The 144,179-nt window shown below is 37.3% G+C and overlaps 1 protein-coding gene across 29 annotated transcripts; it reads right to left on the minus strand.

Moving 5' to 3' along the window:
* Positions 1-6,663: 6,663 nt before the first annotated feature.
* On the minus strand, positions 6,664-108,856 carry Zbbx (zinc finger B-box domain containing). 29 transcript variants are annotated; one of them, XM_006972658.4, is made up of 21 exons: positions 108,750-108,812; positions 106,573-106,662; positions 100,085-100,204; positions 97,132-97,245; positions 93,783-93,873; positions 87,450-87,498; positions 86,956-87,065; positions 83,401-83,496; positions 60,890-61,042; positions 57,994-58,168; positions 52,317-52,437; positions 46,609-46,718; positions 46,162-46,262; positions 44,947-45,026; positions 42,519-42,658; positions 38,742-39,046; positions 27,339-27,492; positions 22,628-22,744; positions 14,821-15,078; positions 8,550-8,685; positions 6,664-6,846 (listed from the first exon to the last, which is right to left on the minus strand). In XM_006972658.4, exons 3-21 carry the CDS (start codon positions 100,150-100,152, stop codon positions 6,720-6,722), a joined length of 2,505 nt encoding a protein of 834 aa, XP_006972720.1. In that variant the 5' UTR covers positions 100,153-100,204; positions 106,573-106,662; positions 108,750-108,812; the 3' UTR covers positions 6,664-6,719. The 29 variants fall into 29 exon arrangements, with proteins under 29 accessions (XP_006972720.1, XP_042135096.1, XP_076430363.1 ...); XM_042279162.2 differs by having other exon boundaries at positions 52,317-52,452; XM_076574248.1 differs by lacking the exon at positions 106,573-106,662 and having other exon boundaries at positions 108,750-108,856.
* Positions 108,857-144,179: the final 35,323 nt, after the last annotated feature.

A 144,179-nucleotide genomic window follows, 5' to 3' on the forward strand; every position in this document is an offset into this window, starting at 1 on the left:
TATTATGTGGCTAGGGGACTTTTCTTGGATCCAGTCTACTTGATGTTCTGTAAGCTTCTTGTATCTTCATAGGTATTTCCTTCTTTAAGTTGGGAAAGTTTTCTTTGATTTTGTTGAATATATTTTCTGTGCCTTTGAGTTGGCATTCTTCTCCTTCTTCTATCCCTATTATTCTTAGGTTTGGTCTTTTCATAATGTCTCAAATTTTCTGGACATTTTGTATTATGACTTTGTTGGTTAGTGTATTCTTTCACTGATAACCTATTTCCTCGATCATATTGTCAACTCCAGAGATTCCCTCTTCTATCTCTTGCATTTTGTCGGTTATGCTTGCATCTGTGTTTCCTGTTTGCTTACTCAGATTTTCCATTTTCAGGTCTTGCTGATGTAGAACCACTAGGTTCTGATGGTGCCATACTGGTCTTTATATTGTTGACTGTATTTTTGCCCTGGCATCTACCAATCTCTTTCTCCACTTGGTGCAAGTGGTGTCTGTGTCTGAGGGAGCCTCTGTTTGTACGATGGATGGATACTGTTGGTCTAATGGGACCTCTTGGTCTAATTAGAGCTCTTGGTCCATTCGGTGCTGATGGACTCTGTGTCTCAGGGAGCAACTCTTAGTCCAATGGACACTGGCAGGCTCTGTCTCAGGGAGCAGCTGCAGTCTTGGAAGGTGGGTGGGTTTTGGGGGAGGTGGGGCTTGTTGGTTACAGGGTCTGGTGAGGGATGGTGGTATTCCAACCTGTCTGCTGGAGACCTGTCTGCTGGCCTGAAACTGGAACTGCAAGGAGTAGTGGTGTTGGGGTGCAGGATTGTACCCCTGGGCCCAAAGCCTAGAGGTGTTCAGCTATGAGAACAACAACAACAACAAAACAACAACAACAAAAAAGCTGCTATGAAGCTGAAGTGTTCAGCTATGAGAACAACAACAACAACAACAACAACAACAAAGCTGCTAAGGATCTTGAGAGATGTTACAGTTTAGTAGCTAAAGTAACTCAATTTTGACCAAACCTCCTGAGAGGTTGAGAACAACTCTGTTAGCAACGTGAGTCTGATAAAATACCAGGGAGTAAAGCCTATTAAAACTGTTTGAGGAAATGCTGACCACTACAACCCCTTTACTCTTTCCCAGGAATGTGTAACTCTCATAAAATAGTTAGCTAACTGCTTATTCTGGCTTCTGTATAGTTCCTTAATGACTGCTTACAAAAGACCTGTGATGCTATTTCATGTCTGCAGAAGTGCATGTCTTCAAGAATTAAGTATTTGTGTAATTGCAGTTTTCGCCTATAAAAAAACTCCTTCCTGACTTCTGTAAGGGCCGTGGTCCCTGCAGTCCTGGATCTGACCAAGGGTTTGTGGTCAGATGGAGCTTAAATAAAATTTGTGTGTTAAAAGATGGTGGTCAGAGTGGTCTTTCCAGTGATGTTGAACTCTGCAACAACAGGACACGGGAAATAAGACTAAAGTGAAGAGCTCAATGACGGAACTTCCATAAGGCCTTATACCATGAAGGTATGGGGCTTGGCTGTAATGAGGAAGCTTTCAGATCACTAACAACTGTAAAAGTAAATCCTCATCCCTAATCTTCAGGTAATCCTGTTAAGCTTATTCTTTCACCAAGTAGTACTTAGATGGAACTGTTATTCTTATTTGACATTTGGACTCCATGTGAGGAATATAGACATCTGTTCATGTAACTCCAGGAAAAGCTAATACAACATCCTCAAAGTCAGTACATAAAAGATTAACACCATGGCTGACCACATGAAAGGCATAGGAGTGATACAACTCTTCAAGATAAATAAGAAACCACTTTTACTTTTCCTGAGAAATTCACTGAGTTTTAGAAATCATATATGGAGGAACAATTTTGTTCTTCATTAAAAATTGTAATTTTGGGGAAAGGCTGGAAAGGACAGTCAAAAATCCTTATGCATGAGCTAACGTGCTAAAGGGAAGTATTTTTCTACCTTAAAAGACAAAGGTGCAAGACGTATTTTGACTTACAGATACTAAAACTCAGAAGGCCAGTGGCAGTGGGAGAGATGCCAGAAGGGCTTTTGACATAAACTATGATGATTTGAGGGAAGACTCACTGCTGTGTCTGTGGAATTGTGAAAGCAGACATGATAAGAGAAGAATAAAAATCACTGCCCAAAGAGGTAGGCTTCCAGCAGATGTTCACTCAGCTTTTCCAAATCCAATCCTCCCCCAAACCCCTGTGTTGCCCCCAGCTCAATAGCAGACCACCTGGGGAGGCCTCTTTTCCCTCCCTGCTCTCATGCCCAGCAGACATTCGCCTCCATCTTTCCCTCATACTCATCCATTTGTCCTAGCCTCCCATTACAACAGGTGATTCCCTGCAAAGCCCCAGCCAACCCTGCCAGAGAAGTACGCAGGCTAGCTAAGCTGGAAGGCAAGCTTCAGATTCTCCCTTTCCCTCCTCTCCTCCAAATGAAATCCCAGCAGTCTCATCCCCAGATCTGTAACAGATCAACTCCTGTGGCCTCTCCTCACTCTCTACCCCAATTTCCAAGAGAATAAGCAGATCCCATTGAAACAACCCTCATTTCTCCCTCTTCCTGGAGATCGTGGACCACCTCGATTCCACCCCAGCATTCAGCTGATCCCCATTTTTAAAAATTAGTTATCAATACACATTCTAATCAGAAACTCCAGTAGCCACACCTGGCATGAATCCAGAAGAATGCCCTACAAGGCGATACACAGCAAATACACTCTCTTAAGAATGAGAGAAGGCACCCGGGTGGTGGTGGCAAACGCCTTTAATCCCAGCACTCTGGAGGCAGAGGCAGGAGGATCTCTGAGTTTGAGGCCAGCCTAGGCTACAGAGTGAGTTCCAGGACAGGCTCCAAAGCTACACAGAGAAACCCTGTCTCAACCCCCCCCCCCGCCAAAAAAAATGAGAGAAGGCAACAGAAACCACTGAATAAAACATCAACCCAACAAAGACAGGACCAAATATTAGCACATACCCTGACAATGATCCCAAACCCAGATTCCAAGACTCCAGCATTAAAAATCCAATCAATAACAGCCATGAAAATATGTCTTCTCTAGAGCCTAGAAATCCTCCTACATTAGACCCCGAGAAATGAAACATAGCCGAAGTACAAGACAAGGGCCTTAATGATGATCCCTTTATGAATATGATAGAGATCCTCAAGGAAGAATGAATAAATCCCCTGGAGAAATCTATAAAAAGACAAACAAGCAGTGGAAGGAAATGACTAAAATAGTTTAAGACCTGAAAGATGAAATAAAATCAATAAAGAAATCCCAAGATGAAAGAAATATGGAAATGAAAATTTTTAGGATTTTAAAGGAGGCTTAGATGCAAGCATCAACAAGAGAATACAGAGATGGAAGAGAGAACCTCAGGCATTGAAGACAAGATAGAAGAATATATAACTCTCTCACAGAAAATGTTAAATATAAAATCTTCCAGGCACAAGGCATCAGGGAAATCTAGATCACTACAAAAAGATGAAATCGATGAGTAATAGGAATAAAGAAAGGAGAAGAAACCCAGATCAAAGGCACAGACAATATTTTAACAAAAAAATATAGAAGAGAATTTCCCTAACTTAACAATGAAATGTTTATCAAGGTACAAGAAGCATAATGAATACCCAATAGACTAGATCAGAAAAGAAATTCCCTCAGCATATAATAATCTGAACACTAAACTTTCAGAACAAAGAAGAATATTAAAAGCTGCAAGGGAATAAGACGAAGTAACATATAAAGGCAGACCAATTAGAATAAATTCTGACTTTTCAAGGGAGACTCTCAAAACCAGAAGGCCTAGACAAATGTTCTATAGACAATAAGGGACCATGTATGGCATCCCAGATTACTATACCTAGGAATCATAATAAATGAAGAAAGACACTCCAAGATAAAATCAAATTTAAAGAGTATATCTACAAATCCAGCACTACAGAATGTACCAAAATGAAAAACTTCAATCAGCAGAGAATAACCATATGCAAGCAAACACAAAGAATCAATCATCTTAGATCAGCATATAAGTAGGGAGAAAAAACCCACACCTCAACAACAAAATTAACAGAAACCAATACACACTGCTGATTGATGACTCTCTATATTAATGGTGTCAATTTCTCAATAAAAAACCACAAACTAACAGAAAGGATGTAAAAACAGGGTCTATCCTTCTGTTGCATCTAAAAAGTACACTTTAACATCAAGGATAGACATCATCTGAATGTAAATGATGGGAAAAGGTAACCTAAGCAAATGGATCCAAGAAGCAAGACAATGTAGTGATTTAATATCTGACAAAATAGACTTCAAACTCAAACTAGTAAGAAATAGGAAAGGATACTACATACTCAAGAAAAGAAAATTCTTCCAAGACAATATTATAGTTCTTAATATCTCTGCACCTCAAACACAAGGTCACCCAAAGTTATAGAAGAAACACTACTGCAGCTTAAATCACATACACTGTTAGTGGGAGACCTTAATTACCCACTCCCACTAATAATCAGGCCATCCATACAAAACTAAGTAAAGAAATCCTGGTGCTAACCCTATGTATCCTATGTGACCACTATGGGTTAAAGCTAGATATTAACAACATAACCAACAGAAAGGTTACAAATTCATGGAAACTGAACAACTCACTCCTAGAAGAAAAACAAATTAAGAAATTCAAGACTTTCTAGAACTGAATAAAAATGAAAAACAACATACCCAAACTTAAGGGACACAGTGAGTTCAAAGAGGCAAGTTCATAGCACTAAGTGCCTACATTCTATAATTTGGAGAGATCTTGTACTAGTAACTTAACATCACAGCTCACATTTCTAGAAAACAAAGAAAAAATCATACCCAAAGGAGCTGATGGCAAGAAATTAAACTCAGGGCTGAAATGAATAAAATTAACACAAACAATACAATACAATTCAATAAAAAGAATCAATGAAATAAACAGCTGGTTATTTGATGAAATCAATAAAATAGGTACATAACTACAGACACCGAGGAAATCCATTGAATCATAAGGGCAGCCTATAAAAACCTGCACACCAAATTGAAAAATCTAAAAGAAATGGAAATTTTTCTTGATACATGCCACCTACCAAAGTTAAATCAACATCAGATTAGTAATTTAAACAGACCTCTAGCAATAATTAAAAGTCTATCAACCAAATAAGTCCCAGGGCTAGATGATTTTAGGGCAGAATTCTACCAGACTTTCAGAGATAAATTAGTGCCAATATTCCTCAAATTATTTCAAAAATAATAACAAGAAATATTGCCCAATTTATTTTTGAGGCTACAGTTACCCTGATCACTAAACTTCATAAAGTCCCCAAAGTAGAGAATTATAGACTAACTTTCCTGATATACACAGACATAAAAATTCACAGCAACATATTAAAAAAAAACCTGAAATCAATAACACATGAAAAAGAGGATCAAACATGAATGAGTAGATATATTTGATAGAAACACAACCAAACAGCAATGATACTTTTTTTAAATCAACAAACTCAAAAAATCAGGAGAAACTGCTGTAAAAGGATAAAAGGACAGAAAATATCAACTACTATGCTACCCATGTCTTTCCTTGCCATTTCTTAAATATGTCAACTGTAATATTATGTAAAAATCTCCAACAGTCACAAACCTCAACATCTAGAACTAGGGAAGAGCAGCAGGAAATAGACAATAGGTTATGTCCTCTTACAGCAATGACCAACTTTCAAACAGCCTACATTAGGGTTGTCTAGAGGCATAAGGAACCGCATAGGTGGTGGTGGAACTTCATGTGTGTGTGTAGGGAAGGGAACAATTCACAAAGATGCACTGCTAACTCCAAATTGCCAGGGGGCAGGTTGGAGACCCAAAGAAGAACTGCTGGTAAAGTTGTTGCCAAAAGGGAGCCTAAAGGCAAAATTTTATCTCCTTTAGAGGAAATTATTTATTCTTAAGGTGTATGAGTCCCATCCACATTGTCCAGAATAATCTGCTTTACCCATATCGTAGTGATGGAACTGTTATTCTCATCAAAAACTGCCTACCAGAAACATCTGTAATAATGTCTGAGCACTGCAGACTTGTCAAACTGGCACATAAAATCTACTGATTCATTGATTGTCCCAAATGACGGTGCTTAGAGGTCTCTTTGTAAAATGTACTTGAATTAAAACAAATATTATAGCCATTTTATTTTACATCTTATTTTCCCCTTTGCATCAACTTTAGAAGTCTCAATTTAGAGACACTTTAGAAGCCACCATTATTCAGTGTCCAAAGTGTGTGTGGGGGGTGGGGGCGGGGGAGCACAGATAAAAGCACTGTAATTTTAACCTCATTGATAACACTGTGATGACATGGCCATAGAGAATTTACTTTTTGATGTAATTCTCAAATATAATTAAATAAGAAACATTAATTAGCTTTAACACCATAGTGTTCTGTTCTATGGTAAATTGACATAAATTTACCCATTACCAGTGTCATCTGCAATAAAGATGAATGTTTGACATACAATATGGTGTCTGGAAGAAAAGGACCTTAAACTTTTAACATTACTAACCCTTATTTTTTTTCAAGCCTAAAAACATCAGAGATACGAATCCTCGCCAACACCTGCACAAGTTAATCACTCAGTTGCTTGGTTTATTCTGGGTACAAAATGGAGAAGTAATGAACTGTTACACATTCTTCGCCCACGGTAGTGTAGTGACACATTGCTTATCAAGAAAATCTTCCTCTTCCTCATCTGTGCTGTAGTCACCAAGTGACAGCAAAGACTGCACTTCGGTATTTCTTCCAGAAGAGCTGAAAATGCATTAGAAGATCAATACGCAGCATATGACACCAAGGTTCAGCTTTCATTTTTCTTATGGTCAATACTACATAGGTTGAAGTCATTGGAAGCAGGCTGAAGGGGTAAGTTTTCATGCACCTAAGATATACTAAGTCTCCCCATCATTTTCCTGCTTCGAAGAAACAAAGCTACAATCCTACCAAAGGGAAAGAATATTTATGGGCTCCGGTCGTGTTCTTCCCTGATGATTAAAAAGAACTTCTAAAATCTGCAGAGCCTCGGGGTCATCGTTAAGAACATTCATCATGATATTGGCTGCTTAAAAGAATCCCAATGAATAGACATTCAGATAAATCACTCCTTTGTGTACAGTAAATTAGAACTATATGGGTAGTCACTCAAGATAAACCAAAGCTAAAATTCAATGACAGTAATTACTTGCCCGTTTTTTGCTCTTGTTTGATTTGTTTTGTTTTGTTGTATCAGTAGGGGGACATGGAAAGCCCAAAGCTCTAACATGTGTGTGTCTATGGTTTAGAAATAACATAGCTTGGGAGAACAAAATTATCTGTATCATTCAAATATTTTGGTTCAAAGTTACCAGGATTTCCAGCCCACATATGCCAGTAAATATGAAAATATGCACCCTGCAGTAGACATAGCACCTTTAAAGATTATTTTATCAAATCCAAAGCAGGCTGAGTCAGCGATCCACAAACTCATCTGTGAACCAGCTGGGCAGAGAATACAAGGGCCAGCTGATTATCATGTGACCCTTTTAGTTATAAATCCTGCTTTGTATCATTCATCCCTCCATATTTTTAGTATTGAATTTCTTTTGTGAAATGACAATGAAGACACATATAGAGTTAGTTGGGTTTTAATAACATTTTAGGGGGAAATGAGTACTTTCATACTATTCATTTTTAAAAGTGTTATTTGTATTGAAATGCAAAAAATTTAAGAGCTCAGGCAAAGCTTTTCGCTTTCAGAAAGACTGAATTACAAACTCTATATTCCCTTTGAGTTCAGCATTAGACTTTAAGCCAATCCTAGGGACTTATCATTAGAGAGACGTTTATTTTGAATTTATTTTCTTATTTCAAAAAGAGAGACCCTCCTTTGAAACAGCCAGTGCCACCAATAGACAAACTTATTGCTTTTTTTCACACATGTCAATTTGACTTCTATATCTTTTAAAGTGATCTCCATTTGAAAAAAATAATAAAGTTGTACAAATTAAAACATTGGAAAATTCTAGAGTCCATTTTAAGGAAAAGAACTTCTCAATATTCTGGTCTTTAATTTTTGCACTGGGTAAAATTCTAAATGAAATGAAGTAATCCTCCATAACACTAGATTATTATGTAGTTCTTCAATTAATGCAAACTGTAGAAATTTATCATACTAGTTAATTCAAGTAAGATAACTGTCTTTCAATATAATACTGGAGGATTGCTAGTTCCTTTGCCCCCCTCTAATAACTGATACTATATAGCAGAGAAATGGCTTCAAATAAAAGTAATAATTTTATAAGACTTTCACTAAATCACAATACTAGGTCAGCACAAGAACCAAACATTTTACAAAAATAAAAATGGTCATAAATTTGACGCATGTAGGCAAAATTTCTTATATAATGAGGAAAACTGTTTGGAACCCATCTGATCTACTATGAAACATCTTTCTTTGGGAAGCTGTGGGTTTAACTTACCTGAACTCAATCTTAGAGGCATCACTCTCACATGACATCTCAAGGAGGTCTTCGGACATCTGGCTGAAGTTCAGAGGATGGTGGGTGAAGGTCTGTAAATCTTCTGAGGGTAGACTTTGAAGTTGTTCTGAAGGATCTGAAACATGTTATTCCATATATCACTAGCACATACATCAAAGAAACGTGAACATCCTATGTTGCTGGAATTTACCCAGAAATAATGGCAAGTAGCACAAAGATTGTCAACACAGACTTGTCACCACATACCAATTTTTTAATATATGGGGGATGTTGAAGTTTGGTTTGATATTCCTTGGAGCACAGGGTAAGAGATACAGTGCTTGACTGATATGTACAAAGCCTTGGGTCCAATAACTAGGGCCAAAAGGAAAAAGGAGAAGGAAGGAAGGAGGGAAAGGAGAAAAAGAAATAAACAAAGACATGGTGTCAAGTCACCATAAACATACTGGTTTTTGAAATATGTATGTTCCTTGTGAAATATGTCAAATATCCTGACAATTCACAAAATTCTAAATGAAATGAAGTAATCCTCCATAACACTAGATTATTATGTAGTTCTTCAATTTGCCTGAGAATTAGATACTTTATTATCTGTGTGTTTGTTCTGCAATGCCCTTTCTTTTCTGGCTCCTTTGCTTAGGGGAAATGATCCCTTGTATTTGACGAAGGGAGAGGGGATGGCAAGCTTTAAGTATTCTCTCTTTTCATCCTGCTGGCCTGTGGTTCAATGGCCTGGATGTAGACAAATAGTGCATGTAAAAAAATGATGTTTAGACAAATTTATCTTTATGCAAACTACTCTAAATCCAAATATGGAAATAAATATTCCTATGATAGACCTCAATGCATTCTTTCCGACATTGATGTAACTTTCTGTTTTAATACGGTGTCTAAGTAGCCTAGGTTGAATTAATATATTGCAAAGGATGACCTTGAACTTCATATTCCCTTTTCACTACCAGCTGAATGTTGTGATTACAGATGTGACTCACTGTGTCCTGTTTGCGAGGTACTAAAATTAGAATCCAGAGTTTTGTGTATGTTAGCACTCTACCAACTAAACTACATCCCCAGCCCATTAAGCCATCTAAGTTATTGTGACACATTATGATGACTATTTAGGCTGCCACCACCATCACCAGGTGCTGTTCTCTTCCCTTTTACAAACATGCCAAATAGTTAACTACCTAGTTGCAAGGAATGAACACTAAAACAATATTCTCACACTAGACTTAAAAATATTTAGTTTTTCATGGTTAATAGTAACTTTCGGTTTTTGAGCAAGCAGATTTCCCCACTGAAACTAAATTACATTGTTCCCCCTGAAAGATAGACCTCAATATATTTACAGATTGAAACTTCCTTAAAATTATTTAGCTCAGTGATTTTCAAATTATGATACACTTAGATAAATTAAGTTTGAGATGAAGTTCTTCCCCACAATCCCAAAGCAATCAGAGTCATCTAATCTCATTTATATTTGAGGACTCTTGATAAGATTTACTATGAAACAAAACTCTTAAAAGTCGGGTTATATTAAAAAGGAATATCACCACCATTGTTAGATTAGAAAAATGAGCACCCACAGAAAAATAGTAGTTCACTATACAATGAAAATTGGTACTAGACCCAAGTTTCTTTAGCTCAAGTGGCTATGCTACAACATCTAATTCTTTGATTTGAGCTCTTCTCGTCTCCCCCACTCAGCCTTTGAGCTGAAAGGACAACATCCAACTTCAGACAGCAGAATCAAACGGAAGACTGGTATCACTGCAATGCAGAAGATTTCAGATGTCCATTATTTCAGGCTGATAACAAAAGCACAAAGTCACATACAAAGACAGGGCCATACCAACTGACTGTGCCAATACAAGAGAGTCCAAGAATCAGTGCTATGATGCATTGATAAATTAAAGATTAACCAAAAGCTACGCATTGCACCATATACCTGTAATCCCAACACTAGAGAGTCTGAGGAAGATGCTTAATTCCAAGAATAACTAGACTATGTAGCAATCTTCTGACCAGGCTGGGCTCTATGACAACACCTTGTGTCAATAATATTACTAATAACTAAAAAGAATAATTTGGCAGAAACCCACTTTAAGATCATAAAAATATTCCACACAAATCCTTTGCCTACAAAAGAAATAAAACAAACTACTTTTTAACAACAAAACTAATCAAAGATCCAACATAACAAAGCAAATTAAATGGCTACTTTGGCCCCATTGGATCTTATACCAGAGAAATAGTGAGCTCTAACAAGTGTTAGGACAGAACTGTTAAACATGTCGTGTGGCATAGAGAAGCATCTCCATCATGTTAACTGACTGACTCAGCATGCCGGCATCTCTGGTTAGGAGGTGTTCTTGTTCAGGGAGATGCACACTGGGACATGATTCTTGGTAAAGTCACAATGTCTGGATCTAAAAAGTATTAAAAAATGAAATGCATTCTCTCACTCTACTCTCCTGGCCCTGCTCCATATTTCTTCCTTCTCTCTCTCATCTCCCTCTGTCTCAGAACATGCATATGTCTATGAGTTTGTTGCATTTCTAGTCTCTTCTACAAATTTTCTAAAAGCTTGAAATTACTTCAGAAGTTCTATCAATAATATCAAAGAAAAAGTTAAAGCCATGTTGTTAGTGAACTGGCTTTTAAAATTCTGACAGAATTTAAGCTTTAAGAAAAGCACAGCAAATACATGTGGAAATAAAAATCACATAAAGCAACTGTGATGGCTATTCTTGGCTCTCAACTTGACTACATCTGGATTGAGCCAAAACACAAGCAGCTGGGTATGAATTTTCCTTGAACGGATCATTTGAGATAGGAATATCCATCTTAATTAGCTCTGAGCCACACCTCCTGGTGGCTGCCCATATAAAGGACATAGAAGAAGGCTCTTGTTCTCTGCCTGCTTGCCCTCACTCTCACTGGGAAGCTCGTTCCTCACTGGCGTTAGAGCCTGCTTCATCGGGGATTCTGGCGTATTCTGAAGACCAGCTGAGAAATTCAGCCTCATGGTCTGAACACTGATCCGAACTTTTTTGACTTTCTCTTGGAAGACAGCCACTGAGAGAAGCTCAGCTAATGCGGCAACTGAAGGACATATTGGAAATGCCTTGTCAAAAGGGGATCCAACGAAAGAAAATAGGTTCCCAGCAGGAGAAAGCAGAGTGTAACAGAAACCAATTCAAGGATATAAAAGCAGATTTTTTTTTTTCTGAAATGAGGAATTTATTCTATAGTCAGAAAGAAAGACTGCCACTGGAAGAGATCTGAAAGAGAATCATCCTGCTCCTGTCACGAAGGGGGCAAGAATACGAGACAAGATAGGCCATGGGCCTAGGGGAAATATGATTAGAATACAGTATATGAAAAACGTTGAGCAAAGAAAAAAGGACTAAAACAGTTAAACAAAGGACATTCAGTATATCCTTCCAGGAACAAAGTCTGAACCAAATGCACTGATAAGACCAAGAATGAACCACAAGAAGTGACAAAGAAATAGTGAGGTTGCAAACAGACACCCTCCGACTATGTCACAGCCAGGGTGTGGGATCCAGAGCCAGGAAAGTCCCTGGGGGAGATTTCAAAGAAAAGACATCAGGCTCCTATTCTAAGCTGATCTGTTTTTCACATACAAAGTTCTCAGGGGATTCTAAACTGAAGCTACTTCCAGTAACACAGCCCCATAGCCTTCCCTGAATGGAAAACCAACAGGACTATTAGGCTCCACCAAACGAAACTTCAGTGGAAACACAGGGACAGAAGTTGGTGAGGAGATGACTACTATTGTGCACAGGACAGAAAGTTCAGATCTATTAATTAGTTGCATACATTTAAGTGATTAGTCATGACAGAAATAGTGTGTGGCCCAGCAAGCCAGCCCTCTGGGTAAAGCACTTGCTGAGCAAGCCTGGCAATCTGAGTTTGAGCTGGAGAACCCATGTAGAGGTATAATGAGATGAACGGCTTTGCAAAGTTGTCCTCAGACCTCCACACTTGCCGTGACATATGCACCAACTCCACAGGAAACGTATACCCAAGCACACACAATAGAGAAACATTAAAAAGACTTTTTAAAGACAAATATTTTCAAGAATATCATTATGAAACTTGCTCAAGATTAATGAAAATAGGCCTTTGGGAGGGCAGAGAACTTAATCCATGGAAATCTTGACCAAGAAAGAAACTAGAAGGAAATCTTGACAAGATAACAAATTATAACTCACTGAGATATATTTACTACCATCTAGAATAGCATGTGATTTAATAAAGTGAATAAATGATTCTTTGTCTTTTATTTGAGAGATGAATTAAAGTAAAAAAAAAAAAACTAAAGCAGAAACACTCAATTGCCAAATTTTCCTTTTTCTAGTTTTCTTAAACGTTAAGAAACATGCACAAAAAATAGAATGAACTGTCAATATTACAGTGTTTCTGGTCAAAAAAGGGGCAATTTTATAAAGGTAACTAGGCAGGGTTCTGGTAAAAATACTTCGTGAACATGTGCATTTCCATCCCGTTAAGTTGTTGAACCTATATGCCTGTCTAGCTACAGTTTAAAAGTATTGTGCGAGATATCGGGCATCTGTTTTTATGAAGTTACAGTATTACCTCCTTCTTTTTAACCTGTCTACACCTCTCTGTGGATGTGTTTTCCTCAGGTTTCAAACATTCCCTTTTGGAAGGAGAAGGGAATCTCAAAACTAAGGAGAAAGCTACAAGACTCAAGAAGATCAGTATCTCCCAAGACTCATGAGGTCTCTCCAAACGTTATAGCAGCAGTAAAGAATTTTGGTGGTGAGGTCTGGCTGAGAGCAGAAGACCCCTGGGTGCAGCTGCCTGCAAGCTGGGCAGTGAATTACAGTGACAGACCTTGGGTAAATATTCACTCATGCCAGGCTGGGCTTTTCCAATTGCAACTACTGAAGTCACCCGTACTCCTGAAACCCCAATGAACCTCAATGCTGAACCTCCTTGTTTCAGCAACAGGACATGGATAGTATCACTCCTAAAGGCTGTCACTTGCTTCTCTCTCTAGGGTGAATACAAATACACTCCCCAGTCAGAGTGATGCAACATCCCTATAAATACGTAATCTTACTTGTGTACTTACGATACAAACATATTTGAAATGATACTCACTGTAGTTAACTGTGGTTGTTTTAAGAATAGTAAGATTTTGTGATTGTATGGGCTTTTCTTTTCTTTTCTTTTTGGCTTACATTTTATTCTTACTGCCTGAATTGTTCAAAATTGAGTGAGATGATTCTTAGAAAAGTAACAAAGTTTTGTAAACTTAGTAAGTGAGAAAGAAGGTTACTAACAGCAAGGGGCAGGATGGCAGGGTTGTGACAAGTGTGGAATACACACACACACACAAAAAGAAAACCCAGATAATTTTCTGGCGTTTGTACCTACAGTTGGTTTCCAACTGTGAAAGCTGTAAGAGGATTGCCTCCCTGATGTTTTGTTACTGCTAGACACTTGCGATGTTAAAGAATAGGGTGGCATTTGTCACACTGTCTGCAGTTATTGAGGTTGGAAATAGAATGAACAAGTAGAATCCCTTCCCAAACTGCTGTTACCTACTCATCTGGGTACTGCCTGGGCACTTGTTAGATGCGCAGACTCACTACATCAGTATGTATCTGAAGAAGACCCCGGAGTGGGGGTGTGCATATATTTAAGGTTGGGAAGGACTGCTTTAAGAATCCTAACAGCTCAATTTTCCCACAAGAATGCTGGACAGAGGGTTTCACAAAAATTAAGATATTAACCCTTCATTGTACTTGAAGGAAAGATAAAAAAGGTTTCGTTTCTTAAACTAGTTTTTCATTATATTTTGTGTGTGTTAGTACACATATATACATACCACTGCATATACAAGGAAGTCAGAGAGAAACTTGGGGAATTCTACCATGTGTGTCCCTGGGGTCAAATTCTAGTTGTCAGTCTTACTCAGATGGCTATATACATGGAGATATAATGCTTGCCCAAATTTGAAAGTTCCTATGTCAAATGTTTTTTTGTGTATTACATGGGTTGAGGATGACCAGCTTTTCTGTGGGATCAGAAACCACATATTTTATAAGTATTTTTATGTGGTATTGGGGATATCAAAGGAAATAGACACATGGGAAGGAAATGCCTTTTCCATTTGCCTGTTGTAGAGCAACATGTAAAGACTGAAGCAGAGAACAGAGTTACTATTTTATAAGTCAAATCTATTATTCACCTGCAAGGTTTCTCAGCACATTTAATTCTTTCTCCAAACTGTCTAAGGCTTGTTGATCTTCAGTGTTATCTAGGAAAGGCTCATTCTGGTCAGTGACATCTATGTATTCAATTTCTGAAATTTCAGATGCAGCTCTGGATAGGGATTGAGTGGCCACACTCCTGGGTCGGGGAGAAGAGGACACCCAGCAGCTGGAGCCTTTTCGAGCAGAGTTGGAAACAGGGAAGTTTGCTGTAGAAGGTCTCTGTGACTTCTGGCCTACAAGAAGAAAAGAAAGGCACCAACTTGCTTTAGAATCCTGAGTGTGTATTTGTTTGTTCAGTTTAATAGGTTCATACATGTTGATGGAGACTGAACTCCTCATCATCAGGAACACCATCCAACTCATTTGAGAGAAACTCTCTCATTGACTTAGATTTACCGATTAGGGTCCAGTGTTTGGTCAGTGAACCCCAGTGTTGTTCTTATAGCCAACATCCCAGCTCCCAGTCCTGGGGAAACTAACACACAAACTATCATGCCTGACATTTTTACATGGGTTCTAGGGTCAAACTCATGTCCTGGTGCTTAGTAGGCAAGCACTTTACTGACTGAAACATCTACTGTGCCCTACCCCCCAAAGTGTGCTAACAATACAAATTACTCTCCTGGACACAAAGTATCCAATAGTATTGTAGCCTTTTGACTGTTACTTATTTGAGCAATTGCAAATTAATCCCAAATTACATTCACAGTGACATAAAGAACTCCTCCGAGTCCTTTTTCAGCACTCAAGAAAAGAGAACCTAATTTTAATAGCAACCAAGGTAAAATATCCATCTGACAAGCCAGCTGCAGAGCAGTGTAGCGCACATTCTCCACTCTAGGCCATCTAACTGCCAGATGCCCTTACGTGTTCCTTAAATTCTAGAAAAATGTCACACCGTGCCTTGTAAAGGGAAAATATAGGATAAACATGGTTTCTCCTAGAGAACTAATGACATATCAGGATTTTATAAATTTATTTTTAAATATAAAGACAAATAGGCTACTGTTAAGGGCTAGGCAACTCCAGGACTTTCCCTGAGGTCCTGATGTATGGAGAATGAACTTAGTTCCTTGTCTAAAACCAGGCACATGCTTAGTAATGCCAGAAATGGCCTGGGGTCAGGGGCCCTGGAGGAGCTGCGGTTTTGGATCCTGAGAACACAACTCTTCCCATTGTATGATAGTATTTTGCATACTTTGTCCCAATTTTGCTTTTCAGGAAAACTGTATATAAGGTGCTGTCCTTCTTCATAAACTTGCTCATCTTCATCGTCACATCCCTGTTCCTCTCACTTAGCATCCTGTCACTGAAGAACAACCTGCTGGTCCAGGACAGGCTAGTATGTAAAAACACTGATTTAAAAAGAAAGAGAGTTCCTGTGTAAGTTTTGTAAATCCGAATCCATTCTAGGGCACTACTGTCCCATCAGTGCAGTACTCCCAGAAGGACAGACCCAGTCAGACTACTACTGTCCTCCCCCCCCCCCAGGTCAATCAGAGTTTTTTTCTTAATCCATTTTAGAGGTAGCTCAGTTGGTTTCCTTAACATCCAACATTGTGCCACAGAAAGACAGGGGACGCTTTAAATTCATAGAGTATAAGTAATTCCTAATTTTCTCATTTTCACAAAAGAGTCTTTAGCAAAAGCCATGGGAGTTTTCAAGGAGTCCTCAAAGGTTCGCAGGACAGGTGTGTTGCTTTCATGTACCGTTTAATTTACAGAAGTGTTTTTAAATCAAACATAAATAATTTAAAATGTAAGTTTGTAACCTCTCAAAACAAATGAGCTTTGCATAAAAGTTTTGAGATGTGCAGCTGACACTGGCATAGAAATCCTAACTGGCTAAACAGATCCCAGGGGCATATAACTATAGAGAATCAAAGGAAAATTTAGAAGTTAAAAGAGTGACTATGGAAGTCACCCAGCACACAATAATCAGATTGTCTTCCCTGTTCTTCCCCCTTTCCTCCATATTGAGTATAGTGAATATACTCATAAGCCTCTGGATGCAACATTAAATAGTTAATCAAAACTCACTAAGGTAACACACAAAGGGTACTGATGTTAATGAACATTGCAGAAACCAATTTTAAAAATAATTTTGCTAAATGAAATTATGAATAAATTAAGTCTCTGGCCCTTTTGTGACTGTGTGCAAAAAAAAAAGTTCTAAAAAGGTAATCAACAGGCATATGCCTATATATTGATTCTTCTTTAAATGCCCTCAAAAATTATTTTGATGACCAGATTGAAAAGTGGTCTCTACTTTATAGAATGTGGAATGATTCGATCTGACATTCACAGCCGAGAAGGAGCAAGCTGCCCCCAACCCCCATCCCAGCATTGTGCCGTGCTGTGACAGAAGGACAGCTACAGCAGTAATTTTTTACAGAAACCAAATGTACTGGATCCTTGGGAAATAATGTTCTCTTTTCTGTGTCATGATGCCTCATCAAATGCAAAATGTAAAGGAATTTATATTGCTTATTGAAATATAACAAAAGGAAGGAGTTATTAGTACAGCCTGGATTTCTGACAACAGCAACAGCAACAAAAAGGGAAGCGACAAAACTATCAAATAGCATGGATGACCTTCAGAAAACTCAGGAGAGGATGGCACTTGCTGGTGCTTTCAGCAGCATCTGGTTACCACTGAATTTGAAGTTAATTGATCCCAATTGAAAGAAAATGTACCCAGGGGATAGATCAGATATGCTTAGCACAGAGCAAAAGGACAGACCACCTGCCCTGCTGGAATATGCTCCACTAGAGTTTGAAGTCACCAAAACACAGGAGTTTTGTTTATTTGTTATTTCTTCAGGTACACATATCATTCACTTTAGAATTTAATTCACGGACATATTAATATCATTGCTAAGGTTCAGATTCAACATAATGTGAACGATGCCACTGATAAAAATGCCAGTTGAAGCTATGGTCCCCTACTAAAAATAAATAACATACACATACACATACACACACACACACACACACACACACACACACACACACACACACAGAGGGAGAGAGAGAGAGAGAGAGAAGAGAGAGAGTTGGAGCAGCTGGTGCCATCACTGGCAATGTAGTATCAGAAATGATTAATATTGATTGATTCCAGTCAGATTCTAGATATAACAAGTTCTCTTTGGTGATAACATATATACCCTATGCTTATTATTGAAACTAGGCTAAATATTAAAAAGACAAAACACAATGGTATTAATGAACACAAAACAATTAGTGAGGTTAGGACACAATCAATCACCAAGTAATGTTTAATGTAATTATTACTGCTGTTCTATATATAGCATAGCATTTAACGAAACAATTATAGCATGTGTTTATGGGTAGCATTTTTATTTCTGTGCAAGTGTACATGGGCTAAGGGTTAATATAGAATTCCTCTGCAATCATTCATATTTTTAAGACAGTATTTCTCACAGTGATTCAGCTTAGACTGCCTACCCAAGCAAGCTCCAGGGATCACCTTGTTTCTACTTCTCTAGTATCTGGATTATGGACATGCTCCATTGTCCCTGACTTTCATATGTGCTCTAGGATTAAACGCATGTCTCCTTGCAAGTATAGAAAGCAATTTATCAACTGAACCATTCTCCAGACATCTTGGGTAGCATCTTAATAACAATATTTTTATCAAAGGACCCAATACTTTAATCAAGATCTAAGTTTTCAAAATTGTAATACTTGTTACACTGCATACTTCTAAGAATTACTTATTAAAAATAGGAATGTGTTTTCTAAGATTTCTAGGAACATAAAAAGAGCTTTAATTGAATGACATAGTTTCGTGGGGAAATACCTAGGTTGCTAAGAAACGTATTATCTAACCTCACTGAATTAGAAATCAGCTTGTGATCTGACACATGATAATCCACATCTCACCTTCAAAATATAGAATTAGACAGTATAATGTCTTAAATTCCATCCAACTCTGAGAACCCATGAATTAATACCTAATTCAATTCAATGATAAAAAACATTTATTAACTCTTAAATCTGCCAAATCCTCTATCAAAACCAAGACATTCTAAAACAAATCAGATATTGTCCCTGTTGTCAATTTTCACCAAAGTACCAGAACCCATTTCCATAACCGAGGATGCACCAAAGAGTAAACAGGCTACTACTTGCTTTCTGCCCAAGGTAGGGCACATGAGAAATATAAGATGTGTTATACAATGGCTTTTAGGAGAAGAGAGAAAGTGGGTGAAGGACTTGGGGACCAGCATTATGTAGGGTGGCCTCAAAGACCTCACTGAGGAGGTAGCATCTGATCTGAGATTGAAAGCAACCCCAAGAAGATCTAAGGATGGAGTGGGAGTTTGCAAAGCAACCGATATGAAAGGGAGAAGCACATCCCTAGGCTAAAAATAATCGTATGATCTGCCTCAGAACAGAGAGGAACCAGTGAGAGAACAGGTTGGGAGGAGATGCAGTGAGGACAGATGGGGAAGCTCTTCAGGTAACAGTTATTCATCAGAAAGAAGAGTTTTTGCACGTCTGTTACCTTCCCCAGGTAGCTGTCATATGCTTTTAGCAACTAAATGTCAAGATCTTTGCTATTGTTAAAATATGAGCCCCATAAGTTATAAAATATATGAATAATTTTCTGACTGAAAATATGAATAATCTACTCACTGATTATAAACAGTAGAACTTGTTAGAATATTATTTATATCAGGAGAGTTTTGCAAAGAGTAAAAGAGAAATTGGAGTACAGGCCAAAATTAGACACTGTACTGGCTGCTTTTGTGTGTCAACTTGACGTAAGCTAGAGTAATCAAAGAGGAAGGAGCCTTAGTTGAGGAAATTCCTCAGTGAGATCCAGCTGTGGGTGATTTACTCAATTGTGATGTGGAAGGACCCACATTGTGGGTGGCGCCATCTGTGGGTTGATGCTTTGGAGTTCTATAGGAAAGCAGGTAGAGCAAGTCTGGGGAAGCAAGCCAGGAAGCAGCAATCTTCCATGACCTCTGCCTCAGCTCCTGCCTCCAGGATCCTGCCCTGCTTGTGTTCTTGTCCTGACTTCCTTCAGTGATGAACAGCAATAAGGAAGTGCAAACCAAATAATCCCTTTCCTCTCCAACTTGCTTTTTGGTCATGGTGTTTGGTGGAAGCAACAGAAACTCTAACCAAGACAGACACCTTCTGAGCACTCAACAGGAGAAATGAAGTTTAAGTGGTTAAATTGGGGCTGCAATTGTGGAGGAGAAGCAGCGTTTGCAAAAGACTAGGTTGTAGCTAGTACAAGTAAATTGACTTCTAGATGTCCTGCTGATGATGTCCTACAGTGCTGCATACAGACAGAGGAAGATCTGAGGAAGGTTGAATGAGGAGGAGACTTGCCTCTAAACATATATGTGTTCTATACATTTCACAGTCACAGATTTTAAAGACCATTCAGGAATTAACATTCCTACATACACTGTCATTACTTCAGAGTATAAAATCTCTGAGCTTGCTTCACTGCCAAGAGCATTTAATTTTATTTCAGGCCACTACCTCTGTCCAGAACCAATTTCCCAATTCCCTATCTGGTCACTGTTATTACCATTTAAAGACTCAACTAAAATGTTATATAATCTCTAATATCTGACATATCTATTTTATCATTTCTACTTCCAAAAAATAGCATGTGCCTGCACACACACACACACACACACACACACACACACACACACACACACATCTCTATTAAAGCTGATATACTATAATTTAATTTGTATATTCTTATATCTAGCAGTTTTCTCAAAATAAGACTTTGAAGAATCTACAGTAACAGAGAATGATTGGCAAATGCAGATCATGAGGTATCTTAATTGATTCTGTATCATTCAGCATCTTTAATGATGTGATCAGCAAATTTACATTATAACGTGTTTTCTCTTTGACGTTGACACTGACATCTGAGAACCTCTGGATGGACTCTAAGCTCCTGGGTCACATTTCATTTTTAGCTCCAGTTGGCAATGGCTGGCCTGGGACAGGTGCTCCATCAAAGGCTTGTTATAGTAAACTGCTCACTGATGGATCTGCCCCACATAGATACTTAAAAGCATTTGGCTATTTGCTTAGGAAGATTTGTCTTTGTAACAGATTTCTCAAAGCATGTGCTTAAATTTATTTTCAACAATGCACAGTAACTTAAAACACAGTTCCTTCTCCTTGCCCAGGAGGCAGGAAGCAGAATACTTGAGGCTGCTTTTGAATTTGATGTGACAATAGGTATCTAATTATAGAGCTCCAAAAATTGTATCACAAATTGATGGCTTGATACTAAAAATTTTATATCTGACATCAAATCAACATAAATTCATATAGAAAAGATCTAAACTAGCTGAAGAGTTTAGGCCAAAAAAAATATAAATTTTATGTATATGAGCAAATCATATGTAGTTAAACTTTTGGCTTGAAGAGAATTTTTTAAAGCAGAGCAAATTGCCCTCCTTGTCAAGCATTTCTCCTAAGGTGCAGTCTTTCCTGAGGATGCTCATGCATCCTTTTATCCCCAGACCCTCATGTCATGTTAACATGCTATGCACAACTGTGTTGAACTGATTTAATTTTTTCTTTTAGCTATATAGTGCAACATCATAAGAAATGCAGAAAAAATGCAGATATATAATGAAGCATCATATTCTATGTATGATGGAATAAGAGTAATATGCTGTACATACTGGTGGTAAATGCAGTGGAAAATAGCTATAATAGACAGCCAATATATATGTATAACTGTGTACACTGTATAAGACACTAAATAAATAAATGCAATCATAACCTTTAAAAATAAAAGATCCCAGTGTAAAAATATAGAACATTAGATTTAAGTCCAAATGACATTGATTCTGGTTATAAGATGCAACCTCAATATAGTTCAATAATTTTACAAATGGGTACAGATAATCATAATAAGGTCTGTAGGTCTCCACGAGGTCCCTCCTTCAGAGACTAGAGAATTCTGTGGAAGAGGAGGCAGAAAGACTGTAGGAGTCAGAAGGGATGCAGGATACCAGGAGAACGTTCCCCACTGAATCAACCAAGCAGGGCACATAAGAGCTCACAAAGACTGAAGTGGCAAGCACATGGCCTGCAAGGGTCTTCACAAAGTCCTCTGCTTATATGTTATGGCCATTAGCTTGATGTTTTGTGGGACTCCTAACTGTGGGAGCAGATGAGTCTTTGACTCCTTTGCCTGCTCTTAGGACTCCTTTCTTCCTGTTTCGTTGCTTTGTCCAGCCAGCTTTGGTATGAGGGTTTTGCCTTGTCTTATTTGTATTTTGCTTTGTCTGTTTGATTGGAGGCCTATCCTCTTCTGAAGGGAAACAGAGGGAAGTGAAGGGTGAGCTGGGGTAGGCGGGATCTTGTAGGAGTACAGGGAAGAGACACTGTGGTCAGAATGCACTGTATGAGAGAAGAATGTATTTTCAGTTAAAAGAATGAATCAAGTAAAGCACATGAAATATAGCATAAAAACAGCAATAACGTAAAGAACTTGTATGCATATTCTTTGAGGACTGCTCAAAACATATCATATTCTGAGCTATAATTTTAATATAATTCATTAATATGTTGCTATGGAAAATAGTTCACAATGTAATTTATCTTTGAGAGAAATAATGAGTTCATTTGATGGCTTGATTTTCTGCCTTTAGGTTTTGGAGTAGTGTATATCTACAAAAAATTTCAGATGACTAATAATTTTGTAAGAATCAAACAACTAAACAAAGGAAGCCAGCAACACAATACTGCTGACTGTACCTGTCTTCTGCTCTTGCATATTTGGAAGTGGATTTTCAGCGCTCTGCTGATCATACAAGGCAACTGCACTACCAGCATGCCCACTTAAGCTGCTGTCTGGGATCCACACTTTGTCTTCTGAAACAGAAAAACGATAATATAAAGTATAAAATAAGGTAAGTTCCACAACCTTCAATGTTCAGGGAACATAGTGGAAGAGGACATGGGTAGAACGTTAAAGCCAGAAGACCGGGAAGGGGCTGTAAAATGTGCTTCTTCCTGTGATGCAGCCATTGCAGTCATGAGCTGACAGGAGCGGCATCAGGTTGCAGTTGCCAAGCTGCCCACACCAAGTTGCCTGCATTAGGGCTCCACCAGACCTCACAGGTCCACAGTGAAGCATAGATAAAGGAGGGGCTCAGGCACTCCTATAGCTTCCTGGGAATCTATTGCTAGATGCTGGGACAGTGCGAGTCATCCTTCAGTTGTGTGATCCCACAAAGCGTCAATGGGATAGGCTCAACCAACAGTCACAGAAATAGTTCTGTTAAAATCAGTGGGTCATAAAATGAAAATAGATGAACTTGAAAATGAAACTTGTGGAGACGAAGGGTGTCCTTGTTAGTTTTTTGTCAACTTGACACAATCTACAGTCATTTAGGAAAAGGTACTCTTAATTGAGAAAATACCTCCATAAGATCCATAAGATCGGTCAAACTTTTTTTTTTTTTTTGGAATGATTGATGTGGACAGGCCCAACTCACTGTTGGGTGGTGCGAAACCTCTGCTGCTGGTCCTGGGTTATATAAGAAAGCAGGCCAAGCAAGCCATGAGGAACAAGCCAATAAGCAACATTCCTTCATGGCTTCTGCTTTAGTTCTTGCCTCCAGGTTCCTGCCTTGAGATGAAGTATGATATGGAAGTGGGAAATGAAATAAATATTTTCCTTCCTAAGTTGTTTTTTGCTGTGGATGATTGATTGATAAATAAAGTGCTGACTGGCCAGTAGCCAGGCAAGAAGTATAGGTGGGATAAGGAGAGAGGATAATTCTGGGAAGTTGAAGGCTGAGGCAGAGAAAGACACTGCCAGTCACTGCCATGAGAAACATGATGTAAGATACTGGTAAGTCATGAGCCATGTGGCAAGGTATAGTTTTATAGAAATGGGTTAATTTAAGATAGAAGAACTAAATAACCAGAATCCTGCCACGGCCATACAGTTTATAAGTAATATAAGTCTCTGTGTGTTTGCTTGAGTCCAAGCGACTGTGGGACTGGCAGGTGAGAGAGATTTATCCTGACCGTGGGCCAGGCAGGACCAGGAGATTACCCCAGCTACAGCTTTTAGCCATGATGTTTCATCATTCTAAGACAAGGAGGATCAATAGGGTAGAAAAACGATAAAATAGAATATGATAGAGTAATTAGAATACATATATGATATTGTTAAAGATTAAATTTAATTTTTATCTTAATATATGTAAAAATCATGTAAATCTATTGTTCGTATTTTTACTTCTATGTTCCCAAATAATATTAATCTGAATTAAGAAATATTTATAGCAAATATTATGAAATTCAGTCTCAATTATAAAATAAAGCCTATTAAGCACCAATGTCATAAAGAAAAAGTACTATGAATGTCAAAAGTATACACAGATGTTTACAGAAATAAAAAATTACTTTTAAAGTATATTACAATATGCATTAAGTTATAATAATTTATAATAAAAGACATTGTGTGTGTGTGTGTTGTACTGGAGTAGATCCCAGGGCTTTGCATGTGCTTTGGAATGACATGCCAACCCCCAAACAAATATATTTAAACATATGAAGAGTAAATAACATAGATGATGTCAAGACATTATTATAAACAGAACAAAACTTAAGAAATAGAAAATCTAACATAATGTAAAAATACTGAGCCAGGAAAAAAAATTCTCCCTACAATGAAAAGTCCTGGCCCTGATGAGTTTTGTACATCATTTAATGAAAATTATTAGCCTATGTAGATTGGATAGTCAGCAAAGTACTTGTCATTCAAGGATGAGGAGTGAGTGTGTATCCCTAGCACTTCTGTAAAATCCCAGGTGTATCACAGGTCCCTTAAACCATCACTCAGAGATAGAGACAGGTTCCCTGAGGTCAGAAGCCACCTAGTCTAGTGAATCAGCAAACTCCAAAATCAATGATATACTTGGTCTAAAACAAAAACATGGATAATAAAGAAAACACTTAATATTGACCTAGGTTCTCACATGCAAACAGATACTTGTACACAGCTATAATACATGCATCTGTGTACACACACAAATATACACACACAAATAAATAGATAGATGGATGGATAGATATAGATAGATAGATATATGAAAATAGAAAGTTAAAAATATATAAACAATACCAATATCTCTCAAACCTTTTCCCAAAACTTGGGAAATACTAGTTAACTCATTCTATGATACCTAGTGCTGTACAGTAATTTCTTCTTTTTGTTTTTCTGAGACAGGGTTTCTCTGTGTAGTTTTCGTGCTTGTCCTGGATCTCGCTCTGTAGACCAGGCTGGCTTTGAACTCACAGAAATCTGCCTGGCTCTGCCTCCTCAGTGCTGGGATTAAAGGCGTGTGCCACCACTACCTGGCCCAGTAATTTCTTCTTAATTGAAATATTCCTTCCAGGAAGGATCAGGGAAGTGCACAACAATTAGGAAGTTAAAAACAAACAAACAAACAAACAAAACAAAACAAAAAACTTGCCATGTCTGGGAAAGCTGAAATTTACAAGACTCCTAAGGGCTCCTCCTCAAGGTTATAGAAGCAGTAGGCTATAGTTAATTGTTTTTACTCTTTACTCTTTGAGGGGGGCCTGCCACCCAGCTCCCAAATAAATGCACTGAGGTGTATTCTTTCTTATCAATGCCTGGCCTTAGCTTGGCTTATTTCTAGCCAGCTTTTCTTAAATTATCCCCTCTACCTTTTGCTTCTGGGCTTTTATCTTTCTCTATTATATATACCTTTTTTCTTACTCCATAACTTGCTGTGTAGCTGTGTAGCTGGGTGGCTGGCCCCTGATATCTTCCTCCCCTTTCCCTTTTCTCCCAAATCTTCTCTTCCCAGATTTCTCCTCCTATTTATTCTCTTGTCTGCCAGCCCTGCTTATCCTTTCTCCTGCTTATCTATTGACTATTCAGCATTTTATTAGACCAATCAGGTATTTTAAACAGGCAAAGTAACACAGCTTCACAGAGTTAAACAAATGCAACATTGTAGTGGGTAGCCATTCCAGCTTGGATCTGGAATTTGGAACCAGATCCAAGCTGGAATGGCTACCCACTACACAACATAAAAGAATGCAGCACATCTTTGCATCATTAAATTAATATTCCACAGCATAAACCAATGTAACACATCTTAAATTAATATGCCACAATGGTAGACTGCTTCCAGAGAACAATGACAGGTCAAGAAGCCAAGCAGGCCGGGCGGTGGTGACACATGCCTTTATTCCCAGCACTCGGGAGGCAGAGCCAGGTGGATCTTTATTAGTTCGAGGCCCGCCTGGTCTCCAAAGCAAGTTCCAGGAAAGCTACACAGAGAAACCCTGTCTCAAAAAGAAGAAGAAGAAGGAGAAGGAGAAGAAGAAGAAGAAGAAGAAGAAGAAGAAGAAGAAGAAGAAGAAGAAGAAGAAGAAGAAGAAGAAGAAGAAGAAGCAGCCAAGCAGGTATTTCCAGACTGTTGATCTGCCTAAATCATAGTAGAGTTCCTGGGATTCAGCTTTTGTGGGTAATCACTCATGTTTGGGTGGGCTATTCAGTGGTAGCCCACATACAATGTCCATACAAAGGCATATTTAAAGCCCTAAAAAGAAAGGACTGATTTCCTTTATAAACACAGTATTTTAACAGTGATTTTCCAACTACGTCCCCTAGAGTTTTAAAAGTTTGGCACATGCATAAAAGAGAAGATAAACATATAGTGACTCACATATTCTAGTATTTTTTACACTTTATTTTTAAAAACATACATTCTTGCACATGATAAAACTTGAGACACTGTTCTGACTGAGATATGCTGGTCCATTTATATGAATGAGTTCATCAGAATAAGAAAAATAAAACAAGGAGAAAGAAGAATGGTATTAGCTAGGGGTTAATGAGAGGATAATGAATTATGTTTAATGAGAATAGAATTTTGATCTAACAATATAACGTGCATTCTAGAGACAAATGGCACCAATGTTATATATTATTATGAAAGTAAATAGTACCACTGAGTTGTACACTACACAGTCAAAAGGTAAATTAGTTATTTGTGTTTTAGAACAATAAAAGACAATACAAAAATTTCAGAAAGAAACTGAAATTAGAGATAAGTCTTAGAAATTCAGGAGATCTTGCTATTTTTATGATTTGTTTTCCAGACAAAATTTAAAGTACCATCATACAATGCTTAACTGATGAAGTGATTCAGAGACTTACTATTTGTGCATTAAAATGAACAATGATTTAAATTCTTAACATGATCTTCCTTCAGTGTTATTATCTTTTTTTAACTTCCTGATATTTTCAAATATGGCAGCTCACACAACTTTAATACTTTCAGATAACCAAAGGGAAAGTTTTAGTCACTGAACAGAATTTCCCAGTATTTTAAAAATAGTGGCAGTTTTTACAATTGAGTTAGGATTTGACTAGAGTGGCCCAAAAGTCATCTGATTCCCGATGGTAATTTACCTGTGAATGTTATGCTGGAACATGAATGGCTGCATCCTATGCTTGGTGAAGGGTGGGAGTCGAATCTTTCATTTGTATCAGGAGCGAAGAACTTCTCAAGCCCTTGATATCGCTCATTTATAGGTTTTTTCCTGAGGGCTATTTCTTGTAGCAGCTAGAGAACAACATTTAACAGACTGTTTATTTTCTAGCTCAATATAACAAAGTCATGCATTCATTCACTGAGCAACTTACTATGACCTTGACACCAGCTCTGCTGTGATAACTTTTACACTATAATAGAGAAACAAACTAGTACAGTGTTTAGATCCAATTGGATCCATGAAATGTAAAGCGGTAATTATAAGCTGAAAGTTGTCATTAATCCAAGAAGGTTGAAAGTTTACAAAATAAAACATTTTTTCTGTCGTTATTCTTTTATTTTCTTCCCTTAGTACAATGGTTTTCTGCCTTCCTAATGTTGTGACCCTTTAATACAGTTCCTCTTGCTCTGGTGACTCCCAACCATAAAATGAAACTTTGTTGGTGCTTCATAACTGTAAATTTGCTACTACTATGAATCATAAAGTAAGTATCTGATATGCTATCCTGTGAAAAGATCATTTGACACCACAGGGGTCTCAACATACAGGTTGAGAACCACTGCCTTAGGGCACTTCCACATAAACTATGCTGGAATAAGGAAACTCTTACATAGTCCTCTGAACTAGTGTCTCTGTTTATAAAAATAGTTTTGAAGATGAAGTAAAATTCCAATGATAATAAATCTGACATAATGTTGAACAAGTTACTAATATACACATCCTAAAACATGCAAAACTGAGGCAAGAGGAAAAGAAAGTAACGTGATGATGATGTAGCTATTGTGGGAGCCCGTTCTGGGGTTCCTCGTGGCTTTACCCAGCAGGTCCAAATAGAGGATGATCAGGACCACGGGCCTGAGTGCAGGTGTCTGAGATGGCCTGCACTTGGCTGTGCTGGGGGAGGAGGTCTTTTGCTCCACCCCTTGGCGTCTCTATAAAAACCCTGGACCAGAGACAGTCCGGGCCCGTTGGAATAGGTTCCAGGCCCTCTCGAGGCTATCCTTTATTTTCTATCTGTTTATCTCCACAAGATTCTCCGCTATAAATCCTTCTATCTAATATTTCCTGCTGCTCGCACTCAAGAAAACTCTGGGAAGCTGTGGGGGTGGTGGGTAAATGCCCCACAGAATGGCGCCGTGAACAGGGACTAAAGAAAAAAAGGGACTAAAGAAAGGGGAAAAAAGGGACTAAAGAAAGGGGAAAAAAGGGACTAAAGAAAGGGGAAAAAAGGGACTAAAGAAAGGGGAAAAAAGGGACTAAAGAAAAAAGGGACAAAAAAAGGGGGGACTAAAGACAAATGAACAGGGACTTAAGACAAAGTAATAGGGACTAAAGATCAAGGAAAATAGTTTTATTACAGAGTTTTTGGTGAAAGTGCTGAGTCAGCCCTGCCAGTGGAAAGGCATGCCGGTGTTATGGAATATATATATATTTTTATATATATTTTTTGGGAAGGCAGGCGTTTTATCCTCGAGAGAAAAGGAAAGCGGACTGGAAGGATGTCCGATGCTGCAGCGAAATTCTCTTCTGTCAAAATTTTCTATCTTCTATCCCTTTCTCAATTTCTATCTGTGATAAGTATAAGATATAGGGTAGTAATATAGTTTAGGAAAAACTTAGAAGTATAAGATTGTGTAGGAAAAAATAAGTAAGGCAACTAGACAGAAAAACTCAATTTTCTAACTTTGGGGGCTTTGAAAGCAAACTGGGGAAAAAAATCTTTCTTTGGGCTTTTCGGGTAGTAAAAAAGCTCTTCTTTGAGCTTATGGGGAAGAAAAAGTTTCCTATGGAAGCTTTTGACCTGGGGACAGCTGAAATGCTAAGTCCAAGCGGCAGGAGAAAGTGATTTCTCCCTGAGGCAAAAATGGGGGTGTAAGAAATCAAAGTTTAAAGTTGGGAAGTTTTGGGAAAAGTTGTCTTTCTCCTGGGGGGAAAGAAATCTTTCTCTTAAATTCTAAAGCTTTTCTTGAAAAATTTGAGGGGAAAAAAATCTCTCTAAAAAGCCTTAATCTTTCTCTCTTAAACTTAAAAACTAAATTTGTCCTTCTGAGAGAGGACAAAAATTAGAATCACCTGAAGATGTTAGTATGGGGACCACCTGTGATTAGCTCTAAGGGAAAACAACAAACTTAAGACAGCAAAACCTAAGTTCTTTCAAGCTTTAACAATCCTCCCTGCAATGCAGGAGGCAGGGACAAGTTTCTAAAAACGTCTTCTAAGCTCTCCAAGCTAGTAAAAGACAGTGGGTCAGAGTACCCTGAGGAAAACGCTTGGGAAAGTGTGGGTAAAGAGCTACAGAGAGCCCAAAAAGGGCAGGAAACTTTACCTGAGAAAAGCAAAAAAGCCAAGCTTTTCAGTTACAGCTGAGCTGAGGCAGCAAGGTTTTGAGTTAGCCTTTCAGAATGAAAAGGTGCTCCTAATCATCCTAATGAATGCAAAGATCCCCTGAAGCAATGCAAACTGTTAGCATTGTATCCTCGCTTCTGAGCAAAAACCCAGAGGTGACTGGCCAGTGTCTCTGAGTTGGAGTGCATTTCGGGGATACTAGGGTTCCTGCGTTGTAAACTTCCTGGAGCACAGAGCTGAGGCAGGAAGGTGCAGGACCCAGGGGAAGATTGCTAATGAACAAACAAAGCTAAAGCCGGTGGGAACGGCACAGTTGTCCACTTTCCTACAAGTCCCGGGTTGATAGAGGTCCACAACTACAAAAAGTTTGAGAAAAGCTTTCCTATTAGAGAAAGGACCTTTCTGGGAAAACAGTAAAGCTGCACTGTGTCTGAAGCAGTCATGCTGCCGAGTCAGAACGCTGTCTGGGGAAAGAGCCCAGCCAGGGCAGAACAGAACTATCCAGGAGTAAAGCTTTCTTTTCTGTCAGAGAAAGCATCTCTTTGAGAAAGCTTTGTTTCAACTGACTCCCTGAGATGGAGTGTAGCCCTGAGGGGTGATTGCCTCTGGCATAAGCTCTGTCCTTGAGTGCCCAGACAAGCAAACACAACCCACTGGGGGACTGGGCCAGGTGAAGGCCTGATGAGGCAAAACACCTGTCCTAATGGGAGTTTAGAAATGGCAAAAACCTCCCTTGTTAAATTTTTCAGTCTGTATGCAAACCACACAGACCCCGAAAACAGAAACGGACTAAAGCCCCTACCTTCAGTAGCAGGAAAAGCCGCCACTGTAGTGTTGGAAACTGTTTCTGGGGTAGAGGGGATAAACTGAGACCAAACTGGATACTGTCTAGGAGAAAGACTCTGAAGAGAGAGGGGACAGATTCCTCCCCAGAAAATGCATGACCTGACAAAGCTGCTAGAGTTTGAGGCAGATTCAGGGGGAGAAAAAAAAGCCCCTACCTCCAAAGGCAGCTAGCAGAGGTACAGAGCTGCAGACAGATACCTGAAGCTCTGCATCTGGGGGGTAAGGAATAAACAAAATGAGAATAAGATCAGTAGGAGAAAATCTCTCTGAAAGAGCTATGGAAAAGCTGTTGTAAATGATCTTGTTTTTCACTGACTGGCTAAGGCAAACACAAGCCCCGAGTAAAGTTTGCTATCAGAAATGCCTGCCTCAATGCGCGCTAACGAGGCAGGTGGGGTTCTGATTCGGGGGCCAGTGTCTGATGAAGGAGAAACACCTGTTAAAGCCAGCTGAGGAGAATAGAAACCTCCCAATGTGCCATAGCTGAAAATGTCAAGTGCATGTTCAAATCTCCCATTGCAAAAGCAAAAAACTTTGTTCAAACCTCCCGGGCAAGAATTTGTAAGCAAGTCTGGTAAAAGAGAACCAGTTGACTCTCAAACACGATAAAAAATATGGGAAATGATATATGGGACTGATATTATTATGGACTGATATAAGGGAAATGCATTCTGGGAAATGTAGTTTTTCCGCTAAAGATGGCGACATTGCCCTGAAACACTTTTGTCAGCTCAAAAATACGTTCATGGTAAACTTAAAATACAGCCTTTAAAAAGAATAAGGAGGAAAATCATCTAAGAGTAAGTGTCAGTCCCAATGAAAAATTGAAAGGATACGGAACTAGGAGCTTCACGGTTTGAGGCTCCATTGGTAAAATGCCTTATTTACCCTAATAGCTGTGAAAAGTTTTTACGGCAGTTGGATGACAAAAAGCTACCTATAAGAGCAAACAAGTCACTTTAAAATCCTTAAAATACCACCTAATAGCTGTGCAGTTTTTGGCGAAGAGCTTTACAGCAGCTAAATATGGTAATTTCACCCTCAGTGTGAAGTAAAGTTTTTCAGTAGAACAAACCAAAAGTACTGCTGTGATAGAAACGTTCATCTGAATTGAAGTACTTAGGGGAGCTATTATGAATTTGGGTGAAGGGACAGCCTCTAGTTAAAAACTGTGTACCGCTGACAGTGCATCTCTGCCAGTCCGGAACGGCTGAGAGAACTGGCAACTTTGGGGTGTGGCTTCGTCCCGAGAATGTTACAATCCCCTAGCAACAAGTATCACAACTCTATAATGACAACACTCACTAAATCCCAGTGCTTTATAACAAAGCTAACTATAAATTGTAAACTTTAGAAATGATGTACGTACTTCCTGTCTAGTTAAGAGAATCTTTCTGATAGAGATGGTGATAATAATTAAGAGTAAGAAGTAGAAAGACAAATATAAGATGTGAGTTTATAAAAATTCTGTCTTGTTAGATCTGTGTTAAGAAATCTTTAGGTGTTTGCTAAGTTAGATATATGCTAATGGTAGCCTATATAAGTGTGTAAAATAGATCTATAGAGTTCCTTTAAGAATATAAGCTTGTAAGAAGTATCTAAGGTAGTCTTAAGACATGTAGTAATAAGCTTGTAAGATGCTAGTTTGAAATGTAAGTTTAAATAAGAAATAAGATGGAATGAATATAAGTATATAAGAATTAATAAGAAATATATTTGCTAAAGTAGTTCTATAAAGTATAAATAAGTAGATGTTAATATGTTGTATGTGAGTTTGTAAAAACGTGTAAATGTTGAATATGAGTCTAAATGCTTTGCAAGGCAAAAAATGTTATATGTGAGTTTGTGAAAAAGTGTAAATGTTAAGTGTGAGTCTATTAATGTATATGGTGAAAACACCTGAGACACAGGAGATAGTGTCCTAGTAGACTGCAAAGTAGGCAGTCTGAATGGTTTCAAAAGCTCCAGAAGCTGCTAAGAAGCTAAGAATGGCGGACGCCAGAACCAGCACAAGGCATCTGCAGCTGAGATCTATGGAATATCAACGCAGCACAGAAAAACCTGAGCTAACAGCAAAAACGGTGTGGTTTAAAATATTACTATAACTAAAAAGTTCTGTCTGTGAGAACAAAAGTTGCAGAGACGCTTGTTTGAACAAAAATTAACTGCAAAAAGTTTTGGTTGTAAAACGTCTCTTCATATTTGAAAGTGAAAGCCTGATACCAGAATTTTTCTTGTTTGAACTTTTTGAACTTAAAATGAGATAAAATTACAAAAACATTTTGGCTATGGATTTCTTCAAATTTGGAAGGCTAGTACCAATATTTATCATTCGAATTTTGGTACTTAAATGAAATGAACAATAGAGATTTCATTGCAATGGGACAATTTTGAGCTTGCTTATAGTAATGACCTAGGAACGGTTTTCTGGAATTGGGTTAAAAATGGAACTGTTTAAATGAAGAAATTTATTTCTACCTAGAATCAAGATGCAATTTTGTGTATGCATATATGCTTTATTAACTGGTGATTCATGAATTGTTTTGTGGAACTGTTTATGTAAAAATGGAATTACTTATAGAACTGGTTTTGTGTTACAAATGGAACCGTTTAAACAGAAAAGTTTGGGTTTTCTAACTAGGCTTGAGAGTCGGCTTAAAAAATTATAAAGAAAAGGAGGAGCTATGAGATTGAATTATGTTCGCAGAAACCTATTGATATTAATGCACCCTGGCTTTGTGGAATTGAGGAAATGTTTAAGTTTGAGAATACATCGAAGTTTTTCCTATGTTCTGTTAACAAGAAAATTCAAATGACTGAGTTAAAGTTGTAAGACAGAGAAAATTGTTAACTATATATAGCACCATATATGCTAATTCTAATGGTTCTGTTAAGAGTTTGCTTTGAGTTGTAAGATTGAGAGAATTGTGACTATGTATAGCAATATTTATGTTAACCTGTTAATGGTAAAGTTGAAGCTAAGGGATTCTTTAAGTTTGTAGTCGCCTTAAGAGTTTTGGTTTAGAAAGGGCTTGAGGCAGCTAAGACTGCTGTGGTCACCTTGGACCTAATTCAAAAGAGAAATGCCATCTATATCATCCTCTACTCCCATACTGGGAGGTGTAACAGCTATGGAGATTGCTGTAAGCCATTAATAGTTATTTTTTTATATATTAAGAAGGGGGGACCTGTGGGAGCCCGTTCTGGGGTTCCTCGTGGCTTTACCCAGCAGGTCCAAATAGAGGATGATCAGGACCACGGGCCTGAGTGCAGGTGTCTGAGATGGCCTGCACTTGGCTGTGCTGGGGGAGGAGGTCTTTTGCTCCACCCCTTGGCGTCTCTATAAAAACCCTGGACCAGAGACAGTCCGGGCCCGTTGGAATAGGTTCCAGGCCCTCTCGAGGCTATCCTTTATTTTCTATCTGTTTATCTCCACAAGATTCTCCGCTATAAATCCTTCTATCTAATATTTCCTGCTGCTCGCACTCAAGAAAACTCTGGGAAGCTGTGGGGGTGGTGGGTAAACGCCCCACAAGCTATAATCTAGCAAATCTAGACTTTGTGTCCTTTGGATTCCATGCCTAGACTTACTCTAACACCTGGGTAACTCATTGTTTATCACCTTGTTTTAAAACAGTTCATGTCTGTGAATATAATACAAAAACAAAACATGAGCTAGACATGCTGGCTTATACTTGTATTCCCAGCACCTAGAAAGGAATGGACCAAAAAGATTGCTATGAGTTCAAGAGCAGTCTGGGTTATATGGTATCTTAGTTAGATTTTCTATTGCTGCAGCAAAATACCATGACCAAAAACAACTTGGGGAGGAAACGGTTTATTCAGCTTACACTTCTAAGTCAAGGTTCACCATCAAAGAAGTCAGGGCAGGAACTCAAGCAGGGCAGAAACCCGGAGCAGGAACTGATGCAGAAGCCATGAAGGGTGCTGCTTACTGGCTTGCTCCTCATAGCTTGCTCAGCCTGCCCTCTTATAGGACCTCCAGCCTAGGCATAGCCCCACTCACAATGGTTAGGCCCTCCACCATCAATCACTAATTAAGAAACATCCTACAGCGAGGTCTTACGGAGATATTTTCTCAATTGAGGTTCTCTCCTTTCAGATAACTCTAGCTTGTGTCAAGTTGACATAAGACTAGCTAGCACACCTAGCCAGATCATTTAAAAAAATATGAACCCCAAGAGAAAACAAGTAATTCATAAGTAAGACTTCTAGATAGATTTAAGATGCATGAGAGTGATTAACAGTATTTAACAATTCCTGGTTCAATGTTAATTAATACTTAAAAATGCTTTGTTCCAAAAGGATAACTACCACACAGTGATTCTTATAGCTCCAAAAATAATTTACAGATCACATTTCAATCTCCTAAAATAAATCTGGCAACCAGTAATATATTTCATTGAAAAATCCTAGTCTACTCTCTAGGACATTGTTTGTGGCTCTCCCATATATTGGTCATCGATAATGATGTTCATACATGAATTATGCTACCATCAATCTAAAAACTTTTTAAATTCTGAGTTTAGAGTTCAGAAATTTATAATGGTGATATTTTGTTTTATGATTTTTTTCTCAAATTCACAGTTTACTTCTGATAGTTTCAGAAGTAGAACCAAGGACCTCCAACTAGTCCATTTTCATCCCAGCACAGCCCCCCAAACTTACTAAATAATTCAATAAGAAATTCTTTATGAAGACTGAAGTCCAAAATGAATAACCTTACTTTCAATTTGGCTATCAGGAAAAATCACAGCCAAACTTGCCCCCACTTCCTGAACTTAAATTATATTCTTGAACAGAGTAGACTTCTATATGATTGCTGGTAAGGGAATTGTTTCCACTTTGCCAAAGGAGAACTTAAAATCAGTTTGGGTATTTGCATTAGGGATGAAGAGAGAGTGAATTCAGCTTTCTCAATGTCTGAAAGCAAGAATTCATTCTTCAACTGTGAAGTGCCAACTCTTCTGATGTCCACCCTCAAACACTCTCATTATTGAACAAACTCCTAGAGGTAACTTCCTGTCACTCAAATCCTTTGTACCAATAATCCAACTCACCCCAGAGAATAGCCTAGTCAGACCCTGAATGAAGGTGCTCACCCAATGTCCTGGCCTCTCAGGTTGAGGCTATGACTAGCAGAAGACACTTTCTGTGAAGCAAATTACACTGTTTTATTCCATAGTGAATAAAACTGAAGTGCATTATATGTTGTTTACCTTACTGACAAACTCCTAGGGAAAAGGTTATTTCTTTTGCCTTGGAAATATGAGATCAAAAATACAAGGCTCCACAAATGAGTACTTTATTGTTTATGACATTGGCTTATACTATGCCCTAGAAGATTGTGGATAGTTTCTGCCTACTTGAAAATAGATAAGGGATGATTAGTCTATGTGACCAAATCAAAATAGTTGGGGTAGCAGATTCTTTGAAATAACCAGATGGCTAACACTAAAAAAACTCTGAGATCCTCTGTATATCTGTTGAGCAAAATTTTACAAAATATGCTGAGCACCTATGAATAAAAGCAATTTTGCTTAGTGATGATAAGTGTTACCACTTTAAGAAAAGCACACATTCTTAAGAGTAGTAATAAGAGGAATCCAAAAATATAATTAGTAACATTTAAAGGTTTTATTTAAAATTTTTGAATGGTTTAAAATTGGATATATGTAATATCTGACTGGGTCACACAAGTTAATATCAGTAATTTAGTTAAAAACATTGTAGACCAGGAAGAAGTCATCATGTTGTATTTTGAGTTATGTTTATGCTAACAAATATAGTTACATTTCATCTTAACTACTATACTATTTTCATTATGAGAGTTACCACAAACTATATATATTTTTTCAAAATGTCTTTTATTAGGGTAATTGAAAATGCACTTTATTAATCATTCAATGAAAACAATTTAGATTTCTCTTATTATATCTATTGAGTATCTGTATTCTTCAAAGCCATTTGACTGACTTTTCATAAATAGGCTATTGGAATCAGTTCACCATTATTTTCTGATTTCTGAGTTTATACTCTGAAAAATAGGGTTTTTCAAATTTCTCCATCAAAGGTACACTGGTCTAAGGAAGTAATTAAGGAATTTTATCCCTTTTTGTTTGCACAAGAAATTGAGCGATTAGATTAGAATATAAATTACTTGATGATTTATTGACATTGACCTGCAATCTTCCATGTCTTTATTATGAAGGAAAAATTTTACAGAAAAACAAATGCATTTACTATTAGTTCAAATGCTTTCATTATGTCTTCACTCATTATTTTGTTTCCATAATAGAATATCACATGCAAAGGAAATTTGTAAAGAAAGTGAATTTATTTTGATTTTTGAATATTGGAAAGTCTAAGATCTAGGCTCCATGTCTGTTAGGAGCCTTCTTGGTCTACCATCCCATGGAGGAATGTGGAAGGAAAGAATGAGAGCAGGCCAAACCTACTATTGTAAGAAGCCCTGTCAAATAGCAAAACTACTTCCATAACACCCGCCACCAGATATTTTTAAGGAAAAGCACACACGCTGTGATCAGTGCTTGTTGTACATTCTACCTCTTGACTTGAATACTTCTGGCACTGGGGATTAAGTTTCCAACATAGGAACTTGGGAAGAAACAAGTAAATCATGGCAAATGGCATCTGTCTCTTTAGATTATTAAATTCATTCACACTAAATTTTCATAAGTCATATTTATAGAAAATCTCTGCTGCTTTTCAAAGTTTTGAATCATTTGAATAATACATCAATGTAATTGCAGTTTAAAATTATATCTCTCACATTCAATTTACTACATATATTTTTGTACTTTTTCTTCCAGCCTCTACCCAGAATTGGATCTTATTAATCTTTTTACTTTAATAATAACTTCTAGTTTTGTTGTAACATCTCTTTCTGATCATCACTGTTTCTTTCTAAATATATTAAATTTAGCTTATTATTGAATTTTCATTATTTTGGGGCCATGTCCATGATTCATTTTTTTTGATTTCTTATTTTCATTCATAGATTACATATGTTCTTTTACTCACAGTGGCTTTGTGCCCTAATAAATGTCTTTTTGAGTTTAAAAGTATTTGGATTGAAAATGTTTAATACACTTGAACCTTCAAAATTATACTTTATCTGGGTGTTGACAGCAACTGCAATACACTGCGGATCTTACTACGTATTCCAAGACAACAAAAATTGAACTTTACAATTTTTGAAGAGACCATCTATATACATTTTCTAATAATTAGTTTTTCAACTTTATATATGAAATCCCTTCTGAGAAGAAAAAGGAGTCTGGGAAATAGAGGCCAAGAGAGAAAGAAATCAGGAGTCTAAGATTTCAGCCATCTGTGACCCTTTTGTGTTCTTGTGGATACTGTCAGAAGGCAGCAGACATTTTGCTCTGAAAATTGGCTTTTTTTATTTACAAATGCAGATTGCCACCATCTACGTCAGCACTCTGAGCCATTTTCCTCTGAGCTTCCTGAAGGATAGATCAGACCAGATTCTCCCCATTGAATTAGCATTCCCTAAGTGCAGAATTTCTCCCCTATATGAATAGATGTGTCAAACCATCTTTACAGTGAGCTATGGAAATTGGGAAGATAAATTCTTGCCTTTTCTCTTTGTTGAAATCCACACCATAGCAACTACTTTCTTTACTAGTGTGGTAAGAAGGCAAGTTCATTTGAAGTGAGTCCTTATGTGAAAATGGATTGATGCTTGTATGTCTGTGGTTATACATATACAACATATACATGTACTTATACATGTATATTATAGAATGCATTACACTCCATACTTCATAAGTGAAATTTATTTGAAAAATACCATTATTCTTGATATGTGTATGTGGTGGTTCTTTAGTACAATTTGTCACAGAAAAATGTTTGTTAAAATGACATTCATCTTATAAGATTTAGTCCTATATAAGCCCCTAGTCTCTATTTCCATATGAGTCATGCTTTAGCTATTATGTAATAAAACAGCACATTTTAACTTCAGTAGAAAATAACATTTTAGTGTGTACTATATTAAAACATCATTTTCTCAAGAACATCCTTATAAACTGACAATATAATAAATGTCATAGTTATTTACCGGTGGTGACTTTGTAGTTTTTGAATCTTCTAAGTTTGGCCTCTCTTTCAGATTGCTGCATTCCAAGGATGTGCTGGTGTCTTGAGATGAATTCTCCTCAATGAACGATGTATCTAAATCTACAGTTGTCAAGGAACCCTTGCTCCAAAATGACGTACAGGAATCACCAGAATTTTGGTGGTTTCCTGGGTCTATATTTTTTTCTGCTACATTTTGTTCAAAAGGACTGGTTTCTTCTATTTTTTGGAACTCATGAGAATAAATACCAGACTCCACAGTATTGCCAAAATCTGTATTTGAAGATCCTGTTGTTGAAAATACATATTTAACAAGATATTAGTACGTTACAAATAAATTGATGAAGTTGTTCACAAACCAAAAGTCCAGTGCTTAAGTTTTTAACCTATAAATCTTATTTTATCAAAATGTATTTACATTTTTCCATATTTTACCTGTTTGGTCCAAATTATGAGAGTACATAGAGAAGGAAGTCAATTAAATTTAAAACAGCAGCAGTGAAGGGTAGAGAGAAAGTGTGGCAGAGACATTTGCTGTACTAAGGCACAAAATGAGCAAGACAGTGTTAGTCATCACTTTGCTATGTCTGTCCCAGTGATCACTCAGATCACTGGTTTTCACTGGGATAAAGACCAGAATTATCACCACTCTGCTTTAAGACAGTCAGTGTATAGCTCAACATCCACCAATTAGACACCGAGGTGAAACTCTGAGAAAAATATTTGTTATCCCCTCCCATCAAACATGTATGTGACTAATGTGAAGTCCATGTGGCAAAGCACTGAGCAAATTGTTCTGAGGATTTAAATTACTGGAAGACTTTTTCTACCAAGTTCCTTTCACTATAAGGCATATCAAACATTATTTATATTGGATAGCACTGAAACTGTTCAACTATTACTTTCTTTCCAAAACACCTCTATTGCTTGATAGATTATGTAAAATACTGGAGACTTTGACTAAGACTTCTCTAGTGTATATTCTAGCTTATAGCCCCAAAGTGTTGCCTGTTCTTACCAAATATTTATATAACTTGGCAATTACACATGGTATTTGGAAATTCCCCTTCAAACTGCTATAATTAATAAAATCATTAATATTATGAGAAGCAAAGTAAATTTATTGATCAGATATTTGATTCTAAAAGAAAGTCAGCATTTTGGAGCCCTCTACCTATGATGGGACACCTCGTGCAGCCGTGAGACAGGGGAAAGGGCTTGGACTTGCCTCTACTGGATATACCTCCCCATGGGAGGCCTTGCCTTCTTGTAGGAGGGAGTGGGGGGTGGGTCTGGAGGGGGAGACTGGGGGGGTGTGTGAAGAGGAAAGAGGAGAATCTTTGATTGATGTGTAAAATGAATGAAAAAATCTTGATAAAGAAAGAAAGAAAATATTATAACCCCCCAAAAAAATTTAAAAAAGAAAAAGATGAAGAAAACAAAAAAAAATGGAAGTCAAGAAGGCTATAATAATATTGAAAGGTCAATAATAATGCTGTGCTTGTCTCTTAGAAGGATCCAAACACAAAAATATCTCATTTGTTAGAATAAAAGATAGCATTGTGCCTTGAAAAGTATACAGATAATTTGAATAATGTATTGCAAGACTGAAAAATACAACTGCTGAGAATATTTTCATCATACTCTGTAATAAATACTGTTGGGAGTACAATAGCAGAAGTCAGGCAATGAGAGAAAACATTTGGGAAAACATGCCTGACAAAGAGTATTATCCAAAATATGCAAAGAATTCTTAAAATTTTATAATAGCAAAGCAAACAACTATAATGGGCAAAATGTGAACAAATATATCATTAAAAATGACAGAGAGGATATGTTAGAGTGTACTCCTAGTCTATACAATAATCTGGTTTAAAATCCCAGCATCAAACACACACACACACACACACACACACACACACACACACACACACACACGTGCACATGCACACACACGCGCACACACGTGCACACACATACAAAGCCATATACAGATAGTTAAATAAATATATCAAAAATGTTAAATATATGATTTCACTAGGGAGCTGGAAATTGAAACAATATAACAATATCAAGGGATAATGAATACTAGTACAAAAAGAATTTTCTTTCCCTGTAGAAATGCAAAATATCTCAGTTACTTTCATAGAAATGTTTTGGTTTAAACAGGCTCATCATTTGCATACTTTTTCTCCAGATTGTTTGGAAGGTTATAAAACTTGTGGCAGGCAGAGCTTTGTGGGAGGAAGTACCTCACTAGGGGTGGGATTTCCGGTTTTATAGTCTGGCCTCACTTTTTGTTTTTCATCTCTGCTCCCTGTATATAAATGAAATGTGAGGATTCTGCTTCCCTGACCACTGGGGATCCTGCTGCTATGCCTTCCTTGACACAATGGACTGTATACTTTCTGTAACTGTAATCTAAAATAAATCCTGTATGCCCAACCATCTTTGAGTCAAGGTATTTTATTACAGTAACAGAAAGGTAATTCATAGATGGGTTCTAGTATAAGCTATATTCATAATTGCCAAACCTTGGAAACCAAGAATATTCTTCCATAGTTAACTGGAAAACTGAATAAACTGAAGTTTATTCATACTGGGGAATATTATTTAACACTAAAATAAAAGTGAACCTTTGGGTGTGGAGTGTTGATCATGGGCAATGGTGTGTATGTGCAATTGCAAAGGAAATACTGGAGAGCTGTGTAATTTCTGCTCAACTTTGATGTAAACAAAAAGCATCTCTAAGCAATAAACATGTTTAAATGTCTTTGAAGCTACTTTTGTTCACAATTTTCTCCAACACAACTGAAAAGTGGCTCTGTATTAGTAACAACAACAACAACCAGTTGGGCGTTCAAAGGGCTAAGTTGCCATGTGTCTATGTAGTTCATATGGGCCAAGCCAGTTGGAAAGTGTTGGGACAGGGTAGGACTGGTATGAAGCCACCAGTCTTCTTCCCCTTAGGCTGGCCAGTCAGGTTCTTATCAGATTTAAATCAGTTATTTTAAATAATGCCCTTGGGTATCCCTCAAGTTCTTCAGAGATATACTTTTTGCTTTCCTGAAAAATCTTAGATTTATAAAATACAGTATTTGAAAAGAAGCTTAAAAATCATTTAGTAACTAAATTGCACATTAGTAAAAGAAAGTCAGAAAAAGATGATGGCATTTCAAGGTGACACAGATTGAGGGGCAGATATGGAAACTGTATCTGATGACCAGGTCAGGACACTTCAGTGTGTATCTGTAGATAGAGATCTTCAATCATAGGCCAGGAAAGGCCAAAATTTTTTATACAGCATTCAGATCTACAAAGTTCAAAAAAACTATAAGGAATGATATCACAGAAATAAAAACTGAATGATTTGTTGGGCATAGGACTTATGCCATATAAACTTCACATCATATGTGATTATGGCAAGCTATTTAATTGTATGTAAAGGCAATGAAACACTGATCAGACTTTCATCCCAAAGACTTCCCTTATGTAAACTTTAAAATGCTAATTTAGTCCATAATAAATTTTATAGAGCACCACATTTGCTTATAAATACAACACTTTTACCTACTGGTTAAAAAGATTATTTGCAAGAGAATTATATGTTCTCAACCAATTTTCTTGCAACTATCAATTTTTCTGGTTTTATAATGAACAGAATAATAAGCACAATGTTCCTGAACAACTATATCTACTAGTCTTATTAAACTACCAACATTCATTATTAAGATATATTAAGTAAAATGTAGAACATCACCTTTGAAGTCATCCTTATGGTATGCAGAATTTGTTCTCAAACAAAAACTTAAGAGGTCTTTTGTTCCCTTGTTGAAAACAAGGTGCTGATGGATGTCATTTTCACGTGGAAAGCAATTCCGATAGTCAGGAAATGTAGAACTTTGTGTTTAGGGACAAGCACAAAGAACGAGTTAAAAGGAATAGTCTCTGAAAGTTCTGGTTTATTAATTGCATAAAATTATAATTTAAAGCCCAGCGGTGGTGGCACAAGCCTTTAGTCCCAGCACTTGGGAGGCAGAGCCAGGAGGATCTCTGTGAGTTTGAGGCCAGCCTGGTCTACAAAGCGAGATCTAGGACAGGTACTAAAACAACACAGAGAAACCCTTTCTCAAAAAAAAAAAAACCAATAAAAATATTATAATGTTTGTTTTAAATTTAAACATAGTCTACACAATATAAGCTAAATTGTATTATGTATAAAATATATGATATAATAAACTGCAACTATATTGCAAAATTTTAATAGAAATTTCCTACTTAACAAAATGTTGATATGTTTGATTTCTGACATCTTTCAAGAACATTGAAATTTGGTAGAATTATAATCTCAGTATGTCATGAACACATCTGTGCCCTCTTCAGTGGTGAAAGTTAAAAGCATGTATATGATACTACATTACAGTTGTCAACAATGGGTATTATCTACATACACAGCTGAACTGTCATGTTTACTACAGACTAAGGAATACCTGATTTTTATGTAAATTCTATATTCATAAAACTCACAGATTACAGTTAACCAAAATATCATCTTAGGTCACTCGTGATTAAAACAAAAGAGAGAGATGGTATAGTTCTGTGGGTACCTTCAAGTCCATGCTGTGAGAGTAACGTCAAACCATAATGGGTAGTTTTCTTCATCAATCCTAACACTTAACACAGGGGTCAAAGGAGACATGGGATAATGTATATTAAAGAACAAAAACAGGGGGCAGTAAGATGATTCAGTGGGTGAGAAGACTTGTCATAAAGTCTTAGGACCTGAGTTCCATCTCCAGAACATATATGGTAGAAGGAGAGAACCCAGACCTACAAGTTGTCCTCTGCGCTCCACATGCCAGTATATGCCAACAAACACATACACAGTACACAGAAACTTAGATGTGCAGAACAATTAGCAACTTAATCACTAGATCTTTTTAGGTAGCAAGCAGGAGTATCTTTCATTTCCTTAAGGAAACACAGTAGGAGATATTAGCCTCTCAAGGACTGATCAGAAAGCTTTCTCCTATCAAAACCTCCCTACCAACATGACAGGACAGCTGTGTATGTAGATGATACCCATTGTTGGCAACTGTAATGTAGTACTATATCCTGCTTTCGACTTTCACCACTGAAGAGGGCACATTTGTTGTTCAGTATTTGAAAACCTGTGTTCAGACAAAGAGCTGCCTGGAGTTCCAGGGTGTCACTTAGACTCAGAGCTGCTGTAACACACTGGGAAGGGCAGAATCTGATCTGAACAAAGTACCAGTGAAGGATGCACTTAACTGAAGAAGCTCCATCCCACTGTGGAGTCACATTGAGCATTTGCCACTCAACCCCAGGAATTCAAAAGCTCACAGAAAGGGGGTAATATTTAACTTTACTAAAATAAAAAATAGATCTTATTATTCATCTGGAAATGACAAAATAGCACAAAGCAGTTACAAAGTGAACTACTATGTTTCTTTTCCCAGTCACATATTAGGCTTTGCATAGAGAGCAGTATTAGACTGTGACGGGGAGGTCTCCCGAACCTAATCATTTATATAACTTCTTATTTTAGAGTTCAGAAGAAAGTACAATCAAATAGGATCTTTAGAGAAAAGAGGGTTGATATAAACTATATGTGACTTGGAAAACTACTTCAAATGATGACAATCACTAAATTCATAAGAATATATAAAGTAATACAAATATTAGACAAAATTGCAACTTTATTTTATAAATATGTGAAAAATAATGTGTAAAAATTCCTGCATGACTTAAGTAAATTTAACATTAAAAAGCATTTAAGCACCATGAATTTCCCAGCGAGAGAGATGGATGATATTTTCTTTTTTTTTTTTTTTTTTTTTTGATTTTTCGAGACAGGGTTTCTCTGTGTAGCTCTGCGCCTTTCCTGGAACTCACTTGGTAGCCCAGGCTGGCCTCGAACTCACAGAGATCCGCCTGGCTCTGCCTCCCGAGTGCTGGGATTAAAGGCGTGCGCCACCACCGCCCGGCTGATGGATGATATTTTCGTGGCTGTATTTTAGTTGTTGTTATCACTTTTTGTTATACTATAGATCAGATCAACTCTATGGCTTCATGCATGCTAGGCAAACACCCTACCACTCTACGATGGCCCTGTACTTTGTGATTGGTGTTTACAGAGTAACCAAAGTGAATGAGAAAAATCTTACCTTAACTGACTCTCTGCATCAGCTAATTCAACTCTGTAAGGCACAGCGTTCTCTGGTTCTTCACATTCTGCTTTGTGAGTCTTATTAAATACATGTTACATAATATTAGTATCCTCAATAAGTTCACTAATCAGTTAATTGTGGGTGATATTTATAATATCTTCCTGCAAATGACTTTGTAGTTTGTTATATCATACATGTTCCACACAAACCAAATTCAACTGTTCTTCCTTGAGGGTACTAAATGTTTTATTCAATTTTTACAATTGTCATTTTCTGGGGCCAATAATAGCAACTTATGTAACAACTGTCAATCCCAGTAGATTAGTGACTACCACTTTTCCAGCTTTCTTACTGTCATATCTCCAGCTTATTCAAAGAATCAAAATTGTAACGAATGGTATGTGAGTGTGTGTGTGTGTGTGTGTGTGTGTGTGTGTGTGTGTGTGTGTGAAAGTGTATGTATGTATGTGTAGTAGACTAATATCTCCCACTTACATAGAGAATAAACAAAGCATTAATAGAAGAAAGAAAAGCTGCAGCAGCTATCAATCCGGTAGCCATAGAAGAAAAAAAAAAGGTAGGCTCTACGTTCTTATGGATTTCTGAAACAGACATCCAAAGAGTCAGAATATTTTGGGGAAAGTGGTAATTCAACTATTAGGTAACTAGGAAGGCAAAATGCAAGGACTGGATCACATCTGAGTCATTTGGATTGAACTCTGTTTGGCTGTCTCTGGTTCCATTGTAACTTGCAGCGGTATGGTGACATTATTATAAAAAAAACTTTCTTAAATCATAAACATTATGTTTTCCTTTAAAGGGAAATAATATTAATGATATTCTAGAAACTACATTTATGCCTAAGTATATTTACAAAAGATTCCATGTAATGAAACTGACCTTTTTGTGAAAGCCTGAGAAAATTAAGAACTAAAGAGACACCAAAACTGTACTCTATTTGCTAATACAGCAGAAGATTTCCTGATATCCCATGATGCATGCTTCCAAAAAAGTGGAAAAGTTTAGTTAGCATATACATCTGCTCTCTACAATAAAATTTATAGTTTTATATTTATCAACAATCTGGAATCCAAATATAAAATCCTTAATTGCTGATGAATTTTTAATAAAATCTTACTGATAATAATTAGAAAAAAATCACTATTGCACATTTTCTATGTTAAACACTTTGAATGATCATTATATACTTACACCATCCAGTTCTACTATTGTTAGAGATGGTGGAGGCCTCTCTATATTCACTTTTTCTACCGGCATAAAAAGAGGTGGATATTGTACTTTGATCTCCTCAACTAGGAAGTAAAATTGGAAAACAATATTAGCAAAGAACATGTCTGATAATTTGCTTTCTAGAAATAATACTGTCAACAATAAAAGAACAGTGTTTCATGAATCAACACAAAGATGGAAACACTACCAATTCATTCAGTTCAGGCAAAACAAACATTTTCTTGCATGTATCTTTTAAATGAAACTATTTAAGTTAAAGCATGGTACTATAATAAATAAATAGAGATGGATTTTCATACTCGAGATCAGAATGATACATGGACAAAAGCTAAAAGCATCTGTTAATAACTGCTTATTTATATAATTTTAAAAATAAGTGTTAAAAGATCTAGTTGAAGCTCAACTGACCATCACTATCTGCATCATTTTCTTCCGGGGAGCTCTGTTCCTCCATAGTAGATTCACGAGGATGTGGGAATGTATTTGGTAGTATGTTCCTAAGTTGCTCTTGTGGAGTTCTGCAAACCAACAAAGATGCAATTAAAAGAGAAAAACATCAATGCAACTTCCCCAGACTAGATATTTACTTGTCAAGTGAGAATTCAAAATTAATGATGAGATTTTGAACATAGCATTAATTCACAGATTATTATGATTAACAAAATTCCAATTTAATGAAAGTTGTTAAATCAATTCCACATTACCCAAGGAGTTTTTCAGTTGCATACTGTGTTTTGTTTAAGATGAAGACCAAAGTCACCATACAAGTCAATATTCACTCAGTCCGAAAAACATGCCATGCTGTTGACAAAGCTAATTTGCAAGTGTATGTTTTATCTCACACGTGGCACTATGTTAATGAATTCTAAGGCATCCTGGGGGCATTTATCTAAACTTTTAGCACACTAGGAGAGTGGTAAAATGGGGTCCCATTATAAGAATGTGAGATGTAATGGCTGTGGCATCTATTACCTAATTAACATCTAGGATGGTTGCAGCCTGCTTCAAAGGGAAAACATGAAACTTAAGAATTCTCAGAGTTCAAGGGTGTGTATTTAATTCTAAAGAATGTTCAGAGATTTATGAGGAAAAATTCATTTTTGAGTCAAATGTAAATAGCTACACCACTCTCACAGATCATGCAAGCTCACACGTTGGCCATGTAGAAGACAAGACTGGCTTACGGATATTGTTAATGTCAACACAAAGTTATAATTTGCCCATTTTTGTTCTAAGTACTTTTGGTACATTCAATAATATTCAGCATTTGATTAAATAATCTTTACTATGATGCTCATTTTTAAAGATAAAATTGAGTGGGAAAAGTTGAGAACTTACTTGTTCTAAGTCACTTAGGCAGAGAACACAGCAAGAGCAGGAATCTGAGAACCTTGCCTTCTCAAGCACACATTCCTAGCCATGTTCTCATTTGGCAGTACCTAGTTTCCTACTTGTAAATATACCAGCTGTATTTTCTACTATATTGTACAAATCACATAACTACAAAATATTTGTATTACTGAGCTTTACATTTAAAAAAATTCTTTTAGAGAATCCTCCCACCCAGAGTTTAACTAAGTGATTTATATTTGCAGATGACAGTATATATAAGCAACCTCAAAAATTCTACAGGGCACTCCTGCATCTGATAAACATGTTTAGTGAAGTGGCTGGAAACAAGATTAACTAAAAAAATAGAATCAGTAGCCCTCTTATATACAAATGATAAATGGACTAAGAGAGAAATCAAGGAAACAACATCCTTCATATTAGCCACAAATAATTTAAATTGTATTGAGGTAACTTAATTTTTGACAAAGAAGCCAAAATTATACAATGGAAAAAAAGAAAGCATCTTTAACAAATGGTGTTATAATAACTAATAACTGTATGCCAGCCTATAGAAGAATGCAAATAGATCCACATTTATCACTCTGCACAGAACTCAAGTCCAACTGGATCAAAGACCTCAACATAAATCTATCTATACAGAACCTGATAGAAGACACACTGGGAAATAGCCTTGAACACATTGGCACAGGAGACAACTTCCTGAATAGAACAATAGTAGCACAGACACTATGTCCCCTTCCCAGGGAGATCTGAGTGGACTGGAAGTGGGTGTGAATGGGAACATGAGGGATCAGGTTGGGGATGGACTAAGGGGGAGAGTGTTGAAAGAGATGCCTGGAAAATGGATGGGCATTTCACGGTCGGGGAGAAACCTGCTGAAAGGGAAACTCCCAGGAATCTACAAGGATTCCCAGTTAATTTTTTCTAGCAATGACAGATACATAGCCTGAACTAGCCATCTCCTGTGACCAGGCAAGATTTCCAGTGGAGGGATTAGGACACAAACAAAGCTACATAACCTTAGATCTATAGTCTGTCCTGCCTATGGGATATACTAGGGTAAGAATGCCACAGAGATTATGGGAGTGTCTTATGGCCCTTGGCCATAAGAGTGAGCCCACCCCTGACAATGCCTAGGGTTCCAATATCCAGAGGCTGTATAGACCAGAGACCTGGGGTAGAACCAAACATGGTTAGAAAAAAGTATCAATGTAATGTCCCTAGGGTAGAACCAAACATTACTGGCAAAAAAGAAAAATGTCAATGTAATGATGCCTAACAACATTCTGCTATATTCATAGATTGGTTATTACCCCAGTTGTCATCAGAGAGGCTTCATCTAGTAACTTATGGAAACAGATACAGAGACTCACATCCAAACATTAGGCTCAGGTAATCCTGCTGAAGAAAGGATTGTACGAGCCAGAGGGGTCAAGAACATCATAAGGAAATCTACAAAATCAACTAACCTGGGCCATAGGAGCTCACAGAGACTGAACCCACAACCATGGAGCCTTCCTAGGACTTGATCTCAGAGTATCCTACTGAAGAGGGGGAGGAAGGATTATATGAGCCAGAGGAGCCAAGAAAATAAAAATAAAAAAAAAAATCCACAGACACAACTAACTGGGCTTATAGAAATTTGCAGAGTTTGAACGAACAACCAAGGAACACATATAGAACAAACCTAGGCCCTGTGCATATATGTGATAGTTTAGTAGCTTGGTCTTTTTGTGGGACTCCTAACAGTGGGAGCATGGGCTAACTAATGCTTTGGCTGGCTCTTAGGAACCTATTCCTCATACTGGGTTGACTTGCCCAGTCTTAAAACAAGGGGAGGTACTTAGTCCTACTTCACCTTGATGATGCCATGTATTGCTAATATCCATGGGAGGACTGCCCCTTTCTGAGCAGAGAAGCAGTGGATTTGAGGGGTGGAGGAGGAAAGATGAGAGGTGGGGAAGGGAATGGAAACAGAAGAGGGAAGGGAAACTGCAGTCAGGATGTAAATTAAATAAATATTTTTAATTAATAAAAAGAATATTAAATAAAAGATCAAAGGGAAACTGGCATTTCATCACCAGAAACTGTTTCATAACTGGATATTCCTCTATTGTACTAATAACTCCCTCTCCATACACATAAGTGCAAATAAACTGTTATCCAAGTACTTCATGAAACAGTGTTTTCATCTTCATGCTATAATTAAAGACTTACAGAATCCAGATAGCAAGGTTAAAGTGTACGAGCACTACAGATTAGTTATTCTAAATTCAGTATTAATATACTTGAGAAAACTTATGCCAACAAAATTTAAGTGCTTTGCCCATGAATAAGCAACTAGTTAACTGTACACTAAGTCCTGACTTCTGCTATTCCAACCCTGGCACCCCCCACAGAACCATGTCATATAAATAAAGATGAAAACACCTTTTATAACAGTAGTCACCTCTTCATCTTCTCTTCTATAAAATGTAGCAAATTTTTATTGAAATAGTTTTGTTCATGCCTGTGTGTGTGATTGTGTGTCTTTTGTATAAACAAGTATATGCTTCTGTTTGCTCATGTGTGTTGGGTGTGAGAAGGCCAGCCATTCATTGGTGTCATTTTTCAACTGCCCTCCATTTTTTTGTACATAGTCTCTCACTGGCCTTGACCTTGCCTCTTCCTGACCTTGCCCAGTAGAGGCTAGCCTGTGTAGCCAATGAATTCCAATAATCTGCTTGTCTCTGCCTCCATGGCACTAGGATTACTAACATTTTCTACTATGCACAGCTTTTTTTATGTGGTTTCTGCAGATTAAATTTAGGTTCTCATGGTTATAGCACAGACATATCAGAGACTTACTTATCTATCCCTCATACTCAATATTATTAATATAAATCCATTTAAATAAGAAATAAATCTGTCCAAGTTCGTATGGCTGAGTTCCTTGCCCTAGGAAAGTACCCACTGCTATTATTGTATTCAGCAATTTTCTAAACACAGATCTCTTTATCCATAGATTACTTCAGCCCTCACTCTTTATCAGAAAAGCTCCTTTGTACAGCGAGCAGCAGTGAAAAAAGACTCAGCAATGGCTGAAGTGTAGAGACTAAGTGCCTGTGGAGTGCTTAGCCATAAGTGGGATATCTACCATATGGTCCCTCTTCCCAAGGCTAAGAGAACGACGTGGAAGAGGAGACAGAATTTAGGGGAAACTGGGAAGAAACAATGTATTCTAAGGATGACAGGGCCATTATATACATAAATACTGGGTAGCTGTGGTTGTTTACATAAGACTTGTATAAGATTAAACCAGTCAACATGCCAGTTGGGGGAGAAGATGGCATGGGAAAGGGGCATAGTATCCCTAGCCTAGCTGATCAACTATTGAAAGTTGATAGCTGCTAGGCAGGGGCCAAGTTGGTTTTCTTTAGGGATGTGGTTCCTGGTAGTCTGACCATGCTCCTGCAGATGCCCTGCCACCCCACCCAACACACACACTCATTGGGTCAGCACTACTCAAGCAGAAAAGAAGAAAAATAACACCTTTCCTTGAAGAACTCACTTTTTAAATGCAAAAGAACTAGAAAATCATCAATGGAACAGCGAAGTGGAACTATGAATAGGCTTAGAAAGTAGTTGGAGTCAGAATACCACTCACAAGAAACATGTTTGAGAATGTGCCAAAGGTGAAATGGGCTACCTCACAAAACAGGTTTTTTTTTTTTTTTTCCTGTGATGAAGTGCAGGCCTTGTGTTCACTTCTCACCTGCACTCTAGAGAGTTTCTCCAGCATTTTGTCCTTCAACATGTGAATCAAGGCCACCATCGTAGCACCCATGTCACTCAGGAGGCATCAGAACTGTGGAATCTCTGTGCTTAGCATCAGACCTACTAAAGAATGTTTTCCCCAACCCTTAGAAAACTGGAAGAAACAGTGAAGTGTGGGCATCTCTACTGTGTAACAAACTGAGCTTCCGCCATGCCAGGCCAGAGACTCTCTGGGCATATATGTTGTTAAAATTCCAATGATGATAGCATCTACTTGTCTATAATGTTGATTTCATATGCAAGTTTGATTTTTTCAACAAATTAAAAAAACATGTATCTGACCATAGGTCTTTGAATAAAATAAACTGATTAGAATTAATAAAAGTATAAAATAAAAGATCTAATTTATTTTAAATTAATTTAAAAGATCTGTTTTAATTTAATTGATTTATAAAATAAAGCCTCAAATATCTAAGCTAAAACACAGCAAAGTCTCTTTCTTTTTTGAGGGGGGTTGGTTTTGGTTTTTTTGGATAGGATTTCTTTGTGTAGCCCTGGATGTCCTGGAACTCACTCTGTAGACCAGGCTGACCTCAAACTCACAGAGATCTGCCTGCCTCTGCCTCCCAAGTGCTGGGATTAAAGGTGTGTGCCACCACCACCACCACCCCAAGCCAGGAAGTCTTTTTAAAGTAAATTTTTATTTATGGCATGCTTTTGTTATTATTCTTAAATCCCATACTTTTATTTGTGACTTTCTCCAGATATCTATCTTTTTTATATTTCTAGAATAAAAATAACATATATGTGTTTATATATAAATATAAGTAAATAAGATTGTTGCTAATATAGTCAGAACTTCATAGGAACTAAAATTGCTTTAAAATTAGCTATACAAATAAGAAATATACATACAAAATTACTTCATAAAGCCATGTCCCCCAAACAAGAAACACAAATAACTTCTACTTCTTAACAAAGAATAATATTAAAATTTCACTACATACCTTCTGTGTTTTTTAAGCCATAATTTTTCCATGTAGGACAGACTGTCTTCTGTAAATTCAATATTTATTGGTTCTGTCCAAATTTTCAAATTAGTTTGTACTTCACATTCTTCCACTGAGTCTATAAAAATAAACACTGCACATAATTAATGTAGCCATGCCTATGAATTATCATATCTTTTCTTTAGATAGCCAATTGTTTGTGGCGATCAGTTCTCTGGTACCTGTCCTTAAAATTGTATTTGTTATTGCTATGTTATGAACAATGATAGTAATATAATATGAAGTCTAAGATGTAAATAATGCTAAAGGGTCTCTAAAACATTGGAATAAGTGATTCTTTGGACAATATCTTCAGAATTTCTTGAAACAAAGGGATCTTATAAATCTAAAGCTTTCTAAAAGCAACATTTTCTTAAATGAGGAAGGGAAATACAGTCACTGTACACTCCATACGCACAGCAGACGCATGTACAAACTAAGGTGTATATTACAGCCACTTCTCATATTTACACATTATGGGTAATAGAAAATAAATAATTCATAATGAATTATATCTTATTCAGAATGAAGAGAATATTGATTCCCACAAACTTTTGCCTTTGAAGTCATGTGCACCCAAATGCTATTATTTCTAAAGTACCACAAACTACAAAATTACTCAGAGCTATTTGAAAGCGATGAAGCTTCTGAGGGAAGAGAGCCAGTAATTCTGGGATTGTCAGCCTTTCCGACCTCCAGATACAGCCTCCCTCTCTAACTTGCAACATCCCCCAGGATAAAATGCTAGAAAAAAAAATAAGAAAAGTTGTTAAAGATTAAAAACAAAATTTTTAGGGAGTCTAACACTTATCTGGTCCTAACCTCACAGTGCAGACTCTAGCGGTTAGCGTCCAGAAACAGGCAAATGACAGCAGCGGAACAAGTGAAAAAAATAGAGTTACTCAACTTCTATCCTCCCAAGAGTATTGTAGTATTGAGGAAAGGGGAGAAGAAATCTTGACAGTAACAACTAGAATCTAATAAATGAAAGAAGCAAAAGAATAAAGAATTAAGAATCTGAATTGTGAATATGAACATATGATGGAAGGGGCGGGAGAGATGTGTGTGTGTGTGTGTGTGTGTGTGTGTGTGTGTGTGTGTGTGTGTGTGTGTGCGCGCGCGCGCATAAAGAATTGAGACAGAAAAGCTGAAGGGAGAAAGAAGGAAGGGAGCATGTAGGTTGGTTCTCAGAGAGAAGAACCTCTGTGCTTGAGAAATGACTCCCAAATCTGTAAAAAGAACAGGGGGCCTACAGGAAGTACCCTGTGGCTCACTTTTCTCCATGCACCTGTGGCCCAATCTTAAGAAATAAAGGCGAGTCCTGGCTTGGTTTATCAGTTAAGAGGTCAAGTACAAGGGCAGAAAGCTCCGCCTCCTTAGGACTCTACAGCACAAGATCATGGACGGCTAATGGCAAACACATGATTGCTGGAAGAAGAATCTTTAGCTAAGTGTGCATTCAGCAAGGTACCTCGTTTAAAATCATGCACGCTAGTCAATTCAAAGACATCCCGCAGAATTATGAGGTGTGGCTTCCTCAAGGCCTTGTGAGTTGTCTTTTGGGCTTTGTTTGCCTTGTTTCTGGCTCCGCAGCCTCCTTTTCTAGGAATTTTTTTTCTTTTTATTTATTTATTTATTTATTTTTTTTGTTTTTCAAGACAGGGTTTCTCTGTGTAGCTTTGCACCTTTCCTGGAAATCACTCTGTAGACCAGGCTGGCCTCGAACTCGCAGAGATCCTCCTGCCTCTGCCTCCCAAGTGCTGGGATTAAAGGCGTGCACCACCACCGCCCGGCTAACTTTTTCTAGGAATTTGTCTAACATCCACCTCATTGAGATCATGGGCATTTTCTTTACTCCACAGCACAAAAGTCTTAAAAGTAAATGGATGCCTGAAGCATTTGAGGATCACTCAGGAGAACAGAGGCGAGGAACCCAAACAAGCCAATGGGATCATCTCAGCAAAAGACGTCAGAGAGAAAAGAGCATGGGCTCACATAAAAGCCCAGGGCTGACAAAAGCACCTAAATGAGTCTGTGGATGACTAGAATGAATTAAGGGAGAAATCAGTGACCAAAAAAGCTGGAGAACCTGGGAATTCAAAGCAAATTGACATTGATGCACTAAATGGCTACTAAACACAAAGATATTTAATGTAATTTGTAATAAAAGGTATATATATATATATATATATATATATATATATATTAAGCATAGGATTTATCTCTTTTTTTTAAGCAAAATTGTAAGTATCTGAAAATATTAAGTGTTGGTGATAAGGGGAACAACAAAAACTCTTACACACTTCAGATGGAGTGCAAATTGTTGGAAGTACTTTCCTGACTAGTTTGGGTTTATCTAGTTTAGTGGAGGACATACATTCCTAATAAGACAGCTGTTCTACTCTCAAGTATGAGCATCCCTGGAAATATGTGAAGGTTGAACTGCAAGACCTGTACAAGAAAATGTATAGTAGTATTGTTTAGCATGGTCAGTATGAGAAATGACCCAAACTATAACATTTAAATTGAGAAATGGTGGCATATTCACATAATAGGAGATTAGAAAACACTGAAAATAGGTGAATTACAATCATACACATTTTCATACATGAAATATGGCACATGGTAAGAACACTAAATTTCATGGATGTAGCTGCACTTTTATCATAGTACAACTGCCTTGATATGAGTCAGTTTCCTGAGGATATCATGGTAATAAATAAGGCTTACTAAGAACATTCACTGTAGGCAGCATAAGCAAATATGTATCTGAAATGTGTATTTTCCCATGAAGATAAACCACTGCAGCTTTGATGATAAAAAAAAATGTTCAATATAACCATTCTTACTGTGAGATAGTTGTTTCCTGATCAATGAATTAGCCTCATAACATCCATCTAATGGCCAATCAATGTCTATGAGTAGATTCAAGGAAACAAACATGTTGCAGATTACACAATGCTACAAAGCCTGAGAGAGATAATGTAAGTCGGGAATTAGATGGTGAAGGGACATCCTAAACCTGCCACACGAACTATAGCACTATTTCTGATTATATCTAGTAACATAAATAGAAAAAAAATATTTAGTTTGTCAAGGATCAACACATTAGGGCTTGTAGTCCAAATCTGACCTATCATTTTCCTATGACCGAATTTCTGTGTTCATAAATACAAGGTTTTATGGCAACACAGTACACTCATTGATTTGTCTGTTGTCAATAACCTTTTTCATACTCTATTCAGAAGGTTGACTAGCTGAACTTGCTTACAGCAATTGTTTATGAAGCTCTGAAGTAGGTCGAGGGCTTCTCTTCAGTTACAAATAGTGTGGTACTTTTTCTAGTAAAGATACAGAATCTAAAAAGCAATTGTGGTTAGTATGATAGCTTCATGGAGGTTTAGTCATCCTCTGGATATTATCTTTTGCACTTAATAAGCATTGATTACAACATTGTTCATAATCCCCCAAAGCATAGTTGCTTCAGGCATTTCATTTTAGTATATAAAAGCTTGGGGAAGCAAGGAAATTCTAGGATATTGTACTTGTGTACTAATGTATCAACTTTTATATCTCCTCTAAAATTTAAAATGCAAGATTCTTTCAATATTTATGTATAAATAAATAAGGAAATATTTCCAATGCACCTAATATGAAAAAGAATTAAAACAAGGCTGCATCTTTCACTTCATGTGTAATAAACCATTATAAACTCACAGATGGTCCTGCCTCAACTTGATATGCCTGAATTTGTTGACTCCCAATGGGAGGTCTTACCCTCTCTTAGGAGCAGGTGAGTGGTAATGTCACGGGGAGATAGGGAGTAGTGGGAGGAGGGGAGAGAGGGGACCTGTGGTTGCTTTGAAAAATGAAAAAAAAAAACTTAAAAAAACAACAAAACACTGAAAGTTGGAATTTAAGTGTGTTTTTGAAGTTCTGGGCATTGTCTTTTCTTCATTGCATATCCTGGTTATAGTCTACTCATACAGAGGCTATTTGAGGGTTATTATTGCTGTGATGAACCAAAAACAATCTACAAAAGAAAGTGTTTATTTCACTTACACTCTACTGTTCAGCACTGAAGGAAGCAGGAGCTGATTGATGTAAGAGACCATGAATAAATGCTACTTAGACATTTGCTCCTTATGGCATGCTCAGCCTTCTGTCTTATAGAACCAGCTTAGAATGCCCCCACTCACAATAGGCTGGGCCTTCCTACTTCAATAATTGCAGTGGGATGTCTTTCTGTGTGCTGTGAATATGTGTTGCTCTGATTGGTTGATAAATAAAGCTGCAATGGCTTAGAAAAGCAGCTTAGAGGCAGGCAGGAAATCCAAGCAGACAGACAGGAAGGGAAAGGAGAGGCCGAGAGACCTCAGCCTGCATCCCAAGGAATAACATGCCAGCAGACCAGTAAAGCCACAGAACAAGTGGCAAAACATACATTAATAGAAATTGGTTAATTTAAGATATAAGAGCTAGCTAGCAAGAAGCTTGAGCCGTAGGCCATCCAGTTTTAAATTATATAAGCCTCTGTGTGTTTACTTGTCTGAGCAGCTGTGGGATGTGTAGGACACAGGAAAACTTCTGACTACAAATAACTAATTAAGAAAATGCCCTATAGACTTGCCTTACAGTCCAATTGTAATGGAGGTATTTGCTCAACTGAGGTTCGTTCCTCTCAAATGATTCTAGCTTGTGTCAAATTGACACAAAAACTAGCTGATACAGTTTGCATGAATATGTCATAAAGAAACCCATTATTTTATATGTGAACCAAAAATTCAAACTAAAAAAAATATGTGAAGAGATTTTTTTTAAGGAAAGAAAAAACATTGCAAACAAAAATCTATCCTTCCTATGAAGATCACTGTGATCATATATTCAACCTGTAAGTTATGGTTTCATGGTTTACATGGAAACATTTGCTCTCCCACCCTCTCAGTTCACAGTGCTGTTTTAGAGGCTGTGCAATTTGTGGAGGTTGAGGGCTCACTGGGAGAAGTAAATCTCCTGGATGCATACTGTGAGGTGTGTAGGCATTCTACTTCCTGTCCTATCTCTGCTATCTGTTCTACAGTGATGTAAGAAATAAGGAGCCCCACCGTCTGCGCCTCTGGCATTGAAGCCACCTGCTGCTGTACTCCCGTATCTTGATGGGCTGTATCATCTCCAACTGCGAGGCAAAATAAATTGTCCCTCCTTTAGGTGACTCTGCCAGAGATTTGGTCACACTGAAAAGAAATGTTCCTGATCTAATACATATAAAGAGTCACTTGCTTTCCTGCCACACAGACTCCCCAACTTGATATATTGCAACAATAGATCTAAAATAGAATTATTTTCTAACAACTGCTTCCTTTCAGGAAAAGAAAAGCTGAGACTTCAATGCTCCATTCAACTGATGATTTGAATTTACATAGAAAACCAAAGTAAACATCCCCCATGGTCAATCCATGCTTTATAAATATTAAATAACTCACCACTGACTGCCTAGTGTGTACACAAAGCTCCCTTGAGAAGCTGTAGCAAATTGCTCTTTATTATTTTTAAGCATCGCATTTGTGTTGCCAGGAGTGGAAAGAAATGAAGATTGCTTTATTTTGTTATATGAAGGTTTGAACAATGCCCGTACCTGGTTTTGTTGCATGTGAGTTCTGTTGTGTGTTTTCCTCCTGATGTCCAGCTCTCCACTGATTTAAGGCTTCCCGGAAGGACTGGGCAGATGCTTCTTCATCAAAAGTCGTTTCATACAAGGGATTGTATTTTGAATTTGCACCTTCTCCTCCTTCTGCTGTTCTAGTTTCTACCTAAGCAGTTAAAAATGTAGCAAAGAGTGTTTATTAAATTTCCTGTATCTTATAAGAAAGACATGAAAAGCAGAAATATTTAATTCAGAATAATATGATTTTGTGTAACACTCTTTAAAACCCCATTGGTAGTTATGAATTGTCTGCTCAGAAGTTAATAATGTAAGAGCCTATAAAGCTGATGACTTTCTCCATTTTGTCTCTCCCTGATCTTCCCTCTCTACAGCTATTCCAGCTATGTACACATTATCCATCCTTTCTCCTTCCCTGATCCTCTGCTCCTTATAACCTTCTCACATTAGAGGAGATTTTGTGTTTAGGAGGTAGGGTCTAATTCTCTACGTAGCCAAGACTGGTCTCAAATTTGAGATATCCCTACTGTGGTCTCCTAAGTTATGGGATTATACCAGTTAATATGAGTATAAATGTGTGTGTGTGTGTGTGTGTGTGTGTGTGTGTGTGTGTGTGTGTGTGATTTTATGTGTTTAAATATATACCCCTTGCTCTCAGTGTGTTCAAAACCTTTTGATTCTTTGAAATTCAAAGTTTCTCTTGGGACCTAAAAGTGGCTGAAATACTTTCTCCTTCCTTGCCCTGTACTGTCATCTCCTGTGTCATTCACCTATTCGAGTGACACTCACAATCTTGGAGAAGTGAGAAGCATCAGGTAAATTTCCTCTTCTGGGCCCTGTACAAGTTGTGATTCCTTCCCATAGCTTTACACAGCCACTTTCTTCAGGCTATTCATTTCTCAAGTACCACCTCCCTGGATAGTTCTCTCCTGGGGATGGTGAAGATTCCTTACTCCTCTGTACTCTCTTCATTTATTTTTTCTTTCCTATCACTTATTTTTTAGTCAGCTTATTGTACAAACACAATTATAATAAATTGGCTGGTTATATTGTTTTTTGTCTTTTCATTAAGTGCAAAATATAGCACATGGGTGAAACATAGTAAGTTCCCCTAACAAGCGAATAGAATGATAAATCAAATTCATCAATGTATAGGAAACAATGCAACCCAAAGTACTGAGTCTTTGAGAAAATAGATAACACTGATGAACTTTTAGCAAAATTAACCACAAGATAGAGAGAAGATTCAAATTAATAAAATTAGTGATGAAAAGGAAGACATAACAACTGATTTCTCTGAGGAAATCCAGAGATAAGGATGTACTTTAAAAACCTGTACTTCACCAAATTAGAAATTCTAAAAGAAATGATAATTTTATTGATATATATAACCTTACAATGTCAAATCAAGACCAAATAAGTGATTTAAACAGAACCAACCCACCCACAGTGAAATAGAAGAAATAACTAAAAGTTTCCCTAACCACAAGAAGCCCAGAGCCAAACAGATTCAGAATGGAGTTCTATCAGACTTTCAAAGCGCAATTAAAGCTAATACTCCTCAAATTATTTCACAACATAGAAACAAAGAGAAAACTGTCAAATACCTTTGATGAGGCCACAACTACTCTGATACCTGAACTATATAAAGACCCAACAAAGAAAGATAATCACAGATCAATTTCCCTTATGAACATAGATGCAAAAATTCTCAATAAAATACTTAAGAACTTAATGCAAGAACCCATAAAAAATCATCATTCACCATGATTAAGTAGGCTTCATTTCAGGGATGCAGGAATGGTTCAACCTATGTAAACTGATCAGTGTAATCCACTACATTAACGGACTGAAATATAAAGACCTGATCATCTCATTAGATTCAGAAAAACTGACAAAATCCTATACCCTTCATGATAATAAACTTGGAGAGACTAGGAATAAAAGCAACATACCTCAGCATAATAAAGGCAAATTACAGTAAATCAAAACCAACATCAACCTAAGCAGAGAAAACTTGAAGCATTTCCCCTAAAATCAGGATAAAGAAAGGTTGTCCACTCTCTCTATACCCACTCAGTATAGTACTTGAGCTCTTTTGGAAGTCACTCTGTAGACCAGGCTGACCTCAAACTCAGAGACTGCCTGCCTCGGCCTCTCCAGTGCTAGGATTAGAGGCCTGAACCCCTCCTGCCCAGTGTCATATGATTTTATAGATGAATGCTCCTAAAAATTGCCCCATGAAAATTCTACAACTGACAAGCACTTTTAGCAAAGTAGTTAGGTTTAAAAAAAAACATTGACACGTGAAAATCTATTGTTTCCAATATGCGAGTCACAAGCAGACTGAGAAAGAAATCATAGAAACAATACCACACAAAGAAAGAGAGAGAGGTGGGGAGGGAGAGAAGGAGGGAGGGGAGGAGGGAGAGAGGGAGGGAGGAAGAAAGAAAGGAAGGAAAATAACTGTCAGATTTTGGTATTCATCTCCCTTTATACACTGCTGAAATTGTCTAAGGCCTTTGTATTTTGAGCATGTGGAAATTCTAACGAATACAAAACTGTTATATTGTATTCTAGGTTTTATTTTAATGTTTTTATCCAACATTCATACAATTCCTGACATGGTCAAATAGTCAGAAGGTCATATTTTCAATTTTTTCATTTAAAAGAACAATTTTCAATGGACTGTAGGTAACCTTAAAATTATTTTTATAGTCTAAATATATCCAATTACTAAAAAAAATTTAAATACTAACAACATTGTAAAGTAATGTTCCCAAATGTGCATGCATCCCTGGTAAGGGGGGCATGAATCAGTCACCATATGTAGGACAGGAAACATCCTACTTTGTCCTCCTCCATTTACCTCAGAGCTGTTCTCCTGAAGAAGTAGGGCTTTGGGTTTCTTCTGACTTTTACTGGTTGCTTCTGGAGAAGTATTCCCTTCATTAGGTGGATTTACTTCCTTTATAAACTGATGAGCAACATCTAACACATTGGATAAGATTTGAGATTTTGCCTATTGAAAAAGGAAGAGTTCTGTCAAGAAGCTTAATACAGAAGCCTAAGTAGTTCACAAACAATCGATTAAGTTTTCAGTGTTGTATGACTCGTTAAATACAATTAAAAACAATAAAATTTAATTGTTATTTAAAATAAAAACTGCCAGTTTTTGTTTTTTATCATTTATTTGTGATCATAATTTAATCATATTTCCCCCTCCCCTTTCTCCCTTCAAACCTTCCCATAAACCCCTCCTTGCTCTCTTTCAAATACATGCCATTTTTTCATTTAATGTTGTCACATGAGTACAAGTATGTGCACATACATTTAATTTCCTAAATATACCCTGCTCAGTCTGCATAATGTTACTTGGATATATGTTTTCAGAGCTGACAATTTGGTATCAGAAAAACAATTGGTGTGCTCTTCCCTGGGGAAGCTGTTTTCTTCCTTAGTTGCCTGTACTTCTTTGTGCATTATTGAGGCCTAATGGGCTTGCACTTTGACATGTCTGTTGTTAATCTTTGTTCAGCTCATTTTTCGGCATTCATGTTTGTGAGACTTTATGGCTGTATCTTTTTAAATTACTAAGAAAAAAATAATCCCACAGCAAACTCTTGGTACCTCTGGCTCTTTCATTCTTTCTGCCCCCTCTTCCTCAAGTACGGAAATTGTCTTTACAGGTGTATTTATTGGGACTAAACTTCACATTTCTACATTTTGATTGGTTGTCGGTTTTTGTAATGGTCCCTGGCTGTTGCAAAGAGAAGTTTCCTTAATACGATGTGAAGTCTATGCTTACCTGTGGGTAACAGGTAGTGAACAAATATTTAAAATATAGTTAGAGAAATGCAGGCTTAGTAACATGGTGATTGTAGGCTCTCCTGCAAGATCCATAACTTCACCAGTCCTGAGAAGTTGGGTAGGATTATAGTACTAGGCACAATTTCCCTTTTGATTGGCAGGTCTTATGTCCAATTAGAGAGCTGCTGTTACTGCCAATATATGGGTGCCATTACAGCATTTTTAGTGTTATTGTGTCATGTTGGTAGTTGTTGGGGTTAGTGGACACCATAGGTTGGAAGAACTGTTGGTTGCTTCCCCTCCTTTGGAAGCTTGCATGGTTGCTTCTGCTATCAACCATCCTAACAGTGGCAGCCATCGACTGAAAGCAATATTTGGGACTCATGCTATTCTAAGAATCTTTAAAATAATATGTTATTTAGTCCTCAAGGAAACTCTAAAATGTAATCAGTTGTTTTTGTTTGTTTGTTTGTTTGTTTGTTTTCTGTTTCTGGGATAAAGCATCTCCAGATCAGAAAGATTAAATAACTAGCCTTTGGTCACATAGTCAGTGGGAAGCAGAGTGGGGAAATGTATAAATCTAAAGTTTCACAGTCTTTCCAATATGCTACCCTCAAATAGAATGCTGTGTTACTTTATATATTCCGTGGTAAAAAAAAAAAAAAAAAGAAAAAACTCTCTAAATATATCATATATATTAGGATCCTAGATGGGTTGTAATGAGTTTTCCTTTGTAACTAAACATCTTTAAGAAGCACATACTATCCAGAAGTAGACAACAGAAAGTGTTCTCTGTACTTCCCTAAATCTCCAAGTCATTCCTCATTCTATGCCTTCGCGCTTGGGGTGACCTACAGCGAATGTTTTGTTATTGTATCTTTATCTTCATCTTCTTGGCCTGCAAAAACCCTAGGTCTCCCTCTGAAACCATCCCCTCCTTTTCTACAGTGCCCTGACCCCTCCCTCTTCTATTTTATGACACCTGGAGCTCTTTACCATCACTTATTATATGGATTTCACATCATCATTTGGCTTGTGTCCATCCTGTCCATATTAAGAGGCTCATAAAAGGAAAAAGTGTGCCTTCTGAAACCTTGTACACCTATTAGAGTGTCCACTAAGTGGTGATTAGTAAAAAAAAAAAAGTATAAAGAGAGGCAAAAGAGCTACAGAAACTTTAAAAATGAATTAAAAAACAGTGTTAAAAATAACTTTGCTATGTCTTCTTAGGGCATGTCTCTGGATGGGGAAACTTGAGAAGGCTTATTTTCTGAGGGGTCTCCTACCTGCTCTGTCCCATGACTCTACAAAATTTGAACTAATTGGATCTCTATTTGAACTAATTTCCAAGAGAGAAACACAAGGTCTCCAAAGGATTTCTAAGATACTGAGCATCAGGAACACAAAAATATGGATCACACTTACCAGGAAATATCAAAACAAGAGGAAGGGTACCAGCAGGGTTCAGAAGTTACTGTTTTGTCCTCTGCTGGGGCAATATTCTACTTTAAAATATTCATCTAGTAAAAAATATTAAGTAGCTAAGATTATATTGAAACTCTTTAGTTATGACCTTTTGCAAATCTGTTAAGATACATTGCAGCCTGAACTGGTAATGAATTAGTGATTACCAAATCAAGTAGTGTTATTTCACAGTTAATTTAGTAGACTACACGTGAAAATATGACTATGTGCCTTGCACACATGTATTGCTACTTGCACTGTACACTGACCTTGGCAGCTGCCTCTCATTTCCCCAGTGAATACCCACATACATCTGTGCAGCTTTTGTTTTAAAAGATATTCAAGCCACTGGTAAAGATCAGCCTTAAAGAAACAATTTTAGTCCTTATTTTTATTCCAGAGAAAAATAGAACATAGCCTGATTTTAAATTGTCAAGAATAAAGGCCTGTGAATTTTGAAAGCACTTATATTATTTGGCTTTCATATAATATTTATAAAATATCAATGGTATAGTAAACGATTCAAATATGGAACCATTCAAAAGTATAGATAAATATTGCCAATAAATGTTACTCTTGTTCTAATATGAATCTGGCTACCAATGTTCCAATATCTTTTATAACATTCTTACATAGCATGTTAAATATCAATATATGGCAAAAAATATATTGAAGTTAGTTTACTATTAAAATGTGGTCTTCTTATATAGAAGATGTCAGATTGCATACAGAGATATCTACTAGGTCTCTGGGAAATGGACAGGGGAAAGTTGGAGAACAGTTCTTAGAAATAAACCTAGCCAATGTTTGTTGTTGTTGTTGTTGTTGTTGTTAAATGAAATACCTGTGTAATGGAAACTGTAAAATACTGAATAAAAAAACTAATGAAAAAAAATCTCCATTCTGGAACATGGAGAGACCTTCCATGCTCACAGACTGGCAGAATGAATATTGTGAAATTGCTATAAAACTATAAAAGCACTGCAGATTCAGAAAAATTCCTATAAAAACTCAAACGATAGTCTTCACATATAAAAAAAAATAACTTACTATCCATAGAGAAGCTCAAAATACCCAAGAAGCCAAGGTAATCCAAAGCAACAAAATGTTTGACTTCATGTCCCATTGTGAAGTCATTGTAGTAAAAACATCATGGTTCTGATGTGGGAAAAGATGCATAGATCATCAGGTAATTAATATAGAGGAGCCAAAAGTAAACCCATATAGCTTCAACCACCTGATCTTGGACAAAGATGGCAAAAACATACATCTGAGAAAACACAGCATGTCAACCAAATGTTTCTTTAAAAGAGAAAAAGAAAACAAAAAAAAATGATATCCACATCCAGAAGAATGAAGCTAGACATGTCCCTTTTTACAAAATGATGTGAATTAAATTTTTGAGAATTTTGTACAATTAATTTTCATCAGTTACCACCACCACCCCAATTCTCCTCATAAATTCTCCAAGATTCACAAATATTTTCTACCCACTCCTATTTCATGGGAGGAATAGGGGGGAGGAAGAAGCTAATGGAAAGGAGAATGTGAACAAGAAAGGGATGAAAATGGAAGTAGATGGAGTATGGCCAAATTTGTCTTGTGGATAAAAAGGTTACATATTCATAAAAGAATAAATCCACCAAGAGTTTATTTCAATTCTGAATATCTATACCACAAATACAAGGGCACGAACATTTGTAAAAGAAATACTACTAAAGCTTACATCACACATATCCAACCCCAGACATTAATAGTGGCAGATTTCAGTACCCAACTCTGACCAATGGACAGGTAGTCAACAGAGAAACTATACAGAGAAATAACTGAACAGATGTTATGATTTAAGTGGACATAACAGCTATCTACAGAACATTTTACCCAAACACCAAAGAATATACCTTCTTCACATCACCTCATGAAACCTTCTCCAAAATTGACCACATACTCCATTACAAAGAAAGTCTTAACACATAGGAAAAATATCAAAATAAACCCCTGTATCTTATCAGAGCATCATGGATTAAACTTGGAGTTCAACAAAAACAAAAACTACAGAAAGCCTACAAACTTGTGGAAACTAAACAACTTTCAACTAAATTACCACTGGGTCAAGGAAGAAATGAATAAGAAATTAAAGACTCCTAGAAAACAATGAAAATGAATTCACACCATACCCAAACTTATGGAACACAATGAAAGCATTGCTAAGAGGAAAGTTCATAGCACTAAGTGCCTGCATAAAGAACTTGGAGAAATCTCAGACTAGCAACTTAATAGCACACCTGAAATCTCTAGAAGAAAAGGAAGCAAACATACCTAGGAGGAGTAGACAGCAAGAAATCATCAAATTGAGGGATGAAATCAATAAAACAGAAACAAAGAGAACAATATAAAGAATCAATAAAACAAAAAGTTGATTCTTTGATAAAATCAACAAGATACAGACCCTTACTAAAAGGTGGAGAAAGAATATCTATATCAACAAAATCAGAAATAAAAAATAGGACATAGCAGCAGGCACTGAGAAAATCCAGACAATATTAGGTCAAACTTCAAAAAAATCAGGAAAAACAAACCATATAAAATATGTTGGGGTGCCTCTTATCAAACAAGTGAAAGACCTGTATGACAAAAACTTCAAGTCTTTTAAGAAAAACATGGAGAAGATATCAGAAGATGAAAAGATCTCCCATGCTCATGGATCAGTAGGATTAATATAGTACAAATGGCCATCTTGACAAAAGCAGTCTACAGATTCAATACAATCCCCATCAAAATTACAACACAATTTTTTACAGACCTTGAAAAAATACCCATCTTTATATGAAAAAACAAAAACAGGATAGCTAAAACAATCCTGTACAATAAAAGAACTTCTGGAGATATCACCATCCCTGACCTCAAACTCTACTATAGGACTATAGTAATAAAAACAGCATGGTATTGGCATAAAAAAAAAAGCATTCAGGTGGATCAATGGAATCAAATTGAAGACCCAGACATAAATCCACCCACCTATGCACACTTGATTTTTAACAAAGAAGCCAAAATACAATGGGAAAAGGAAAGCTTCTTCAAGAAAATGGTGCTGAAATAACTGGACATCAACATGTATAAGAATGCAAATAGATCTATATCTGTCACACTGCATAAATCTCAAGTCCAAGTGGATCAAAGACTTCAACATAAATCCAATTACACTGAGAAAGTGGGAAGTGGCCTTGAACGCATTGGCACAAGAGACAATTTCCTGAATATAACACCAGTAGCACAGGTACTGAGATCGACAATAGCAGGGACTTCATGAAACTGAAAAGCTTTGGTAAGACAAAGGACAGTGTCAATAGGACAAAACAGCAGTCAAAAGAATGGCAAAATATCTTCACCAACCCCACATTTGACATGGTGCTAATCTCCAAAATAACAAAGAACTCAAGAAGCTAAACTTCAAAAATCCATGTAATCCAATTTAAATATGGGATACAAATCTAAATCTAGAATTCTCAACAGAATAATCTCAAATGACAGAGAAACACTTAAAGAAATAGTAGTAAGACCAGGATCTGTCCCTGGTGCATGAGCTGGCTTTTTGGAACCTATTCCCTACGGATGGATACCTTGCTCAGTCTTGATACAGAGCAGTGGAGCTTAGTCCTGCCTCAACTTGATATACCATGCATTGTTGACTCCCGTGGGAGGCCTTATTCTTTCTGAGGAGTGGGGGGCCATGTAGAAAGGAGGTCAGCAGAGGGAACAGGAGGGTAGGGTGGGGGGGGCAACTGTGGTTGATATGTAAAATTAATTTAAAATTTTTAGAATTAAAAAAAAGAAATATCCAACATCCTTTACCATAAGGAAAATGAAAATAAAATAACACTGTGAATCCATCTCACACCTGTCAGAACAGCTAAGATCAAAAGCACTAATTAATCACAGTTTATGATGGATAGGATGTATAACAATTAGAACACTCCTCCATTTCTGATGGGAGTGCAAAGAGCCACTTTTTAAATCAATATGACAGTTTTTCAGAAAATTCAGAATCAAGCACCTTACCACTCTTGGGTGTATACCCAAAGGATACTCAGTCCTACCAGAAGGACACTTGCTCAACTAAGTTTGTAGCATCTTTATTGGTAATATCCAGAAACTGGAAACAACCAAATGTCCCCTAACCAAAGAATGAATAAAGAAAATATGGTACATTTACACAATGGAGTATTGTTCAGCTATTAAAAACAATGACATCAAAAAATTTGAAGGCAAATGGATGGAACTAGAAAAGAAAAATCATCCCGAGTGAGGTAACCCAAACCCAGAAATACAAACATGGTATGTACTCATTCATAAGTGGGTATTAGCTGTAAAGTAAAGGAAAACCACACTACAGTCCATAGATCCAAAGAGGCTAGATAACAAGGAGTGTTTAAAGTGTGATTCATGAATCTTCCCTGAAGAGGAAATTGAAGAGATTTTCTGGGTGGACTAGGGGCAGGTGAGGATTAGAACTTGAGGAATCAGCTTTGGAAGATGAATGGAGGGGAAATTCCTGAAAGAGATTACTGAAAGGGGCACGGGAGCATCTCAGGATCAGAAGAAACCTGATACAAAGGAAACTCCCATGAGCCTACAAGCATGATCCCAGCTAAGATTCCTAGCAATAACAGATATGTAGCCTGAACTGACCATCTCCTGTGATCAGATTGATGAATATCCCAATTGCCATCAGAAAGCCTTCATCCAGTAACTGATGGAAACAGATGCATAGACCTACAGTCAAACATTAGGCTGAGCTCAGATATCCTACAGAAGAGGGGGAGGAAGGATTGTATGAGCCAGAGGGACCAAGGAAACATCACAAGAAAACCCACAGATACAACTAACTGGGCTCATAGGAATTTACAAAGTTTGAGCTAACAACCAAGGAGCCTGCATGGAACCAACCTAGGCCATCTACATATATTTGAGTTTGTGCAGCTTGGTCTTCTTGTTGGGACTCCTAACAATGGGAGCAGAGGCTGTCCCTCAGGCCTCAGCTGCCTCTTGGGACCCTATTCCTCATACTAGGTTGCCATGCTCAGCCTTAATAGAAGGCGAAGATGCTTAGTCTTACCATAACTTGATATGCTATGTTTTGTTGATATCCATGAGAGGCCTGCCCTCTTCTAAACAGAAACAGAGAAGGAGTAGATTGTGTGTAGCAGGGAGAGCATAGGGGAGAGGAGGAGGGAATGGGAGAACAGGAGGGAGGGGAAACTGAGTTCAGAATATAAAATAAATAAATTAAAAATAAACTTAAAAACATCTAGTTGGAGAAGGTGATAAGGATTACTGAGAGACAAAGGTGACTTATTCATCACAGATCTCTGCTTAGCCACATCTCAGTGACAGTTGTCTAATCTCAGAAAAAAATTGAATAGTGAATTTTTGTTTTTAATTTATAGTAACCTACTTGCTTTTTGTATTTGACTAAGCATGCAAACATAAATTATCATCCCATCATATTAAGGTCTTAAAACATAAAAATTTTTCCTAGATGTAACTACAGTTAACATTTGGAAACATACCCCTGAAAAACTTTGTGTCTATTTAAAGGTACACATTTAAACTTATGATGCAAATCACATTATCTTTCATTCAATGATACAATAGCTATCATATTAGACACTAAACTGTCAATGAATGATAATATAAAGATGATTGTGTTTATAATGGATTAATATGTCCATTAGTCATAGTATTGTACTATCTATTAAGAAATTGTTTTCAAATTGAGAAACAACTCAAACATAATTTTCTTTTTAATCTTCCAAACATTAAATTTAAGTACAGCAGTGCTAACAGATAGAAATAAAATGAGACTGTGATTGCATACATTTACCTGTGCAACTATACTCCATGTTACGAATGTTTAAATTCAAATAAAAACAGCCTTTGAAGAACATAGTAAACATTATTTTTCACTAGAGCCAAAGAATATGATTTACTGCCAGCATTTTTATGTTCCCCCACATCCTTCACCCCATGGTGTGATGGTCAGATTTCATCTTGTAACTGTTCTAAATTCTCACCTCAACTTTTCTTTCCCTAAGAATGATATTATCTTTCAAATTACACTGAACGAGAATTCATCACTCTGACAATATAACATTAATCAAAGTGAAGAGAGCTGCTGATATTGTGTAGTATTTTGGAGTGGGTGGCAGGCATCTTGTAAAAGTTAAGGTCCAGGAGTAAAAGTTTTAGTTTAAGACACATGGCATGCTTGATAGCAGCCTCAATGCTGCAGAAATGTAACTTCCATTGTCAACTAAATCTCTCAGTGTTCAATAATAAATACTAATGATCACATTGACACAGCCATACTTCCTTAAGTTGAAGCTCAAAAAAGTTAACACACTGCTCACACTATCTTACTTTGCAAGTTTCTTGAAAACAGAAATGGGAATGCCTCCATTCATTATATTTTTGGTATGATTTGGTTCAGTGACAAGAGTGTCACTAATAATCAATTTGATGCTGGTCTTGAACTTGTGATCCTGGGGCCCCAGCCTCCCGAATATCACATGCCACCACATCCACACTAACTCTCCATCACAGTGTTAACTCTCTCTGGTTTTCCACTTGCAAAATTTTAGAAATTATTTATGGTAAATACAGTCTTCATTATACTTTGATCATTCTAAACTTGGCAGAAGAGTTCTGCTATAGATAGAGATAGAGAGATAAGGCAATACACACAGAGAGAGAACATATATTACAAAAAAGTTCCAAAGGATACTATAAATCCATTGATTTCAATAGTTAATACATAGTGATCACTTGAAGTTAGCATTAACTATATAATTTTTTCTGGAAGAACAAGTTGTATACTAAATTTATCCATCAATACAAATAATTGTGATAGTTTATGAACCTATCAATTAAAAGTAATATCTTAAAAATATTTTTAAAAATTAACTTAATTTTTTAAACTTATTTAAAAATACATACTTTTATATATTTTAACTAAATAAGTATGGAAAACATAAGCATTATCTCCAATTTTTCATTACTAAAATATACCTGTGTTCTTAGAGCAAACTAGTTTGTTCTTCCAATGAATTAGCCTTTATAAATCAATGTATTAGAAAATTTCCCCTAAAAGTAAGCTTTACCTTAACTAAATTCTTTATCAAAATTTAGGGAGGAGATCAATAAAGGATTGGCCAAAAGTTTCATCTCCTCTTTCTACTAAAAGTAAATGTCACGTTAAAACTAGAAAGAAAAGGCCAAAATTTCCGAACAGCAGACAATTCAAAACAAAAACAGAATTTGTATCAAAGTCCCCACATGTTCAGGTACAAATGTAGAGAATGCCAAATGTGTAGACTGAAACAAGTTGCAATGAAGTGAGCCACAGCAGAATCTGCACTTTGAGGGATCAAAAGGGATCTCAGCAGAGGAAGAGTGCTCTTATGCAAGCATGAAGACCTTAAAGTCAAGTCCTCAGAACCCATGGAAAAATTGTAGGTGTCCTTGTGGGCATGCGTGTAAACCTTGCCCTGCAGGACGGCAGTGACAGGAAGAGTAGTGATGGCTACTGCCCACCAGCCTAGTTCTGGGTTTGGTGAGATATCCTGAGAATGAGTCATAACAATGATAAAGCAGGACTCCAGCATCTTCCACTATCCTCTGCACATGAGAATGGACATAAGCATCCCCCACATAGTTGTGTGCATAGAACACACACACACCACACACACACACACACACACACACACACACACACATTATAAATTTAACTTTCATTATCAAATGAAAAACAGGGAGAAGACTGCCTTTGGAAGCTGTCTACTCATTGTATTCCTAAATGCATGTGGTAATTGCATAAAGCATGCAGCAGTCCAGTATGGAAAAACTTTCTACACTAACCACATACCAGATAGGAATCAAATCCTGGAAATATAAAAATATGTTTCTAGCAACATATACCTTTAGATGTCCCTTTCTTGTAAAGGGCTAGCTGGTTTCTATCAGGCTTTATTCATTTTTGATTTATGTATTACTATTATTTTCCTATATACTAAGAAGATGATCAAAATAATTAAGAGTCTGGTAATCTACCATACAACAGATAAATAATGCCAAATAAACCTAATCCATATTTGATATGCAATACTATCATAAAATAACAATACGTATGAAATAAAACACATCTCATCTAGTTAAAATATATTTTTAAAAAAAGACAAGATGACATGTAAATGTTGTTGCTCAAAATATATTGTATTACCAAAAAATGTAAGCATCCAGTCTCAGGTAAACACAAAGCATGATTTGTATCTAAATAATTGTACCTTTCAATTTTTATTGCATCAAGAATTTCTTCTTATGGAGCAATCTTTATGAGCCAGAGTAAGCAAAGAAAGCAACGCAAGGAATTCACACCTGCAATCTTGCTACCTATTTGCAGTTTTGATACCATATAATTATGCGTTATATTAATTATCTTAGCAAGTACTTACTGTTGTTTTCAGCTAATATTACATGTAAAATGAATGCATTCAGCTGAGTTAGCTGCTTTCAGTAATTACTCATATTTGAGCTACATGAAGAACAAACGATTTCATATTCAATTATTTGAATAACAGATTTTCAGACATAGCAGAATAAATTCACCAGCAAAGAGTGATCAAGAAATCTGTCATATTTGGGTTTTAAATATAGTATTGCTCTTGCATCACCACTGAGCAATTTTATTCTAGAAAAAGCAATGAGCATAAACTTATTCAACCAAAACAACTGTAAAGCTTGTCAAACTTCGTGAAACATCAGGAGACAACGTAGTTAGTGTTTGCATATTATAAAGGATCCTGAAATATCCAGCACTGTCATCAAATAAAAGTTTAGATATTTGGTTGGACATTGAAGAATCTCCAAATAATATTCTATTATCCAAAATTTTAAATAAGAGGCAAGTGTATATTGTTAAATATGTAATAAATCAAAATCTGAAATTTTCATTCACTATTTTAGAAAAGTCCTCCAAAATGTGTTCTTATATACTCATGGAAACAGCCCTCCGTACACAATGTTCTGTTACTACAGGCGCTTTCATGAACATCAAAACTGTCGGATCGTCTCATCTTTTAAAATATCTTTAATTACAGTTTTGTGCATTTGGGGGTTTTATCTACATATATGTCTGTGCAATAGCACGTGTGCCTGTTGCCATCAGAGCCAGAGGAAGGTGTCGTATTGCAATGAACTGAAGTTACAAGCAGTTATGAGCTGCCGTGTGGGTGCTGAGAATCAAACCTGAGTCCTCTGGAAGTGTAGCCAATATTGTTCCTAGCTGAGCCATCACTCCAGTGTCAAGACTTATTCATCTATGAACTCCATTGAACTCAACCTCTGATTTCCTTCTCCTTCCACTCACTAGCAATCATTATTGTATTCTAACTAGGTTTGGCTATTTGGGTTATCACATATTAGAAGAGTTGCACAATATTTTGCCTTCTCTGATGGCTGTGCTTGGTTGTCAGTTTGATTATACCTAGAATGAGCTGCGATCTAGAAATGGAGGGCACACCTGTAAAAGATGTTTTGCTCAGTTTGAAGTGGGTGAATCAACTTCTAGTCTGGACATTTGAGGTAAGAAAACACACACCTTTGATCAAGATCTTGAGGCAGGAGAACCTAGGCCTTTACATCTTTAGGCTGGATGACACGGGCCTTTAATTTAGGTTTTATTTTTTGGGAGGGTGCATATTTTTTATTCTCTTATACATGCATCTCAACCACAATTTCCTCTCCCTCCACTCCTCTCAGTCCCTCTCCTTCTTCTCTCCCAAGACCCACTCCTCCCTTGTTTCCCTTCAGAAAAGAAGCAGACCTCCCAGGGATATTAATCAAATATGGCATAACAAGTTACAATAACACTAGACACATGCCTTCATGTCAAGGCTGGACATGGTAACCCAGTAGGAGGAAAAGAGTCCCAAAAGCAGGCAAAAGAGTCAGAGACAACTCCTGATGCCCACTGATAGGAGTCCCATAAGAAAACCAAGCTATACAACCATAATATATGCAGAGGACCTACTTCAGATCCATACAGCCTCCCTGACTGTCTCTCCAGTCTCATTGTTTAGTTGACTTTAGTTGACTCATTGGCCATGTGCTTGTGGTGTCTGCACCCCTTTGGCTCCTACAATCCTTCCCTCTCCTCTTCCATGGGGTTCACTGAGCTCTACCTAATGTTTAGCTGTGAATCTCTGCATATGGTCCCATCGGTGGCAGGATAAAGCCTCTCTGATGAAAATTTGGCTATACTGAAGTCTGTAAGTAGAGCAGAATATCAGTAGAAATCATTTCGTTGATTTTTTTTTTGGTGTATTTATGTGAGATCAGTTATGTTTTTGTTCTATCCTTGGTCACTAGGCTATCTATCCTCTGGTTTTTGGCCATTTAGGCAGTGTTAGGTGTGAGTGTCCTCTCATGGGCATCACTTTAATTATGAAAATAAACATATCTATATTTTTTGCAAAAATGCCCTGATTCTCTTGATTTGTGTGCATTGCGGGGAGGACATTTATCATGGAACTAAAGAAAAATGTTAGCGAATAAATGCATAGAAGGTATATTAGTCAGGGCTCTCTAGAGTCACAGTACTTATGAAATGGATCTCTCTCTCTCTCTCTCTCTCTCTCTCTCTCTCTCTCTCTCTCTCTCTCTCTGTGTGTGTGTGTGTGTGTGTGTGTGTGTGTGTGTGTGTGTAATTATTGGAATGACCTAAAGGCTGCAGTCCAATTATTACAACATTGGATAACTATGAATGGAAAGTCAAGGAGTCTAGTAGTCCCACAAGACTGAGTGTCTCAGTTGGTCTTTTGTATATGCTGAGACCTAGAAGAACTAGGTTCCAATGCCAGTGAATGTATGAATGTGCTAGCAAGCTGAGGGCAAGCAGGCAAAGAGCAAAAGCTTCCTTTTTCTATTTCTTTACATAGACTTCCAGCAGAAGGTATGGACCTGATTAAAGGTATGTCTTGCCACCTCAAGATTTGGATTAAAGGCATGTGTCTTCCTGCCTCAAGATCCTAGTGCAATGAAAACTCCCTGGAATCTACAAGGGTGACCCTAGTGAAAACTACTAGTAATGGGGTATTTGGAACTTGAACTTGCCATTTTCTGTAACTAGGCAAGGCTTCTAGTGGTGGAACTGGGATATTAACCCAGCCACAAAACCTTTGACCTACAATTTGTCCTATCTGCAAGATATGCTAGGGTAGTGTTGGCACAGAACTCATGGGAGTGGCTAATCAGTGGCTGGTCCAACTTGATGCCCATGCCATGTCAAAATCTATCAAATTTTATACATTAAATATATGAAGATTTTGTATTAAAATTATACATCAAGAAAGCTATGAAAAAATATTACTAAACATAAAGATAATTTTAAATAATTCTTCGAACTCATAATTAATGTTACTCTGTGTTATAAGCTTTGAAGGTAAATTACATAAGGAGAAGGTTGAAATTCTAGAAATACTTGATATGAGCTAATAAAAATGCACATAGCACATTCTACAAGTAGAAAAATGTTTATACTATCATTTAGTTTTATTTTCTCCATAGCATTGCAAGTTTCTGAGCTTCCATATATGATTTTATCTGAAGGACTCTCTTAGCAAGTCAGGCAGTGGTAGTGCGTGTCTTTAATCCCAGCACTTAGCGGGCAGAGGCAGGCAGATCTCTGAGTTCAAGGCCAGCCTACTCTACAGAGTGAGTTCCGTGACAGCCAAGGCTACCCAGAGAATCCCCTTCATGAAAAAAAGCTGAACAAACAAAAAACCCTCTCAGCACAAGTATGAAAGAATGCCCTCTTGTGAAATTAGCTCAGGGCTTCTCTACATTAAACTCGTTCATTGCATGGATCCTCTATCCTACATTGATTGCTCTGCCATTCTTTTCATAATATACTCCCTAAGCTGCCCATGTTCTTGTTCTTGAGTAACTGAAGCCCTGCTCTCCTTTCTCTTCCTCCTACATTTCCAGTTGTCTCTGTTTATCTTTCTAGAGCTTTCCTTCATATGAGCAATTGAAGTCGTCTCAGATTTGATCTGAGTAGATGATTCAGTGGGTAAAGTTGAATGGATGAGGGTCAAAGTGCAGATTCCCAGGACCCATGAGAACAGCCATGTACAGTGGTGTGCCACTGCAATTCCACCTCCAGGGAAGCAAACAGAAGGATCCCTGAAAGCTCCTGAGCTTCCTAGTTCCAGCCTAAGAATGACTTCCTTGACCTATGAGAGACCCTGTCTCAAACAAAGTTGGGGGACTCTTGAGGATTGAGAGCCAAGGCTGTCCAATTATTTCCATATGCATGCTATGCATGCAGATACCTACACCCAAACACCAACACACACGCAAACATACATATACACAGCAAGGTCATCCCAGATGTAACTTCACTGAACTATATGGTATTGAGTTTTTGCATATTTACATTCCTTCAAATGTCTTGTTAATTTCTTCAAAAAATATATGTAAAGGGCAACTATGGCATCTAGGAAAATAGTCATGATCATTACTCAGCAGGAAAGTATAAAGCAAAATCACAGTGGGACATTGCTCATTAGGATTATACTCATGAGTGGGATCATGCTCATGAACATGACATAATCAAAGGTTAATAACAAGTTTTATCTACTCTGTAGAAAATTCAGAATCTTCGTATATGAATGATAGGAATGGAATATATTGTAGCCACACTGGTAAACAATCTGGACCCATTGAAACAATTAGAAATGCAGAGACATGTGACCCAGTAATTCTAGTAGTAGGGATCTAATCTGAGAGATAGAGAAAAAAAAGATTTATATACACAACACCTTGCATACATCTTGGCAACAAAATGCACATATGTGATTCCAGTAAACAGGAGTCAGAGACAGGATTGAAAGCTCAAGGCTAGCCTTAGCTACATAGAGATACCCTTCAAGCTTCCTACACACACACACACACACACACACACACACACACACACACACAAGTAAAGCATAATAAACAAATTAAAAAAAAAAACTCAAATAGAAAATTTCATAACATTATTCATAATAGCCTCAAATGTGATGGCAGCACAGATACCCATGAAATGATGAAGGGATGAATAAAATCCCCCACAGCCATATTACAGAATGCTGCTACCTGCCCGTAAAAATAAATAAAATACTGAAACCCGGCAACAATTAATGCTTAAAACATCACAAAAGTAAGGTAAACTGATCACTAATTATATATTGTTGCAAAACTGGCTTATCTTTAAGAGGCAGAAAGTAGATGATTATCAGGAATGAGTAAAAATACCAGGAGTAAGACTATAGTGATGAAATAACAAGGACTTTCACTTTGACGTGATAACATGTTCAAAATTATTTGGACCAATAATTACACATATTAGCAAGAACATTAAAATCCACTGCACTCTACATCTTACATGAACATGTCTATATATATGGATTATAGCTCCTCTGTGAAAAACAATCCTTATCAATTGTCCCCAGAAAATATTTTTTATTGGTCTTCAGTCTATTTTTGAAATTCAGAGTGGGTGATCAAACACTTCATTGAAATGTTAACAAAACATTCTTCCTGAGTTAAACTGTCAGACTTCCAATGCTTTTACCAGGCTGCTCTGGGCAACAGGCAACTCAGAAACATGTCTATTGGCTTGCTGGCGAAACAGCATCAGTGTTTGTTCTGGGAGGGGCCCTGTGTAGGATCCAGATAGAAGCAGAACTCTGCTTTGTGAATACACTGTCTGGCATGCAGTTCTTATTTTCCATGGAGCCAATCTGCACTCCAGGGTTCCTAAAGCCCCACAGGGGATGATGTATCAGTTACAAAGCTCTCTGCAGGTAGGGAGCTCTAGTATCTCTGCCAGCTGCAGTTATTCCTGATAAAATAGAGCTTGCCCATTAGAGATCATATTACTGTAAATATCTTCCATAGATACCTTTTCCTACTTCTCCAAAAAGAACTACAAACTTTACAAAAGGCCAAATTTGACCCATAAGAGGGAAAACTTTCATAAATTTTTCACCTATACTTATTAAGTTATATTCTTCATCTAATTTTAGTCAATAAATTCTTTAGCTTTCAAAATATGGAAGAAAATAAATTTTTGCTACCTAAAATACTGGTTTATGTTATTTCAGGAATTTAATCATATCATTACAGATCCATTCACATTTTTATTCCCTTCAAAATTGACTTATAAGTGCCAGGTACACGTACTGAGAATTCAGTCATGAACAAATGTGATACATGTCTTTACAGAGTTGGAATTATATCAGAAGACATGGAGGAGTGAGCAGCTAATAGTAATATAATTTTTAAAAGTCCCTTAATTGAGTTGGCAAAAACTGATAAACGGATTAAAGGGCAATGAACTTGGCCCTGTAGTGTAGGAATAAACATTATTCATACCCAAGAAATAGGAAAAAAATGGCAGTATGCAGCTGTTGCATATATTTTAAATATTTTACTTTTCCCTGGAGTATTAATATTTATAGTAGTAAATTTATATTACTTCCAGGATAATTTTGTAATTCAACTGTAAGATCAAGTGAACATGTGATAATTCTCTTTGAAGGGTAATTTCTCAGTATCTACATCATTCTACCTTACTGATGACTTTAGGACAGTGGTTCTCAACCTGTGGGTCCTGACCCCTTTGTGAGGGCACATATCTGCTATTCTACATATCAGATGTTTACATTACAATTTACATCAGTAGCAAAATTACAGTTAGGAAGTAGCAAAAAAATAATTTTATGGTTGAGGGGTACCTCAACATGGGGAGCTGTATTAAAGGGCTACAACGTTAGGGAGGTTGATAACCACTGCTTTAGGAGAAGATTCTGAGCAAACTCAACTCTGTTCCATTTCAGGTCCAGATTGGGAAGCATTACAGTGTAGACATCCATCAACACTCTGGGCAAATTCTACCCCACAATGGAAATTTCAACAATTCCAGGAAGCAGCAATAAGTTAATTTGTCTTAACATCCTTGACACATGGCAGTTTTTACTGTGTCTGTAATATAGCAGCAGTTTCTATTTATACCTTCGCACTTGAATACCAACTTCTCAGTTTCTATGCAATGACCTTTAACAATTCTGTCCTTCCCTTAAACAAAAACAATAACCGGAGCTATGAGTTTACTCTGAATTCTATATTGTCACGAATCAAGCTCTCCTCAAAAACAATTATAAAATCCGTCTTTCAGAGTTTTTCTAGAGTGTTCAGAAAACACCAACTCTAGGCAAGAGAAGAAAGAAAACCAGAGGAGGAAAAAAAAAAAAAAAAAAAACATCAATGCCAACTACAAAAAGGGAGCTGAACGGCAGTCTGGGAAGGAGTTGTAATGGGGCAGGCCCTTCTTGCACCAGGCTGGTCGTTACTGTTTGTGCGAATCTGTGCTAACTCACCTCCCACTCTCTTTTCAGGGAGAGCATTTGAGACAAGAAAAAAAAAATGGAGGGAGGTGAATCATGGCCACCAGACTTGGACTAAACTGAAACAAAGAGGCTGTCTGAACATGGGAAAGGAGGGTGGGGTTACACTATGATCTGCAGGCCTCCTTCCAGAATTCATTGACATCTAAACCCCATTTGTGAGATGCTGAGGTGTGGTACCAAGTGAGATCTTTACATGATGATAATGACTAATTAAATCTTGCATCAATAGCTTGTCTTGGAAGTTTGTTTCTGTCCCCTGTGACCATGTAACGGTCCGTACACCTCAAGCCTCTGCAGTGTCTTGCCTGACACAAGGCCCTCCTTTCCAAACGCAGCCTCTCAAGCATGGGCCTTGTAGTCACCAAAACTGTGATCTGAGTAGATGTTTACTTCCTATAAATTATCCAGTTTCTTGTGGTGTCAACAGAACACAAACAAACCAGGCCACCCCTTGGAAGTAGTGTTAGAAGTGGTAGATGCTATGGGAAAGAAAATGTTCTGGAGAGGGTCTCAATGATACCTGTCTACAGCAGTGTTTCAGCGGTCAGGGAAGGAAGCACCTAAGCCGTAAATAAGAGATCTGGGAGACGTGCACAGCACACCTATAATATGCATGAGGACGGCAAATGGCCTTTGTTAGACTACTCACTAATTATGATATTCTCCAAAATGACTAATCATGATATCAAAATGTACCATCTTAAACATTAATGGAACAGTTATAATGTGAGCCTAAAATCTGGTGATGGATGTTGTCGATTTAAATATATAATGAAGTTAGTAAGTATAAATTGTATTCTAGTACTGAGACTCATTTGTTCAGCAATTATTTCCCTGTAAGTTTAGTTATACAAACATGTTTTCCTAATTACACCCATGCTCATGTAACACACCTTCCTATGGAGACAGAAGGCCTCATAAAAGACAATATGCAATTGTGTCGCTTAGTCTCTTCTTGCATTCATAACCTCTCTGCTTCTGAGATTTCAACTTTGTAGTTAAGAGAATCTCCATTCCAATTAGGAAAAGGTACTTACTATAATCTATCTACTAATGATTTACTTAATCCAAGCTCCCCTGTGCTCGTCTTACTTCACAGTAGAATCCTTTTGTGTGTTTTCCGCAGCCTTCTGTTCTCTCTGATTAGTGTTCTCCTGTGTCTGAGAATATTTTGTTAAAAAAATATATGAATGCTTGATATATTAAGACCTTATTTGTCATTTAGGAAAAAGACCTTCAAGTCTCAGTACTGACAATTTTTCTAATTAAAGAAATAGAAATTTTATAGTTTTCAATTATACTTTATGCTGCACATGACTAATTATAAGGGTTTGAAAGAGACATGGAAACCTAAAATGTTTCAATAATTACCAAACATAAATAATCTAAATCAAATAGAGTACCTTTTAAGTTTTTGTTAATCAGCATAAAATGGTAATAAACCACTTGATTTCAGTATTGTAGGAATTTTCTTGAGTAAAACTAAATAATGCCTTAAAAAATGTATGTAATGACTAAATCACAAGACTAGCTATTCTGTAGACCAAGGGTTTATATGGGTTAAAAGTATCAAATTTAGCTACATATTAGAAAAACTGCAAAAAAGTATCACAGAGTAGAAAAAAATATGAAAATATAGTAAATAGCTATTAAGCTGGAATGTGTTCTCCTTAGATAGTAATGTTATTTCTATAATGCTACTTAATATTTTCCAATCAGATTAGGTATAAATTCAGTGGTCAGTGAAATTTCATGAATGTAATCATTACCAAAAAGATGAACACCAAAAAAAAAAAAAAAAAAAAAAAACACAGTTTTTCTAACTAATATTATCTACAAAGATATTTAAGTTATTTGCCAATTGGTAGAGAAGTTCCAGAAAAGAAAAAGAAAAAGAAAGGTGGTAGAAAGCATGAATGCCCAGGAAAACAACAGGGGAGAAGACAGGAAGGAGAGAAAGAGGAGGGAGGGAGGACCAGCAGGCAGGCTTCCCAGGACTCCTCCCATGTAGCACCTGCATCAACTGACCAGAGGGCAATAGGAATGATAAACCATAAACTCAGAAGAGGATGTCTTCTCAGTAGTCATTTGACAGCACTTTGGTATGTATCAAAATCCTCCAAGGAGTCAGGGTTGCTTCTCATACTCTTCAATTTGTATACAGCATAAAATTCACCCATTCTCACTTTGAGAGACAAATGTGTCTTCTTCAATTTCAAATTCTGAAGGAGCTTAAATATCGTTTTACTATTTGTGGCTTGACAGCCTTTCCTTCTCTGCAATCAAAACTGGAGAGTGCAATGCCAGCAGTATTTTATGTGTTCTTATCACAAAAAAAGAAGGGAAAAAAAGAAGATGGTGGACGAAGTGACTGACATGTTCATTGGCTTGATTTGGGTAGTATTTCTCAAGGCACATGTTCGTTGAAACATCAAATGATCTTGAACACATGCTACTGGTGTCTATAAATTATATATTTTATAAAAATTACATAAAAGTAAAAAAATAGCCTACAGATTACTGTAAATACTCTGCAAAGATACTATTGAGACCAAAGGAAATTTACATTTTAAAACAAATATACTCTAGTTAAAAAAAAAAGTATATCACTTTATATATACATAGTAAATGCATTCCTACTTTCTTGATTAATTCTATACTTAGAATCTCATAGGATTCTGATATAAAAAGATCAAATTCATCTAAATCCAGTTATAGAATCCATTTCAATTATTCTGATGGGAAAATTTGGAACAGAAAAAAGTTCAGTGTTCAGAAGTTACTCTCTAGTTTGGGTTGGGTTTGGTAAGCAGGATTTGACCCACACTATACCCACATAGCTACAGAGAGTCATATCATATCAAAGTCTTGTGGAGGGTGTGTGTGTGGAAGTGCGGTTGGAGTGGGGGGGGGCGACAGAGAAGTGAGAAGAGAAGACAAAGGAAAAGAGAAGTCAGTTTGGATACATCAAGAAGATCAAACACTAAGATTAAAGACAGAAGCCGCGGTTCACTCTTCTTTGTGTCTCCATTCTAAAGCAACATCATGTTTCAACTCACTGAGTGGTGATTAAAAGCAGATAGTGGATGAATAAACCATCCAGTGGGAACTTCCCAGTAGGAACTTACAGTGAGGCCATTGGACATTTACCTTCACCAGGATGAATTCCATAATAGTTACATCTTAACAATTAGACTTCCTTTGATAAATAAATTTTTATTTCTAGTGGTATTCAGTTATATTATTCTGAGATAAACAGGGTAGTTTTTTTCCCTCATGTTCTCCATCCTTTCTGTTTGGGAGTTCCAAAAATTGAGTGTCAATTGGAAAGTAGTGGACTGAGGAGGAGGAGGTAGCACATTGGATAGTGTGCTTGCCTTGGAAGCCATAGACCTGAGTTCAATCTCCAGCACACACATAAAAAGCCATGCATGATGCAAGATACATTTGTAAATTGGGTACTGGGGAGGTGAAGAAAAAAAAAAAAAAAAAAAAAGATTACTAGGCCAGGCAATATAGCCTAAGCAGTGAGCTTGGGCCCCGGGAGAAACAAAGACACAAAAAAACATGTTGAAAGCTCATGAAGAATGATGGGTTTCCCCTAGTCTACACACACACACACACACACACACACACACAGACTTTGGCACATATGAGTGAGGCAGGTCTATTAGATGCTTTCTATTCCTCATCATTATGGGTCAGCATTTTTAGGAGTTAAACATATTTACATTGAGATCACATATAAAGATTTGAATCTCACAAAAATGTCTTCAAACACAAATTTGATCATTTCCTTTTTGTTCTCTATGGCTATTGAAATCTTTAACTATTAAATCGGGTCTTTCTCATTTTATTTCTGGGTTCTTACCAGCAGCATGTTAGCAGCATTAAGCTATGTAATGTCACTGGCTAGCATAGACTCAGCTAGAAGGTACTCCAGAAATGAATTTCAAATAAATTTCTATAAAAGGATTTAAATTTATGACAAATGAATGCAACATTAAGTGTAACTAGGGTAATACTATTTCTCTATATAACCATATTTATTCTTTAAGTATGAAAGTTTAAAAGGCATTTATCAGGACTAAAGTTGAGACATTTTACAAACTAATCAATAGATTTAACAGAATAAAATAAAAGATCCTAGCATATGGAAAGAAAAGGATGCCCTTGAGATAAGACCTTATCTAAATGATAGTGCATGAAGGTGAATATATGTTTACATAACATGCAAGAAAACAAATTTCTGTTCACAAACTAGCTAGAAACCATATTTGAAATAAAACATCTGTTAATTTAAAACTTTGATAGATAAAAATATTGTCTAATCTTAATATTGTAAATTCAAAGAAAGATGCATAATCTGAGGATTGTAATCAAGCTAAGAATTTGGGTAACTACATTTAAAAACTTTAAATAGCAAAATAGAATCTAGATTACCATTCAGTGAAATAATTTCAAGATACACGTCAAGACTGACTATATATAACAGGATTTTAGAAATTAATGTAAATTTTCCTGAATTCTAGATAATAAGATAGTTTTAAGTGCATTTATGTTGTAACATTTTAGGAATGAACTCTTAGAGTCCTACCTGTATAAGAGTTGTTCTGTGGAACTTCAGTGCCCCCTTCTGGTGCATTTTAGCAAAGCATCCTGAGCAATAGTCTTCCCCACATTCCAGGCATACCTTTAATGATACAACACAAAGACAGTGTGACTTTCAGAAAAGATTTGCACAAAGATGCTAATGTCCTTGTATTTATGCCTCCAACTACACAGATGTCATTGGAATGTGATGAAATGCTAAAGTGTAACACCGAAAACCTTTTTACTCCCAGAACAAGTAAGCACAATAGCTGTGGTAGTGTTGGCTATACATATTATATGCATGGATACATGCACCATTAGATGGTAACCATAAAACAATAACAGCATCTGGTCAAAGCTCCTTGACCTGGTGGAAATAAAACGTTATAAATTAAAACTCTCATTTTATAACATGCTTTATCTTTATGCACATCAACGCTAGTTGGTAACAATGTATTATTATAATGTCCCTTTCAAAACTTTCCAGATGCTTCCATGAATGCATTCTTTTTTGGTGATCCATAAGATACAGTTTTGAAAATCTTGTCAGAACTGTGCACAAAGGAAAGGAAAAACAAAGATGTGGTATTTCTGACTACTAAGATGGTCCCAGGACAGTTTATCTTCCCAGTAGTACAAAAATGTAATGATTGAACTCTGGAAAGTTTGGGTCTGTTATGTGCCTGTACCCATGATGTTGTTAGGGACCATTGTGAGTAAAGAGAGGAGGAAATAAAACTTTGCTATGATTGCAGTTGCTATTATGCAGCTGTAACATTGATTGCTTCAGCACCTTCACAGTGTGCTGTGCTGCAGTATAAAGAAATAAGATCCTTCATCTGTTTCAGTTAGGCCCAGGCTGAGAACAGTGACTGGAAACATGAAGGAGAAAGTATATGGAAGAACGGAGAGCGTGTCAGAAAGTCTATGTCAAGAAATAATACTGATTTCAATGGTCAGTGATTGACTGAGTGAACATAGGTGTTTATCATGGTTGAAATCTTGAGCTTTGGATGTTATTGTGGCATTACCATTAACCTGTACATCCAGGGGGTTCCCCAAGTGAGACAAAGAAATCCCCTTTCTTTACAAACTAATAAAATCTTTAATAAATCGAATATTTCAGATGATTGAATGGCCTATTGTTAATTCAATACATTTTCAAAAGTGATTAAAAACATACAGTTGGAATTTTTATTTAAGCAGAAAAAGAAACACCTCTATGAAGTCTTTCTAAGAAGTCATAACAAAAAGCCCCTAATTATACAATTTTAAGTGCCAAATAAATGTTAAAGATATAATTTCATATAGCTGTATGATAGTATTATTATACTAATGACTATTTCAAAATACATTCTGCCCAATTTTCTTGTACATAACTGCTAATATTTCTCTGAATTTTTCATAAACCTTTGGCAGTTTCTACCACATAATATGAACCAGGGAAGTGAAAATCAGGTTCAGCATATAATTCTAAGCCAAGTATTTATTAACAGTTGTTTAATAAAAGCAACCCAACAGATATTTGTAGACTGGAAGATCAAAGCTAAAGTTGCCAAGTAAGCTCACATATTTTGTTATACAAGGGTATTTGGATTTAAATTGGGTTAAAATGACTGCCAACTGGAAAATCTTTTTAGGCAGTTTGTGCAACTGGCAGAAACATACTAAACCATAGATAAGGATTCCATTTTGCTGCATAGTTTCCTCAATGATAAAGCACCAGGATGCAATTTTTAAAACTATTTGGTTGATTTGGCAAATTCCAGATCAGCTGTATTCACTTTCAGAACTCATCTAACTCTAATTAAATCATCTACATATGTTAAATTAATAGGTAAGTTTTCTCTCTACTTCTAGCATCGAGAAATAGCCTAAAGCCACTGAACTATCACTTTAAAATTAAATGTTTGGAAGTGTTGTTTTTATCAATATTTTAAATACATAAAGTTGTAAGGTGGCAAGCTAATGACAAAACCATGTTCGATATTGTCCTCTTTGAGTATATTAGACGCAATGGTGAGCACTTCATCAAATTATAACCATCCATAGCTTTGTGGCATAGGCCACAGTTGGGAAATCATCTGCAGAAGGACTCAATAATTTACTAAAGGTCATGTACTTCATAGGGAAAGCTGACATGCAAAAATCCACATTGTAAACCACTTATCCCTATCTTGATATGTAGGATATGAAACAAATGGAGAATGGTGTCAGAGGTGTCCATTCTTTCAAATTTATGACAGGACATTGTATTTACTATAGAGATGTGGCAAGTGTGTGTGTTAGTGTGTGTGTGTGTGTGTGTGTGTGTGTGTGTATGTGTTGCTAGTCATGATTGAAAAGAGAGAGGATAATACTGTAGATGATACCATTAAGCAAGAGTGAAGGGATGATGTTCAGTGGCTATGTAGAGGTGTTAAACTTGTCTGCAAGCACAGAGAGAAACAGTAATGAAAAGGAGCAGCATGTGTTGTGGAATATCTGTGTATTTGTTTATGCCAAGGGATATTACTTTAACTGTGTAAAGGTGTGTTACATTTGTTTATCCTGCATTTGTTTAATGATGTAAGGGTATGTTACATTTGGTTATACTGCATTTGTTTAATGATGTAAGAATGTGTTGTATTTGTTTCACCTTGCCTGCCTAAAGCACTTGATTTGTCTAAAAAAGCTGAATGGCCAATAGCTAGGCAGGAGAGGGATAGGTAGGCAGGGCTGGCAGGTTGAGAGAATAAGTAGGAGGAGAAATCTAGTCTTGAGGAGAAGGAGAAGATAATGAGGGAAAAAGAGAGGAACATGTGTGGTGCTATTCTAATTGTACTGAAATGTGATTTTGATTGTATGTTAGTAAATAAAGTTGCCCTGGGGTTAGAGCTATTAGAGCCATAGACAGAGCATGGCGGTGGTGGCACACACCTTTAATCCCATAGATCTCTGTGTGTTCAGGGATACAGCCAGCATTGCAGACATATGCCTTTAAGACCTGGGGGGCTGTACATTCAGACAGTGACGAGGCAGTCACGTGTTTGGGTTTACAACCAATGAGAAGGAAGAATGACTATGAAACGACTTAGACACAGAGAAATAGCTCTCTTTCGGGAAGCTGGAACCACCGCAGGAGGAAGGGTGAGATTTTAGCTCTGAGCTCTGATCTCTTGGCTTTCTCTTTTACATTGGTTCTGTGTTTCTTATTTAATAAGACGGTTGGTTACATCTGCAAACATGCCCTGGCTGGAAACCAGGCAGCTGCCAGCCAGACAAACACAAGAAGCAGTGAAAGTAAGATACATAAGGAAAGAAAGGTTAAAAAGCCCCAAGTCAAAATGTAGATGAAGAGAAACAGGTTAAGTTATAAGAGCTAGCAAGAAACAAGCATAAGATAAGGCCAAGCATTCATAACTAATATTTAGTCTCCTTGTGGTGATCCAGGAGCTGGTTCGTGGCGCAAAAGAAAAAGCCTGTTGTAAGCCTAGGGCTGTGTAAGCAGACTCAGTGGGGAGAGGTATGTCTAAGGGACCTTGACAGGTCTATCTTGGTTGCATTGTAGTGTACTTACAAGGAGAGCAGCTTTGTTCTCACACTGTCCACAAACTTTTCTTTTAGTCTTGGGCTTTTCACTTCCAAAAGAATGTGCCATTTTGTAATTAACTAGTTGTTTCGCTGGTGCTAGAAGAAAAAAAAAAATCAAGATAATAAGTTTAAAGTATTTTTTTTGTTTGTTTTATTTGTTTGTTGATTAACAATGTAGCAAAACTATGAGCATTTATTTCCAAATGCTCATACAACACTGAAGAATTAGCTGCATAATAACTGGATGCAGGTAAGTCTGATATGTCAATTCATTGTAGAGCCTGTAGCAAGCCCTGCTAGCCCTCATAAGTAAGAGCAACATCCATCCACTTCTACCTGTTTTGCTTAGACCCCTTTGATCTGAGGATTCATCTCTACACAATACTGACCTTTATACCTAATATTTATGAAGATCTTATATGAATTTATATGATATATGAAGAGCCTTATCTGTAAGATATAGTACAGAAAGCAGCTTACCTTGAATCTGTTCCTTTAGTAACTTTAATTTCACATTTCCAACAGGGAGCTGCAGTAATGAAATAGATGTTATTTTCCAGGTACATATTGTCTTACCCAAAGAAAGTGTAATTATTAACAAAAACGTTAGATAGCTTTACCATCTGGGTACATGTTGCATAAAAAAAGTGTATTATAAAACTAAACAATAATTAAATGCATATATAAACTTTTAATTTCATTAAAAAGAAAAATTAATAAATATTGTATATATAAACCATTTCTGGCTGTGTTCTCTTATTGATACAGGGTCTCACTATGTGGCTCAGGCTAACCTCTAACTCATGAACCTTCTGGCAGTCTTCTTGAATACTGACATTACAAGCATGAGCCGCCAAACCCAGTTTGTAGACCAGTTTTTACACAACATTCCAGGAATATTTTCCTTATAAAAAGTTTCAGAAGTGCATTCTCTTGCAAGTATATAATATAATTGGAGCTTAACAAAAATTACTGTATGTCAGCATGAATTGATTTTCAGAAAACACTAGCATCAAATACTTCGAAGGTTTAGAAGTCTCTTCCTCCTTCCGAAGCACACTGTCTGGTATTTGTAAAAACTGAATCTACACTAGATTCTGACTGAACCACTCTGTTCACATAAGGGCAGACAGCAGTGGCATTATCTTATTTGTACAATTTAGAGAACCACATTTCTGCATTGTGGTCTTTCCCAACATATGTATTATTTATGATCCCGGACTTTCTTATGTGACTGCTAAAATATACTTGAGAGCATAAGAGCCAATACCGAGTATTTCAGTATAAACAAGCCCTTGAAGCCGTTGGATCTTAACATTGTAGGCAGCAAAAGAGACCTGCCAATTGAACACATTCGCCTGGGCCTTATTAAAACCAGCATTTTAAGTACACAGTGAGCCCAGAGGATGGTGCGCATTTACATAGACACTGTCGAATCATGCCCAGCTTTCAATTTGCAATTTGCATGCTCAATTGCCCAATTTGTACATGAAGATATGAGAACAATGGCCGTCTCTATATCTATGGCTGTACCAACTGCAGTCATCTTTGAAAATTTAGGCCTAATTATTCTCTGTGGTTTTGCTTCAAAGATGCACTTATTGTTCATATTCTTTGAAGTAGCTGTTCAGATGTTTTCTGTACCAAACACAGCAGAAAAGAAAATAGAATTGAAATGATCAACTTTTGTATGAATCATACTTTTATTTTTTTAAGTTGGCAATGTTATACAAGTTACAGATAATTTAACCTCACTTTTTATAACTGAATTATCCAGTATGATTACCTTAATGATGCAACTGAATTCTGAATTGCAATGTGATCAGCCTGGCAATGAGCTTCTTATGAGTAGGTATGTCAGGAAAATAAAGTAGTTATTAGGGAAATTTCATAATTTATTTTTATTAACTATGAGTAATATGTGTCTGTCCTATAAATGTATCCATATTTACTTCAAATTATCCAAATTGCATAAAAATATGAGTGAACAAGCGGCTAGTCCCTAGCTTCAGTCTAATTGAATTTTGTCATTGAATCTGATTTTTATGTTTGAAAATAATTGAGTGATAAAATAAGGTTAGCCAATGGATGCAAATGCACACACTCATGTTTACATGATTCCGAGTATCTGAAACAAGAATTTAATAAGCTAAAGGCACTGTCTCATTGCTGTGCCAGAAGGCATTGAACAAGAGCTTCTCAATGTGGTTTAATTGGCTCTCCATCCTTAACATCTGAGCAGCTGGTGTAGATTAAGCTGTGGTCAGTGGTCTCTCAGACACCACAAACACCTGCAACCTCCCTGCAGTGCCTTCATGTGTCCAAAGTGCCCCCAGGGGCACTTTTTCAATGATTTCCACCTCCTGAAATATTCCATCTCTGCTTACTATCTATATAACCTAAGGTTCCATTCCATAAAATCCTGTGTAAAAACCCACTTCACAAACTGGACTTTGTATCCTAAAAGTGTTTCACCCCAAAGTTCTTACTAACTGAAACCCACTTTGGGGGTCAAAGCTTCTCTAAAATAATATCTACAGAAACTAGTTCATTTTTGAGGGTTTGGGTTTGTTGTTGTTTTCTTTTTCTTTCTTTTCTTTTCAGCAGGCTGATCTCCAACTCACTAGGCAACTGAGGATGATCTTGAACTTATGATCCACTTGCTCCATTTCCCAAGTCATGGGTGCCATCATGTCATTTATGAGGTACTGAGAATTAAAGCTGGGGCTTCCTGCATGCTAAGGAAGCCCTCTGTAGCTGAACCACTTTCCCAGACCCACTAGTTTCACTGTTCTGCTCCCTTTACTCACTGGCACAGAGGGGGGAAGATCTGCATCCTTTACCCAGGGTGCTGTTTCTCCACCATCCCTCGGTCAGTTCACGTCCACTGAAGATCTGCACTGCCTGCTTATTGTTTTTATCAAAGTCCGTTGGGTTCTTCTTCTACCCAAACATCAGAAACCTACTCCATATTTCTCTTCATCCCATTTCTGTTTAGTAACTCTACTTCAGTGCCCATTCATCTGACCTCCAGCACTGAAGATGCTCTTAAACTCGGGCAGCTGTGGACGTCTAAATGCCTCTACCTGCCCCACCATTGTGACCACACCTTGCAGCTAGACATCATTCTAAATGGCCACACCTTCAAAATTCCAAACTTAGAGGTTCTCAGTGATAAATATGATCACTTCTCCTGCCACACTCAGCTCTACTCATTCTACCTACTATTGTGATGAAATAATGCTATAGGGTTTTCTGAAAACACATGCTGAATAACCCCCAGGGTCACACAGGACTTCTTAGCAGTAAGTTCAGTCATTTACTGCTAAACCCCGGGCATGACTTCCACAGCTGCTGCTCCAAACCTCCACTCTCAAGAATTGCATAGCCATCCTGTTTCCTGTCTTTTAGCTGGGCAGGTGCTGTCACATTCAACTCCATGAGGATGCTGATGTCTCGTCACAGTTTTCTATACAGTCACCGTACTGTATCACCTGTCAAATCGACTCTCTAGCATTTTTGTTTATTTACACCAATGTTATTTTTTTTTTTGCCTGTTTTTCTTGCCAGAGCAAATGGGTTCTTCCTTCCCCAATGAAGGTATCATTAAGGAACCACCTTCTCAAAGACCACAGCGCCAACCATTGGTACTTCTGTCGTCTGCATCTTCAATGCCTCCCCTACCTCCTTCCCATTCCTCAACCTGTAACTGGCTGACTTGAGTCCGCCAAACTCCAAACTCCTTAACTCTTCCTTGACCCCGTCAAACCTTCATGTGTTCTTGCTCTCGTGTTCACTCCAGTAATTTGTGCTCATGTCTCCCATTCTCTCATTTTTAAATACTAGAAATATACTGTTGCACTGATATCATGGTGGCTCAATAATTAAACCCCAGCCTTTTAATATTCTCATTTTCCATATATCGACATTGTAATAATTCAGAGTAGACATATATAACATCTCTTACCTTGCTCAGAACGCTAAACGTTACAAATGTCTTATGAATGCATAGCAGAGAATCAGAGTGGTTGACTTACCTAAAACAGCCGAGATAGCTAAATGAGTGAGAATTTTAATTTACAAGGCTGAAACAGAGCTTCTCGGCCTCAGCTAACCCCAAGGGGTCCTACAGTGGACTGTATCAAGTTCAGCAGCAACCTGCAGCAAGTTGAGCCGCAACCTTGGTCCTGACGTCTTCACCAAAATCAAACAGAAAACCTCTATTGACGGTAACAAGTGCACAAATCTTCAGACATTGCCAAAGGCCTCCAGAGGAACAAAACTGCCTCATTGAGAATCACTGCTCTAAAGTGAAGTTTCTTTAAGGTACAACACATTGAATGGTGTTAGCATCTCAACGTGTTCTAAAAAGGCTTTCCTTGCTTTTAATCTTCTAAGGAATCCTAAGACTGGCTCCAGGCCTGCCCTTCTTTTATTGTCAAGATTTCCTCACTGGAAAACCAGAAGATTATTTCAGAACAATGCTAACAGCCTGCATTCAGAATTGTGGTCCTCATGCTTGACATTGAGGAAATCAGTTTCTTTCTCTGATGTGAAATTACTTCATCTGTGAAACCACAATTAGAAACTGACTCTTGGGAGAGATAAAAGTGCTTAGTGTTCTAAAATGCCAACTAAGATAAGCTCCTGGCTGGCATAAAATATGGAATATTAAATTCTGAGGGCTACCACACACCACACACAGACTTTCCTTATGTTTTAGTCTTCACATCTCTCACTTATGTAAATTATTAGGGATACATTTTCTCAGCCTTACCTATCACATGAGAATTCAAGCAAAATCCTGAACTTGTGCCACAGACTTCTCTTCCTTCTTCCTTCAAGCTCTCTTACTCTGTAAACCCTGCACTTTCGATTGTGTGTTTGACTTCCTCTGTCTTTCCTTACTGTATTTTGGTACAATGTTGTTCTTTACATTTCTCCTGTTTCCATTTTAGTTCAGACTCCTTTCATAGGACTTCTATGGTCTTTTTACAGCCTTTTACAGCCTCTGCACCCCTGTAACCTTCTATGCTTCTGTGTCCACTGATCTCCAGAGCAGCAAGCACTCATAATGAAAACATTTCACAATGGGACTGGGAAGGAGCAAAGAAACACCTATTTTTATTTTGGTTTATCTTTCTCTTCATTTCCACAGTTAATATTACAGTGTTTGTGCTATAAATTGGTATGCACATAAGTAAATTGAAATATATAGGAAATTCATGTTCGAAGTCTGTTCTTTTCTGCTGTATTTCATAATCAAATCGGGGTACACCCTACTTGCTTTATACTCTGTTAGTAACAGACAAATTGTTAGTTGGGAAAGAAAAACCAACATAAATCATTCTTGTAACCTTGAAGTCCTAGTGATCAAGCTCTGTAAGGAAAGAGAATCCCACTGAAGTGAAATGCATCCAGGTACCTGAGACTAGATTGAGAAGCATCTACCTCCTTCCCAGTCTCTTGCATGACAGATGCCTTCTACACTTCCCACTGCTGCCCTCTTTTATAATTACGATGTTTGTGGAAGCAAGGATTTTAATTTATTCTTCAAATATTTCCTTATATAAACTCATTAACTGAACTGTTATTTCTCAAATACACATATAAAAATGTTTAATACTGACATTTACTAACAATATTTGATGTAACTTGTTTTCTCTATATTAGATGAGGAATCCCTTAAAAACAAGTATATCACTAAACGTCCAAAGCAGCATGTTATAAATGCCATTACATTAAAAATCTGTGATCAAAAATTTGATGACCACAAGCATTTTTTGTTGTTTTGTTCTTTTCTTTTTAACTCAGGGTCTCACACCATCACTCAGGCTGGCCTCGACCTCATGGCAATCCCTCTGCTTCAACTTGAGTTCTGGGATTACAAGAGTGAGTTACCATGAGGGGTCACAGCCAAAATGCTTAACGTATTTACAGTAACATCTGAAATGCAGCGCAGGACAGCACTGTGGAAAGATAATGACCAGTTAAAAGTGGCTTATAAATGTTTCACCCCAGAATGAAAGAAACCCGGCTCACAAAGGGGATGGCACTGTACAAAGAAATGCCTTTTCTGAAGCCAGAAAGTGCAGAAGTGCCGAGTAAGGTATTTGTTGGTGCCAAATGACCCAATGAAAGTTTAATGATAGGTATATAAAAATAAAACACTGTGCAAGTTAAAATTCACCAAGTCATGGATGTTGTACTAAAGAAATCCAGAGAAAAAGCTTCCCTTATATAATAACACCTAGCTGCTTGCAATCATAAACATGATGCAATGTTACATTTTATAACGTACCGTAATGATAAAGTAATCTGTAACTTGAGAATTACCATGCAGATTTTCCCCCTTGGACATCTTTATTAATGAGAGTAAGAGTGTATAAGCAATTATTATTCAAGCAGAATATAACAGTATTAAGGAAATAAATAATATGAAGTCAAGACTGAGGCCCATAACCTATTGTATCATATAATATTAGTGTCTAATGTAGAACTGTGTCATTGTATTTTATATCTTTTAAACCTCAAATTATTGGAAAAATTGTGTTTGGAATTCAGAGGAAGGCAGCATGTAAAATTTCTCCTAAAAGTAATTTTTAAGAACCTTCTGAAATGTTTAATTTAAAAAAAAATAACCTTCTGTATGGAAGGCAAAGCATATGTGAATAATGAAAGCCACACAGTAACCTGAAGACTGTGAACATAAAATGAAGTTACTAAAACAACAGTGGATCCTTGGGTATGAGAGAGAACACAAAACCTGAAAGCATGGTGCGTGTCCTCTTGCTCAGAAAATGGTTTTCTTACCTTAATAGCATTCCCTTTACTTTGTGATGTTAGGTGTGACAGGCTACTCAATTTGCCCACACTTCCAGATTTCCAGTGATATCCACTTGACCTTCAATAGACATAAAAACAAAAACCTAATTACTGCAAACATTCCTCCTTTTAATGAAAACAAATATATTTCCCTATTTTCAGGAAATAGAAATTTGGGTGTATGATAAACCACCACAAACTGGGAATAAGGTGTCAACAGTGTCCTAGTTTATCACCAGTCTATCAGTTTTAATACCACTCCTCTGTATTTGTGACTTTTGTGTAGCTAGGACTGAAAGTGAAGTGTTCAAACACAGGTGAAGAATTCCACTGCTTGGCATTTACAGTGACTGACTTTTACTAATTTGTAGAAATGTTTACAGATGGTCATGCAGTTTTTAAAACTAGGCATCCACAGATGAAAATGGAGAAAGAGAACAAATCAATATCCGCTAATATACAGCAGGTCTGCCCGGTGATGAATTTCCAAAGATTTCAAATGAGCTCCCACATTGGAAATAACAGATTACAAAGAAGGCAAGTTGCAATTTTAAAGTTTTCAGAGAGGGATTCATTGAGCCCCACAAAAATCAGTTTTGAGGGTATAAAACTAAAGAATAATTTTTCTTTGAAAAACCTGCCCAATGTCACACAGATAATTAGTAATAAACCCCAAACTGGAACTATGGGCCTCCCTTTTCCTGGTCAGTGGATGACAAGTCTTTATTTTGTCTGTGACACTTACTATCTATGAAACCTTAGGAGAGAATACTACTAGTCTTAAATCACATTCAAGTTGAAGAATGCTCTAAAAGACCCTTCAGAATGTTCCACAGCTAAAGAAAACTCTCTCCTGGGTGCTGATTCCAGGAACTCTGATTTTCAAATGAAAATTATCATAATAAAAAAGAAAATTATCATGCATTGAAAAGGCCAAATCAGAACTGGTAAGGTAGTTCTGTCAGTAGGGCTATTAATTTACAAACATGAGAACTTGAGTTAATGCACAGAACCCAAAAAGAGAGAAAGGAGGGATTCTATGAGCAAGTGGGTCAGGATCATGATGGGGAAACCTGCAGAGATGACCAAACCAAACTAGTGGGAACTCATGAAAGTTGGATCAATGGCTGTGGGGCCTGCATGAGACTGGACTAGGCGTTCTGCATGGTGAGACAATTATGTAGCTTCATCTGCTTGGGGGGTCCCCTGGCAGTAGAATCAGAATCCATCCCTGGTGCATGAGCAGGCTTTTTGGAGCCCACTACCTGTGATGGGACACCTAGTGCAGCCTTGAGGCAGGGGGAAGGGCTTGGACTTGTCTCCACTGGATGTGCCACCCCATGGGAGGACTCGCCTTCTTGTGGGGGGGGGGCAGTGGACAGTGGGTTGGGAGGGGGAGGCTGAGGGGCGGGAAGAATTGGTATGTAAAATGAATGAAAAAATTTTCTTAATTAAAAAAATAAAAGTTGCCGGGCAGTGGTGGCGCACGCCTTTAATCCCAGCACTCCGGAGGCAGAGCCAGGCGGATCTCTGAGAGTTCGAGGCCAGCCTGGACTACCAAGTGAGTCCCAGGAAAGGCGCAAAGCTACACAGAGAAACCCTGTCTCGAAAAAAAAAAAAAACCCAAAAAAATAATAATAATAAATAAATAAGTAAATAAAAGTCAGGCACTGTAGTCCCAATGCTAGGGAGGTGGAGACATGGAGACAGGTGGATCTCTGGGACTCTCTGGAGGCTTGGTGAGTTCCAGGTCAGTGTCTCAAAAGGAACAAGTGAGCCTCTCTTGAGAAATGATACCCAGGATTGTCCTCTGACTTCCGCATGGTCGAACACAAATAGATATGCACACACAAATATGTATCTAATCACACATACATATACCAACATTCACAAAAAAGTTAAGTAAAATAAAAACATCACTTAGAGGGAAAGAAATGACTACTGATAATATTAAAACAGCAAGACATACCTGGTCATCTGCAAGATAAACATTTGAAATGTCTTGATTAAATCAATACGCTACTTATTAAGGAAAGTATGTTTAGATTCCATGTAAATAGCTTAAATAATTGAACTCTAAAAATGAGTATTGCTGAGACTTTAACAAATGTATTGGAATATTCATCAATGGATGAAATAGTTCATGGATATTCTATTTTGAAGACCAAAAAGAGATAAATTTAATATACAAAGATTATGATGACACTTAAAATAACCAAATACATATGAAATGTATAGTCTTATGCTTTGTAGGAGATTGTAAATGTCTAAAGCCCATTTATAAGGCAATTTACCCATGTTAAGTGCAATATAAAATAAGCATGCTTCTGAACTTAAAATGACAGAGAGAGGAATTTATCTAAAGATGTTATTGTATAAAGGCACAAGTACATGTTGAAGTGCACAGGTCCATGGTGTCATTTATTTTCACAAAATACTGAAAAGTTAAGCCACTAAAAAACAGGATAATTCAATGTGCGCCCATGTGGATAGAGCACTGACCATAATATGATGATGTGAATTACTTTTCATAACTTATGAATTAATCCATTTATAAAGATACCAAACACACCCATATATTGCCGCAAAGACTTACACAAAGATGAGACATTTTCAAGAGAAAAGGATTTTAATCATTAAATGGTGCAAGGACTTGGACTGGTTGTGAGCTTAGACTTAAAAAAAAAAAAATTTATCCTATAACTATCAGTTCCTCTTGATGCACATCAGATTTGTTGGTTAGTGCTATAATAAAAAATTAAATTAGCACAAGACAATATGTAAGCATAATATTAAGGATATTTCACCAGCAAAATAAAATTGTCATCTATTATTTACTGAAGGTGTTTTAAATATAGTTGCAGGTTTAAATAATTTGGATGTAGTGCAAGGACACATTTGCTCCCTGAAAAATTACACTACTCAGCAATGCCCCAAACATCAACTTGGTTTGCTGGTGTCTTGACTACAATTGTTTCATAAGTGATCAAGTTTTCATTGCTTTCCTGTGCATTCCAGGCCATAAGTCACTGGGGACATTAACATAATAGACAACTAGGAAAAGAAAAAAGTTAGTAAACTAGAGGAAACAGAAGCCCTGGTAATTTTAAAAAGAGTGTGCTTCATGTGACACAGAAAACAAAATTAAAGGGAATTTTATATTCCTTATTCCTCAAGAACAGTTCAAAGCCATCGGTCCACCAAGTGTTTTTACTAAAATAACAAAAGTTATACAAACAGTTTTCATGTAATTCCATTAAATTAATAGCATGTGTAAATCAGTATAATATTAGGGAAAATTGTGTTTATTCTAAAATTCCCTGAAGTCTTCACTTACTTAACTTCTTCCTTTCCCTTGTTCCATGTGGATTGGAATTCTCGCAACTTCTTTTCCATCTTCTGGTTCTCCAATTCTAGCTGAATTTTCTCCATTTGCAGTTCCTGAGCATTTCTGAAGATACATGATGTGATCAGTCATTTAGTAGAGCAAGCAAATAAACCCCGAGGCAAACAAATTTTACAGAAACTTTTGCTCTTAAATTGTAGTTATTAGTAAGTCTTAAACAATGACTTAGTTCATCTGCTTTCTATGCACTTCTTGAAATTACATAAATATATATATAATTTGTTGTTGCTGGTTTTTTTTTCAGAGACAGGGTTTCTCTGTGTAGCTTTGGCGCCTGTCCTGGATCTCGCTCTGTAGACCAGGCTGGCCTTGAACTCACAGAGATCCACCTGGCTCTGCCTCCTGAGTGCTGGGATTAAAGGCGTGTGCTGTCACCACCCAGCTTGAAGTATATTTTTTGAAAGTATTTGCCTGCTATCAATATTCTCTTTAATGTGTCTCTTCAAACCTAAAAGCGTAAAAACATTATTTGCTTTCTACAGGAGCCATGTTTCATATATGCACAAATATCTGTGACAAATATAAGAAAATGATTTTTACACTCCCCTTTACTATGTCACATAGTTCATAGCATAGTTAAAACTGCCATCATTCATCCAGTCATCCGTTTAATGCAGAGATGGGGATCAAACCTGGAACCATGCACCTGCTAGGTAAGCAGTTTACCACTGAGTCATATCCTCAGCCAAAAACAAGAGTTTTCTTTCTACACGAACTCATTCTGTTGAACCAGCAGCTTGAAACCTTCAATAAATGTCTATCACTATTGAAAGACCCTAGCCCTTCAGGCTTACACCCCCAAGCCTCAGAAAAAGAGAAATTCAAGCACCAGGAAATAAGAAACTAAAAATCTAGTTCCAAGGGCAACCTGATTTAGCCATTGTCCAATCTCCCCTGCAACCATATAACAATGTAAAAAGATTTCTGTTAAGAGATGTGCTCAACTGTGACTGGGATAGTTGCAGGTGTTCCAGGAAGGACCACCGTGACCTGTGTGTAAACTCCACTCCTGCCTTGATACCCCCCCCTTGAGGTTTCAGGGAAAATGTACCTGTTGACGTAACTGTACCCCCTCCGTGATCGCTCTGTACCCAGACCATGATCTTGTGAAACGAAATTGTATGGGAATTGTAATCTTATGGCTTTTGTGGGTTTTTCCCCCATGTGGCTGCAGTAAGATGCAACTCTTGCTCTTGGGAGCAGAGGAGCCCTTCTGTACAGAAGCTTAATAAATCCTCCTGCTATTGCATCAACTGGACTGGAGTCTGGGTTCTTGGGGCGCCCACTCGAGACCGCCAGATTTGGGGTCCAACAACTATGTCATACATTAAAAAAAAACTGTGAGTGAACATCAGAACCAATTTGTGTCTCTTCAGAAAAAAACTCCTATTAATATTTTGTTGTAGAAGATTATCTACAAAAGATGTGCCTGTGTGTGTGTGTGTGTGTGTGTGTGTGTGTGTGTGTGTGTGTGTGTGCATATTTGTTTGTAGAAGGAGGCAAAGGTACGTACATGCACATCTATGTGCATGCATGTGGCTGGCTATCATTTCTTAGGCACCACTCACATCTTTTTTTTTCCTTATTTATTTATTTATTATTTATTTATTGCCTTTCTTCCTTTTTCTGAAACGGAACCTCTCACTAAGCTGGAACTCACTAAGTAGACTCAACTGACGGGTCAGAGAACCCCCCTAAGGATCTTCCCATCTCTGCTTTGCCCAGCACTGGGATTCTAAGCATGTAACACCACACCCATTTTTTATCGTGTGGTTTTCAGTACTGAACTCAGATTTTCATTCTTGCATTGAGTCATCTCCATAGCTCTAAGAAATTTTTCTTCATAGTAGCTGAAGCTCCACCCTCCTATTAGATTTAGTTCCTGATCATTCTACAACTAGAAGCCAAACCAAGTGTCTAGATTTCATTATCTATTATGAATTTAAAACTTTCCTTCCTTCCTTGTGAATATTATGACCTCACCCAAACTAAGAAATAATGGGGATCAGGAAAGAGATTTAATGTACAGAGGTTATAAACCTTCACTAAAAAGCAAATGCACCAAGCTTTTGTCAACAGGTGGAAATGCTCTAAGGACACCAAATAAATATAGGACCGTTAATCTGAACTAGGAAACTCAGAATCTAGAATTTTAAAAGGGTGGCGTGTTCCCAGCACATTCTGGCTGACTCTTAGCAGTGTTTGAGAAGACTTCCAATGATGCTAGGTGATCTCCAAGGGAAACTGTGAGCACATCCCTTTAACACCCATGGAAAGCCACAAAATACTGAGGATGCTCAGAATCAATGCCCATGACACCAGAAGTATTTGGCTTTACAGGGATGGATTTCCAAGTCCATTTAGAACATTCTTCTCAATTCTTAAAATGTTGTTTTCAGCAGTGTCCATGCTCAAAGATCTCTGATCTTAATTGACCCTTTAATTTTATTTTCTTTTTATATTATTTACCTTGAATAAAGGTTACAGAATGTAACCTTCTCTTATACTGCTTCAATAATTAATGAATCCAACTTTCATTTATAACTTCACACTTTAATTATTGTTAAAAAATAATTTTAGTCATAATTTTGAAAACTATTAGAAACCTTAAATTTACAAACTACATTATTAAAATGACATTATCATTAAAGTGACAAAATGACTTTATCATTTTAACAATGTAGTAGTTTATAAATTTAAGGTCTATTATATGAAAATAGCTTATAAATTTAAAGTCTGTAATATGAAAACACAGCAATATGAGAAAATAGAAATAAGGATTTATAAAATTTGACTTTTACCATTCTCTTGCTTAAAAAGAAAAGAATAATTTACAACATGTAGAAACTTTAACAACTATTTTACTTTAAAAATATGTACTTACTTATATTTTAGTTTTACAGAATTTCCAGGTTTCCCCCAGGGAATAACTACAAAATCTTTGGTGTTCATGATTATTTGTCTCTTAATGTTGTCTTAAGATTATCAGAGCTTCAGAAAACTTCTGAAAAATAACAAAAAGAGTCACCCCAGAGTTAAAGCAGTTACAAATTCTAAACCACACACATAATTCAGGAAAACATCTTTGTTATTTTGCTTTGTTTGTGCGGTTCTAGAGATCTATGCTAGGGCTTTAGAAATGCTAAGCACGTGCTTACTGAGCCATGAGCCCAACCCTCAGGAAAACTTTCAAAATCAAAATATTTAGGATGAGAAAGCGTCAAAGCCTGAACATCTAACACAAATATGTATGTACGTTAAGTATGCAATATTATATATACTATAAGACACATAAATATAACATTTGACAAAAACTGAAATTTGATGTCTATGTAAATAACAAACTAAGACAAGCATGATGGCAGACATCTGAAATCGACTTCAAAGTCAGCCTATAGAAAGTCCCTGCATCTGAAAAAAAGAAAATTGGAAAATATGTAATTAAAAGGAAAGAATTGAATACTTTCAATAAATAAAACATGAATTCTGGTTCTTTATATGATTAAGAGGTTACAAAAATTGAAAAAGTAATGTATTTCATAATGTATCTCATTTGGTCAAGAACAGAAGCCATATTTGACAATAGTACCTTAAATGCCATGGCTGTATTGTTGGGAGACATTGCAGTCTCCCCAGGGCCTAGCAGCTTATCTCAATAGCTCCTCAACATGGAACTCCCTCCCTTCAGCAAAGCTTCTGGCTCTTTACCTGCCCTTTTCTGGAGAATGTCCCTGGGCCTGGAGGACTGACCTTATCTAAAAGATGTCTCTAAAACCAGATGCCTGATTCATCTTTAACTTGACCTTTGGCACAGATCCCTGCCAAGAAGACTCGTGCTAGGGGCTCTGATAGAGGATCCTACTGCCACATACTAAGCCTTAAGATAGGAGCCTGCCACTTAACGCACACTAGGGTTTGTCCCTATGCTTCCCAATCCTATATGTTCCTTTTACTCTAGAATAAAATGGAGCTAATTCACCGAAATCTGTCTCTCAGAGGGCTGTCTCCATTAGTGTTTATAGGCCACGAAAGCTTTCTCTTGACCCATTTGCCTCTTTCCCCTCTTGGCCTGGTGGCCAACAGGCCCGGAGGGAAAGAGGACCCACACACTATATTAGTTTTCTATGATGTTTTCACAATAACCAACCACTTAAATATGCATTTGTTGAAATGCATAACCGTTTTTCACAATGCATAACTATTTATCAGATATTTAGTTCTATTTTAAAATAATAAACATGTTTAATATACTGGAGTAAAACCCCTTGAGCCACAACTCAAATACCTTTTTTACATATATTATTATGTATCACAAAAATTAAGGTGTATAATAATTACCTAAAGGTATTCTGATGTTTTCATATATATAAGAAACTTTAATGACACCCACTAAGCCTGGAAATTAGAATATTTCAAAAACAATTCTCCAATGAGAAATAAATACAAAGATAGGTTTATTAACTCTGACTTAACCAGAAAAGCAAATTATTCAGAGCACGCTGCTTTCTGAGTATCTCAAATACTCAGGATTTTAAAGTAACTTACTTTGTAATGCTGAACTACAAATTTATATGCACCACTACTATATTTCATATCAATAGAAATTGTTAATATTCAAGACTAGCAATCTATCTCATAGAAAAAGTGCTTGCCTATCACACACAAAACTCTGGATTTGAGCCCAAACACGACATTTAACAGATGTGGCTATGCACACACTCAGGAGGTAGAAGCAAGAAAATCAGAAGTTTAAGGTCAACAACAACTGTACAGTGAGTTTAAGGCCAGATAGTGTTATCAGGTCCTATCTCAAAAAAAAAATAAAAATAAAAATAAAATAAAACCCTAAATCTCAAGACCTCTTTTTAAAAACATCAAAGTGGCCATAGTTCTAAATGTCCAAACTATTTAATGCTATATGTCCAGGACCCCAGTAAATATATACTAAGACTCTGAAATATTCATGGCATTGGACTGAGAGGTAAGAAGAGTCAAGACCTATGGATATTTGTTTCTGAGCTCAAATGGCTTAAAATAAAAAAGAGTATATAAACTTGCGTATAAAAGCCATATAATAAAGGAGAAATAATAAGCATCATAAAACTTATAGAAATGATGCAGGAAAGAATTCAGGCTAACTAGTATTTAAGTGAAGTGTTGAAGCAGAAGGGCTTGTAGATCAGAACACCAGTTGAGTAACAATTCCATACTATAAGGAAAGAAAATAACCTCTTGAAGGGGACTAATGACAAGTTCAGTTTGGATGATGAGCAGAGCATATGGAGAAAATAGAAGCCTGGGAACAGAGGGAGGATGAAGCTTATGAGGGGACTGGCTTTTGTTTTATCAGTGTCAGAAATCAAAACCAAGGATCTGGTTGTGTGAGACAACCGGTCTTAACACTGAAAGTCAAGCCCAGCCCAGTCAGTAGTATCTGATACCTAGTTCAAGCATGGAGAGTTTAATCTTCAGTAAGGAAGAACTGGTGAAAATATTTGATAGAAACACAGAAGATAAATCTGGAAAGTTTGCTCAGAAAATTAAGGACAGCACCAATACAGAAATTTCTATCCCCACTTGGAAATCCACATAATCAAATCAATTTGCCAGCTTCTTCCTCTGCTGACAAATCTCAATAGTATGACAACTCATTACAGTGATTTTGGAATCTCAATAGCATGACCACACATCACAGTGACTTTAGAAAGCTTCTCTTAAAACTGTCTACAGAGTCAGTCACGTATCCAAAAGGCCCATATGTCTATTTGATTCTATCTCACTTTAAATAATGCTGCAGAGTCTGTGAGCTCCTATGGGCCCAAGTTAGTGGTTTCTATGGGTTCCCTTGTGATGACCTTGACCACTCCCCCTCAGCTCACACAATCCTTCCTCCTCCTCTTCAACAGGATTTTCTGAGCTGGGCTCAGTGCTTAGCTGTGGATCTCTGCATCTGTTTCCATCAGTCACTGAATCAAGGCTCTCTGATGACAATTGGAGTATTCACCAATCTGATTACAGTAGATGGCCAGTTCAGGCTACCTCTCCACTATTGCTAGGAGTCTTAGCGGGTTTGCCTTGCCCAGCCTTAATACAAGGGGAGGAGCTAAGTCCTACCTCAGCTTGATGTGCCATGCTTTGTTGACACCTACAGGAGGCCTGCCAGTTTCTGAGCAGAAACAGAGGAGGAGTGGCTGGGGGGATAGGGCAGAGAGGAGGAGAGAGGAGGGAGGGGAAATGCAGACAGGACACAAAATAAATGAGTAAATTTAATTAATAAAAATAAATAAATAGTGAAAGAGAGTATTTGCAGACTAGCTGATTAGAGATCAGTGTGCAAGATATACAAGGAAATCCAACCACTCAAAAGCTAATAATTACATCTAATTTAAAAATGAGCAAGATCTGAATGGACATTCTGAAGAGAAGACATACAAATAGTCAACAAATATATAAAGAATAGTCACTAAATAGAAGAAAATAATTTGAATGTTTAAATAAAAAGATAAAAATCACAAAAATGCTGCATGTTATACAATATAGTTGGTGTGCCATAAGGTATGTTTATAATTTCAATGAATAAAAACAGTCCTAGCTGTTCCTCATGGCCCTTATCACACAAATTCTAGCTATTCCTCATGGCCTCTATATACTGAAACTGCACTGACCAAAACAAAATGAACATGGTGTCTACCCCAGAGAGACTCTGCCCAGGGAAAACCCACAGAAGAATTACAATATTGTGGGACTGTGGGACATTCTGACCAAAGAAAGCTTCTAGGATAGGCATCTGACTCACACTCAGACACCAAGTATTACCTCTCAAAGCTAAAGTAACTGTCACAGTATTTCAGGAATGAAAAACAAATACCTGCATTGCTTTGGGGGGGGGGGGGGATGCAGCATTTCCAAATGGAATGCTTGTCTACTCTCCCACATGTAAGAAACAGCTCTATAGGAAGTAGCTTTGTCTGTTTCTATCAAACACAGGCTACAAATCTACCTTTTCAATATCTCTAGGGGGCACTAGGGGATGACTGAGTCCATAAAGTATTCTCTGAGTAAGCATGAGCCCCTCCTTTCTGCTCTTCAGTACCTCTTCAGGGGCAGGTGTCTGTAAAGCCAATGCTGTGGCTCAGGGTAGATCTGAGACAAGGAGATGCTGGAGTATCACTAGCCAGCTGCCTAAGCTACAGGTAACATCATGAGATGTTACTTCAGGAAAAGGGTGGGAAATGATGAGAAAAATAAACAACCTGAGTGAGTGCATCTACACATTCATAACACACACACAAACACACACACACACACACACACACACACACACACACACACACACACACGAGAGAGAGAGAGAGAGAGAGAGAGAGAGAGAGAGAGACAGAGAGAGAGAGAGAGAGAGAGACAGAGACAGGGACAGAGACAGAGACAGGGACAGAGACAGAGACAGACAGACAGAGACAGAAATAGACGGGTAGGAGTGGAATAAAACAGTTGTTTCAGAAATATTCCCAGACAGTAAGTCCATCTCCTCTTCTGATATTAATCAGGAAATCAAACTGCTGACCTCCTCTCTTCATTTGATAATTTCATAAAAATCTAAACTTTTGTAATTACCACCCAAAAGAGAGCACAAGAGGATCCCCAGAGTTAATGTTTCAGGTTAATCAAAATAGTCTCTTGTCCGAATTTCCTTTTCACATTAGGATCTTTGTGTGATAAGGCTTTTTATGCATGTGCATATGCAAAAAGTTTAACGTCCACACAAGGATTGATTCTATCCATACAAAGGATGAAAGAAAAGCCTGTAAATCTCATTAGAATGAGATGATTCAGATTTACAGCTCTGATGATAATGTGATTTAACCAATAAACAGTCTTATTCAGAGGGCACTTCACTTCACTGAATGCAGTTAGTGAGGCTTCTTTTCAATTAAATGTTTATCAAGTCAGGCACACAAGCCAATTTATTGTATGCATAAAAATGAAAAATTATAATGGTGAGTCATGCTAGTCTCTCTGTTTCTTTGGGTAAAGCCAAAGGAGGATTAGTCATCTTTCTCAAGACAATAAAGCTATAACAGTGTCTGAATCATAAATAGCAAAACAAAGCTTGAGGCACAAAATAAAATTACAGGATAAAAATAACTTCTTTTTTTCTAAGGTTTTTTTATTTGTGTATTTATTTTATATGTGTATGCATGTATGTATGTGTGAAGTGCTTACAAAAACCTGAAGAGGTCATCAGATATCTTAGACCAGAAGTTACAGGTGACTGTAAGCCACCCCACATGTACTTTATTTACCTGGTTTGGTTGTTTACATAATTTTCTGTCATCTAGATCAATATTCACTAACAAGAATGCATGCAATATGATATCACATTTACTATTACAGTTTAACATTGTTTCTACACATGTTCTGTTTTTAGGAAAGAAACCCAATCACTCTGTTGCCACAGAATGGAAGAAAGGAAAGTACGATGACCTATGAAGCTAGGAAAAAGGGTGCTAGGAGGTGCCCCGAGTTTCCAGAGAACTTAGCACTGTTCCATTGGTAGAATGAGAACTTTGAGAAACATCTGTCTTCAGCAGAATCATCCAGGCTTTTGAACTTGGTAATGATATTATAATCCAAAAAGTTAACACTCAAGAAATGTGTTATTAAGATACAACAGAAACTCAAAAACTCATAATGGCTTAAGGAAGCTTACAATTTGATATGATGCTCATAGCTATCCTTGACTGTACATAGCCAGCAGATCATGAATGGACATACCCTGCCATAATTGAGAATGTTTGGTGGGTAAGTTGTTTCTTCTAGTGACTCAGATAATCTGATTTTATATAGATAGATAGATAGATAGATAGATAGATAGATAGATAGATAGATAGATAGATACACACATATATATATGATGTATATATATATACATCATATATATATGTGTGTATCTATATATCCTAAAATTTAAAAGCTAACCATTAAGATTTTTTCTTTTTCTTTTTCTTTTTTTTTTTTTTTTTGCTTTAGAGTGTACTTTTAAAGTTTGTAATCATTAGATTCTTTGGGGGAGAGTTAAACGTTCTTAGGTCATTAGATAATACAGTACATGGAAATCCGAGACTCATGAAAGAAATGTTTAATAAAAATTAATTCAAGCCTTTGACAGTCGTGTCCACTCAGAATCTCTGATAGGACACAGCTGAGTGGTACTGAACAATACACATGTAGCCCAATATTTCATGCTCTACGCCAATTTCTTTTTAAACAACTGAGAAGGTTTGTATTTAGTTATCCAAGTAAAATAGCCTTCTAGGACACTTTCAAATTAAAAAACGATGAGAAAAAAAATACTGAATTTAAGATACTTACCTCTTAAGTTAGACCTGATTCAAAGTCAAAAGACCTTAAATAATGAGGACCTTGTAGTCGTTAGCTCTTCTCTAGTTGCCTTTAAAAAATCTATTAAAATCACAGTGGGAAAGAATCCATAATTATTAATTCAATATCAAATAAAAACTTTAGATGACTACAAGCAAAGACATTATTACATCTTTAAATTACCAAGCCCTTTAGTATGTGATCAGCTACATTTGGTCTCATAGAACCCACAGTCGCTCTGGTTTCCCATGGATGGTTTAGGCATTAGATCATTGAGCATTGGAAGATGGTGAAGGGACCAGAAGTGCTGGTTCTATTACTAGTCCTGTTGGCTGCTCCTGAGACTTCAACTCTAATTACAGTTCTATACACTCAACATCATTAAGTCAAATTAATAATCATCTCAATAAACCCAAGGTTTTGTTGGTTAATATTATTTCCTCTTTCCCAGTCACCACCCTTCACACAATAGAAGATTATATACTTTAAGATTTTATATCGAAAATACCTTTGGATACCTTTCTGGTGTCCAATTGCTTCTCTTGCTCTCTAGGACCATCCAGATGGCTTGGCAGTTAGAAGCTCTTGCCAACAAGCCTAGAAGTCTAAATCCAAGTCTAGGAATCCACATGGAATGAGGTAACCTTCTCTGCACTCATCCTCTGACCTCTGTATGTAACACACACACACACACACACACACACACACACACACACACACACACACTGCAATAAAGATTGTAAAGGGTTATCTATACATAATAAATATGACCCAAGTACTCTGCCTGACACTTAAGATTGAGATTTTTTATTAACCATCACCTGTTTCCTAATTTTTTGTTCTGTTTTTCAATTATTCTATTCATTGAGCAATATGAAGACCAACTCTCTATTACCTCCATCAAAAGAAAAAAAAATCTTCTCCTTTGGAAACTGTGTATGAAGCTTTTTTACTTTTCTCTATTTTTTTTTTTGCATAATTGTGTAAGTAGGTGCTGTTTTCTGAGCAGCCCAGGTATTTGGGAGGCATCCTTTCATTGATCTTTTATCTCCATCAATTATCACAGTTTCTGTATATCTGAAGGTGTGGATAATAGCATACTAAGTTGTAAAAATTACATTTCTATACTACTTTTAATTTATTGAACAATCTTATCCAGGAATAAAAAAGCATTAGTTCTTCTGCTCATAACAAATGTTTGTGTTTTTACACATCTGCTACAAGAGATGGATTATCAATCAACAAATTTATATCAAATATCTCCATGTGTAGTATGAAGTACAGAAGAACAAGGTGAACAGGTAGGTATTACACCAATCCTCTCTGAATGTTTGTTCTGATGAAGGAAATAAAAACACAAGAAAGCAAACAAAGTAACTTCGGGAAATATTAAGTGTCCTGAAAGAATGAAAGAGAGGAACTAATTCCAGGAAATTTCTTTATAGGGCACCTAGCAATGTTATGGACGTCAGGGCCAGCTTCTGTGTAGCCTCTAAGGAGGATCAGGAAAAGAGGTGAGATTACCATAGGTACAGAATTTATAGTTTTAATCCTATTCAGCTTCTCTTTCACAAAATATTTTAACATAACTTGCTAACTTTGGTTACTTTGGTTTCAAAATAAAACAAAAAGCAAAGAGAAAAAGAAAAAGACATCCACTACCTCAGATATTTCTGGAGCCAGGCACTCCTACCCTGCCAGCATTTACTTGAGAGGAGTGGATTTCAAGATAGAAGCAGCTCAGCCAGAAAGAAAACTGCAAAGAAATTCTGTGAGGTGGTTTCCCCAGTAACTACGCATTTCACAGGACACCAATGACTTCAAAGGACAAAAAGGAAATGGGGATGCTGTAACTGATGGAGGCTGGGCTTTCTCTGAGCTTCACGCTTGGTTCTAGTCTGCACTGACATCATTGGCCAAAGTCTTTTATTTAGAAACATATAACTCCTGAGCTAGAGCTGTGTCTGGAACCCCAGGAGTCTGATATGGCAGGGGTCCAGCAAATACCTCCTAGTCCGACCTATGCTCTTCTCCCAACCCGGCAGGGTCTCCTTTCTCACCTGCTGCTCCACGGTCTGCACCACCCAGACGCAGCTCATCGCCCGACTCTACTCCCAAGACCTTTCACCCTTCATTTACTGTGTGCCCCCCTTAATACTACAACTCACCCGGCGACCCTTGTTGCAGCAGCTGCTGCCACCGCCACCTGGAGCTGCCTGGAGCTTCCGCCTTGGTCCCCTTGGTTACAGCGTTGCATCGGTACCCATAGCAACCAGAATGCTTAGGCTTGGTACTGCTGCTGGCCACCTCCAGAGGGAGGAAGAGAGTCTATGATGTGTGAGAGAATGGGAAGATCCTAGGGAAGGAAAATGCAAAGAAATTCAACTGGTGTGTGTGTGGGTGTGTGTGTGTGTGTGTGTGTGTGTGTGTGTGATAGTTCTCTTGACCTCAGCCTGGACTGATTTACTTTACTGATCCACTATAACACTGCAACTATGGATCAACGATTCCTACGTGTACCACTCAGCTAATCCTCATAACAACCCAATTTATGTGTGAAAATTAAGGCACAAAGAATTTAAGTAATTTACAGCAAATTAAAAAGCTAGCAAATTGAAGGTCCACAAATTAATTTTAGCTGTTTAACTTCGGTAATCCCCCTCACCCATGAATAACATTTCACTGCTTTCAAAAGGCTTGCAAGAGTACAGGACAAGGAATCTAGTTCTCTTGGCAAGTCCAGAACTCACTTGATACCAACTACTTGATCCATGAGACTGTATTTTAGACATGTCTATAAAGATATCATGTGCATACATAGAAAAAATACACACAGATAATTCATACATCAAATGTTTTTTTAAGTTGCTTTTTGACAGTTTCATACATTGTGTATAACCTAATTATCTCCCTCATTTCCCTGCCAATACTCCCTACAAACCCCTTTGCTACCCACATTCAAGTCTTTTTGTTTTTTGGTCAAGTGAGTAGCCAAGAGTATTTGTGTGTCTATGGGTTTGATATTACCCCTGGCACTTGGCAGGTTCACCAGTGGGCACAAAACTAAAGACAATGACTGCCCTTCTCCCCGAATCTCAGTAGCTAATGAATGAGACAGGAGAGATAGGGCCAGGCAACTCGTCTCTCTCCATGACTAACTGTTGACAGGGCCAGTTGTGTGCAGCCCCTTATCAAGATAACCACAGTTGTTATGCATTCATGACTACAGTGAAGGGCTGCGTCCGGCCCATAAGATGGCTTTACACAACCCTTTGCATGATCTTCCAGCCCTTACATTTCTCCTGTGCTTTCTTCCACCCCATTCTCTGAGCCTATGGGAGGTGGCACAAATACCTTGTTTAGGTCTGAGCACTTATTTGTCACTTACTCTCAGCGTGTGGAGCAGCTGTGAGTTTTGGAATCCACTGATGTTCACTGGAAAGAGATTGACTGAGAGTAACATTCATCTACAGGTACACACAGGTATTTATCAGGTAGTTTGGCACGACATCAATTGACCTAAAGAATGTTAAGTTCCCCCCTAAAGTCTATGAGATTCCAAGCCATGTGTTTTATTGGGTTTACAGTACCAGGCATGGGTTGCCTCCAGAGAAGCTGGCCTCATTTTTGATCAGAAAGTTGTTGGTTATCCCTGTAACACTCACACCACTATTACACAGATGGGTATATCTTTATGAGCAGGTTGGTAATGTCAATTACTGAGTTCAGAGCTGAGTAAGACTGTCCTTGACTTATCTTTTCACTAGCCTTCATAGTACTTTGCAGGACTCTGAAAGCTAGCCAACAGGTAGGAAGCTTCCAACTTAGTTTCATTTCTTTATATATCTATACCATGCAACCAAGATGTGTCATGTCTGCAGCAATAGGATTGTGTTGGTTTGAGTGAAAATGTCCCCCATAGGCTCATAGGGAGTGGCACTATTAGGAGGTATACCCTTATTGGAGTAGGTGTGGCTTTGTTGAAAGAAGTGTGTAACTGGGGGTGGACTGTAAGGTTTCAGATGCTCAAACAAGGCCCAGTTTTTGTCCTCTCTACCTGCTGCCTGCCGATCCAGATATAGAACTCTTGGATCCTTCTCCAGTACCATATCCACGTGTGTGCCACCATGCTTTCCACCATGGTGATAATGAACTAAATCTCTAAACTATAAGCCAGCCACAGTTAAATGTTTTCCTTTATAAGAGTTTCAGTGGTCATAGTATCTCTTCACAGCAACAGAAATCCAAATTAAGACAAGGATAGTATCAACCAAGAGAAATAGCAAGAGGGTATAAGGTTGTGAGGCCATCTGGGTCACCCCTGACTGGCAATACTCATAAGAACACATCTGCCATTGGGGTTTGTATTTAGTAATTCATGGCTAGAAGCAGCACTACCCAGACATGTATGATCTCTTATAATTATTTTAATTATATTTTATTGGATTATAAGATAATAGGTTTCCATATTGCTTTTCGTATACCTTTTATTTTTGATTAACCCTCTCCTAAGCCTCCTTGTCTCTATCAGGCCCTCTCCACTTCTCTTCCTGCTTAAACTTTTCTATTTCCACTTTTCCTGGCTCCCAGAGATATTATAATTTACAATTTTTTTTTTTTTTTTTGGAATTTCAAGACAGGGTTTCTCTATGTAGTTTTGGTGCCTGTCCTGGATCTTGCTCTGTAGACCAGGCTGGCTTCGAACTCAGAGATCCACCTACCTCTGCCTCCCAAGTGCTGGGATTAAAGGCGTGCACCACCAACCGGCTGAGATACTATAATTTAAAAACACAAAACTAAAGATTGAATCTAGGAATCACATATGAGAGAGCTAGAGCTTTTGTCTGGGCCTGGGTTAACCGACTGAATGTAATGTTTTTACAATCCCATCCATCATTTTTCTTTACAACTGAGTAAAATCCCACTATGAATATGTACTACAATTTGATTCTTCCATCTATCAATTGATTGAGATCTAGGCTGCTTCTCTTGTCCAGCTATTGTGACTAGAGCAGCAATAAACACTGATGTGTAAGCATCTCTGCAGTAGGGTTTTGAGTACTTTGGGCATGCCCCATGAGTCATGGGCTCAGTCATATGGTGGCGGCTCTTTCTAGTTTTTGTTGGTTTGTTTTCGACAAACTTCTGGGCTACTTTCAAAAACATCTGTACTACTGAAACATTTTTGTTCTGAGCAGAGAGATTGCTGTAGTGATCTTACTTTATTTTTGGTTTCTAAATAGTGTTTTTTCCCATTAAATCTCTGTATTTATAGACTACAGGTAGAAAATGTGATTGATTCTGCAGTAAGTTCCCCTATAACCTTGTATGCTTAGCCACACTGCATCCATCATAGTACTAGACACATATTCTTTCCCATTAAAGTTACTATGGTAACCTCTGCACCATTACTCTCCTGTACCAGCCAGCCTCCATTTGAGAAAAGAATTCAGTGTTTTCGTTTTGCACATTGGGTAAAAGGACAATCATTCTTGCTAAGAAAAGGTATGAAGCTGGGTTTTCGAGTCAGATATACTTGAATTTTAGGTATGATCTTATAAAATTTATTTGCTATGTCATAATATATGGTAGAGGCTAACTTGTAGGGGAAGGGAGCTGGCTAAAGAAACTCAGATCAGAGCCATCTCTGCCCCTGGCCAACTGACCTGTGAAACCAATCAATCACAGAACAGGAAAGTAGTACCCTGGCCCTGGAGCCCAGAACCAGGGAAAGAAACACAGTCTGGGGCTGGGACCTGAGCCAGAGAAAGAAACACTTTATCCCTAAACCCAGAACCAAGGAAACATACCCTAACTCTGAAACCAGTACCAAAGAAACATTCTTGGTCCCTAGAATCAGGGTCAGTGAAAGAAATGTGTCCTGGCCTTAGAACTGGTGTCAAAAAGCTAAGAAAGCCCAGTGAGAGAAACAGTTTGGCTCTAAAATCAGGGCCATCTCTCTCTCTAGCCCACAAAACTGACCAATTCCTGGTCAGAAAAAAACTAACCAATCCTGAGTTGACTCCACCCCCAAGACATCCTATATAAACCACCCTGCCTGGTCCGTTTTGGGCTATTCTCTCCACCCTGGTAAAGGCAGCTACTCTCCTGGATGCTTTCTTCCCAAATAAATCTTTTTCCAAAAGAGATTTGGGTGTGAAGATCTTCATTCACTGGTGCAGAGAAGAACCTTGCTGAGATAGCCCATAGTGGACAGAGCACTGGTCTAACTTGTCAAATAATATACCAGTCTATACATCTTGTAGTGTATTAAATATAGCAAAAACACATAACTTATTAAGTCCCTAGCCCTAAGCTAGACACATAGTAAGTACTTTTAAACAGTAAAAATGGTGCTGTGGCATTGGTAATTGCTATTGCAGATTCAGTGATATGACTTCTCTTAATGCTTCCTTTAAACCTGGTAAAAAGACGGATTTTAAGTGGTTAGATAAAACTTCCAGGTTTTTTGTGTACAGTATCCTTTGGTTAACCTCATACTCTTCAAATCACTAGCAAACGTATCTTCAACATTCATTTACTATTTCATTACTTTACTTCCATGTATTCAACAAATATTTTCTGATAGTCCTTTTTCCTAGGTAACAAAATATAAAAACACTAAACTGGAATCTATAATACATATGCATAGGACCTGATGCAGACTCGTGCAGACCCCATGCTTGTTGATCCAGTCTCTGTGAGTTCATATGAGCTGTGATCATATTGATTTAGAGACCTTTGTTTTTTCTTAGTATCCTCCATCTCTTCTGGCTTTTACATTCTTTGCACCTCTTCTTCTCTGAGTTCTCTAGCCCTAAGGGGAGGGATTTGAAGGAGACATTCCATTTAGGGCTTAATGTTCTGCCTGTTTGTTTTCTAATGAGATGAAGAAAGACAGACAGACAGAAACAAAGAAACAAAGAACATAGCAGCACTATTTGCAATAGCCAGAACCTGGAAACAACCTAGATGCCCATCAACTGAAGAATGGATTAAGAAAATGTGGTACATATACACAATGGAGTACTACTCAGCAGAGAAAAACATTGAGAGCATGAAGTTTGCAGGCAAATGGATGGAACTAGAAAAAATCATCCTGAGTGAGGTAACCCAAACCCAGAAGGACATTCATGGTATGTCCTCACTCATAAGTGGATTCTAGATATAAAGTAAAGAACAATCAGACTGCAACCCACAGAACCATGGAAGCTATATATATAGCATAGGGGACCACCCTAGGATGACTATTGCTTATAGTAAGTTTTGGTTTTACTCAATTACTGAGCAAGCATCAGTGACACATTTGACTATTAAGATAAGAATTTGTATTGTATCTAGCTGATAACAGAAAAAAAATAATTAATTAATTAATTTAAAAAATAAATAAAAATAAAAAAGAAAAATTTGAACTATTAAAAACAAACAAACATATTTTGCTAAAGTAAAAAGGGGGAACTAGGGACTCACCATTCCTCTCCACATTCTATTCTTTCCCTTGTTTTATATATTTTAAATTTTTTATCAGTGGATTCTGCTGGAGTATCTGCTGCAGATAAGCACTAGAGGGCTCCTGTTGCAAATCACCCTCTGGAGTGATGGAAGGATCTTTCTACTGGCAATTGGAGGAGACCCGACCTGGTGTTGGTATGGGCCCACGGTTCTTTTTATGTCTTTCCTCAGGACAATGAGGTTCCTCTTTGGATTCTGAGTTCCTCTGAGTTCTGTGTGTGCCCTGTGGCTGCTGCTGAAGCCCAACATGACAGAGACCTATTGGGCCTTCATAAAAAAAACTCTCCCCTTCTGATTCCAATGGGGACTGAGAGCCCAATATGGCCAGCCTTGACAAGCATTAATGTAAGCCTAGGAACTGTAGCCATGCAGTTGGATTCTACAGAAGATAATGTATGGTAACTGCTTTTTAAAGTATGTTTGAGAATGTGTCACCCAGACACCTTAGAGAATAAGGATAACCCTGAAGGTCACTGACCTCCATTTGTTAACAGTAGCATGCCAACTAAGCCTTTTCATTTTCACAATCCTCTTCAAGCTGGTGTAGTACCTACTTTTCAGGAGTGGCTCTGTGCAATATTTATTGGCCTCCTGAAATTCATTTAGCCCCCTTTGAAGATACCTTAAAATTTATGAGTCTAAATGTAACCATTATGAGACCATTAGTTATGCTCCTTGTGAGCTACCTGTTTTTTCTTTATGGTTCTTAGTTGTTCTTTTGCAGAGCTACCAGCTTAAGTTGTGCTGGGATCAAGAAAAATGGGCCTTGGCAGTTTGTGTTCCTGGAGTTGTGTCCATGCCAGTGGATGTCCACATGCTCCAGAAGAGAATTTGACATTGCTGCTGCCGTTGTTGCTGTTATAGCAGTGGCAGCCACCGCTGCTACTGTTTCTGGGATTACCATTTTATAATTGCTTACTACAGCTAGCACAATGGAGACCCTGACAGCAAAAGTAGCTACCACAGTTAATTAATTTTTCATTCTATTGGGCATGATAAGTTTAATTCAATAGTTATATACATTTTGATTGGCTTTGAAAATTATAAATTTATAAACTCAAGATCCATTTGCTTTTGGAATACCATCTTACAAGGACTCCAATTTGCAATAAGGCTTGTTAAGGAAGGAAATGGCTCAGTTGCCTTTAGCCTACTGGCTATGGGTGGTTTAGGATTTCTGTTGGTCTTCTCTGTATCGAACACATAGATTGCAAGCCCAGCACCACTTTGAGATCTTTGGCAACAGTTAACTCTGCAGCTCACACATGATTGAGCCTGTATGATAATGAGACCGATAATGCCTGGTGGGTGCTCACCAACCTAAGACAGAGAGCCTGTGTGGCCTGGGCAGGTGTCTCCATGACGGGTAAGGTGACCTGCTGACATCCTACACAACCTAAGTCAGAAGCTCATTTTCTAGTAAAAGGGGGACCTGTAGGGCCCTGGCCCCGTTTTGGGTAACTGTTGCCTTGCTTGCTGACCTTGACCTTGATATCCTCCCTAGGCTAATTCCCTTCCGGGTTCCACCCTCCTGAATGCTTAAGGGAAGTTCCTTGTCTGTGTATCCTGCATAATGGGCTTTAACAGTTTAGATGCAAGATTGTAAAACATCGGTAGCGAACTTCTGCCCTCTGGAGTTCTCCCATTGTGCTGTAAGCCTGTATTTAAGACCTCTTCCCTCCTTCAATAAACGGCACTCAGAAAAATAAATAAATAAATAAATAAATAAATAAATAAATAAATAAATAAATAAATAAATAAATAATAAAAAATAAAGGCTGGGAGATGGTGGCACAAGCCTTTAATCCCAACACTCAGGAGCCAGAGGCAGGCGGATCTTTGTGAGTTTGAGGCCAACCTGGTCTACAGATCAAGATCCAGGAAAGGTGCAAAGCTACACAGAGAAACCCATCTCAAAAAACCAAAATAAATAAATAAATAAATAAAATAAAATAAAAGAAAATAAAGGAAAATAAAAGAAAGAAAGAAAAGGAGTTATGAGTGAATTAAGGTTGAATGTATGTTTGCAGAAATTATGCTTAACCTTTTGATATTTATGCATCTTAGTTTTGTGGAGTTAATGAAATATTTAAGTTTGATGTGAATACATCAGGAGTTTTTCCTATGTTCTGTTAGCAAGAAAATTCAAATGATTCTATTAAGAGTTAAAGTTTTAAGACTGAGAAAATTGTTAACTATATATAGCAGCATATATGTTAATTCAAGTGGTTCTGTTAAGAGTTTGCTTTGAGTTGTAAGATTGGGAGAATTTTATCTATGTATAGCAATATTTATGTTAACCTGTTAATGGTAGTGATGAAGCTAAGGGATTCTTTAAGTTTGTAGTTGCCTTAAGAGTTTTTGGTTTAAAGACTGCCAGGCGGTGGTGGCACATGCTTTTAATCCTAGCACTCGGGAGGCAGAGCCAGGCCTCTGAGAGTTTGAGGCCAGCCTGGGCTACAGAGTGAGTTCCAGGACAGGCTCCAAAGCTACACAGAGAAACCCTATCTTGAAAAACAAACAAACAAAAAGAAAGTTTTTGGTTTAAAGATGGCTTGATGCAGCTAAAGATCGCTGTAGTCACCTTGGACCTAATCCAAAAAAGTTAATGCCACCTTTATCATCCTCTACTCCCATACTGGGAGGTATAACAGCTATGGAGATTGCTGTAAGCTGTAAGCCATTAATAATGGGTTATTTTTTATATATTAAGAAAGGGGGACCTGTGGGAGCCCGTTTTCAGGTTCGTCATGGCTTTACCCAGCAGGTCTGCATAGAGAGGATGATTAGGACCACAGGCCTGAGTGCAGGTGTCTGAGATGGTCTGCACTTGGCTGGGCTCGGGGGAGGTCTTTTGCTCCACCCCTTGGCATCTCTATAAATACCCTGGGGCAGAGACAGTCAGGGCCCATTGGAATAGGTTCCAGGCCCTCTCGAGGATATCCTGTATTTTCTGTTTATCTCCACAATCTAAATCCTTCTAATATTTCCTGATGCTCGCACTCAAGAAAACTCTGGGGAACTGTGGGGTTGGTGGGTAAACACCCCCCAATGTAGCCCTCACATTTCACCATATTCAGATCCATATCTAAATAAATGATCACATATTTTGTTTAATGGTTGGAAAGGGTACTTCTTTCAATGGTTAAGACAATTAATATCTTTATAATGAGAAGGAAGAAAAAGTCATAGTCCTTTGAACTAACATATTATTTTCTTTCTGCCATTATTTCACTTCTGAGAGGGCAAGAATCACTCTGGAGATATGGTGGGAAGACATCTTACATGAAAAACACCCGGTGCTGGCAGCACCCTACACAAGAAAGCTGAAGAGCTAGAGTTTGCTTCCTGAAGAAATAAACCACTAAAGTCTGGATTCCAAAATAGACAAGTAGTCCTCTTTGCATGGCCAAATGACTATTATCTTCCTAAAATTACTCCAAGAATGTTTTGTAACAGAGACTTTAAATAAACTGACCCATCTGCCACTCTCAAAAAAAAAAAAAAAAAAGAAAGAAAGAAAGAAAGGGAATGAAGGGAGAGGATATGTGTTTGGGGGACATCTGGGAGAAGTTTGGACATCGAAAACCATAGTCAGAATGTCTTTTATTTTAAAAATTCTATTTTTGATGAAAGAAAAGAAAATAACAAAAAAAAGAAGCCAGAAAATTTGAAGAGAGCAAGGAGTGGTATATGGGAAGGTTTGGAGGGAAGACAGGGAAGGGAGAAATTATGTACTTAAAATTTCAAAAAAGAAGAAAACATAAAAAAAAACCTCATAGTTTGTTTTTTAAAAAACAAAATCTCAAAATTATAAATTCTAGCTGTCACCATGGCATAGAATTCTTTAGCAAATAAATTTCTGTAATACAAGGAAATTATTACTGATCTTCTGTAAGTGGGAGAGAAACATTAGAACATGTTCAATTTCTGAAGTGCATACAGTGCTTGCCAAGTTGAATAATAAATATAGACTCTTTTGAACGTACATACTTTTGTTTAAGCAGTAATACTCAATACTTGTTCTTTCCAGGCATTTCACTAAGATGGATGTAAAGAAGGAAAGGACATCAGTTACACCCTAGAAGAACTCAAATGAGAGTTTATAAACATTTACTATGCCATGCATCAAGTCTTACAGTTACGAGACATAGAAGCATTATGTGATTACATGAAAGCATTAGTAGCATTCAGTGAGACTTCTGGATAGTCAAAATTAGTTTATATGTCAGATTTATAAGAATAACAATCTGTGCTGAGATCAAATTCCAAAGCACATTATCCATAATGGAAACCCCCAGTCAATTGAAATCAGAAAGATAATTATCTCAGCATCCTTACAGAAGCATATAAGGTGATTTGGGTGGTGTCATGATACATAGAAACAGAAGTAAAGGGTGACATGCAGGCTTAAAAGATAGTCATATTAGTCCAAAAGAGATATGGCCTAAGTCCACAATAAAGTAACACAGAAGGCAGAGGCCACATGAACAAGACTGTAAACTCTCAACAAATCTTGAAGATCAAGAAATGTGGTTGACAAGGCACTTCAAACAAAACTACTGTGCTCTGGAATTGATAAATAAACACACAGAGGTTTATATTAATTAAAACTGCTCAGACATTAGTTCCTACTGACTAGCTCTTACACTTAAACTCTGATCATCTAAATGTTGCCACATGTTCCCTGGCTTTACCTGTGTGCCATTGCATACTGCTCCCTAGATGACAGGCTGGTGTCTCCTGATTCAGCCTTTCTTTTCCCAAAATTCTCCTTGTCTACTTATCCCACCTATACTTCTTGCCTGGCTACTGGCCAATCGGCATTTTATTAAACAAAAGCACTGTCCCACAGCAGACATCAGGAAAATGAACAAGTGTGCACACAGTGGGGCCCATTGTGAAGGGGAATGAATTCAACTTGAAATCACTTAATTTTGTAATGCAAGTAGGGAGTAATAGAAAAAAAAAATATACAGGCCTAGTTAGCTGGAAAATGATGAGGGCTTTCAATATGCATGAAAGTGTCATCAACATACAGACAGCTCCTGAAGCTAAAAGAAGATTAGAAATTTTCATAAAAACCTTTAAATGACTATGATGGCATGTCATTAAGAGAGACATGTACCTCGACACACTAGTTTCAAACCAGTAATTTGCCTTTATCCTAAAGATCTTACTGCAAGTCGCCAGAAATGAGGCTAGCAAGATGACTAAATTTGTTAATAGCTAGGGGAAGCAGTGCCATTAATGGCAAACTCCAATACTGACACACATGGACATGGCTTTTTTTTATTTTAGACTAAAACGTTTTTATATAAAGGAAGATGAACCCTATACATAACTTTCCTTTCTGTCATCTTCATAACTTCACAATCGTCACAACACTAGGCACACCTAGAAAGGTTCTTGAGCACTTTGAAAAGCGTTCTCTATAACCTTGAGCCAAGCTTGCTCAAATGTGCTTCCTTACCAAGTATTTTCGTATGTGGATATGTTTGGGCTCCCTGAGTGAAGAAGCCCTTACTCCTTCTTTACCGGATGCAGGTAATAAACCTGTCTCTGTTATTTTATCTGTGGCTGTACTTTTCAGCTTTACACCGCACAGAAATAGGAGAACCTCTGGTGTTTCGTTACAAATTCATTACTGTAATCCTCAACTCTCCTCAGCTGTCACTCACGGTTTCAGTGCAGACAAGTGAATACATCATTGAGTGGTCACAGAAAGGATCCGGAAGGAAAAGAGAAAATAAATAGCACCAGTCCCCAAGCCTGTCTTGTGAATGCTTCAAGTCTCCTAAGTAAAATGTTTCAATTGTTTGTGTAAATGAATCCAGGCAACTTAAAGCTGTAATCCATATGATAGCATCTTCAGGAAAAAAAAAAAAAAAACAGCTGCAAAGGAAAACACTCTTTGGAACATTATAGCCTCAAATTTAATATAAGCTTAGCATTTCTTATTTCCACTGAGGAACCTGTAAACAGCTGCCATGAATACCAATAATCTCACAACCTGCTATAGATGGCAGCAGTCTGCTCTGTGGCTCTTGGTGGTCAAACTCTGCCTCATGCCCTGCCCTGATCACATCAGGGCTTTCTGGACATGCGTCCACACTGTAATACTCAGATTCTCACTCAGATTCTTTCTACTGAGAATGTGGAATTGAGTCCAGGAAAGACTGTTGAGGTAGCAACGTTCTGACAAGTTAGATTACAGAGATTAAAAACATGGATAAAAGGAAGAAAATGAAGCAGAGGTGGATGGAAGGAGAGAAACACTGGAGAAAGAAGGACATTTGTGGAAAGATTTCCTAAAGATTTGCCCATGATAGATACATTCCTGAGTCCTTAGATTCTCTTCTGTTTTGATCCCCCCTCTCTCTCTGTGTGTGTGTGTGTGTGTGTGTTGATGTGTGTGTATGTGAATATGTGTACCCCAAGAGGCTAGATGAGGGGGTCAGATGCCTTAGAGACAGTTATTACAGGTAGTTGTGAGCTATATGACATGGTTGCTAACAATATAACTTTTGGTTTTTTTGTTTTGTTTGTTTTTGTTTTTGTTTTTGTTTTTTGGAGACAGAGTTTCTCTGTGTAGTTTTGGTGCCTGTCCTGGATCTCGCACTGTAGACCAGGCTGGCCTCCAACTCACAGAGATCCACCTGGCTCTACCTCCTGAGTGCTGGGATTAAAGTCATGTGCCACCACCGCCTGGCAAGATAATATAACTCTTGAACCTCTACAAAGAGAAGAAAGCCTAGGAAGCACTGTGTCATTTCTCGACCCCATTCTATCCTTTGTTACTTGGGCTATAACATATTGATTTGGGTTATGAATTAATTGGATAATTCCTCAGAGTCTATTTGATGGTCAAAGAAATTTATTCGGGGTTTACCTCACAACAAGAATAAAGGAGTTGGTTGCAGAATCCTGGAGGGGTCGGACATGATTCAACGCGGTTCTCAGGAGAGCTCTGCCTTGATCCACAGCACCAGCATCCAAGACCACGAAGTAGCAAGGAGAGAGTGAGCATGTACATCATCCCAGGTCTTAAGAGGTCTCTGTCTGGGCCACACCCCAGGGGTTGCCGGTACCTAGCAGTTACCTGCTGCCTCACTAGGGGTAGTGCCTCAGGGTAAGGCACAGACAACCATCCCTACAACAAAGAACAAGGAATCATATATAAAATGACCACAAGGAGAATTACAAAATAATAGTAATGTTTTATATAAGGCAAGTCCAGGAACAGATTCCTAGAAAATCTTATCAGAAGAGCATTAATCTATGGCTATCATAATTTTAAATTAGAATGAAATTGCAAATTCATTTTGTCATGCTTCAGAAATCATCACCTTAAAACATCTAAAATCTACAGTTTACTTCTTAACCAGTTTAATTTCTTAGTTTATTTGTTTTAAGTTTAGCTAAGCCACCTTTGCTGTATGCAATCATTTATAATTGATGTAGCTTTAGGAAAAAACTAATTTTAAAAAGGAAAAGGCTGGTATTTCAAAGGGGAAAGTCATTCATTTCTGGTCCTTGCCAGGTTTTAATAAGTGTATCTTCTTGTCTTCTGGAGATTTATGCACTGCTAGCTGTACTTCATTTGGAAAATTTGCATTTTTCTCTTATGCACTCAAGCTGCGAGGCACAAAACAAGAGTTACAAAGCTTCTTTGACATAAGAAGTCTGACAGTAATTTTCCTTCATCAGTTTTATTGTTCTACAGTTCTAGTCCCCAAAGGTATATTTTTCATTAGATTTTTGGGAAACATTTTATAACAATAGCATTTGCTTCACGGTTTCTCCACAAAACATTTCAGAGGGGTTGTCCTGACTCACTCCACTGAAGATCTATCAGCTCTTACGCTAGGAGGGAGCACTGCCCATTCATGGGCCCATTTTCATATTAATTCAGAAAATCTGTAAAGCATCTATTTTTGTTTCTTTTCTGTTGTGGTGGCAAAATATCCCGAAGTTGATGAAAAAAAAAAATCAGTGGAGAAATGGCTTCATTTGCATATAATTCCAGTCTACCATCGAAGGGAAATCAAGGCAAAACTTGAAGTACTTAGATGTATTCAGAGTCAACCGAGAATTATGAAAATCCACTACTTCACCCACTTCCTCCATTCCCATGCAATTCAGGACACAAACTCAGGGAATGATGCCACCCACAATGGGCTCATCTTTCCAAATCACTTAATGAAACCAACACAATTCACAACAAACATGCCACAGAGCATCTTGATCTAGACAATGCCTCATCTGTGACTCTCTTTCCAGGTGATTCTATATTATGCCAGATTGATTATTAAAATTAACCATCATAGCATTTAATACAGATGATTTAGGTAGAGGAAAAGTTGATCAAACCTTCATCAAATACTCATTGAAATCCAACTGTGTTAAAAGTATTCTGTCAGATAATGTTTATGATATCAGTGAATAAGATAATTATATTCTGTTCATGCAGAACACACAGTCTTGCTAAGGGATACAAACAAGAGTTCAGAAAATTATTACTAAAAATGTGAAAACATGGAAAGAGAAAGACCACTGACTCAAGTGTTGGGAATTAAATATTTTTACCTTACAAGAAACCCTACCTAACTTTGATCTATATGGTTAAGAAGAAGCAGCAGAATGGTTTGATGTTGTGAAAGTAGTGAGTGTTCTATGTGTAGAAAACATACAAACATTCCTACAGTGAATTAGAAAATGGTCCATTTGGATTCCAGTATAACTCAGTGGGACAGTGTGCACTTTTCATGTGAGAGGCACTTGGTTCAGTGTCACATCCAGCACATCTGCAACATGAGTCTTAGGAGGAGCAGACAAGAAGAAAAAAGACTGAAAGAAAGCATTATCTAGACCAGTAGGTCATTATTCAGTGAAAGGTTCCAGAGAGAGAGATGACCAGGAGATCAAAGATAAAAACATAGAAAAGTTTGGGATTGAGAGGTCTTTTACAAGTTATGTCTTAGGCCAAGCAAGTTTGCTAAAATGTACAGCATCTTATATGAAGTTTTTAGAGGAGAAATCAAATAGCGTCAGCAGAAGGCTATCATACAATGGGATAAAGCAAATAGGAAGCTGATCAAGCAATGTTGCACAAAGGAAACCCCGGATATTTCAAATGTACCAGAGACTGAATACATAGCTAATAATGGTAGCTCCTTAAGTGGCAAGAGTTGATTTCTCAGAATCTGTAGCTGCAGCTCCCCTAAAGCCATTGTCCCTGGCCATTACTGTCCCTGCCAACTATATTGCTGGGGTTAGAGAAGGAATTCTGTTCCTTTTCCACATATAAGGACCTCAGAGGAAAGCTACCAAGGTCCGAGAATCTGGCATTTACTGAATGTTCCTGGTTTAGAGAAAGAGCTATGTTCCTTCTCTATACGTCAGGTTATCAGGGAAAGCCTTGAATTGGCCTAGCCCTCAACAAATACACCCCTTGAAAAGAAGAAAAGAAGTCACTGTTGGAAAATGCCAACTGCTTGGCCCAGAATGAAGAAATTAAGAATGAAGGAAAGTGAGCCATGCTATTAGTTAGATACTAAAATTACTCACTAGGCTTATAATGAATTAGGTGAGAGAGTAATGAAGAATGATTCTGAAGAATTATAAGACTAATGATAGAACAAAATTATGAAAATTACATGAAACACTAGGGAACACCTATTCATTTAACATTGCATGTCTACTCCACCACAGGTATTGTTGTAGGAGATAGAATATTCACAAAATCAGCCAACTTTTTGTTTTCATTGACTTTTCCTTATGAAACAAAGTTAAGAAATACCAATGTCAGTATGAGAATCTCCCTTCAGAAATTGTGTTTACAAGGACCCCATGACTAACTGGGAACATATGCTGGGAAAGATATGATGTTTTCGGTAAAGGAGCATCACTACCCTTAGATGGAAAGAATAAATACTACAAATAAAGAAAAGGAACTGAGATATGACCATACAGACACAGGGTAAGCAGGAATGTAGAGGTTTGATACTTTGAAATATGGACATAGGTAAGGACTTATGTAAAGAACTCCAATAGCATAGGCAATAACCTGAGAAATTGATTAATAGAACCATATAAAATGAAAAATCTTCTGCAAAATAAAGGAAACAATCATCTTATTGAATAGACATGTTACAGAATAAAGGCAAAGTCTTTGTAAGAGACACACCTGTCATGAATAGTCTTAACTATCAAATCAACTGGATTTAAGATCACCTAGAAAAACCACCTCTAGGAATACCTGTGGGTATTTCCACATCAGTTGAACTATTTTTTCTACCAACAAGTGAATGGATAAAGAAAAAGGGTACATTTATACCATGGAATTTTATTCAGCTACAAAGAATGAAATTATAATATTTTCAAGAAAATGAAGGAAGCAGATATTATTACATTAAGTGGAATAAACCAGATTGAGTTGAATATTACATGTCTTCTTTTATGATTTTAAGTCTTTGTTTATTTTATCTCCCTTTTTATCTTCCAGTGATCGGAGCCTCACACATGCTAAGCACGCACTCCACCATTAGCTATAGCCCAGCTATATTTAAATACAAACACGGAGTTCAAGACAAGAAGGGAGAGGAGAGAGAGAATGCAAAGTGATCACAAAAGGATGTGAGGCAGAGACACAAGAGAAAATAACAGGCTATTTGTGGCATGACAGGAGAAGAACGAGACAGATTGTGGGTTTAGAGAAATGGGAATAGTAGGAGGACAAGACAGGAATGGATAAGAAAACTGTGCAATAATGGATGTGTATAAAACTCATTACTTAGAATGCTAACTTATAGTTTTCTAAAAATACTAAAAAGAAATATATTTTTACAGTATTTAAGTTAATACTGGAAGTCACAAACAAGTTTTAAACAGGGAAGTAATAAATAATGCATATATTCATGAGAGTATAATGATGACCAGAGGATATTGGAAATAAAGGGTCAATAGGAGTACAGGAAAACCAGAAAGAGAGCTAATGTAATAGTGCAGGCAAGATAATCAGAAACTGATTACATTAAGGACTTAATCATTGTATTAAGATACAGGATGGCTATATAAAAAGATCCAAAGTAACAGGAGATGAGACAAGATTGTCATTGACTTCTCTCTTAAGTGTAAGCAATCCAAACTAAATTGTCTTCATAATAAAAGGAGACTAAAAATCTTTGTATTCTGTTGACTACTGGGTAATACTTGACTTTCATCTAATGGTCTAAGCAAATTTACTCAACTCTTCTCATCAAGCTACCATTCAAGGTCAACTAACTCAAAAAAAGGAACAAGAATGAATTAAAATGTGTATTTGGTGGGGGGGAGAGAGAGGAAGAGAGGGAGAGAGAGAGAGAGTTGTATATGTGTTCATCTGAGTATCTGTAACATTTGTATATGTAGATCAGAGGTTCCTATCACATTTCTTCTTCAATCATGCTCCATTTTTTAAGACAGTCTCTTGCTAAGCCTGGGACCAGCTCACCAATTGACTAGGCTGACTGGCCTGACTGGCCAGTGAGCTCTTAGAAGCCACCTGTTTCTTACAGATATGCAACCAATAGGAGCTTTTTACATGGATGCCTGGGACTTGAACTAAGATCCTCCTGCTTACATGACAAGCAGTCTGCTGACCAAACCATGTCCCCACACTCCTTGTTTTATTTCTAAAGTGATTTTATGTGAAAATTATGTCTTAAAATTTGCATTTCTGACAGAGATATAATTTTTAATAGACATTCTCTCTGTTTCTATCCTCCCTCTCTCTGTCTCTGTCTCTGTCTCTGTCTCTCTCCCCTATCTGAGAAAAAGTAGAAGAGCAAGAAGGAGGAAGAGGAGGAAGAGGAGGAGGTGGCAGCTCACAGTTTCTTTCCATCATGGCAGAAAAGAAGTGATACAATAGACAGCCATGTCATGGCAACCAGGAGAAGGAGCAGAGCAGTATTAACAAATGACCTGAGTAACCTAAATTTCTCAGGTACTCCCACTGGAAACCAATGTTATTGAGTAGACACTACTTACACAGTTCACTGTTTAACAAAATTCAATTTAAATTTAGAATAGATAGATAGATAGATAGATAGATAGATAGGTAGATAGATAGATTAAACTAATCATTGTATCTCATCTTTTTATGATCCAATCACTCTTGGCATAACTCTCAGAAATATATCAGAGGTGTGAAGTATGATTTTTTTTTCTAACCCCTAGGCATTTTTTTCCCTAATCCAATGAAATTAACAAAATTAATCAACAAGAATCTACTCCATGTCAATTTAACACCATAATGCATTTCCTTAAACCATTCTAATCCTGGCCTTTAAAAGGTCCATGTCTATTTTGCAATCTAAAATGAATGAAGTCTTGTCTACGGCCATACCACCCTGAACGCACCCGATCTCGTCTAAAATGAATGAAGTCTGTCTGAAACATTCCCCATAATCTCAATATTTCCCACATTAATCAAACCTCAAATTCACATTGGAAAGTGTAAGGGAAACTCTTTTTATGTAAAAACCTTGTATATACAAAAGAGATTGCCATTCATCTGAGGTACAGTGGCACAGTTTAAGATTTCCATTCCAATAGGAAGTGAGAAAATATCAAGGAGAAATAAGACAAAATACATAACTGTTTCCTCCAAACTGCAGCATTACCTGCAGATGGGCTCATGAAACTAAGGATCAAGGTCCTCAACACAAAACCTTCAGTTTACAGAAATAGAGATTACACACACATGCACTAGATAAGGACTTTTTAAATAGGACACTAGTAACTTAGGAAATAAGACAAAGAATTACAAAATGGATTTTCATGAAATTAAATTTTTGGACATAACACAGGAAACTGTCAACTAAGTAAAGAGGTAGCACAAAGTATAGGATAAAATATTGATCACTTATACTATACATATAGCAGGGAGTTAATATCTAGCATATACAAAAACTTGAAAAACTAAACATGAAGAGAGTTCTCAAAACAAGAAATATTAACTGCTGAGAAATTAAAGAAAATTCTCTCAAATGACTTAAATTCTATCCCTTGTGCCTATCATAAATGAGGTCAGACGAATTACTAGATCACTGCCCAGTCAGCGCAAGAGTACACCTGGGATTCACCTCTGCTTGGCCATGATGCATTGAAAGTTAAGACAGATGAAATCTGTGTTTATATATAACTCTCTGCACAACTCATTGAAGTTGATAAACATTTAATTGTTCTTCCTCCTCTTCTCCAGCACTAACAACAGAAAAGAAATTGAAGTAGCGAAATAGAAAATTAAATGGGACTGAGAAAAAGAAGAGTTTGTCCTCAGCTTAAGCAAGTTTGATGCTAATCTGGGCAGCATAAGAATCTGTCTAAAACAACAAACAAACAAAGCAAAATAAGCAAATAAATAGTTGTTGCAGGTGCTGAATAGATGCTTAGTTGGTAAAGTACTGGCAGTACAAGCATGAAAACTTGAATTTTGATTAATAATATGCAAATAAAAATCCAGAGTAGCAGCTTGTACCTGTAATCCCATTATGGGATGGCAGAGACAGGTAGACCCTTGGAGCTCGCTGGCCAGAAGCCTAGCCAAATCAGTGAGCTCTAGGTTCAGTGAAAAACTCTGTCTTGAAAGTAATATGGAGAAGAAAATGAAGAAGACACATAATACACAATATTGGCCCATGGCTTTCAGGCCAAGTACATATACGACTTTCATGAAAACCCATAATGCACATATATCATACATCAAAACCAAAATTCGGATTATAACTGTGAATGCTAATAATGATTGTCAACATAGCAGGCTCCAGAATCAATGAAGAGTGAACCTCTGTGAGGGACTAACCTGATTAGAATAATTGCGGTAGGAATACAATCCCTAAATGTGGGCAGTACCATTCCATGGGCTGGGATCCAGGCTGAATAAAAAGGAGAAAGCCAGTTGAGCACAAGAATTCATCACTGTCTGCTTCCTAACTCTGGACACAGTGTGGCAACCCTCCTCCTGCTCCTGTCTTCCATACATACGCACTTCTATGACTGACCATACCCTCCCCTGAATTATAATGCAAGATAAATTTAAGTATCTAGAGAAGGGGGTGAAAAGGAAGGAGGGAGGGAGGGAGGGAGGGAGGGAGGGAGGGAGGAAGAGATTTGCAGCTGGTGAGATGGTTCAGTGGGTGAAGGGACTGGACCCCCAACTCTGACAACCTGAATTCGATCCCTGAGCCCCACATGGTGGAAGGAGAGAGGCAACTTCTAGAAATTGTCCTCTGACCTCTTCGTGTACACCATGGCACATGTACCCCCCTCCCCAAATACTAAATAAATAAATGCAATAACAAATTTAAACATTCATTAGGGGATAACCAATACAGTTTTTAAACTTCTTTATAATTCTTCCTTATTTAGTTAATGGTTTTGAGATTTGAATATCTGTGCAACTTCAATTTTATTTTCCCCTTTTGTTTCTGAGAATACACTATTGGATATACGCCATGATTCATATTCATATTTGCCTTTCACTGATAGTTATTGTGCTTGTATTTATCTACTATAAATAAAGCTACTGTTAATATTTATGATATAGTCTTTGCATAAATAATTATTTTCATTAAGAGTGAGAATTTTAATTTCTTTTGTGTAGAAACAATTGTTTGGTCAGATGGTAAATTTATATTTGACTTCATCAGTAATTGTCAAACTTTTCAAATCATTCCCACCAGTAGCTGGCCCATTTCTATCTTGGACATAACCTGGAAGTTGCATTATAGTTTCAAGCTAATTAGAAAAATCTTAATCATTGGGCCACATCCGATTGCAAAGGAAACTATAAAGACAGCCTGAATCTGGGGTGGCAGGCTCAAACTGACAATACTGATTTCTAATCAAAAATAAGGAGGGGAAATATGAGTGGTTACCCTTATTTGAATCAGAAGTGAGCCTGGACTCTAGATTCCATGTGAGTATTGGTGTCAGTGACAATTTGACATGGTGTCAGGGTGTTGCTTCCTCTACCAATCTGGAGGTTAAGGAGGGAAGCGCAGTTGGAAGTATAAGCGTGTGAATCATTAGCAGATAGGAGTTAAAGCTGTGGAATGAGATCAAACAGGAGAAATGCAAGTTACAGTCGCCCTCCAATGTTTTCTCTAAGTATAACTAGAAGAAGAATGCCACTCCTTGGATTTTTATTTGCATATTATTAATCAAAATTCAAGTTTTCATGCTTGTACTACTCATTTAATTTAATATGAACTAAATCCCCATTTCCTTTCTCCCTACACCCTTGTCATATAGTAGAATAATGTGACATTACATCCATAGCCTCCTTTACAGAAAAATAGAGCTGAATATTAAATTCTTAACATTGAAATGTGAGTGATACAGTCTCTTTGTCTGGATGCCTTCCTCTAAACCAGCCTTGTATAAAAGGAACACTTTACATGTATCATAAGATACTGTGTTTGGCATTTATTCATTGAATAGCTTGAAGCTTGCCTTAACTGATTCATGAAGCATATCCAATTATTTCTTAGGCTCAACTAAACAGATCTCCACCAACATTTATTTTGCTCATTTTAATTGAATTTATTACTATCTTGTTTGTTTTTTAGCATTGCTTATTTGGCTTCATTTTTCAAAAAATACTAGGTTGATTTGATTTCTAAATTCCTGTTATTATATTGCAGAATATTAATAAATATTTTCATGGTGGAGTTGCGATTATTTCCAGTTAATGACTCGGTGAATTATGGATTCTAAAGTAAAAATTTTAAACTAAAAAAGCTAATGTGGCTTTCTGTATTTCACTAAGGAGGAAACTGAAGTAGATATATTACATTATTTCCCATAATAATACACCAAGTTAATGGAGAAGGTGGAAGTGAAATGCAATTATCTCACTTATGGTTTTATTGAACTATTGGATTACAGGTCACAACCAATTATGAATATGACTCAAGAGCAAAAGCAGCAGTACTCTTTTATCATGCAGAAAGCCAAGCACTGCCTTGAGCCCTTTGTAAAGTTTCTGGTAAAATGATATTTATTGACCCTTTGGGCTAAATTTATATAGCTACAAATGCAGAGATAGATAGGTACAAAATATGCAAAATAAATTCAAAATAGGAAATCCACTACTGTAGTTCTCTTCCCATACCAAGCCATATTTTCATCTGAATATATTTTCTTCTAGCTCCTTTTAAGTCCTTGACACTGATCACTTTGAACATGACTGTGATTCATTAGGGAAGCACAGAATTGTATTTCCCAACAGAAGTGAAATTCAGCAGAAATCCATGTGGTGGAGTTGTCCTCTAACTTAACACTTAAAGATGTTTCTCAACATGTATCTTTTTTACTTTATCCCTCATCTTTACACAGGTAATTGCTACTCCCTGTTTCTGCCTGAAGTCTTTAAAAAGTGTTTTATTCCCACTAGACACTGTTCAACCATTCTTAGCTTAAGTGTTATTTTGCTTCTACTTATATCAGGTATGAACTTCATATATACAGACGCCATGTAGGATTTAATAATCCTTTCAAAGAACATAGTTGTGTATTTTCTCCCAAATGTGCAGCTTAAGGAGATTAAAGAGAAAGTCGTGATTGATTTGGAAAAGAGGCTCTTTTGCCCTTTCAGCTCTCAAACTCGCTTGTTCTGTCCTGAGAAAGAAACTTGATCTTCTGATACTCCATCTCCATGGAGACAAATGCTGATGTATTCAAGTCCAGCCCCATGGGATCCTTCTAACAGAACCTGTAGAAAGCTGGCAGCTTTTGAGATATACAGGGGAGCTAAGTCTACACAGAGTTCCTCCTGCTTACACAGTCAGGCTAATCACTCTCCAGCAGTACTGCTGAATTATGTGTATATACATCAAGCATCCATCCTGAAGGTTTTGTCTTAGTCTACTGGCAACATCTGGAATCTGCACATTTACTGGTGCTTATGACAGTCTGATGAACTGAGGAACACAAAGACCTGACAAAGGACGGGAACCTAGTATGTTGACTACCTTAGTCTCCAAGCATGGAAGAAATAATGTTAAAATTATCTCTCTCATTCTGAAATATTCATCCCTTGAAAAGGGCTAAAAATAGAATTATAATGAGCCAGCTCTGCCACCCTTAGGGATATACCTGAAGGATCAAGACAGTCAAATTATAGAATTAGCCTTGGTATCCATCAATAAAAGAATGGAAAAAGAAAAAGTGGCATGCATATATAATAGAGTTTTAGTCAGCTTTAAGGAAGTGAAATAGTGTTGCTGTAGGGAAAGGGTGTCTAGCTTAAGATCATCCAGCTAGGTGAAATAAATTTCAGAAAGACAAGCATCACATACATTCTGTGATAGAAAATTTGAAGATGGACGGTTTGGGAAGAAGAGGGAGATCAGCAGACAGTAACACATGGGGCAAAAGAGGCTAATAAATGGGCAACATAATCAAAGCATATTAATTACATAGGTACATGAAAATACACAATGATAGCAATACTTTAAACAACTAACAATGCACTAATAAAAGCACATAAGGTTGAGGATATATCTTAGTTCATTTAGTTTTATCCAGCCTATATGAACCCCAGGGTTTGATCCCCAGCATCACATAAAATCAGCTATGTTGGCATATGCCCCTAAGCTCATGACTCAGAAGGTAGAGATAGAAGGATGAGACATTATGGTCAATCTCAGCTACATAACAAAGTTAAGACCAGATTGAGATGTGAGATTCTGTATAAGATCAAAACAAGAGGAGGCAGAAATCAGAAGGAAGGAAGAAAGGGAGGGAGGGAGGGAGGGAGGGAGGGAGGGAGGGAGGGAGGGAGGGAGGGAGGGAGGGAGGGAAAGAGGGAAAGAGGGAAAGAGGGAAAGAGAACAGGGAGATAAAAGAAGGGACAAAGGAAGGGATGGACAGATTCCTTGATGTCTCAGTGAATACAGGAGAATCACAGCATGTTCAATATGAAAGATAAATTACAGGTCTATTTTCTGATCATGTTTCACTCAAGGGACTTGCCAAAACTTCACTTTTCTGATCCACATCAGATTTGCTGCATAAGAATTTCTAAAAGGCTTGAGATTAGCATTCTATCACAGTTGCCCAGGGCAGTATTATGATCAGGGGAGGAAAAGGTGCAAACTATTTTCTAAGTATTTCATTCCAAACTCCTGTGCAGAGTAGGTATCACTCATGTAAGTTAATGATTATTATGCTTCCAAAGAGAAATAGGTTCTATTATCACTATTTCAATCATTAAATAGTAAGGAAGTTAATTCATGCATGAAATAGAAGCAAGTAGTATAACTTGTAATATTTTTATACTTTTTTTAGTTACTTACTCAGTTTTGAGATAGGATGCACTATCAGCATTAGAAGGCTGAAAACTTGCTATGAAGACCAGGATGCCCTCAAGTTCACAAAGATCAACCCACATTTTACAGCTAATATTCACTTATGAATGAGAACATACTGTGTGTGTCTTTCTCTGTCTGGATTATCTCACTCAGGATGATCTTTACTAGTTCCATCCATTTTCTGGCAAATTTCCTGATGTCATAGTTCTTAACAACTGAGTAATATTCCATTGTGTAAATGTACCACATTTTCTTTATCCATTCTTCTGCTGAAGGACATCTATGGTGTTTCCAGGTTCTGGCTATTATGAATAAAGCTTCTATGAACATAGTTGAGCAAGTGTCCTTGTAGTATTATTGAGCATCCTTTGGGTATATGCCCAAGAGTGGTATAGCTGTATCTTGAGTTAGATAGATCCCAAATTTTCTGAGAAACCACAATATTGATTTCCAAAGTGACTGTGCAAGTTTGCTCTCCCACCAGCAGTGGAGGAGTGTTCCCATGTTCCACATCCTCTCAAGCATAAGCTGTCACTTGTGTTTTTGATCATAATCATTCTGACAGCTGTAAAGATAAAATCTCAGTGCCATTTTTGATTTGCATTTCCCTCATGTTTGAGAATGTTGAACATTTCTTTAAGTATTTCTCAACCATTTGAAATTCCTATGTTGAGAAGTCTGTTTAAATCTTGACCCCATTTTTAATTGGATTATTTCATTTGTTGATGTCTAGTTTTTTGAGTATGTTATATTTATCTGATGTGGGGTTGGTAAAAGCTTTTCTCATTCTGTAGGCTGCCATTTTGTCCTATTGACAGTGTCCTTTGCCTCACAGAAGCTTTTCAGTTTCATGAGGTTCCATTTCTTAATTGTCAATCTTATTACCTGTGTAATTGGTATTCTGTTCAGGAAGTTTAAATGAAACATATAAGAATTACACCTCACTTTTCAGTGGAGACTCTCAAAGCCAGAAGAGCCTGAACGGATGTCTTGTAGACTCTAAGAGACTACAGACACCAGTCCAGATTAAAATACCCAGCAAAAGGACCATGCTACAAGCTATGGACATAGAGGATCTAAGTAACAAGGAAGACTCAAGGAGGCAGGTACATTAATCTCACTGTGAAAAGGACATAGAATAGATATTGCCAGTTGATGGGGTGGGGAGACCTGGAAAGGGAATTGGGGATGGGAACAGAAGGGGTGAAGGGGAAAGAATGAAAGGAGAAAGTACTGGGAGACAGAATTGAAATCTGGGGGCATCTCTGGGAGGGTCTAGAAACCTAGAGCAATGGAAACACCCAGGAATCTAGAGGGTGACCCTAGCTAAGACTTCTAGCAATGGAGGATAGAGAGCCTGAACCAGTCATTTCCTGTAACCAGGCAATACTTACAGTGGACAGACAGGGACACCTATCCAGCCACAAAACCTCTAACCTACAATTTGTCCTGCCTATAAGATGTACTGGGGTAAAGGTGGCACACAAATTGTGGATGTGACCAACTAATGACTGGCATAGCTGGAGACCCATACCACAAGAGGGAGCTTGCCACTGAGGGCCAGGACCCAGAGGCAGGATATCCCAGAGACCTAGGGCAGAACCAAACACAAATGGGGAAAAAGTCAACAAAACAATTCCTAATGGTATTCCGCCGTACTCATAGATTGGTACCTAGCCCAACTGTCATCAGAGAGGCTTCACCCTGCAACTGATGGAAACAGATACAGAGACCCACAACCAAATAATAGGCATGGCTTGGGGAATCCTGGGGGAGAGGGAGAAGGGTTGTAGGACCCAGTGGTGTCAAGCACACCACAAAAAAAAAAAAAAAACAGAACCAACTAATCTGGGCTTATAGCAGCTCACAGAGACTGAACTGACAACTGACAACCATAGAGCCTGCATAGGTGTGACCTAGACCCTCTGCACATATGTTACAGTTGTGTAGCTTGGTCTTCATGTGAGACTCCCAGTTGTGAGAACAGACAACATCTTTGACTTTGTTGCCTGCTTTTTGGGCCCATTCCTCCTATTGGATTGCCTCATCTAGCTTCAATAGAAGAGGAGGTGCCTGGTCTCACTGCAGCTTGCTATACCATGGCTGGCTGATATCCATGGGATACCCACCTGCATCTGAAAAGAAATAGTGGAGGAGGAGTAGACAGGGAGGAGGGCAGAGCTGGAGAGGAGAAATGTTGCTTGGGATGTAATAATAAAAAATAAGTAAATACAAAAAGATATTAAAAAATCTACCTGCTCTTGCCTCTTGACACCCAGTATTAAAGGTGTTTATCATCATATCTAGCTGGTGATTTTTATGACCTATCCACTTATGCTTTATTAATTCAAAGTGATTTTTACATGACACTACTTAACAAAAAACGTACTCAATTCCAGATTAATAGTTCAACTTAGTCTCACTACATTTCAATGTGCTTCCAATGTGTTGACACTAAACATCAATATGGAAGTATTTTTTTAATATTGTTCTTATACCAATCATTATCTTAGATCTGGTATAAAAAGTTTCAATTTGCTTGTTTTACTTTTTGTTTCACTTGAGGTCACTTGGGAAAGATCGTTGTCATGGTATTATTTTAGAATCCAATGTTCCCTCAGCAAAAAGTCTCTTTTTTAATTTAAAAAATATTCATTTTACATACCAACTACAGATCCTCCTCTCATCTCTCCTCCTGTTCCCCCCACCTCCATCTTCCCTCCAAACCCACTCCTCATCCCCTCTTTGAAAGGGTAAGTTCTCTCATGGCGGGAGAGCAAATCCTGGTACATTCAGTTGAGTCAGGACCAAGTCCCTTGCATCAGGGGTGAGCAAATATGTCTCTTTTTTTTTTTTTTTTTTTTTTTTTTTTTGGTTTTTCGAGACAGGGTTTCTCTGTGTAGCTTTGTGCCTTTCCTGGAACTCACTTGGTAGACCAGGCTGGCCTCGAACTCACAGAGATCCGCCTGCCTCTGCCTCCCGAGTGCTGGGATTAAAGGCGTGCGCCACCACCGCCCGGCCGCAAATATGTCTCTTTTATAAGACACAATCCAATTCATTCAAAGCACCATTGATAAATCAATAAAGTTGGGCTGATCTTTGCTTTGTACTCCAATCTATCTACTTCATATCTGCTCTGTACCCTCTGGCAGTGAGTTGCTTTCTGTAGGACACAATTCTTTCATTTCTTGTCATATGATCCCTCATTCCCTCTTGGAGAATATATATACACTGGTAAAAGTGGAGTCCAAATCCACATGGTTGTAAATCAAGGTTTGGCTCAAGCCATTGTGATGCAAAGTTCAGGGGAGCAATACTTACTCTGAAGCATATCTTATATAATAAAATACAATTGTCAGGAATGCAGCCTGTGTGGAGACTACCAGAGCATTAGGCCATTGGTACTGGTGTATAGAAATGGAAGAAAGAACTGTTTTAACAATAGCCTTATAGATTGAGTAGAGCAAAGGAAAATATTAGACTTAGAGTCAAGTCAGAAAAGCAAAAACTATTACTTTATTATAGAAGTGATAGAGAAAAACAACCATAATGGTAAAATTATTTAAGAAGGAACTATGTCTTGGTATGTACAAATAATTTAATTTTTCTGAGGAAAAGAGGGCAAATGGTAAAGACCTACAGAATTAAACACACCAGTAATGATTCACTGAAGTCTTTAAAGTTTTATGTTTAAGTATTTTAGAATTTATTTAGCATTTATTTATTTATTTTCATGTGTGTATTTATGTTCATACATGTAGGAGTATGTGCATGCCACATTGTGCATGTATAAGTCAGAGGATAATTTGGTAAGAGTCAGTTACCTGATTCTACCACGTAGGTTCTAGGGGGGAATGTCATGTAAATAGTCACCATGGTAAGTGCCTCCACCTGCTGGTATTTCACCTGCTCATCTATTAATATTTTTAACTTTTTTATTAATTCTTTGAGAATTTCATAGAATGTATTTGATCATTTCACCCCCTCCCTCTACTTGACTCCCCATCCCCAATTACCCAACTCTATTTTGGTTTTTACCTATCAAGACCAATTTGCGCTGCTCAAATATTGTTAGGTGTGTGGCCTTCCACTAGCATGTAGTTGATTTAACCAGAACACTCTTAGAGTTAATCTATTTGTAGACACCCAAAATCTAACAGCCATCAAGAGTTACAAGTCTAGGGGTGGGATTGTTGTGCCCAACTCCCATCTTCATGCTGGGATTTAGTCTAAATTGGCCTTGGACTAGTCTTGTGCCTAATGTCACAACCACTATATGTGCATGCCTGCATCTGCCCTGCTATGTCTAGAAGACACTCTTTCCTTAAAGCCATCCATTGCCGCTCTCTCATATACTCTGTATGCCCCTTTTCCACAATGATCCCTGGGAAAGGTAGGTACAATGTACATGTTCCATTTAGGGTTGAGCAGTATAGACTCTTTTACTTTCTATACCTTGACCAGTTATGAGTCTCTGTGCTAATCACTATATACTACAAATAGAAGGTTCGCTGATGAAGATTGAGAGATGCATTAATCTGTAGACAAAAGTCATTAGGAGTTAGTTTAATACTATGTCCATTTAGCAAAGTAATAGTAGTAGTTTCTCCCCGCAAAGCCTATGACTTTTCTAACCACAGGTTTTTGGCCTGATATTGTTACCAGGTATGGGGTTCATTTTGTAGAGTAGGACTTAAATTAAATCAGAATATGGTTAGTTGTTACCATGATGTTCATGGCACTATAGCACCTGTGAGCATGGCTTACTCTATAAGTCATTATTATAGCTTGTAGGGTTCATAGCTGAATAAATTTAATGATTATTTTTCTCCTCTTGTATGATTCATAGCACCATCAAATCTATGAAAGCTAAGTAGTAGGGATGAGTTCTCCAGGTCAGTACCAGCTTGATTTCTTCATGTTCTATGATTCAAGCATATGGTACTTTCAGCAGTAGAATCCTAGCATCAAGTTATTGGGGGAGGAGGGTGGTAAACAAGAGTGGCAACTGTTTGGGGGTCTATGTGAAATCACAGGCAAACAACTCCAAAGGAAGTAAGTATTCCTGGCTCTGGGTTTTTATTTATTAACCTGTGGTGTCTAGTAGGAGCATTATTGTCCCATTACAGGGTAACTAAATTTTGATATTTTATGTCTGTGTGCAGATTATGTATAAAAATATGAGTCTATAGAAATAGCTATGTTTATGTCTCTGAGGAGGTCCCACAGAGGCCACAAAATGTGTCAGATCCTCTGGGGTTGAAGTTACAGGCAGTTGTGTGTAGCAAAAGCTCTTACCCACTGAGCTCTCTCTCCCACACACTCCAATGGATGTTTTAATTACAAAATATTATAAAAATCCATTAAATACTATAAAAATGCAGAAAATGTGTTTCCATTTTCAAAAATGAGAGAGAGAAAAGGATAGAAGTGTACTATTCTTCTCCCATTTTTCCAGTATTTATAGAAATTATTATCACATTATATCTGGGAGAAAGGCCAGTGATCTTGTTCAATGACAAGTATGGCATTGTTGACATTTTTTTCCTTTCCTAATCAATAAATTTCTCGTTCCACTTATAAACATAAACAATTTGATTACTTGTGAGATATTGATTATGAATTGTTTTCTGCTGCATGTAAGTTTCCTTCCCAGGATCTCTTCAGAATTCATCTATAGTTAACAAATGAATTGTTCAGTTTTAATAAGGAAGTAGCACCTGGGATTAATGTTCCCCAAGCAGCTACCACACAGCATTTTGATATACAATGATATTCCTCTAAACACAAAAGTAGTCCTAAAGTTTTTCAATATACACAAACATAAATACAGTTCCCTTCCCACTTTGTGAAAAAAATGTCATGTGTGTGTGCTATTTCTTTGCTTTAACTTTCTTGAAACATTGCCTAGTATTATATATTAATATTTCATTCCTATATGTAATTTGTCAAAACAGAGTTGTGTTGACTAGCAAAAGTCATAGGGTATAAAATTTTTCTACTTCCCAAAACACCATTGTGAGCACAGTAGCCAATAAATAAAAAGAAAAGGCAGGAGGGAGCCTTTTTCAGTGAGAGAAATGCAGACGATGGCAAAAGTTATAAGTCTAAGAAAAAAACAAATCGGCCGGGCGTGGTGGCGCACGCCTTTAATCCCAGCACTCGGGAGGCAGAGCCAGGCGGATCTCTGTGAGTTCGAGGCCAGCCTGGGCTACCAAGTGAGCTCCAGGAAAGGCGCAAAGCTACACAGAGAAACCCTGTCTCGAAAAAACCAAAAAAAAAAAAAAAAAAAAAAAAAAAAAAAAAAAAAAGAAAAAAACAAATCATCCTTCGAACTTTCCCTTGAAACAGCTTTGCCTTTCAAAGGGAAAAATGTCCTGCTGAATCAGCAGCCTTTGAGAGAGGGGAATTTTAGGTGTTTTTTTTAAACACTCAAAAGCTCACTGACAAATGTATAGAGCATAGTTATATAGATTAAATGTGCTTGCCTATAAAAATTAGCTTAAGCTCAGAAAATCACAAATTTCAGACAAGTAAAATCAAGTAGCGGGATGGAGACAACAGTGATACATCAATCCTGGTGGTGTCCTGATTCTCAAGAGAAAAATGTATAGTCTGTAGTATTCCTGTTTTTACTGGTACTTTCTTTTTCTTGCTATATGGAGAGAAAATATGAATGAGCTCTGATTCTTGTTTAGTCATAGAACTGTTCAGTCAAGCAAGATGATAATGAATCTCTACAATGGGAAATTGATTGCAGGCTTTCAAAATCTCATTTTATTTATGGTTCAGAAATGTGTAGATGTGTCAGTATTTCTTAGTGGAATGTTTTTTCTTTTCAATGTTTTATCTCATGAAAAGCAGATGAGGACAACTGAAATGCAAATTTATTTTGTCTTGAAGTATCAGATGTTGTCAGTCTGAGACAAACAAAAAAGGAATATGGTTTTCTGAAGAGCCAATAATATGTTTTCACTACAGAAGATAACCAGCCCACTCCAGTTAAAAATCTGCATATAATTTTTGGCCCTGTAAAATGTAACCATTTTTTACCAGAAGGCTTATTAATAATATAAGCAGTCACTTATTGTATGTTTTGAGTGCTATATATTATGACAAACAATGAAAATGTGTGAGAATCATGAGAGATTAATTCTTTTACTACACTAATTTTCAGGGAAGACTGGATCCTGAAAATGACTGGTTCTGTGTAGTTTTTCAGTGGGTACTCAACTCAATGGACTTACTGTGATAGCATCCAAATGGCTCTAACATGGCTATCATAGTAACAGCTGATTTGGTGTGTTTACTATTTAATAATGTGTCTACATCTGTTGACTACAGCTGCATAGTTTCTATTCCATGCTGAAGTTCGATTGTTTTTTAATGTTTTATAATAGATTTGTGTGTAGTTTATGATAGGAAATGATGAAATAGACTATTACTTACATATGGTTTTGCTTCATGACATACTTAATTGATTCAAGTGATGGGTAGCAATGGGCAGATGTCTAAAATCTTCAATAACTGTTTATAGGAAACCTGATGAACATCTTTTATCAAAACAGTCTGAAGGCTGAATGTCATGTGGGAGAGGAAATGCCATGGAGTCCACTTTGGGATACTTTTACAATACCTGTAAGGAACTGTTGGAAATATCAAGTGAACAATGGAATCCATGGGATAAGAGTGCAGAAACCAGACATGCTAAATATGGTAACAGTGTTTGAAGTCAAAGGTATGATTGATGAGAACTATTAGATACCAAAGGAAAAGAGAGAGAGAGAATAATTGGACCCTAACATCACAGCAGACAGTGGAAGATGAGACCAAAAAGGATGCATGAGAAAATGAAATGGTACCCAGAAAAAAATACATTATACAAATAATGAGAGATGCGAATTAAAAAGAGCAATACTTTTTAGCAAGCTAAGTGCTGCAGAGATGCTAAAGACAGAAAGAAAAGTATTGCTTTTGGTGAGTAAAATTTTGCTACCAAGTATAAGAATTAGGATGGAAGTCTGACTGTGTTAAGTTAAAAACTGAAAAGAGAGGTACAGCAGAAGAACATGTCAGTGTATTCTCACAGGGAGCCTGGATTTTCAGCTAAACAGAAGCCCTGACCTGAAATTAGTCATCAAAGAAGGTATTCCTGGTACACTGTTATCGCTCATCTTCTAAAAGCATGACACTTGAATTGTGAGAAGGCAGCAGGTTCTTAAGCAACCCATGTATTCTTTCCAACCGGAGAGATTATTAGTGCTTCTTCTGGATTGTTTTAATGCAGCCTACATGACATCTTCAGAAATACTTAGCTTTTAGCCAGACATTTTATGAGCAGTCCAGTCTGTGTGCATGGTCTAAAAGAGGCATTTATCTATTAAATGAAACAATAAACTTAAAAACATCTTACTCTTGGTTTTCATAACAGTCAGTGAGCAGGTTTGGCCTCCCTTTCAGAAATGCTTACATTTAGACAATTAGAGATATTTTCCAAGGAACTCATGATATTAGAAGTTGTATAAACTGATTAAAGTGGCTGAGAAATCTAAGTCAGTCGTGTAAATAAAAGTCCTTTTTTTTGGACAATCCCTGGCTTTTCCACCATGGATAAATCTAGGATAATATTCCACCATTCATCTTTCATGGTAATCAGTGAACATTCTCAGTTCTCTACTGAGATCTGTGGGGATTCAGGAAAGTAGGAGGAGGCACTGAGCAGAGCCCAGTTCTCAGTGCCTCTGTAAATGATGGAAGCAATGGAAACTTTCCAAGAGGGAAACTTTCATGTGTAGAAATTTGAAGTTGAAAAATATCAAGTTAACTAAAAAAAATCAGCTTTCTCCTGGTATTTTTGAATGGCCTGTTTGCCTACAGACACAGGATTAAAGAAAGGGCCATTTCTTAAACTCCACCTCTACTAAAGTCACCCATTTCATTTTCCCACCTTCAAGTCTTTTCACAGGTGAGCATGAAGCAGTCAATACTCATTTGGTCTGCTGGGTGGCGCCAGATCATCACATAAGTGTGAGATCCCAGCAGCATGAAGCATTTCCAAAGTTTGGAATCTCTCTCTCTCTCTCTCTCTCTCTCTCTCTCTCTCTCTCTCTCTCTCTCTCTCTCTCTCTCTCTCTCTCTCTCTCTCTCTCACACACACACACACACACACACACACACACACACGCTGCATAGTCATGTTTATGACCCTTGCTATGTATCTTAAATTTCTCTAACAGTAAAGTATGAATGCTAGAAAAACTGCTTAAAGAAATATTTCAAATATAAATATATTGAAGACTTTCTTCCATTAATGCTAAAATATTTTACATGAAGAAACCCCTTTAAACTAATGCCTACATCTACGTTTTCTCAAGGTAAAAAAAAAAAAGGCAGACTTAGATAGAATATTGATCAGAAAAAAAACTCTATATGACCATTATAATTACTGATGTGCTTGTAGTCAGCACTGAGCTGGCCTTGCTCTGTTATGTTGCTAGCTTGTCACAGGACCTCTGCTGTACCCCTAGGCAATCTCCTCCAGTGTCTCCATGTCTACCTTTGGACATGACAATGTCTTCTGGGATTATCCTAAGCAGCTGTAAACTCCCTCTACATCCAACTCATAAGGAGGTACAACCATCCTGCAGAGAGCCAATCTGCCCTTGTCCCATGGAAACTATCCTCCTTCTGAGTCCTATAATTGCATCTTCCCACATCATACTGAAAAAATTGCTACTAAGTTGACTGGACTGCACAAAATTTTGAATCAGTCAGTGAGGGAGACTTTTGCTGTTTATTCAAGTCCATTACAGTAGTCTCTCATAATAACAGAGCTCACAATGGTTATGAGGTTACTCAGAGAAGAACTACATATTTTAGACGCTTTTGCACTTATTTATGGTATGTGGTTTAGTAGTCTCCAAAAAAAATGTATGTGAAAGTGTTAAGTGCAATTTCTGACTCATTAGTTTTGTAAAAAAAAAAAAAAAATGGCCTTTACAATTTTTGATCATGCAAGTAAAGACATTTCCTAAGGAATCACAAATTGCATTAAGCTACTGTATTGGAGACCTACATCTGAAAGAGCAGTAGCTTATCCTTTACCTAACTAGTACTGACATTAACAGACCAGTGAATTCCATCTCCCATGTTTGAATTTTTAACACAGTCAGCATGGAGCTCTAGTTGCTTAATGACCAGGAACACCTCTAGAACAAGAATTTCCACTCTATGACAAGCCAGCTGCATCTGTTATTCTCACAGCACTAATAACTTTGAAGTCAAACACGTCATCTTTCCACTTCCAGCAGAGTAGAGCTTTAGTACAAGGCTAGGCGCACAACTCATGTTCAAAAACAGGAACAGAAAAATGCTTGTAACTTAGAAAACTAGGGCACGCTGCTAAGCTGCCTTACCTGCTTCCCCAGAAGGTGAGCCATGGGAATGTGAAGCTTTATAAGCAGAAGCCTCTCCAAATAGCTAAACAGAACATCAAGCTTGACAACGGAGCACATTGCCAATGCTTAACTTGGCTTCCCCATTTTGACCTGCCAGAAAACGTGGCAGTTCATTAGAAGATTAGCAGTGAATATTAACATTACTAATGCATTAATACTGACCTCTGCTTTCATATCAGATGTCATAAAATTGCACAAGTGGGGAAATGTCTTAAGATTTAATGCAAAGCGTGGAAAAAGAATACTCTGGAACTAATCTGTCAGATGAAAATATGATCAGAAACAGCTTTATTATCCTGCTGACACTTTGATGCTGTATAACAGAGCCCCGCCTCTTTCTCTTGAATGATGTGAGGCTGTGCTTATGAAAGTTAGGGCACACAAAGAAAGATACCAATCTCATTGAAGGATCATCATTCTGTAAAGGGCATTGCTTGAGAGAATTCCCTGCATGCTTTATTCACAATAATTTCAGGTACAGTTATAGATTTGGCTTATGGCATCTAGATACCCAGATGTAAGAAGGCTCAAAAATGACTTTTTTGTTAATTTAACAAGAACAGCAAAATGATTCATGAAAGAAGGACTTCAACCCATAGCTGTTTAGCCTAATATATTCTCCAAAAATGTAAGTAGTACTTCCTGTGTAGCACTATTCTGTGCACCTTCATTATGTAATCATAGCCCAGTAAATAAAAGTGTCTATCAAGACTCTGGGTAGGTCTCAGAGAATAGAATCCTGGAATATTTGTATTTTGTCTGATGTTCTCCAAGTCTTATAGTGAAGCATATCTCCTTTATTCTCTTTTAGAAGGCATTTCTTAGATTTACATTTCCTAGTTCGTGAAAATCAAGTAAGACAGGATTAAATGTAAGTATAAGCTTGTGGGAGGCATTAACAAGCTTCTATGTCCATTTATGTTCTAACTTAAGCTGTCCAGTTGTAAGCTAAAGAATTTGCCTATATTCCTACTTCTCCTACCTCACCTACAAAACAAACAATTCAGAGTTGAGATAAATCATTGCATTTTAATAAAGCATTTGCGTTTTCCTGAAGCTCCAAAAAATCTAAAATGTTGACTTACCGATTTTGAGAACCATTGGGCAAGAATGCAAATGAAGGCCCATATATCATGTATGAGTCTTTATAATTTATAAAACATACCATAAATTTAAAGGGAATAATGAGCATTCACTTACTTAGAAAGAAAACTTTCAAAACACCTGGTAAGTTTGGTCTATGAGAATTCTTTGCATTCACTGAGTTTCT

This window comes from Peromyscus maniculatus, chromosome 6, assembly GCF_049852395.1.
Source record: "Peromyscus maniculatus bairdii isolate BWxNUB_F1_BW_parent chromosome 6, HU_Pman_BW_mat_3.1, whole genome shotgun sequence".
NCBI lineage: Eukaryota > Metazoa > Chordata > Mammalia > Rodentia > Cricetidae > Peromyscus > Peromyscus maniculatus.

What these genes read in the sequence shown, in the direction of transcription:
- Zbbx (XM_015990182.3), bottom strand. Translation starts at nt 100,152, where the DNA reads ATGAACACCAAAGATTTTGTAGTTATTCCCTGGGGGAAACCTGGAAAT. An exon ending in ACTAAAGGAACAGATTCAAG is followed by an intron (nt 87,066 to 87,449) that starts GTAAGCTGCTTT and finishes TTTTTCTTCTAG; the next exon opens with CACCAGCGAAACAACTAGTT. An exon ending in GATGCAGAGAGTCAGTTAAG is followed by an intron (nt 42,659 to 44,946) that starts GTAAGATTTTTC and finishes CTAAACACAAAG; the next exon opens with TTCTACATTTCCTGACTATC.